The 144,179-nt window shown below is 40.2% G+C and overlaps 4 protein-coding genes across 20 annotated transcripts; 2 read left to right on the top strand and 2 right to left on the bottom strand.

The window, feature by feature from the left end:
• Positions 1–371: 371 nt before the first annotated feature.
• On the bottom strand, positions 372–18,453 carry LOC117397403 (ubiquitin carboxyl-terminal hydrolase 28-like). Of its 12 annotated transcripts, none has more exons than XM_059009917.1 (27): positions 18,164–18,453; positions 17,837–17,935; positions 14,161–14,238; positions 13,918–14,041; positions 13,413–13,518; positions 13,138–13,300; positions 11,642–11,728; positions 11,197–11,334; positions 10,986–11,059; positions 10,453–10,529; positions 9,929–10,077; positions 8,989–9,116; positions 8,810–8,905; positions 8,484–8,663; positions 7,982–8,202; positions 7,597–7,697; positions 6,848–7,076; positions 6,073–6,279; positions 5,396–5,532; positions 4,745–4,927; positions 4,218–4,313; positions 3,672–3,850; positions 3,227–3,305; positions 2,602–2,684; positions 2,384–2,507; positions 1,931–2,126; positions 372–1,510 (listed from the first exon to the last, which is right to left on the bottom strand). In XM_059009917.1, exons 1-27 carry the CDS (start codon positions 18,413–18,415, stop codon positions 1,335–1,337), a joined length of 3,762 nt encoding a protein of 1,253 aa, XP_058865900.1. In that variant the 5' UTR covers positions 18,416–18,453; the 3' UTR covers positions 372–1,334. The 12 variants fall into 12 exon arrangements, with proteins under 12 accessions (XP_058865900.1, XP_058865902.1, XP_058865903.1 ...); XM_059009919.1 differs by having other exon boundaries at positions 10,986–11,056; XM_059009920.1 differs by having other exon boundaries at positions 17,864–17,935.
• Positions 18,454–18,658: 205 nt separating this feature from the next.
• On the top strand, positions 18,659–27,763 carry LOC117397330 (5-hydroxytryptamine receptor 3B-like). 3 transcript variants are annotated; one of them, XM_059009915.1, is made up of 10 exons: positions 18,659–18,945; positions 19,797–19,907; positions 20,890–21,047; positions 21,631–21,675; positions 22,139–22,248; positions 22,371–22,540; positions 23,735–23,892; positions 24,436–24,646; positions 25,582–25,761; positions 25,958–27,763. In XM_059009915.1, exons 2-10 carry the CDS (start codon positions 19,868–19,870, stop codon positions 26,221–26,223), a joined length of 1,338 nt encoding a protein of 445 aa, XP_058865898.1. In that variant the 5' UTR covers positions 18,659–18,945; positions 19,797–19,867; the 3' UTR covers positions 26,224–27,763. The 3 variants fall into 3 exon arrangements, with proteins under 3 accessions (XP_058865898.1, XP_058865899.1, XP_058865897.1); XM_059009916.1 differs by lacking the exon at positions 18,659–18,945 and adding an exon at positions 19,985–20,036 and having other exon boundaries at positions 19,500–19,907; XM_059009914.1 differs by lacking the exon at positions 18,659–18,945 and having other exon boundaries at positions 19,500–19,907.
• Positions 27,764–30,572: 2,809 nt separating this feature from the next.
• On the top strand, positions 30,573–39,019 carry LOC131708107 (5-hydroxytryptamine receptor 3A-like). 2 transcript variants are annotated; one of them, XM_059010263.1, is made up of 10 exons: positions 30,573–30,666; positions 31,766–32,096; positions 32,859–33,025; positions 33,831–33,875; positions 34,405–34,514; positions 35,182–35,351; positions 35,843–36,003; positions 36,691–36,901; positions 37,521–37,754; positions 38,374–39,019. In XM_059010263.1, exons 2-10 carry the CDS (start codon positions 32,030–32,032, stop codon positions 38,658–38,660), a joined length of 1,452 nt encoding a protein of 483 aa, XP_058866246.1. In that variant the 5' UTR covers positions 30,573–30,666; positions 31,766–32,029; the 3' UTR covers positions 38,661–39,019. The 2 variants fall into 2 exon arrangements, with proteins under 2 accessions (XP_058866246.1, XP_058866245.1); XM_059010262.1 differs by lacking the exon at positions 30,573–30,666 and having other exon boundaries at positions 30,967–32,096.
• A 10,973-nt stretch (positions 39,020–49,992) lies between these two features.
• Positions 49,993–139,299, bottom strand: LOC117397484 (zinc finger and BTB domain-containing protein 16-A). Of its 3 annotated transcripts, none has more exons than XM_059010405.1 (7): positions 139,239–139,299; positions 132,019–133,302; positions 95,236–95,333; positions 79,469–79,555; positions 55,981–56,151; positions 52,364–52,531; positions 49,993–51,018 (listed from the first exon to the last, which is right to left on the bottom strand). In XM_059010405.1, exons 2-7 carry the CDS (start codon positions 133,218–133,220, stop codon positions 50,789–50,791), a joined length of 1,956 nt encoding a protein of 651 aa, XP_058866388.1. In that variant the 5' UTR covers positions 133,221–133,302; positions 139,239–139,299; the 3' UTR covers positions 49,993–50,788. The 3 variants fall into 3 exon arrangements, with proteins under 3 accessions (XP_058866388.1, XP_058866386.1, XP_058866387.1); XM_059010403.1 differs by lacking the exon at positions 139,239–139,299 and adding an exon at positions 137,859–138,038; XM_059010404.1 differs by lacking the exon at positions 139,239–139,299 and adding an exon at positions 136,790–136,993.
• Positions 139,300–144,179: the final 4,880 nt, after the last annotated feature.

The following is a 144,179-nucleotide window of genomic DNA, read 5'->3' as shown; positions in this document are numbered from 1 at the left end:
ATAACTGAACATTTTGATTGGGGGATATTGCTGATTCCATAGATTTATGTAGACATGAAGTATATATGACAGCGGTAAGCGGTATAAATCTAAACACATTAGCGTGGAACTAGTGGTAAACTGAACTGCTATCCACTGCCCCCAAAGAAGACTAGTTTTAAGATAATTTTATCCAGATTGTGACATGGGATTAGTGTTTGTGCAGCTGACAAGTTATATCCTCAGTGTAAAAAGATGAAAGTTAAAAAAAGAAAAGAAACAAAAATTAGTAAAAACAGAAAAAAAAATGTTTTGGAATACTGCAAGGAAAAGACAACATGTAAAAGGGACTGAATCTGAAAGGAAGAAAGAAAAAGGCGACAGACCAGAGATCAAACAGCAATGTAAAACGTTTATTTGTGTTAAAAATGCCAGGTGTTTAGAACGAAGTGGTTTTCTGTCATCCAGTGCATCGGACAAGGGCTACATGACAGACCTACACATCAGCTGCTAGAACCATGGAACCAAAAGCAGCAGCATTCAAACCTGCAAGCCGGTGATTATTATAAGGATCAGAACATATTTCAAATGTAAAAAGGGGACACTGGTAGCTCGGTCAAGAAGACGCAATGTAAGCTCATGTCCGTAAGAAACAGGGCAGGCTTTTTTAATGCTCTTTTCAAGGTTTGCAAACACTACTTGGGCATAGCAGGGAATACAGTGCTGCACTTCCATGCAGTGACTGAAACACTAAACTACAGAATGCACATTTCTTACAATCCCATTGGGGGTGCACTAAAGTAATTCGTCCTTTGAAAGCACTGTCGTTATATTTGGCACGCACGGGGTCAATACTAGGCACCCATTTGCATTGTCATATTTCCCTTTCACAATCTATGCAGGCTCCTCTGATTTGTAATGACTTAAATGCAGTGCTCCTCGTTCTATTTCGTAATGCAAGCTTTGTCTTTGAAATATGGGCCATAAAAATAAAAGACACAGTCTGACTGTTTCTTCAAGGATAACATGGGAAATGATATCCGAATATTCAGTCCATGTGAACTTTGTATAATGGATCCGAGCAGCATTCATAGCTAAAACTTCTCAATTTTGAGCATAAGTTAATGGCGGGACCCGATATTTGTGTATTTCATTATTAAAAAAGGTGCTTTAAAAAAGACAAATAGCTTAAAATACACACACTTGCATACAATCCAGGGCACCATTTATGTGTCAGATCAAGAGCCCTTTACCTTGGAGTTCTTTCACAAGTGTCTTTGTTGACTGACTGTTCCACTGTGTGATCTTGGCAGTTCCAAGCTTCAAGAGTCCGATTCATATTTTCCGTTAAAGTCTTAATTGACAGTCACTGGCGAGGTGCCGTGAATGGACTCCAGCACAGCGGCGAAGCGACTGCACAGGTCGTGGGGCGAGTTTGGCCTGATCTTCGGTGGCTCCTTTAGGATGATGATCTCCGCTGAACAGTCCAGCAACCTGGGCAAGAACTCCCCCAGCTTCTCCTGCAGAGTGGCTGCAAATATAAAAAAAGCTCAGAATCAGACAAGTGCACAATGAATAGAGAGTGTAGCCAGCCCATCGAGAGATCTCAAACACTGGACATTGCTGCATGCATGCAACTAAGTAAATACAATATTTATCACTTGCAACCACTTAAATCATTCATGTCAGACGCACTGGTCATTGCTTGTTAGATAACCAACCTGAGCTGTAGGCACTTAATGGAAGGGCAGTCATCTACAGGTAATGACTGAACTACCAGACTGAAGCTCCCTTTAAAATCGGTATAGTCATTTATCACTTGAAAGCTCAGTATTTGCATCTCGAAGATTGCACTGGCCACCCAATACAATAAACCCACGCTACCAGCCACTGGGTAGTCCAGCACTTCTATAGCAGCAACCAAGCTGGTGCGTGGGGCTCCTGCACTCACCGTCCATGTCAGTGCCCAGGTAAGAGCACCAGCGATCCCTCATGATCTCAATGGCGTCCAGGTCCTCTTGGCAGATGTCGTTACTGATCATTAGGTGCATGCAGGGAATGACCAGGTCGTTCATGATGCTCATCCCCTCCACCACATCACTGTCCTCTCCGCTGTCAAACAGGCCTGCTGCGTTCTCATTCAGCTCCTGCAACACAGACCATTTTAATGATCTATAAAGGGGCGGATCTGAAGTCTACGGGTGTTCATTTACACGTTAAACTGTAGTTAAAATCATGAAGGTCAAACATAGTGGTTAGCCTTAGTGCAGAGTTTAAAATTATAGGAAATTAGATTGGAAATTTAAAATTAATATTTATGGTGTGTCCCCCTCCAGGATTTCTTGACTCACCTAGGCACATCACAAAATATATACACATAAATGCTACTGCATTGGTCACTCACCATTAAACATTTCCTCCTATAAAGTGCAATAAGTGACTCCTCTACGCCTCTATTTTCCCCATTCCTCAGTAACGTGCTGTTGCTCTGGTAGGCATACACCAGGTAGGTCAGCGCTTCACGAACTCTGGAGAATGAAAACACACACACTTGCAGACTGTTCTTTAGCATGGGCAAAGACTACAATTTAAAAAAAAAGATAAATAAATGATCCAACATACTTTCCATTCTGGTACTGCTCTAGCCCTGTTAGAAGATACACAAACACCTTGCGAAACAGGCTGTAGTCTTCATGCCATTTCTGCTAAAAGTAAAGACAAATACAGTTAGGTTTCTGCCTGACGCAACTACATGCATACTGCAATCTGCAGGTAGGATTGGAAAAGGGTGTGTTGTGCTCTGGTCTGTGGATATCAAGAGTAAAGGCTTGTTTCAAGGGAGGTGCGGACTGGTCCGAATCTCAATTGCATGAAGTTGCCGATCTCGGCTGGGGACCCCCATGAAACGCTGCATTAGCCTTTGCCCTCCTGCAGGGTCGTGAGGAAATCCCTCTGGGGAGATTCAACTCTGCGTGCTTCAGTGACCCACACCGGTAAGATGACAGGCAGAGATTTCCCAGTCTGTCCCCTCGACTCCAGGGTTTATTAGCTTAGGTTTGGCAGGCGTAAATAAGCCATTGGTCTGACGGAAGTCAACCATTATGGGTTGTCAAATTGGGTAGAGAAAAAAATAAAATAAATAACAGGTAAAATTGATACACATTGATCATGTATTTTAACTGTCCACTGCTTAAAGAAATACTTCTCCCAGTAGACAGATTTCTAAGCAGAACAAATGCAGCCTCACCCTGTACTTGTCCATATCCATGTCCTCTGGTCCAATCAGACGGAGTTTCGCACGAGCCTGCTTCATTATACTGATTGACCTGCAAGGCAAGACACAGGGTAAGCCTGCAAAGAAATGTACCTTTAAACTGGCTCTTTGAATTAGCTGAACTAAACCCATTTACTATTTAAAAGGTCATAGATGAAATGTTTCAAAGCCACGCAGAATGATCATAATGTTGTCAGAATATCTCAATTACAAATGCTCGTGTTTCTGTTTAAACATCACCCTGCTGGGGACCGCTTATCCAATTCTGATCAAACTTGGTTAGGAAATGCTTGAGAGTAACAGGATATATGGGGATATACGGAGGAACCTGTCCATCTGTAGAAGGCGATGCGGGTTAACAACATGGTTATTCATTTGGGTTTGCGACACATTTGGCGTCTCTTTCAAACGATCGCACCGTTCATCGTAGCTGAGGTTCCGGTCTGCGAACTGCTCCAGTAGTGTCCTCTCGACCACACGGTTGGGGGCTTCGTTCTGGATGAGGTAGATCAGGACGTGCTGGAGACGGGGGTCGTTCTGGGGGCTGGCTTTCTCCTGAGCAAGCAGGTAGAGCCGGGAGTATTCTTCATGGAACGCCTGAGAAGAGACAAAACCAAAACTTGAAGGGTTCAAAAAAGACAGAAACGAACCTCACAGGATTTAAAAACAAAAGAAACACCCACACTTAGTAACAAAGAAACCACCTTTGTTTTTAGATTTAAATTACTGTAGATCAATTAAAAAGAAAAAGAGAAAACGTATGCAATTAAGCACTTAATCTTTTGATTTAAAACATAGTATACTAGAATGAACAATCAAGGTATAACTGTAAGTATGATGGGGGAGATCATTCAAGGACAACTGTGGCCAAAAAAAGAAATGCTAAATAAATGCTAAATAAGATGATTACATCCACATATTATCGTCATTATAAGTGTATGCAAGCCACTGTGAATCTAAATACCTTTATGAGAGCAGCCTCAGGCCCGTCCTTATCATAGACCTCCCTAGCCTTTGCTATAGCCAGGATGACCCCCTGCATGGCTGGAGTTAACATCATCTGCCACAAGGTGGCGGCAGAGAGAACAATGGAAAGAAGACAGCGTGTGAAAAGGACAGAGAAACAGAAAAGGAACCAGCCAGAACCACCAGACAAACCAGATGTTCAGTTACCCCACTCCCCATCATTTCATTACAAGTAATTCTCACAGAAGTGAATCAAATATATAACGCCAGTTCTTGCTCTATAAAGCAATAATTAGCTCTTGCCAAATGGCATATTGTTGTACTCGGATCACATGCAACCTGCAGGCATTCAAACTTATTTGTTGTTCTGCATAGGCAAGCACAGTGTTATGGTTTGTCTAAAAAACAATTCCACTGCAGCACGCATAGCTGATGCACTGAACAGAGGAGAAAGTTTTTCAGGCATCACCCTGGCATGCAGAAACAGGTGACTGAGCCACAAAATGGTGGGTATCAGGCTTGTACCTCCTCGTTATACCCGTCTGCGTCTGAGCGCACCAGAATCCTGCCCACACTGGGGATCTCCACCTCGGAGACCTGGCTCTCAGCCTGCTTATCACCCTCCTTGGGGGGCTGATCCTGTGGCTGGGAGTCAGCCCTGGCTTCACACTCCACAGTGCTGCCCACAGCCTCACTCTCTCTATCGGACTGCAGACAGGGAAACGGAAGGCAAGAACGGTGCAGAAAAGAACAGGAGAGGTGCATTAAATAGACTAAATGATGAAGGAGCAGGAGACAGGATTGTCAAGAGGGAAAAAAAGGTAGAAATTAAATAGAAAAGCTCAAAAAAAATCAGGAGGAACTGTTCAGTTTATTTTCAGGAGACACTAGAATACACTACAAGTTGGTAAGAATCTTGTATCGCTGCAATAACTGTTTATTTGAGAGAGACAACCAATACGCGCAGAGATGATCGTAAGCTATATAAAGCCAGTCTGCTCATTGTGAAGCACTTCTGAAGTCATCCACTTCTGGAATGTTAAGTAAATGAAACAGATCCAATGACCGCTGAACCTTATTTAGTAATAAGGGCGACCTCAATGTGTGTAATAATTTCCGAGAAACACCTGGCAATGCAGAGATCAGATGACATGGGGTCTTCATGTCAGTGTTTACCTCCGCGAGTGCAGCCTCCACTCCCTTCTTCTCGTAGCAGTCGGCTGTCTTGGCGATGGCCTGGGCGGTCTGCTGCTTGGCTATAACAGCATGCTCCGAAGACAGAGACCGCGAGTTTTGCTGGCTAGGGGCAGATTCTGGTAGAAATGGAAATGAGACACACAACTGAAATCAAACGTCATGCCAGCCTAGTAAACAAAACTCTTATGGCCAGGAAACTAAAAGAAACCACATACACAATGACTAAATACATTTCTTTCACAACGGTAATTGACATAAGAATTATCGGCTAATCCCTTTGCAAACAGTCCTTTGCAAACAGAGTCCTTTGCAAAGTCCACATGATTATGCGTGGATACTATAAAAGTTAAATTGCAGGTTGCATTACCTTGAGCCTGTTCACATAGCTGTATGCAAATGTGAATTAATAAGGTGATGATGCAATGCTGAACACAGCTACCACTACCTTGATATAGTACATAGGGCATGGTCTTCAGCTGAACCTCATTTCTCTGGTCATTTGTCTAAGTAAACTGCTGCGGTTTAGCATCTGGAGGAGAATTTTCATGAGTCCATCAACAGGGGAAAAAGAGGTTTGCGCTCCATTCTGTATCGATTTCATACTGTGCAAGGGGGACAATTCAGCTGGACAAAAAAATAAATGAAAACTGACTTGCCTTCAGCCACTGTTGTGAAGGAGAGTTCCTGTGTTTCTGTGATGGTTACAGGCGGCTCCTTCTGCGCAATCTTGCGGAACTGCTCCTCCTCCCACTCCTCCACTTCCTGTTGGAACCAGCGGTTGTCCTCCTGAACGTAGCGTCTCAGGATGGGTGGCAGGGAGTCCACCCCCTCCAGCACCTGCCCGGTCTCCATATCTGTGTCCTCTGCAACAGACAATTTGTTTGTCTACCTTCTAGCAACACAACTGCACAGACAGAGGACATCTGAATTCAAGGGTAACTGCATCATACTGCACCACCAACTTTCAAACGGTACAAAACTAGCAAGAAACTACTATGAAAGGGCTATGAAAGAGTTCAACTTTGCAGGGCAAATATACTTCCTTCTACCACTACTTTGGGGTATTCATCTACAGTAATTAACACTGCGTTAAGCGCTCATGTGAACAGCATTTAGACTGTTCTCAGTTTAACAAATTACACCCCCGTCACATATTCCAGTAACTTTAAAATGAGCAGAGTGGGCAAGCTGCTCGACACTCTGGGCTCAGCAGAGACGTCAAGGGTACAGGTTCAGTGGTCCAGCGGTCCACAATAGGCCCTGGTCTACATTTGCTTTTAGGATCAGGTCGCTTACTCATATCAGGGCTATTAAGTTGCCCATTCACCACAGTCTGATTGATTCAGTCAGTCAGTCAGTCATGGCTCCCTACAGGAGAGCGGTCCCAGGACAGGTTTCAAGCCTTTATAAAAGGAGCCCCCGTGCGGTTACCTGCTATGAGGCGAGGCAGCTTGTCATCAATGTACATGAGGCAGTAGGCACTGGCGTTCTTCACACCCCCATAGGAGTCCCTCTCCAGCTCCTCCCAACAGGACTCCGTGACAGAGATGTCATTGTACTTGAGCCACAGTTTGCACCTGTGATTGAAGATGTAGGCCCAGTAATGGCCTGCAGAAGCCTGGCCTTCATGGACAAGGACAGCATGCAGGCGGTAGGGCACCTGCAGAAGAGAGGAACAAATATATAAAAACATCAGCAACATACGCAGCGGATATTAAGACACAATAAATAAGTGACCCGAAATGCCGTTATACCGTGGCGTGATCCACAGCTATGGCCAAAAGTTTTGCATCACCTAGAATTTTAGGATCGAGACATAACTTTAAAAAAAACGACATGAACAATTTAGATCTTTTACTGAACATCATGTAATCAAATAAACAAAAGTCTAGCAGAAGCCACAATAGTAGTACAGTATTTCATACGAGATTTCGAAACTTGAGAGTGTCAATGACAGAGCACAGATACTTCGGTATTACCTTTATTATACGTGCATACAGATTGTCGTGCGGACAGATTTGCTGTTGTTTGGATCACGGTAAAGGTAACTTAAATGCAAAATACTTGCGTGCTGCATATTTTACATACAGTGAGTTAGGGTAGCAGTCAAAGATTCCAGATCCCGTGAAAAGCACGCATTAGAAATAGCATACATGCTTGATGGTTATCAAAGTACTGACCCTGAAATCAGAAGCAACGCTGCCTGTTACCTGGCACATGCTGTCTTCCGTGTACATGTTCTCTAAAGTGTGGTTGATCCGGTCAATGCTGTCCTTCAGCTCTGCAGAAAGAACAGAAATACAACAAATCTGGCTTAACTCAAAACACCAAAACGGATATTGCAAGAAGCCAGTGATACACAAGCTATATTCCTTCCAGCCTTTAGTGGCACAAACAGTTACACGTAATGGAATTCAGCAGAGATACAGAGATGGTATTCTATATAGCACACTAGGAGTATAAAAGCTGTGCTACACAAGAGCTGTAACCCAAGGTTATTACACCACAGCTAGGGTGACTGGGAGGTCTGATCAGGTCTTCTATGGTGTAGCTTTGCAGGCTCACCTTGTATGTTTTGCTCCACCTCTGTTCTCCAGCGATGCAGGCAGCCTTTGATGAAGCAGAGCTCCTCCTCGGACACTTTGTGGGGGGCCGGGTGAGGGGGGGTGTCCATGGGCGGTCTGCACTGCGTAAATGGCTTGTAGATGGGAGTCCTCTGGGGTGGTGGCGACGTGGGCATAGAGTTTGAACTGTCAGGTGGCCCTGAATTCTCTGTTTCTGAAGGACTAGAATAAACACAGACATGAGGTCAATTACAAATTGATCTTGTTTTTACACCCCCCCCCCCCCCCCCCCAGATTATTTGAAAATAATAAAGAGCCTTTTATTTGTGTCATTTCCAAATTCCCTTCAAAGCTTTGTGGACAGTCAACTTGATGGTACTGTACCATTCTCTTGTTTGTCCAAATAAACAGAAAAACATAAACTAGAATCTATCTGGGTTTAGGCATCTCAATGTGCTTCTTTCAGGGCAGTGTAGCGACACTCCCTCCCTAGGACTCCTTACCTTGTCTGCTCGTGTACAGGATCTGTGGGTGTGCTCAAAGTGGTAGTGGATGCTGGGGAGGTCACTTTAATATCCTGAGTGGGAGAAACACTGGTGGGCTTTGTGGTTGCAAACTCCAGGACGTACTGCAGCATGTCAGCCAACGGGTATTTGTTTGGCCCTGAGCCGTAATTGAGGTAGCTGAATGAATAAAAAAAGAATAGGCGAAAGTTTTGTCCATTGTTTTTGACCTCTCAATCTGCTTAATGGTAAAGTATATAAGAAGGTGGAGAAATGGACTGAACTGCACTACAAGTGGTACTGTACAAAGGTAGCACGTGGCCTACCTCTCTAGCTTCTGCTGCAGAACAGTCACCTGTTCCTTCAGCTTCTTCACCTCCGCTCTCCTGTCCTGGATCTTCTCCATGTTCTTGTAAAGGTACCTGCTTGCACAAGGGATAACTGTCTCAATGAGGAACACTGCGATGCCAAGAGACTCCAGAAAACACACCTGGAATGAACTCACCTGTCCATGTAAATCACCTGCGGGAACTCCAGTTTTTTATGAATCTTCTCTGGCCGTCCAAGAGACTGGTTGAACTCAAATCTGGACAGTTCAAAGGTCAACACCGGTGGCAACTTTGAAAACCACCGCTGGAAGAAAAGAAAAATCCTATTATTATGAAAACTTGAAACTTGTTTCATTACAATTGGATACAATTTCTAGGGTTTAATTAAATCTACTACATTAGCCAGGAATAAACCTTTTTGATGAGCACTGTATACTCTGAGAAAATGGGTTTGCAAGTTCTATTATATTTCTTAGCAGACGCCCTTACCCAGGGCAACTAACAGTTGTATACAAAAAATACATATGAAGAATTATAGTACAATTGATTAAGAGCAAGGTACAAAATACAATGACTTCAGTCCTAATAAGAGCAAATACAAAACACAGTATGATTTGATATGGGGGCAGTTCAAGAGCAGATAACAGTGTTGATAGATACGTCAGGGTTAGATACGAGTGCAAGTGAAATACAAGATACCATAGATTGGATTAAGTGCAGGATTAAATACAGTAAAACAGGGAGCAGATAAGTGCAAGTTAAAGTGCATTAAAGGCAGAGTGCTATATTGTCCAGAAGGGAAGAGTTGAGTATTACAGGTGTTGTCTGAAGAGGTGTGTCTTGAGGAGGTGCCGGAAGGTGGTCAGGGACTGGGCAGTCCTGACATCCATAGGAAGGTCGCTCCACCACTGCGGGGTGATGGTGGAGAAGGAGCGGGCTTTGGAGGCAGGGGAGTGTAGAGGAGGTACAGACAGTCTTCTAGTGCAGGTGGAGCAGAGAGGTCGGGTGCGGGTGTAGGGAGAGATGAGGGTCTGGAGGTAGCTGGGTGCAGTCTAAAGATAGTACAACAATTATTTTTACAGAAAAAAAAAAAGCCAATGAATCAGCATCAGTTACCTCCTGGCCAGAGCGGATGGTTTGATCCGAGTGAAGAGCCTCGATCTCCCCCTCCACCATGGCGCCTTCCAAGCACTCATCCAGGTTGTTGAATCCGTTCACCTGTAGGGGGTACTGTCCAAAGCGCTCAATGTTGGAGACAGTTTTACCTTGAAACAGAGAAGCAGGCACAGTTTACAATGAGTAATTCTGTTTCCATGGCCCAATACAGAGCTGTTTCAATCTAGAATACTTGATTAACATCAGCAAAACTTCCCTATTTAGTTCCTGTCATGGAAAGGTCATTCTTTACATGTATTCTATATTTTTTAATTGTGTTCTTAACAGAATGATTTTGAAGTTGCTTACCTAACCTAATGCCTCTGTTCATACACCCATATTAAATCTTTCAAAGGCAATCAATGTGCTCGACCAGGACTGGAAATACCGTCTTCAGAAAAGCCCGATGACCAATCCTGCCCAACGGAAACAAACCTGCCTCACCCATCCCGTGTGGCATCTCAAAAGACAAGAAGTCAACCTACCATCAAGGGTTCTTTCAGCCAGGAAGGTTCCGTAAAAAAGCTGCACCATCGGGTTCTCTTGCTTATCTTTGGGGTTACTGTAGGACACAAAAACCACACGGGACACAATGAAAGCCAGCAGAATCAACTTGATTACCACCTTTCCCAAAACCCAACACAATCTGGCAGAATGTTGCACCTGCTCAGATACTGTAGCCTCTCAGGACAGGTTACAGACTACAGAGCGGGGTGGGGTAGCACAGTAGGAAAGCTCCTCTTCCTGCTGCCAGTGCTCTGAATTCTTTATGGATAAACAAAAATGTGTTTCCTAATCCATGACATTTCATTATTATGATGTGTACTGTGCACTATGTATTGGGTACGTTTTCTTGTATGGATGGAAGTTTCTATGCTGAGCAATTGAGAAGTCTGTATACACCCTTCATAAATCGCAGGGGAAATGAACACATACAAAAGGCAGATTGCTGCTACAAAGAGACCCACCAAAAGACCAGACACTATTGGCTATTAATGGATGAAAGAACTGAACTTACTTTCCATTGGCTGCCAACTGGAAGGCATCTTCCAACCAATCAAGAAGCTTGTGGGTAAACTCGCTCACATCCTGCTGCAACAAAGGTGGACACAATAGTTGCAGAAAAGAAGACTGCACAATAACATACCATGTCAATGCCTAGGCATGTTCTACTTCACTCCAGCCATTGAAAATGTACTTGTGGGCTAATATTGCAATGCACACAGTACCTGCTGGGCTTCGTTGGACCGGAATGCATCTTTCAGCAGCTCCACAGCAGCAGAGGGATCCACAAACTTGCGACTGGAGCCCATCATGAGTGCAAACAGGCAACGGAGCTCCTGCATGAAGGCAATGTTCCTCTTCTCCTAGAGAAACAAAACGAGAGAGATAGAGAGAGAGAGAGAGAGAGAGAGAGAGAGAGAGAGAGAGAGAAGGGCTTAGTGGAGAAGACCATGCAAGACCTTAAAAGGGGTCTCTATCCTGGAGCTTGGGGTACAAACTTGGTTTTAATCAACCACAGTACTACTAACACATATTCTTCCAACTAGGAAATGCTTCTCATAGTGTGTCTTCCAAGTTTTTTTTTTGACCATTTTATTGATACCAAAATGTCTGGGATTGTTTTTAGGACTTAAAGCCTAACCCTGCCCCCTAGCCCTCAACCCAACTCACACTGTGGCTCTTGCAGTTTTCCAGGACATTCTGGGGAAGACAGTAGTGCAGGACCAGCCTCCGGAAGTCAGGAAGGTGAAACAAAGACTGAAAAACAAAGCATACAGTAAAATCATGCAGCTTGGGAGCAAACACACAATATTAAAGCCTTAAAAAAACGAAGCGAGTTTTGAATTGTACTACAATGTTCCAAGCAAGGGGCCGTTCAGGAAAATGTAAATTGAGCTTGAATAACCTTGGATAAGAAGCCATCTCTATTACAAATGTGCAGTCCCAGACCGGTTCAACCAGGCTTCACTCTATCCTCTTAATGTCTTCAGGGTTTTCCAGTCATTATCACAAAACCACAAGAGTAGCTCATAGTAAACCGCTTCTCCCGACATGCACGGTCCCAGCTTGATCATAATGCAGACTGCAATCTGATGCTCCTCGCTGGAATCCGGCAGGAATGCTTTGTAATAAAATTAGCTTGCCGATTATCAGCTGGAAAAGGTCTCTGAAACCTGTCTCCGGTAATGGATGCCACCTTGATTTCTTTGTCCAGTCTCCTGGGCTAATGCAAACCTGCCTGCGGTTACATTTATTCTACTGCTATGAAAGCGTTTCAGCCTATGTGGCTGCAGCCTGCAACACACAAGTACCCTGAACCACATGCACAGTGATGGCACTGCTCAAACTTATCAAAGCAAAGCAAAGGAAGATGTCAAATTTACAAGCACACGTCGAGAGCAGATATGAAGGAACTTGGAAATTCATACAGTAATAGAGCTACCGGCTGGATTGACAAATCTCAAGTGGCGCTCATCTGAGACTATTTTACCTAAAAGTAATCTAAGATTAGTGTGCTAATCAGGGTTTGTGAAACCAGTCAGATAGGTCAAACAAACTCAAAATGGTGCTGCTGTATTGGACACAAGGTAAAATACAATTGTTTTACCGCAATACTGGCAGCACAACCCTGTATTCACAGTATTTTTGCAGTTTTACCATGTAGTTAACCCTCGTTGTTAACCCTCGTTGTTAACCATGGTTTGCCCTGCTTTTTTGTTTTACCATAGCCCATTATTCTTTACAATGCTTACCTATGCTTTATTATACTTTACTATGCTCTTACTATGTTAAACTTTTATAAGGGGATGTAATAATACCTTTTGCCGTGTTTCACGCGTACCAGAACGTGTGCCATCTTGTCTGGTGGCAGCCGTTCCAATGCATCTCACCTGTGTAACAGCACTGAACCAGCAGGTGTTTCCCAATGCGTCTCACCTGTATAACAGCACTGAACCAGCAGGTGTTTCCCAATGTGTCTCACCTGTATAACAGCACTGAACCAGCAGGTATTTCCCAATGCGTCTCACCTGTGTAACAGCACTGAACAAGCAGGTGTTTCCCAATGCGTCTCACCTGTATAACAGCACTGAACCAGCAGGTGTTTCCCAATGCGTCTCACCTGTGTAACAGCACTGAACCAGCAGGTGTTTCCCAATGCGTCTCACCTGTATAACAGCACTGAACCAGCAGGTGTTTCCCACATTCTTCAGCCCCACTGGCCATTCGTCCCGTCGGATCCAGTCGATGGGATTGGAGCTGTCCCCCCAGGCCTCGCACCTTTTCCTTTTTACCCGAGATTTGTTATCAGCAACACTGGCCTCCAGAGCCCTGGAAGACCATGGTAAAGGGGGTTAGGAGGCACAGCGACGAGCGTGGAGAATAAGAGAGTACAGCAGAGTGGCTGTTAACCCATCCGGGGCTACACAACCCCGCACTGCACCTGCTCAGGTCCTGCTCTTCTGCCTGGGTGGTTTGAGACTCTTTTAAACTCAGCTCGATGGCAGTCTGAAGGTCATCCTTGTCATTACCAGTCAGGTCGATCACCTCTGGAAAAATAAAAGGTCAAGGTTTTTGCAAGCTAGCTAGTGGCATATCGATAGTGGATAGATATTTTATTTTGGACTTTATGGAGAGAATGTATAGCCGCCATCTTAGATCACAGCTCAAAATGAAGGTTGGCGATAGATGTTGCCCAAGAAGGTTCTATAACAGTGAGAACATGAAGACGCAAGCTGAAATGGTTCAGCATAGTAGAGGTGGAAGCTTATTTTATAAATTCAAACACGCTTGCATCACAGGCATGCTCAATTGCAGAGCTTGCAAATATTGCTCACTATGTGACACACGTATTTTATGATTATATTTGATTTCCTTAGAAAACACATCTTTGGGTAACAAGTTCTGGGAAGAGAAGGGCATGCTCTCCAGCGTGCTGCATGACCTACTGGTCTGTCCCTCCCTGCCGACGACACTCCCTTCACTATCAGAGGGCTCCACTGCTATGACCTCTGCGTCCGGGTCCTGGCCAGTGAGGAATCCAATCGCTTGCCTAACATCTCCATGACTAGCCTGGCGGAACATAAAAGCACAAGAACAGCTCAGTACACTCCCCAAGCCAAGCGATGGAACAAAAGCATTTCATTTCACACTCTGCAACTGTATAGACAGGGCTAGAAAAGTAACCGAACCTTCAGTGCTGTTTGCAGTATCTTCACATCCTGGGTCCCAGTGATTTCCTGTAGTTGATTTATTAGGACCTGATTATTCTGGAAAAAAAAAAAATTGTAAAATATAACAATGCAAGAACTTATCTTTCACGACAGTAGTACCAAGTCCCACATTTGTGGGCTAAATATTTGAAGGCCAGTGATTTTCCATATTGCGATGCTTGTCATTTTCCTGTTTTATGAACACCATTTGTAGTATTCTACTTTATCAAATAGCACACCTTGAGAAAGCCAGACTATATTTTACATAGCTTTATTTTAAAATGTTAAAACTAGGCGCATTCTAGGGAGCTGAAGCCATTTGTCCCAGAGACTGATGCATAAAGCTGACTGCATACCTAGGTTACAGCATTCACAAAGATACTTTTTGATTCATATGCACATCCAATATATGCACTCCCAAGCTTTGCATACCGGAAACAAAGGGGCTCTACAGGTACAACGTCACCCAACAAGCAGAAACACACTGAAACATGGATTCTGGTTAATCACGAAAACGAAAAACGCCTGTCCTTAACTCTCACTGAATGAAGCCTTTAACAAAATTGTCCAGGATTAATGATTAGCCTTATTAACACAAAGTAACCGCAAGCATAGCGGGATACTTATCTTATTCTGTCTTTGGTGTTTTGTTACACTCCTACACACTGGGGTTTCTTACGTAATGCAGTACCAGGCATTCTTATAAACAGAAGGAAATGGAAAGTCCCTCAGTAAAGAGGCACAGTGCATCACAGGTACTCAAACAAGACAGAAGTCCACCATGTGCGGTTACATTCAACACTGCACGGCTTTCAGCTTTTTAGTCTAGCCAGACACATGTAACACCAACATAAACCAGCCTTTTAACATTCAAAACCTTTTCCTCACTAATATTTATATTCATAGTCATCGCCCATTCATGAGATATACAGGGAGAGAAAAAATAAAACACAGCTTAGATAAACCATATGACATTGCCACAGTCAGAGAAAACAAATGTAATCTTATTTTATTTATCCAAATAACATTTAAAAAACAGGTATGTCTGTTATTATTAACTTGAGGTCAATAAGATCAACGAAAAACTTCCACATTTGAATGGGGACTGGTTGACGTGTCACGCAATGTCTAAGGTTTATTTGAAATCACTTCCATAGGAAACCAAAAGATCCCTTAGTAAATGGTACCTGTGACTTTAAAACCAAAGTCAGATGCTATTAAAAGCAAACGGTACACAGCAGGTGGAAAAGTAGGGATCTCAGCTGAAGAGATGGAGCCTGCAGGAGGAGACATATATGGTGAGCTTGGGGCAGTGGGCTCCTGCAAAAGGGTCTATTTTAAGCCACAGATAGCTCTGGCAGTGCTTTGCATTTCTCTCTAGGGTGTCACAGTGCAAGAGTAGTTACTGTAGTTAGGGATCCTGGACTGCTGTCATTTCACTCTTTTTGTTTTAAGGATCTGGTCCGGAATGGCCAAAATCCCAAGACGTCCTGTAGGATCAAAGTATGAAATCCAGGTGTGGTTAAAACTGGTGGTGTTCTGCTGATAGTTAAAAGGCCAGCAGCCACTCCTTTTCAAATCTCTAGTATTGAGACAGGGGGTTCTGAAGGCACAGACTAAGGTAAGGCACCACCCACCTGAGCCAAAACATAAACAGCATGTCTGTCAACCTCAAACCACATGCTGAAAACTCTCTCAGGCCCTGTACTGCTAACCATGTGCTTATCTGCCAAAGATACGTTGTCTTACCAGCACGTTCCTCGTTATTATCCTCTGCGGCTATGGCTAAATAATAAAGTCACTCCCCTTTTCAGATCTCCAACTGGCCATCCGATTACAATGAAACTTGGTACGGACATTCATCAGCACTGATGCTCGTCTCGTTTTGTGACCATGGATTCCAGCCGTGTAATACAGTGATGAATTGTAAAAATGGCTCAGGAGCTTGTATCTTGACAAAAGTGGTTTGGTTCACCTAGCCTAGACACATTTCAACAGGGGGTGAGCTCAGGAAGAGGCATGTCTTGTATTTGAGACCTAAGGTATACTTTACTCTAATACTAGCAAACCCATCATTCATCCTAACAGCTGCAAGCTACACATACAATCAGTGCAGAGTGACACACTGCAGTTAATGTCAGGCATGGGTGTTAAAAATAGGCTTTAGAGATAAGAGCAGCCAGGCCGATGGGTGATTCCCAATATAGAAAGAGACCTCACTGTGGAGTACTTTCAAACATGCACGGCTGAACCACTGAACCTTTCACAGAGAAGCTCATACAAAGCAAAACTATTACAGACGCAGACAAAAGTATTGGCACTCCATAATTGAAGAAAGCGTGTCAAATACAAACATGTAGTGAACATTAGCTACTAATTCATATGACAAAGACCAAAATACAGGCTCTGGTAGTTTAACAATCTTTATATAAAAACAAAACAAAACAAACAAACAAAAACATTGGTAGCCAATGTTCACTAAACGCTTGAATTATCTTATATTAAGTGTAAGGTGCCAATACTTTTGTCTGTGATTGTATGTCTGGTCTCCAAAGGCTTTTTTTTTTTTTTTTTAAGTTTAGTTGCATTAAACGTCTCTTAACTTGAAAGCATTCATTATTTTTAATACGATTACTACTAAGATGACTGTTACGACTGCTGTGGTCCAGACACATATCTTCAATACATTTATAAAACCATTCTGGCTTCAGTCAAAGCAAGGCATTGGGACACTTACTAACAAGATGCTTTATTTCCACTTGAATTCTTTTTTTTACCAAATAAATAAATAAAAACACCATGAGAGAACACCATGAGAGAATTCAGGCGAGCACCTGGACAATGGCACCTCTTTGAGCATCTGGCTTGGTGACATTAACACAAATCTACCCCATTTTCCTCCCACACGGTAATGCCTGTGAACACGATCACCGGCCTTAATGAAATGATATAGGCATGCATGTGCTTAATTGCATTATGTAGGAAATGCTTGCTATTAATATAATTGGCCCCGTTCCTATTCATTTCTGCCAAACTTAATCAGGAAGATCACATTTGGGTCATCAAAGCAACCCCATCATAAACAGTGATTAAAATCCCATCTCTGATTAAACTTGCTTGGAGTATTGCATTTCATTGTTACATCTGGACTAATGCGTTGGTTTTGTGTTAATGCCTATTCTATCACTTTGCTGAGACTAGGAGGAGGCGTGATGTAAACAAGAGGGTGCAGGTGGTCTCATTGTAGAATGAAAGTTGAATGCGTTATCGAGGATTTGCAATGGCATCACCGTTAAACACCTACGACAAAGGTAATACCGCAAAACGCCCTTAAGAGATACAGTATCGAAAAAGAATCAACAACGTCACGTGACGGTTCATTTTATCTAACTATAGAAATTGTCAAAATCCGCCATTGTCAACAAAAACACTCGCAATTAACGGCAGTTTGTTTGTGTTGTTTAAACATATAGATTAGAATACTCAAGAAACGAAACTACCGTACAGAAAGTACGTGTTTACATATTTCTTTAAATGTCAGTTGTATGTGTTTACTACCCCGGTATGGAACTAGGGTAGTGCTTTTGAATCTCTCGGTTGAAAGCGGCTGTGTTAGATGTGTGTCGAGAGATGGTGTTTCTGTGTTGATATCTGCCTGATGATGCATGTTTTGAAACTTTACCTTCGACTCGGGCACTGTGATTGACATCAGCAACAAGTTTAACCCTGCCCTCACCTCCCGGAGATACTGTCGCTGTTAATTAAACAAATGTACATGAAGCGACATAAAATCAAATGAGTGCTGTTTATCATCTGATCACACACCAATCACAACATGTACAACTGCTGTGCAGTCTGCCCGACCGAAATGTACAACTTGGCTGGGGTTGGTCAAAACTTTTTATTTACATCCACTGGCTTTCGAACTTTTCTCGTGGTACTGATTTAGTTTTTAAACCTCTCTAGTATTCAGTCTGCTCACCGTGTTGTCTGTAGCCTCCCCGCTCTCACAAGGTAGTTCGGCTGTCATGTCTGCAATGCCTAATTTTCTTTTTTTTCTGTAATTTTGAACGAAACCGTCCCCCCCACTTTCAGAATCCTGCCTCCTTCTCCATCCACCAGTCGCAGACCGCCGGGCGCGCTCCCTCGTCTCCGCTTCGCAAAGGCGGAGGCGAGCCCGCTTGCTGCGTCGTGTGTCGTCATTAGACGCGGGGGAGGACCCGGGTTGCAGCATGCTGTCAAACAGAAGTCAATGAACAGGGTTTGGCGGCTTGTAAGCAAACTGTGAAAGGGAAACTTTTCCTACCCATTCCATTTAACAAAATAAGTTCCAGCCAGTTGCATGATTATTTAATTGAACATTTTGCTGTGTATAATAAATAATAAAGAAAAAGGTTGTGTACTCTGCGTGTGTGTCGAATTAATGAGATCCACAGGTAGGTATATATAGTTTGTGGGCGTTTGCTATTGTTTTGCAAAGATTACGACGGGCAGAGTTGGTTAAACCCGGTGAATGCACCGTTTACCTAGTATATTATTCCGTGCAGCGGTTGTGTTTGCATACGGTATTGTTACTGACAAATGACCGGCCAGACCCGCTTGTGTTTGTTTACTTGCGGTATCACGGCTCGGTTTGTTACTGTTTGCTGAGTGGCTCCTATGTAATGTGTTTCACTTCATGAGTCTTGATCAGTAACTTAATCTGAGTTGCATCTGAAAGATGTTCTGTGCTGTTACTGTATGTCGGATGGTTTTGAATTGCAGGTAAGGTGGAATATTATTGTGTGCAAGTCTATTCTCAAGCATTGCTTCAGTACGGTTTCTCAATGTCACGGTGATGTCCACGTCCAGTCTTGGTTGTTTATTTTTTAGAGACTCATTTATTATTAATCGGGTGCTTTTGCTTGATAAATGTATTAAAAGTAAAATAGTGATTTTTCATCATTCTAAATATGATAGCTTTTTTTTTTTAAAGTCCTCAACAAATCATTCCTTAAAGTAATTTTAGAAAGCTGCAGCGTTTCATTGATAAGAAGCTAATGAATCAGTATAAGCTAAATATTTGATTATTTCTAAAGGTCATTTCATTGCACACTTTCCATTCAGTTGCTAAATTACGTACCTGAACTGAAAGCATTTCAACCCGAATATTTGAAACCCGTAACCACATGTTCTAGTGTTTATATCCAGAAGAACGTGATCTTGCATTGGGTTGTGTTCGAATTGATTTTAAATGCACCTGTTTTAGTGCAAGTCTCAAAGGGTTTTTTCTTCATAAACGAGCTTCTAAACACTGACTGAACAGGGTTGCCCATTTTTTATTTATATCAGCTGCCTGTTTTCTTTATCGAATTAGCAAACAGTTTATTGTCTCCTCAGGGTTGAGCCCTTCCTCCATTACCCTCTGAGCATTAGTCGTATCAGTTTAATAAAAATTCAATAGACAGGAATACACCAAAGTTGAAGGTTGCATCCCGATAGTGACGGCAGCCGGTAAGCAATCGCTTACTCCGAGACAGGTTGGGGTTGCAGGATTTGATCCGAACAGCAAATGTCAAACTGAAAAAAAATATATATATAGACATATACATAGACAATATATCGTCTCTTGGCAGAGCTTTTTCTGCAACTAGTTCGATTCGCATTCCTGAACGCTGTGGGACAGCCCGTACCCTTGTTCCTGGCCATGGCACCTGTGATCTTCCTGTTATTTCTCCTACTCTCAGGTAAGGGTCTTTGTTCTACCGAACAGGCTCGTTCTTTCAAACTATACTTTCACAGGACTGATGCATTTTCTTTTCAGGTTTTCAATGGCACCAGCAGTTGGGATTTTAAATCGTCTTCTTAGAAGCTCGGTACCTATGCGACATTTTAGGCGCCCCCGGCTATTTCTATTGCTTACTCATGACTTTTTGTACAGGGAATGTGATATTGCTGTGTGCTGGATGTGCTGCTTAAGGCCATTTCCCGTGTACTATGTGTGCCTCGTTTTTACATTACAGATAGCTGGATCTGTTATGTAATGAATAACACTTAACCTCAATTTAACACCCTTCCTAAATTTATTTAACGATCTCATAAAAAAAACTCCCCTTTTAAGTTGTTATTGTTTACCTTTGATCCAAATCCAGATTTGTGAAATCCACATTTTCCCTGCATCCCTGTCAAAGGGTTAACAGTGCTCCATGTATCTACTGTATTTATAACGCACTTGGTGTGTTCTTGGTGTGTGATGGTGGTCCACTATGAAAGGCGCTATATAAAAATAAAGATATTATTACATTACTCATCTCAAGTGAGTAATTAGAAGTGACTATTACAAACTGAAGGTGTAAAATATATTTGTATAAATAAAGATCAGGTGGATTTGTCTTGTTAAGCACTCGTTTAATATCTTAGGGGTTGTTATACTATAGTCGTATTAAAAAAGAAAAAGATAAAACAGTTCTTCAGAAATAATTAATAATAATACTAGGAAGAAACCATTTAGAAGAAAACATGAACTGCTTTTGTATATGACTAAATAGTTTATTGCTTTCATTATATATATATATATATATATATATATATATATATATATATATATATATTTCAGACTTTAGTACTTTCATTTAATTGAAAGCCCACACTGAGCAAACAGGCAGAATAGCCACCTATGGAATGGTGGTCAGGTTTCTAAAAGGCATCCTTTGAACTTTCTTGCTCCAGGAAGTATGTCTTTAGACATGAAGCCAAAAAAATCTGCACTGCATCAACTTACCAAAAGCCTCCTTCGGAATTACAGAAAGGGAGTCCGTCCCGTCCAGAACTGGACTCAGTCAACCATGGTTTACATTGACTTCATTACTCAGTCCATCCTGGAAGTGGTAGGATTGTTAACTTGCAATGACACTCCTTTGCCACATGGGGGCACACAGCAGCTTAACAGCAGCACTTGGCTGTGCTGTATTTTTCCTGAAGCGGTATTTATGGTACCTGCCCATAGCTGTCAGAAATCTCAAACATGATTTTTTTTAAAGCAGGGCTTAAGTACTTGCATTGGTTGCTGTAATTATCACCACATTAGAAATTCCCTGGATTCATGCAACATGTCTATAGCTGTGTCCTTTATGTATGGTTATTTCAATACGATTTATATACTATCTGTTATATATTTGACTTTATAGAACAAAGTTAATCCCTTTTACTTGTATGACAAATCCTTATTTTGAGTTAAAGTAACGTACAGTTTCCTATAGAAATGGCATCCTATTAAAAAGGACTGGGAATGATTTCAGTCATACTTTAGTTAAATCAATAAATATGCATGTGATGATAACGACACAAAGATATGAAGATATTTAGATTGATAATATCCAAGAGGCTTTTGATCATTTACTCAATAATCACGGATTACCTAACTGTAGAAATACATCCATGACATTACGTTATTATCTCTCTCTTCCACAGGATGGAAAGAACCAGAAAATGACCTTAAGTGTTTGGTATCGACAGGTGGGTAAACACTCGCTGAATATCCTTTACTTTTACTCGTTTTTAATTACCGCTTATCTTTAGAAAGCAGCAATGTTCATCATAACGAGTTACCATCTGACTTCACGCACACCAGGACAGTTCAGGCTTTTCAACTCGCATCACAATGCGCTCTGGTACGTTTTACCTGTCTCAGGTACCTTTCACAGCAGGACTACACTTACCAGAATGCATTGGGATGGGAGTGGAAAAGCCTGAACTGTCCTTGTGTACATGGAGTGACATGGTAACCCTAGATGAGAAACAACTCGGGAGTGCTGAAGCGCTCTTGGATTTTCATACTTCGTTGTTTAGCTGCAGGCTAGCTTCAGGTGTTTCTCTCCTTTTAAAACAATACAAAGTATATTGACGGTACACTCTGAGAACAAAGCCCTCTGCGTTCTCCCTTACGTGTTCACACCATATAGCGTGTTTGTACTTTCAGATTTGGAATGATGAATTTTTAGTGTGGGACCCCGCAGAATTTGACGGAATCAATGAAATCTCCTTGTCTTTCGACGTCATTTGGGTTCCTGACATCATCATCAGTGAATTGTGAGCGTTCCATTGATCTGCATGTCTTCTTGGGGGGGTTGAGAAACGTTTGGAATACAGTGTTTGGTTTTATTACCAGTAATTCCGCTCTGTAAAATCGTGTCTCTGTTTTCACTGTTCAGTGTGGATGTAGGGAGCTCTCCTGATATGCCTTATGTCTATGTGAACTCCTCCGGTATGATTAAGAACTACAGACCTATCCAAGTGGTGTCAGCCTGCAGCCTGGAAATCTATGCCTTCCCTTTCGACAGACAGAACTGTCCCCTGACCTTCAGAAGCTGGCTCCATACAGGTAACAATACAGAACGAGGTAGGAGCTCTCCGTTCTCATGTTACCCATCTCATGTTGTTGGTTAATGTGACCTACAGCACAGGAAGCAATTAGGCACCAGGATGCAGCAGTATCATTTTTTGACCTATAGCGTTGACGTCCCAAGACCTGTGTATTACAGCAAAATCAGGGTAATGTTTCTCGCACTAATTAGAAGATTTTAAAGTCCTGGCTAGCTCTTCTTAAAAATGCATTCTTAGCAACAAGCCAACACAGGCCAATGCTTTGTATCCATCGCAGCAGTAAAGCTCTCCCTTCATTTAGTGAGAGGTCCTGTGCTTCTCTAACCTTTCCAAATGCCATCGTCTTGATGTTGTGAATCCCCAAGCATTCGCCCTGCAGCCGAATTCACTGGAAACGCGCAGACAATACAAAACGCAGCATGATGCCCAAGCCATCCCTGGAAAGAGATTTTAAAGAAAGGAACGCTAAATTAAAAACTACCTTTCATCATATAATTCATATCCAAGAGGGATTGATGTGCTTGATTTTTTCTGACCCTTGTCGAATGCTCACTGAGCTGTGGAAATGAAAGAAATCTTCAGGACTAGCGGTCAGACTGGGTGCTCTTATCTCATAGAGCAGATAGCCATCAAAGTCATAAAGCTCTTTACAACCAGTTTGTCATTCCAGCACGATTATCTTCATAAAGGAGCAATGCATTGAATTGATGTCTTTTTACGTTTTATTTATTTTTTATAAAACCTTTACTAAAAGTCCTTCAGCTGACAAATCAGAGTTCTACTGGGGGGTTTAATCTTGATGATGAGGTGAAGGTAGTTTTTGGGTGAACAGTGTGTAGTGCAGTTAAAACTTTTTTTATTTCCTTTTTTCCTTTTGTTTCATTTCGTATGACTATAAGAACTCCTTGGTCATTGATTCGGCTCTTTTGGTCAAAATGTTGGACCACTTTATAATGTATTTTTCATAGAAGCATTGGAATAGTCATGCACTACACAGGGAGTACTGGGTCCAGTTAACAGCTTTTTAATATTTTAGGAATCCTTTCTTTCTTATGATATACAGAAGTACATTTTCCTAAGGTGATGTCAGCTTGAGGCCAGGGCAGGTTAAGCCTAGAGACCAGGGTTCCATGTGAAATCTCTTTCTTTCTTTCTTTTTCTTTCTTTCTTTCTTTCTTTCTTTCTGAACAAGTGAATGAAGTGAACCTGACCCTATGGAGGAGCTTGGAGGATGTGGCGAACGACAAGAGCACCTTCATGAATGAAGGAGAGTGGGAGCTCATCTCGGTGCCCTCCAGATATGAACAGCTGCACTTAGACTCCAGGGACTATGCTCAGATTCAGTTTAACGTAAGTGCACAGAGGTCCCAAGCCAGCAATATCACTTGGCACAACCCTGTGGAAACCAATATTGATTCCTCCGGATTTTGGTTCCCACGAATATTGGTTCCCACCAGCGAACTTTTGTTCCCCAATGCATTGTGCCAGTAATGTACAGTAGATGCCTGCAGCTTTTTACAACCTTGTTTCAGTACTAAATTGAGATCCTCAAGCTCTGACCATTGTGTTAATGGAATCTGGAATAAGATTTGCATTCTACTGTAGCCTGACAAGACGCTTCTAAAACTGAGCCTATAATGTGCGATTGCAGCCCGGCTGAATGATCTGGGCACGATGGCTCATTTCTTTATCGGACTGAAGCTGGCATGTGGTCTTGAAATATCAACTTGTTTAATGAGCGGTCTCAGGAGATCATGGCCTGAGTGTCTCGCCTGTGTGTCAGAGCAGCATGTTAGTTGAAAGATGATGTCATGTATGTGTTAGAAACTCATTTGCGTTTTGTAACAGTGCGCTTCTGGGTATTTCTTCACTCTCTTTTCATTCCCCTTGCAGGTGGTTGTTCGCAGACGTCCCTTGCTCTATGTTGTCAGTTTACTGATCCCCAGTTTATTCCTTATGATTGTGGATGTCATGAGTTTCTACCTGCCTGCAAATAGTGGCACCAGAATCACCTTTAAGACCAGTATCCTTTTGGGGTACACATTATTCAGAGTCAACATATCCAATGAACTGCCAGCAACTGCTATTAAAACACCTTTAATAGGTATTTATTTAAAAGCACACAATCCCTGTGTTTTAGATCCTACTACTTCACCTGGTAGGCTATTAAATGCATTTATAACTCTGTGGAAAGAAAGTGCTTCCTCCCTTCAGTTCTAAACTTTTACTCCATGAATGCCCTCTTGTTCTTCTCTCTGTGCTCAATTTGAAGTAGTGTCTTGGGTTAACTTTATTTATACCATGTATGATTGTAAAGACTTGTTTAAGGCTTATCTCCTGTTTCCTACCCTTGCACAAACACTGCAGTATATACAATATAGATATGGAATAACCAAGTACTGTAGCAGCATCTGGTTACAGAGGGATAAATTGCACGCAGCCAACATCATTAAACACAAAGGCACTTAAGTGAAGCCTAATTCAATTGTGATGCAAGTTTCATCCAGGCCTGTTGTATAACTGCAGGGCTATACTTACACAGCTAGCAGTAGGAGGGAATATGTACATGGTGTGGGCTGCATTAGTTCAGTTGCTGTATAATAACTGGTGTATAAAATAATATAAGCGAAGTACACTGCCACCCTGTTATTTCATGATTCAAAAACACACACGTTTGGTTAATTCGTGCTTCGTTAATGCAGACGATAAACTGTACATGTGCTACACTTTATTGTATAAGATCCCTTTACTAATTTAATGTTTAAAATATTTGACGATTTTTATGTACCAGTCACTGCTCAACATATAACCAGCAGAAAGTTCTCCTAAAAACTGTGTGTAAAGCTGAGGGAACACAAAGCCACTTTGTGGCTTGCAGCTTGGTTTCAGGAGACGAGGTTTCAGGCCACACCAGGGGAGGCTTGGGGTTTGATGCAGCCAAGTTGACTCAAACTAGGTCTCCTGGAAACAGGTTTCAAGCTGCTGTTCCTAAAAAAGCAGCTTTGTGTTCCCTCAGCTTTATTTTGTGTCGCATTGCAGGTGTGTTCTTTGCAGTCTGCATGGCACTGCTGGTACTCAGCCTGGCGAAATCCATCCTCATTGTGAAGCTGCTGTATCACAGCGAGAAACCTGTAAAGGACATGTCCGTCTCGGCCTGCCTCCTGGACAAATACGGATCTTACAGCCAAAGCATCAAGGATGGTGGAGGGCAAAGCAGAGGTAAGAGTACGTCTCCCTTCCCCGAGGCTGAACCGTTTCACATGGGGTGCTGCTTCTGTACAGTGGGTGAAACAGTTGCATAACTGCGTGGGTGTCAGTCACCTCGAACGCTCTCCTTGTGGAGATTACAGAGAATCAGAAAGACACATCGGGATCCTCCACAATTCTAATGTTGTGTTTCTCTTTGTTTTCAAAGGATACCAGTTTGAAGTTTCGCCAAAGGTGGAGATGACCCCCTCCAGTGGAGAACTGAGCAAGAACATCCTTCTAGAGAAGATCCTTCGGGAGATCGTTGCTCTCAAGCATTACCTTGAGCAGATAGACGACGCTGGCAGCATGACTGTGGAGTGGCTGGCTCTGTGTTACAAACTGGACAAGTTCCTGTTCCGCCTGTACCTGTTCATCCTCGCCATCTACATCAGTGTTCTGTGTTCTCTCTGGGTCATATGGAGCTCCCCCTAGAGCTTGCATACTAGACTCAAGACTTTTTTCATTAGAACCCATTATATCGTGTGTCAGAACACCGTTAAGCCGAGGGAACACAAAGCCACTTTTTCAGGAACAGTGGCTTGAAACCTGGGGACCTAGTTTGAGGCAACTTTGCTGTATCAAACCCCAAGTCTCCCCTGGTGTGCCGTGTAGTCACAAAGTGACTCTGTGTTCCCTCAGCTTTAGGCTACTCACAGGTACTGAACCAAATATTTGTGGTTTGTTTCAATGTTACGTGGTATGATTGGGTTAGTATAAAATTTAACTGCTTTACTACATTTTTTTTTTGGAACACATATATTCACTGTTTACACTGAAGAGGAGTTAAATAGTTATAACAAAACTAGTAAAATGAGGTAGAACTGCAAGAGCATGCACTGTAGAAAACGCTTTCCTTCAATGACTTTAAGCTCATTGTGAGCCAAAGAAACCCCAACACTGTACAGCCCACTATTGTTAAAAATCATGTTTGCTGGCATGTAATTAACACACTGTTTAGGAGATTTGCATACTGCAGTCCTGTATTTTTTAATGGAACCAACTAATCACTGCTCACTGAGAGTATTCAGATGAAGCATTTCTTTGCTACAGAGAACCCAACACCCCCATAATGACTACAATGGCAATGCAATGGTTCTAGAGTATGGAAGTGATGGTAGAACACTGATTGCATCAGAACTACAATGGTATAGTAACATGGTATCACAGTAGTCGGCTTGTGCAGTACCATGGTTCCAGATCATTACCATTGCTTTACTGTATAAGGACCACCATGTCATGGTTATTCCAAATCCTTTGTGTTGCCCCTGCTGGTATTTAATGCTGTGATCTGCTAATGATACTGCTACAGTTTCTTCAGGGTGATAGACTAGGATTCTGATGGTATCCCAAGGAGAACTTTCCTGCAATACAGGCTTCAAGTCTGCAGGTATCTAGAATAAGTTGCATACACAGAACGCTGTATACAATACAGATGTTAAACAATCAAACTAGTGTTGTCTGTTTATTAACTTACATTTTTCTTCATGCCTACAGAAATAAGGGTCTTCCCATTTACAGTACATTGTTCCCATTTTAACTGCTTAATTAATGTAATAAGAAGAGTATTATAGGCACTGTTGCATCCCGCTATCAAGATCAATTCAAATGTCTTTTCCTAAATCCTAATGAGACTAACTAATCTAATTTATTCCAATCGGCTGAATGCACTTCCGTTCATCTGTTCCCTGGACAAATTACTTTGAGTGGCAGTGATGGGACAGAGGACAGTGGATCTACATGTTAACAAATGCTTTATACTGAAGACAACAGTTTTAGGAGTAACTCTATCCCTCTATTGATGCCTTCTGGTATACGACAGAAATCCTTAAAATGCTGATCTGTCTGTCTGTCTGTCTGTCTGTCTGTCTGGGGCCTCATGATCAACACGATAACTATTTGGATTTTATATTTGGAATACCAGTTGGGTATAATTCGATGAACTGTAGACACATCTTACAAATATGTTTGCGATTATAAGCCCCCTCTGTAGGGTGTTTACGATGGTTCTGTCTGTGTCTGGAGATTTGACTCAACAGCGCCATACAAAATGGAAAGCACGGGTTTCAGTATCAACCCTAGCATGAAAATGCTAAGTAATGCCATAAAGAATACCGTGCCAGCATACTAACGAATGCCAATATCTGATGCTGCTATTTGAAAATGCAGGGGGTCCACTAGACAATAGGTTAGAATGCCTGAAAAGCCATTGCATTGGTACATTCTTCTGCTTTCATTTGTTTTCTAATAGCGGCACCATGATGGGTAAACCGATAATATCAAAAGCCAATGTTCGCATTGAGTTGATGAGATGTCCTGGGGTGGAGAACGCATTTCCGGACCTGGTCATATATTTGGCAGATTTGATGTCACAGTTGTTGCTTTTAAAAAAAAAGTAGTTATAGATGAAACATAATATTGATGTATCCCCTTTCCTATAATCTAACCTCAAAACAATGGAGGTGTTAATGTAATCTGTGCTGGAGTCCACAGTGCCCATTGGAAGACCCATTGGGTTGTCTCTCCCTGTAGATCCATTAGTTGAACAGAAATGTTATAGTGGTGGTTTACACGATGTACATTTTCATCATGTTTCATTTCCCCTTTATGTTTCATATCCATTTGTTCCGATTCAATAAAACACACCTTGTTGATGTGCAGATAATAAACAAACACAGTAAGTAAAATGGAGAGTGTTGCTAAAAGTACCAACGTCCTCCTCTCTCTTCAATGTAAAAATGCTTCAATTGACATTGATATTTTTACTCTTCATGGAAATTCAATTACACTAAGAACTGTTGTGTACAACATCACAATTTGAAATATGAGTGTAAAAACTGTTTTGCAGTCGGATACCATTTTTAAATTATGCTTTAGCAATAGCATTAATCTAGAACCGTTGTGGAAAACATCTGAATTTTAAATTATGAAAACATTATAACAGTATTTTTTCTAAAACTATTTTCTTTTCGTTACTTTTAAGTATGTATTAAACCCAACACACATACTTTACTTTCAAATCGTCTGTATGTTCAGTGGATACCCATACAAACTCAATGTAACAGGATACATCTCCAGACATTTGTCTGTGTAAAGAGTGGACAGGACTGGTTATTACCACCAGCCTGCCAGTAGTTACTTTTTCTTTAGTCTGTAGCTTGATTCAGGTTCAGCAACCCAAGCTCTTTCAATGGTATAGCTCTAATTGTCAGAGTATGTGTACTTTATCAACTTTGCATATTAGCTTTGATGGTGGATAGTCAAGGCCCTTATTGAACTAGCTAATCATACCCCAGGCGTGTTTCTATCTACTCTGATAACCGTAACACAACACCACGCATGCACAGGCTTATGAATTTGATCTTGTTACAGTTTGGGGATTATGAATTCAGTCCTATGTCTCTGGAATATAATAAGCTAATTAAAAATGTAGTTATCAGAATTGGACAGGCTTAATTTTTATCTCAGCAAAAAAACAAAACCTTTTTTTTTTACTTTTAGAGTTTTCTATCCCTAACACCTCCTATTCAAATTCCTATCGTGCTCCGTAGCATAACTATTCATTATCATTTGTATTGAATTGTGAGATTATTTCCCGTTCACGAAAGGCACAGTTTGTTTCTAAACCTGCAACACCATATTGTCATTAGCATGAATACAATTTCTCATCTGCAAATGAGTTTGTTAATCTCTCATAACACTTTCTATTAAACAGTAGGAGTCACTTCAAACAGCACGTTGAAGGTTTGAGATTCAAATCAAGTTAAATTCATTTGGTGGTTACCACTTAGCCCAGAAAAGCCAACATCACAAAACTGCCCCCTAATGCAGCACAGTTTAGGTGATGAAAGCTTGTGAACTTCACAATGTAGGACCTCTTTACAAGAAATACTTTAGAAGTCAGAATATCATTTTTAATTTCCAGGCCAAGGGAACCATTAACATGAGGAAACATGAACTCACTTTTTCAAGAACAGTGACTTGAAACCTGGTTCCTGGGGACCTAGTTTGAGGCAACGTTGCTGTATCAAACCCCAAGTCTCCCCTGGTGTGCCCTGAAGTGGCCTGAAAGATTGTCTCCTGAAACCAAGTTCCAAGTCACTAAGTGGCGTTGTGTTCCTTCAGCTTTCAAGCTACACAGCAGGAACGTATTTCTCTGTATGGGCTCATTATCTGTTTTGTTTTTACACCAGGATACTTCATTCGAGCTATAGTTGTTTAGAAATGCTTTCAACAAAAAAAGGCGGCGTGTGTTGTCATACTGTTGAGGAATTCTCAATAGTAAAACTCCCATGCCTGTTCAATAAAATCAATAGAATTAGACTTGGAGTAGCAAGTGCCAATGGCCATCAGGAATTTAACGGTAAGTTACACGATGGCATCGATTAGTCAAGTGTAGTGCAGTTTGACCTGAAGTGTTATACAAACGGGATGAGCGTTTAAAGTCTTCTTAGCCTTTGAGTGAACAGCACTTGTGTACCGCAGGAAACTTTAAGGGCCGACCCTCTCTGTCGTTCCTTCTTCCAATCTGTCACTGCCCATTAGTAAGTTCTAGCAGCTGAAGTTGATTTAATTATAGTGAAATAAAAAACAAAGTTCAAAAGGTCAGCGATTAGATGTAGCAATATTTCACCGCATTTATTACCGTGTGCTTTCATTACGACAACTCGATATCCTTGCAACTTATTATCAATTATGTGCTTCTCAATTACGCCAAGAGATACTTCCCGTCAACTAATAAAATTGATAAATTCAATTTGGCAACATTTAGCCGTTTTTTATTTCCCTGCCACAAATGTCATCGAGTCAGCCGAGTCAATCAAGAGATTGAACTAATCTCAGCGTTGCTCTGAATGCTTGCTGGGGTTTTGTTTCAAGGTAATGTAATTACTGCCTTGCAGAAACGCTGTGCTTCAATTACTGGGGTTTTTAATTGCCTCCCATTGCATCTGTTAGGCAGATTCCAGGGATAAACTGTAGTATGGAGGCTGAGATGTGATAAATATTGAGTCCATGTAATGGAACACTTGCTGTCCTTTTTAATCTTATTATTGGCCTTAGCGCCATGAAGTTGAGTACAAGTATTGATTGTGCATCATATTTAAACCCGTATTATAGTCTACTACCAGGACAGAAATATAGCTCTAGATGTGTTTACTTTTTTTAAAACAGCTTTCCGAGCTGTTAGAATTATTTACCACCATTTTCCCCTAGTTTTCTTTAAAAGCGCCGTCAATCCCGTGCATTAAGTCAACAGGAGACATTCGCTATACTTGTATTGGTCTTTAAATTCTAGATCATAGCCTAATAGAAACAACATGTTAGAAATTAAATAATTTCTCATCTGTATTGGAGTTAGATACTGTGAAATATTTTATACCTGTCTATTAAAAAAATGCATTTTTTTATTAATTAATTAGTTGAAACAATAATTAATATTTAACCCCAACATTAATCACGAATAGTCCTACATGTTTCCCTCGGATTCATGCAATGTTAGTTCCTACAGGATTTTATTAGATTAACTCACCCCTATTTAAAGTGGATTTTGAATAAAGTGCTTGAATCGTTAGAATTCATAATGAAAGTTTTTTTGTCTAATTGGGGACTGGTAATTTTTTTTTTTTTTCTTTTTTTTTTTAGTGTGTTGTACGTATTAAATCGACAGATAGACACCGAATTAAAATGGCTCGTATTTTTAAACGGAGAAAGTCATGTTATGTTACATAGCCAATGGGAATATACAATACCCACGGGAAGAAAAAAACATTTAATTCTATGACAAACCTTAAAATCTTTTGTTCAAGATAAACAAATAAAGCAACTATAACTAATTGAATTAAACAGATGAAAGAGAAAACGTATCGACGGTCACGTCTGTAATTTCAGTGAGTCCAAAAGCACCTGGGGGTCGTTTGTTTCACTGGGCATTGTATCATGATCATTCACTTAACTCGCATCTGTTCTTATATACCAGCAAAGTACGAGGGTGATCAGTACATCGGCATAAGCAATGTGTTCGTTAATCGTCTAACCTGAAACCTGAGGCAGGCGGGCTTGATTACGAGATTCATTAATTGTTTTAAAACTGGAAACTGCAAAGCGAGCTGAATCCGAAAGGCTGTAGTTGTGTTTGGGGGCACTCCAATGAAGACAATCTGGCAGGCTGAAGTCATTTACATTGCACAGCGCGTTAACAGCAACCCAGACTGCAACTCGAAACTATCCCCTCCAACGCAAAATGAGCGCTTCAGCACTCTGGATAGCGCTCGGCGTGCTAGTGCTCAGCACAGCGAGATCAAATGAAGGTATGAAGATTATTATTATTATTATTATTATTATTATTATTATTATTATTATTATTATTATTATTATTATTGTTGTTGTTGTTGTTGTTTCTGTATTGCATGTTTAAACCTGATTGATACACATGCTTGTACAATTACATCTGTTACATATCATGCAAATTGTGCTGTACAGTATGACATTTAATCCTGTGTTGTATATTTGCTGATGAGTTGAATACTTTATTGTTATGCATTCGTAACCTCTGTATGTGCAGCAATAACAATTGTGCCGCAATTATCCATTACAATGACAAGGCAGAAACTGAAAAATGATCTCTTGCTTTATTTCAACTTTTTTTCAGATGTTTTTTTAAATGGATAGCTAATATATAGTAACCCATTTCTAAGCCACTGTTCAATAGTTGTAAAATACAAAGTGATGTGACTTTTAGTGTGACGGTGCTGCCCTTTTTGCATTATGTTGCTGTTCAACATGGATGGCTTCATTTGCATTACAAAAAGCAATGTTCGGTTGCAAACCTTGGCATTTCAAACTGAGAAATAAATCTGTCAGTTTGTTATTTATATTTTAGTGTAAGGTAGAGTTAGATCTGTATTAAGTGGTGTTTAAGAGTTGCTGTACACATATTTAGAATCCGTGGCTTCATATGGTATTACTCATTTTTACCTACACGATTTGGTGGTTGTTTTTTTGACTCTTTATCCATTATAAAGTATAGCCACAAGCACACTACACCGAGGTCTTTATTTCCATTCTCCCAGCAGCCCGCCGATTAACCACTAACCCCAGCCGCTTTGCGAATTCCACCCTGGTTCGTCTCGCCGATTATCTGTTGACGGGTTACAAGCGGGGTGTACGCCCTGTACGAGATTGGAGAACTCCCACTACAGTTTCCATTGATTTAATGATCTACGCGATTTTAAGTGTGGTAAGGGGCCGCACGTTTGCTTTTACATAGTTTTCAGGGCTACATTCTCAAAGCCTTTCAAATCCTTATTAGCATGCTTTGGTAACATTCTTTATTGTGTCTCTAATTACTGGTGTATTTACATAGTTACTTAGTAAATACATGCGTACTTACACATGATTACAATGTTATCATGCATAGATACAATGTTCGTAATGTGTACATTTTTTTGCATGATATAACCCTAATCCTAACCCTATCCCCTTTCTCATACAATTGTGTCCTTGCATATATGGTGCAAAAAGATCTATACGTTAAGTACATTTTAACTATACATAATAACATTGTAATTATGTGTAAGTAGACATGTATTTACTAAGTAACTACGATGTAGATACACAGTAATTAGAGACACTTAATGTAAAGTGTTATCAATGTTTATTACTTTTAGAAATAAATGGCCTAATAATTATTTGGCGTATCATTTTACTGCAAATAACTGACTCTAAGAATCTCCAATAGTGTTCTTAAGAGTGTTGATGTACTGATAAAATAAATTACATTTTATACAATAAATGTATTAAATGTTACCTTTTGTTAAAATAAATAATACTTAAAAATGACAGTGGTTTTGTAAAGGAGAACTGTAAAATATAAATGCAAAAAATAGCAAGATTAAACTTATATATATATATATATATATATATATATATATATATATATATATATATATATATATATATATATATCCTGCTAACATTACGTATTTTAAACCTTTACTCATAACTGCATTGCCCTTTTCTTTGTCTCATATGTTTGACTACAGGATGAGAAAAATCAAGTTTTAACAACCTACATTTGGTACCGGCAGGTGTGTGCTCAGATTTCAACTGTATAGCACTTGGCTCTGTATTCTATATAGATGGAAGGATGATTGATCTAATAAGCAGCGATGGAATCCATTCAAATGATTTCCTTTCCAAGCAGACACGTAGCATGTACCATAAGAGGATATTTCATTCATCTAACCTGGCCATCACACAAAACCAAAAATACATTACAAAGACTTCCTGTGGAAACGAAAAGTACTACCGAATATCGGAGTGTTTCAAGCTATGGAGGTGTTAATCATGCCATCGCAAGATCTGTTTGACACACACAAAAAGGAGATACATAAATATATTTATTAACATGTAATATCTGGTGTTGTGATACAGCACTAAGAACAAACAGAGGTGGGCAGCAAAGGCTAATTTATTTAATAACTAAGAGCATATAACAACCTCTTTTTGTGCCCAAACCTTTCTTCTGTTTTTACTGTATGTGCTTTTAAATACAACGGTATACTTTACATGAGCACCACGTTTATAAGTGGAATAACATTCTTTATACCTGCACAGCAATGGAAAGATGAATTCCTAGTCTGGGATCCGAAGGACTTTGACGATGTCAAGCAGATCTCTATCCTGACTAACAATCTGTGGGTTCCAGATATACTCATCAACGAGTTGTAAGTATCTTGGATTCTTTTTATGCAATGTTACTGATTTTAATGGTACCAGGTTTAATTCTGTGTTTATTTATTCCTATTTTCTGTGTGAGTTTTTAGGCTTTTTTTTTTAGATAATCAAATTATTTTTCTTAACTGTCCAAAAAAGTGAACTGAACAGCTCTTTCTGGTACTGTCAGAAAAGTCAATGACTGTTCAAATCAAATAACAGCACAGCTGGGAATCATAGTAAACAGGGGGCTTATAAGAAAATAGATTTTAAAACCTTACTTATTGTTGGTCCTAACAAGCATAGCAATGACATTACAGGCATCCTCTGCCATGTCTGCAAATACAAAATAAGAACCATCTTCAACCTGAAAAAGCCACCGCAACGTATTGTAGCAAAATACCTTTAACTTCACCGAGGACGATGGGTTAGTGAACACAAGAAGCGTATTCTCTGCTGTTTCTTTTAGGGGTGTTTGATAGCTATGAAAAGCTGTAATAAGCAGCCCTTTGTTTTTTTAGGGGTGTTTGATAGCTATGAAAAGCTGTAATAAGCAGCCCTTTGTTTTTTTAGGGGTGTTTGATAGCTATGAAAAGCTGTACTAAGCAGCCCTTTGTTTTTTAGGGGTGTTTGATAGCTATGAAAAGCTGTAATAAGCAGCCCTTTGTTTTTTTCCAGTGTTGATGTGGGGAAGTCCCCTGATATCCCTTATGTTTACGTGGGGAATGATGGGGAAGTTCGGAACTACAAGCCGATCCAGGTGGTCACTGCCTGCAGCCTGGATATATACAACTTCCCCTTCGATGTGCAGAACTGCTCCCTCACTTTCACGAGCTGGCTCCACACGAGTAAGAGCCTTGCCTTACCTCAGCCTCTCCTGACAGACGAGACTTATAGAAACAGCTGAGATAACTCTCATGTCAAAAGAAAAAAAAAAACATTATTTAAGGTTATTATAGTTATAAAACAACACGTTTTAAAAATGAAGTTTCAGTTTTCAGTTTGCATGCTTTGCTGTACAGCTGTGGCCGAATGTTTTGCAAACTACACAATGATATTAAAAAAAGTCTACCGGTAGCCTTAATATGGAAAACTACAAAGCGGTATGCAATTCAACATGCTACCGTAACATTATTCAGCAGGTTTCATTCGACTTTATGAAGCAGAATGAATTCATTCTGTAGGGTGCTGCAAAACTTTTGGCCCTAGCTGTAGTTTGTTACACTTGCTCTTTTGAGGTCATTGCACTGATAAGATACGCAGTGGTAACATGTATGAACAGCCTGGCTCAAAGTCCCGCACTCTCATACTGATCTGATGGGCTTTCCTTCCCCTACAGTTAAGGACATCAACATCTCCCTGTTGAGATCCCCCGAGGAGGTGATGTTTGATAAAAGTGTTTTCATGAACCAGGGGGAGTGGGAACTGCTCCATATCCTGTCTGCTTACTCTGCCTTCAGTATTGATGGCAACGACCACTACGCTGAAATGAAGTTCTCTGTGAGTACGGCCAGCATGGGGGCTTGTGCCTGTAGGACATGTCGCCTTACTACAGGGCTACTGGCACTTATACTGTATCCTGAAGCTCCACTGCCAACACACCTTGAGGTGGAGGCTAGGGGGAGGTGAACTCAAAGCACGGCAGCAAAGGGAGGTTTAAATGTACCTGGTTTAAGAAGTATTGGTAGCTGATTGACATGAATGCAGGGGTTACCTCCTTAGTCAAAGGTCATATTGACTTTTTGTGATAGTAGTTTTTTTTTTTTGTCAATCAAGTGATCATATTTACAGGTTTGAAAGGAGGTGTAACTGCAGTGTACAGCATGTTTTTATTTTTATTAGATGTACACAAAAGGTCTAAATTATTTTAAAAAAATAACTTATTTCAGGACATTTTGGACAAAAGCCCTTCTTCAGCTGTGTAGACAGAAAAACAAACACAGTGCAGTATTTTTCTTTCTGTGGGAAGGGATTTTGTCTGAAATGTCCTGAAATAAATGCTTTTTAAAAATAATTTGAAACGTTGGTGTACATCCCAAAAAAAAAAAAAAACCCTTTTGATTTTGGTCAGGTGTATTTCGCGTTTCCTCCACGGCTTTCCGATCTTGCTGTGGTGTATAACCGATTGCCTGTGATGCTTTGCTCCTGGCTGTTCCTCTGCTTTGAGATGCTGTGTTTCTGTTCCAGGTTGTGATCAGACGGAGACCCTTGTTTTACACTGTAAGCTTACTGCTGCCTAGTATTTTTCTGATGGTGATGGATATTGTGGGGTTCTTCCTGCCCCCCGACAGTGGAGAGAGAGTCTCCTTTAAAATCACCCTTCTGCTGGGCTACTCTGTCTTCCTCATTATCGTGTCCGACACACTGCCAGCTACAGCCATCGGGACTCCCCTCATAGGTACAGCTAGTGAAGGGTGCACCGCAGTGATGGGTATAGTGCTACAGTGAAATCCTTCTATTAAAACAGAGTAATAGATGGCAAGGGATGGACAGAGTGAACCGGAAGGGAACCTGGGCTTTGTGTGAAGTAGCTTTTGAACTGATGAAGGTTTGAGTCCGACTTTGGTTTCTTAAAAGTTTCACCATTAGTGTTTTATTTAATCAGGACAGTAAAGCCGTTTAGGGTTACTTGGTTAAAGGCTTGATTTTTAAAAAAATGCTCAGATTCATATAAAGATGTCCTCAATTAACAAAAAAAGATTTTTGTAAAGACTTCTTAGTATTAACAGCACAGTTGTCAATTTATAGAGTATATTATAAATTATCTTTAGTTCAGGGAAGGGCATTTTTCTGTTAATTTTAAGGTTAGAATTTTTTTTCAGCCCCTCTTTTTATAAAAACTGGTCTGTGCCTGCGATTAGATAGATTTCTGTCTTGCATGGAGTGTTTTGGGTGTTCCAGAGGGGTGTGTCAAGATGTTCTAGAATCTTTGCATTAATACAGAATCAAGTGCAGCAGTTTCAGGTTTGGTTTTGAGCCTCATTGCTTTGTCCCCTCCCCTCCCCTCCTGTGTGCAGGGGTGTATTTTGTGGTGTGCATGGCCCTTCTGGTGATCAGTCTGACGGAGACCATATTGATCGTTCGTCTGGTGCATAAGCAGGATCTGCAGCCTCATGTTCCAGAGTGGGTGAAATACCTGGTGTTGGAGAGAGCCACTGTACTGTTCTGCATTCGCAACAAGCACAAGTTTGGACCCCTGCATCCCAAAGAGGTAGATGTGACCCAGTACAAGGAGAACAATATCAATTCAGGTAGGAGTTCCATCTCTTACCTCAAGTGAACCCCACCACTGACAAGTACCTGTACATTAAAACATCATCGCAGCCTATAGGTGTTAGTGCTATAAATGGAACGAAATGTTCAACAGTGGAGGTGCTTTCACAGTTTTCTACCAGTTATACATTCAGCTCAAATTAGCTCATTCTTGGCATGATAGAGGTGTCTAGAATCTGCAGTAGAGAGGAATTTCACTTGAAACAAAACTCATAGTTGATTTAGCCAATTGGAGCACAGCTAGCCATTCATTCATAACACAGCGACTGTACAAAGAGCCATGTAAATATACCCTCAACCATGCAGTTATACAGCTAAACATGTCACTACAGCCACGCACCTTGGGTCATGTTTACTGGTGATGGCCAAGTGCAGATATTCCCTCGGTAACCAAGCAATTTCACTGGATTGTTCCATTTTACATCTACCTAGTGCATCTACCTGTACAAAAGATAGACTGCTGCACATTTTAAACAGCCAGAGTTAACAGGGACTGTGGAGGTGGTTTCAGGCACGCTCACAGTCTCTCATGAAAGCCTCGGATCATCCTGGGGATTGCAGCGTTGGCTGCTTCTAACACTCTTTTTGTTTCGTCAGATAAATTGAACTTCCTTTGTTGCGAGAACCCCAAACACCGCGAGAAGCCCATGGGGATGGCTCTGCCTTTAAGAGAAAACACACCTGTCGTTGACAGCATCCTCCACGAGATCTCCTTCATCCGCCAGTACCTGGAGAAACGGGACGAGTACCGAGACATCGCCAAAGAGTGGCTGCAAGTGGGCTACGTTTTGGACGTGCTGCTGTTCCGGGTCTACCTGGTGGCAGTGCTTGCATACAGCATCACGCTGGGCACTCTGTGGTCTGTATGGCAGTATGCTGAGTGACAGGTAGAGTCTGGTTTAAAAAGTGCGTTATACCTTTTATAATAACTGGTGACAAGCAGTTGATATTTCCTGTAATAACACAACTAACTTACCAATAACGTAACACAACACAGAAATACCCCAGGACAGCCCTAAAACAGCCAGTGTCCTTTCCCGATGTTCTGACACGATCGTTGCTCACACTGGCGCAGACGCTGTTAAGTCTGGGAAATCATGTTTGTAGCTTACTGACAATCTGTACTCGACCAACAGCTTTGATTTTGTTTTGTATGTACAGTAGTTATGTAACTAACACTGTTTGTGATTCTATGTACAGTATTGTATTTGTATAGAAATAAAAGGTAGTTTTACCCACTGTAGCTCCATTCCTGTTATACAAGTTAATACTTTGTGTGTATGCATGTCTCTTATCGTAGGAGACTGTGTGCAGTTTGTTGTGTTATACAAGTTAATACTTTGTGTGTATGGGTGTCTCTTATCGTAGGAGACTGTGTGCAGTTTGTCATGTTATACAAGTTAATACTTTGTGTGTATGCATGTCTCTTATCGTAGGAGACTGTGTGCAGTTTGTTGTGTTATACAAGTTAATACTTTGTGTGTATGCATGTCTCTTATCGTAGGAGACTGTGTGCAGTTTGTCGTGTTATACAAGTTAATACTTTGTGTGTATGCATGTCTCTTATCGTAGGAGACTGTGTGCAGTTTGGGTTCTATCTGCTCATGCTGTGCAAAACAACATCTTATAAGATGAAACACCTTTCACACAATGCATTATTTTTAAATTGCATAAACTGATTTTGTAGACAGAAACTACTATTAAACATTACCCAAAATAAAGCATATTGCACTGCGTGTGCATATCGTGTGTGCTGCTTTTACATCATAACCATGGACAGCACCTGGTGCATTACTCTGGTTACCACCACAGAACTTTTGGGGTTATTCAATTGAATAGAGGCTAATATTGAGTAAAGCCCTATACAGAGTAAGAGCTTGGTATTCATCACTGATGGGGTCTTCATTTCTTCTGGCATCAGGACTGACACGAATGCACTTGTCCTAATGATTTTAGCTTGCTGAAAAGGCACTCATCGGGTTTGCAATGATTAAATAAATGGCATCATTAAAGTGTATAGTTAAAAAAGAAAAAAAAGAGACAGTACATGGGACCATTGATTCCAGTTCAATCAATGAGACTCCTTTCCAACAAAGGAGAAACGCCCCTGTGAAAGAAACCAAGCCCTCATAATTTCAAGTGACTCAGCAAACCACAGCTATTATACGCATTGATCAAGACTTGGGGACTTAGCCCGAGACTGACAGTTTGAAGGCATGCACGTCCCACTTAAACACCCGACCCCAAATCAACTGCTGTTGTTTTTAATGGAGGTGTGACATCACTTTGTTTAAATAATTATTTCTAACACTCATCAATAATAGAAGCAGTAAGTGCGGAGACATGTTATCTTAATGTGTTAAAGTGGTCTAAACAGCAGAAACCCAAGCTTCAAATGTCAAAGTATAAACTCCACTCTGCAGTGTGATGGCGAACCTAACTGAAGCTAACTCTTGATACCATCACAGTCCATCGGAATCGCCAGCATTTATAAAAAGCTGCACTATTCAAATTCATGCACCAGTGGCTTGGATTACAACCAATGACTTTCAGTTACTGAGTGTTTATAGTTCCACATTAAATGAAGCACAAGTATCTTGCCACCACACCATAGATACACTTCCTGTGCAGTAGGTATTAGGATCCCTCCTGACACCACTTGAAGTCCAATAAATTTCCTGTTTCAGGTACGACCCGAATACCTGCTGTATAGGCAGTGAATCTACAGTGTGGTGGCAGGATAAATGGACGTCCCCAGAGTCAAATGGAAAAGGCTGGAAAATGAAACTTAGAAGAAGGAACAATGATTTGCATGTGAGGTGGGGAAGCATATTAGTGTTGCACAGGCCTCAGTGCACACTGCTTCGCTTATGGGCTTCAGCGCACTGCGTAAAAATCACTTCAGAATTTGTAATGTTAGGAAAATATAGACGGCGTAACACCAAGCTAACCACTTTAGGTCTTAGATACTGATAGCCTATCTTGTGACTCTGGTTAATAAAGTGACTGTATCGTGTGTAATCAAGGATCACAGCTACCATACGAAAAAAAATATCTTTGCCCTTGGATGAGGCCATGAAGGGACTGTAAAGTAGCAAATATTCCTCAGATCTGATTCTAATGTATTCATTCATTGTGCGCCAGAGATTATCTTAATTAGGAAAGTCCTTGTTTCAGACACAGATGCTGTCTTTTGGCTTTTAAAGATAAAGGATGTTAATTGCTGTATTTTTATGCCAACAGTGTCTTCAGTTGATAGCAGTATTCCATTGTAGGGTATCATTTAATTACTGCATTTATTAAATAAGGCCACTGGCCCTTTAAATGCAAGAATTTCACAAAATGAAAAGAACAAAACAAACGCTGGACTTGAAAGTCTGAAACTGAACGTGGGTACTGGTTATCCTTGCAATCTAACTGCCTGGGGAGAGCTAGACCCTTACCCAACACAAACAAAACAGAAGCATAACCCAGACCAAAACAAACCAAACCCCCTGTTTCCACACACACACGTCTTACCTTTTTAAGGTTCCCAGCAGCCATCTGGCTTCCCATTCCTGCACTCATTCTCTCACAACTACACGTTGAAAAGCTGCAGTTTGAATACCATCTCCTCCCGGGGATTATTAATCAATAATTAATTCACTGCTTGCCAGGTGAGACTGACCCCCATCAATCTCCCTGGATTCTGCCCTTAACAATTATGGACATGAAGCCCAATAGAGGCTCCACCATTGAGGGCAGGCCATCCGACTCTCATGCTCCCCTGGGTCCTAAAGCCTTGTCATATCCCTCAATATGTATATTCAGCCCTCTTGGAAGTCATTGACATACACCCTGTCGCACCTGACATAGGCCTGCCTAACCTTACCCATCCCCAGGGAAGATCGCCCAGCAGAGGGCGCTCTTCCCTTCAGGTAGCAATGGTCTCAATCAGTAGCTGAAAGATTGACTGGAATACATCACTGCCTTATTGAATTGAATATCATGAATCATTACAAATCTTAACAGAAGAAAGTGTTACCTGTGACAGGTGCAGTACTGTACGTAAGATTTTAAAATACATTGTCCTACCTTTTCTGATCTACAGTCCTCTCCTCCAAACTTTCACCTACACTTTTAAAAAAAACAGCCCAGACTACCTTTTCAGTCCATTTCTTTTTTTTTTTTTTTTTTTACAAAAGCGTTCCAACATCTACTCCTCCTGAATGCATTACTGAAGCAGCATTCCCACCCACCTTCCCAAGACTGGTCCTGTAGAATTTTACATCCTGTAAAATACCGCTTTCAACCACAAGAGGGCGACATTCCTCTCTAAAATATTGAATTGATGGCCAGCACAAATACAGCTTCACTGTTTTAGTTCTAGATAATCATCATCATCATCATCATCATAGGTATAGTGTCCTCTGTTTGTCTTTCTTTATTTGGCCTTAAATTTAGAATACAGATCAATTACTAAAATACTTGACAAACAGAAAAAAATTGTGTATTTTATGTGTATTTTATGTGTATATAGTTATTCGTTTATAAGTGTTAACATGCATTAAATACCTAATAAGACAAAAACATTTGTTATTAGTCATATTAGTAAGCTAGTTAATAAACTAAACACGTCTGGCACCATTACAGAAAAGTACAAAAAACAAAAAAAACATACCATTTATTTTGAGCGTATTATCCTGAAAAAACATTAGCATAGGTCTGGAGTGTGCAGTGCGGTTCTGATACAGGAGCATATACGGGAACTGACATGGATTGACAGTCTTGTTCATACAATTCTAGCAGTGGCTTACACCATTGTAGCTGCCCTTGTGCTACCATTGTCATTAATGCACTCAAGATCATTTAGTGAATAACAAAAATTCCCAAACTTTGATCCCAGTATACTAAACGTTTTAGCGACTCAGTTTCCCAGTGACAGACACTTATCTGAAGTGTGACTGCTTTGCTATTTACAATCCAATTATATCAGTTTGCTCGCAGTGTATCAAGGTACACAGCTGTATGTTATATTGCGTTACGGAACATGACACAAATGCTCAGTTCCTCTTGGCCTGATCTGTCCGCAAAGCCTGGCAGTGAACACAATTAAAGGGATTTGGAGACGACCGCTCCCCCGTTCACTGCCGCATTGTCAGAGCTCTTTTCTATCCATTAGATCATATCTGGGTCAAAGAGTATGTAAGGATAGGACCCCTGCCTGTCACACAAAGCCTATTCAAGACCAGCAAACTATTCACTCACCTCTTCTCATCCATACCCGAGGGGGGGGGTCACATGACCCATGCTGTGAGCCTTTGAAGTCTTGAATAAAGGGATAAACCTTAAGTTATCTAAGGGGGCAAAAACACCGCAATTTTTTTTTAAAGGGGTAGTTCTGCATTCCCTTTTCTAGACGCTGTCAAAGCAGTCCTTGGAAATAAAATAAGCTGCCCCCTTCCGTACATAGACAGCACATTTTAGGGACAGGTTGTACCTGTGGAGGGAATGCTGTCCTGTGGGAACAGGAAGATATCAGCAGAAAGATGATCTCGCCTGTACTGCTTTATCATCAGTGCATTGAGTAGTTAATGAATCGCATTTTCATCAAGGTCTGCTGCCAGCGCTAGATTGGGGACTTTACCAGTCCTTTACATGTAAAAGCTTTTTAAAATATCAAATGCAGAGCTGCACTGTAATCCGACTGATTCCCAGCCTGGTGATTTATTAACTTCAATAAAGACAAGAAAAGGTCAAATGCTAACCAGATGCTAGTGTAATGGATCTGTTGGTGACCGTGGTCTAATCACTTCCCATTACCTGCAACGACATCAGCGTTTTCTTGGAAAGACTGACTCTGGTTTGATCAAGCTGGAATAATCAAGGCATGTGTTGCTCTCTCTGTTTTAAAACACTTGCTATTACAGCATCACAATCGAATCTGCAGCGTTATGGCGCTTCCCCGTCTCAAGTTAGAAGTGATTTTAGTTTATCAGACTTTATATAGCTATGAACTAAGGCAGAAATGTGTTTGTGTTTTTGTTTGTGTGCGAGTGAGAAGGGGGCATTCTATTCCAGCTTCCACCACTAGGGTACGCTACTGCACTGCCTCATTTATAATACATAGAAGAAAAACCCAAGCAGTAAACGTTTGAGTGCAGTACACACCAGCACGGTCCACTCAAAGAGCACTGTTTTTCCATTACCTTAAAACGCTCGATCGTAAGACAATACATACACAAATAAATAAATAAATACATTCTAGTTTTACTTTGCTTGTTTAAAAGTATTTAGTTGGGATCCAATTCTAATGAAAAAGACTGGGTTAAGAAATGTGGTATCTCGGACAATTTCAGCATTACATTTCAATTACATTTGACATCGTTGTTTTGTTTTTTGGTACTTCTTTCAAGATGCTGTAATTAAAACGGAACCCCAGAGGAGGAAACCTGACCTGTGCTAATCAGGAAAGGGGAGTCTTGGGTGGGGGGGTTTAAGCCGTTCTCAGACAGGTACAGATAGCTTTGTAAATACTATGACAGATCATCAGGAAGACCTTTCCTGAGAAGCAGGCGAAGGGTTAGAAACAAGAAAACTTGTTTGGCTGGTAAACAGAACTGGAATTTGGATACGGGTCAAAGGTCAGGTCGAGGGCTGGAAAAAGGCTTCGTTCTGAAGAGTCTCCAGGGACGGAGGGGGCCTGCAAATCGGAAAACAAGACCAGCTTTGTGTTGAGCTCATTCTGAGGGCTAAGCAAGGTCCCAAACTCATTCCTTTACTTAGCATTGTCAAAACGGTCACCTTGATAGCACTGTCCCCCTTGACCCCTTGTAGAGTTTACCAGTACCACGCTGTAGAAGGTTACCTTTCAGGATGACCAGTTTACGCTTTCTAAAGCTATAGCGTGAACACATCTACACAGACTCAGAATCAGAAGAGCATCGCCATGGTGAATATACAGTCTACCTAGAAAAAAGCCCCGACATGTATTTTAAATTGCGAATCTTAGGGAAAGGGTAGTATGTTATTTACTCAGAAGAACGATCAACTAGTGTTCCTTAATGGACCTTGTTCAATTTTGAATTCCTAGTTCATTTTTGTGTTTTGTAAAAGGGGTGAAAGCTTGATGAAGCGTGAAATCCACAGAAACAAGATGTTCAATTACTTTCAGCGAAAATGTCAACGTGCACCAGAGAGAATAATCTAAATTGGATTCCCTGCAAATGAAGAGAGGTGTGCAGGGAGGGGCTTGCGATACAGGGAAGGTGTGGACTCTCTCATCTTCATTCGCTCACTGCAAAGCAACTCCATGGTTGTTAGTTTTAGTTACAGAGCTGTTTTGTGAAGACGGTACCCCAGGTACTTGCTGTAATTTAAAATCATCGTTTTCTCCGGGGCGCTTGAGTCACTTGACGAGTAACAGGAGCCGACAGTTGCAAGGATTCCCTGGGGGTGGTGGTGCTATTTAACAGAATTAAGAGTGCTTGCTTAGCGATTCAGGTAACCTGGAATCCTCATAGCTGCTTCACTCACTGTAAAATACACTTTAAAAACACTTGGGACTGTTAGGAAGATTGCACGTAGCAGAGTGAAGAGGTTTTCTTCAAAGCCCGTACTGAAGAATTACGCATATCCAATCCAATTATATCAGTTTGCATCCTATAGACGCATCCTGTAAAACATTATCACTGAAACATAGGGCTAGATTCTCAAAGCCATTTACTCCAAATCATCACACTGTGTCCTCAAGGGCAACACACCAAGTATAACTTTAAAACGATTAAGAAACCTCAAGTGTCTGACAAGGTGCATGCATTTCACGTCCACGTTGTTTATTGCTGGTTTGGTAACTTTATTGGGTGTGTGTTTGCTTTCTGAGAAAATCCTACTCATAATGATTCGGACTCAAATCGCTGCAAGAATCTAGTCTGAAGACAGGAATGCTAAAAATGAGGTTGTGTTTTGCTTTCTTTGTAAACGTAAGAAGTAATATGACACTGTCAGCTTGGGGTTCACAGTGGACTATTAAAATAGCCTAACTTTAGCCTTAATCATCCAGTCATTACATAATCAACTCCAAGCAGATCAGGTTATATTTTGGCTTGGCATCATAACATACAGTATTTACCTATTTGGCTCACATTGTGGTAAATCAGGTTTGAAAAGGTGCTGAGATTTCACACGTAGGGAATCAATGTACTGCTACATATTTGTGTTGAAGGTGTGCTTGTATTTAACATTTCAGAAAAAAAACAAAAAACCAGTCTGACAAACTTAAGTCCATTTTGTTTATTTATTTTTTTTTCTAACTGCAGATTCAAGGTATACAACTGAACATTGTTATTTTCCTTATGAGACTCATAAATAAAAATACAAAAAATGTTCACTACAAAAAAATCTACTGTTAGTAGGATGTAAAAAATATTCTCTTTCGCTACTGAAGGCACAAACTTCACTTAGTGACAACATGGAGAAAACAAAACCTGCAGTATTAGATCTCTTATTTCTTTTACATTTTTTTTCCACACGCCATCAGAGAAACACTGAAAAGTTACACAGAGATGTGTCTGAACCTACACTTAAAGAAATAACAAATAAAACACAGGATCTGCAGCCATGACTTCACACTGCAGCACTTAGAAGACAGCATTTTTTGTACTGGTAAAGACGACAAAAGGACCTTGCAAACTACTAATGCAAATAAACTTCATACAGAGTTAACCAAATGACAAAAAGAAGAAAATAACAATAATACATTTGGCACCTTCAAAGATTAGGCTTAGAAGAGGTGCTGAGGTAGACATAACTATAATATCAATTTAAAAAATAATAATAATAACAATAATAATAATAATAATACAGAGCAGACTGGCACTTGTGCCATCGCACAAAAAAAAAAAAAACAGACCAGCAAAACACACAAACAAAAGCTTTTACACTTGGTCAGACAGGGCAATTGGTCCTCAGTGCTATAATATATATATAAAAAAGGATACCTTGGCGTTTCATTATCTGAACATTTTTAGAGACTAAAGATGAATGGCACATGCATGACACCACTGCATGAAATGGCTACTCGTTCTTGCACACCACCCTGGAACACAGTGATTGACCTCCTGGGATGTCATGATAACTTTGACTATAGGTTTTTGTTATTACTATAGAGTGCATTACTTGTGGACTGCACCAAGATTCTTCCCATTTTGTGTGTCTGCAAAAAAAAAAGGCTGCCAAGCTGCATGGCAGAACGCATTGGAAGAAGACGACACTTCAGTATGATGTGGGTGCCAAGACCAGAATACCCTGGTCCTTCAAGAAATAAGGGCTACACCAAAGCAGAGTTCCTGAAAAGAGTTTTGGCAAACAGTTGGTTATGCACTCCATAACTTAACTTCTATAAATGTACATTTTTTGTTTTGGTGAAAGGTATCAGAGATTGCTGTCGTTGAGCTTTATAGTTTAACATACATTGCATCGTTAAACATTTCTTGAAACGTTTAGAATAAGCTGTCTTTTTTTTTTCTGTCTGAGTGCTTGCTATACAGCGGAATCCTGTTTTCAAAGCTCCCATTTTAACATTTCAAATTGATTGTTGGCACCAGAAGACTGTGCTGAGCTTTGTTGCAGCATTAATTATATCACTCAAAAGGGTGAGCAACAGAATAAATGAAAACTGATATTGGAAATACTTGAAAATCGACACATTCTGTATTGTTTCAATGACAGCCAACAGATTGAAAAAATACTTTGGAATCCAATCGCAAAAGATGTGAATTTGCAATTTATGTATTTATTTTTTATTTTTATCATGACACCCCCATTAGATGACAAACACACACTTATTCTGAAGGTACAGGAACACTACACAGTTATACATGGACATTCTGTTGAACATTTTAGGCACAAAGTTTAAAGAAACAGCTAAGCAAATTCCAGAGTCACATCGTAGGCAGAACCAAATCAACACTAAGTCACCTGTTACTTTGTCTTTCATTCGAAAATACTTGTATAATGCTGGCTGATTTTGTGGTGGTATATTTTCTATTTAAAAGAAGGACAACCACTTCCTTTAAAAAGGAATCCATCATACTAGTGTTGGGCAGTGTGGCACAGGACTTAACGGAGCTGTCAAACAGATGTAAAACACCATGTTGACAAAACCGGGTTTAGTGTGCTTTCCAGTCACAGCGATTGAATGTATGTATTGTACTCTACATCCCTCTTCCCTCAGCCTTTTCAAGTATAATTATCAATGTATGTTGTGTTTAACCAAATCAGCAGCATCATACTCCAATGTCTCAACTTCAGTTAGATTCAGTACCGCTCTGATTTTACTACCCCTGGAATGAAACATTGAATACTACATTTTCACACACATTTATGTTCAACATTACAAAAAAAACGGGGCAGGGCAACAAAGATACATACTACCCTGCTGAAAACATGACGAATGGAAAAAGGGACTGACAATTAATACAAAAATATCACAATTTTATATATCAAATGGGTTCTGCGGGCTCTAGTACTGGAATCCGTGCGCCTCAAGGAACTTGTTAACTACCATTTCTTTCTTTTTGATAACCACTTGCAGTCCACCACTGTTCAACACACGCTGCATTAATGCTTACTTGACCTGCCCTTACAGATTCAATAACCTTGAACCTACTTTTTCACATTATTTCAAAACTACAATTCTATTCACATATTTCAAGTTTAACACTTCTTTTCAACTCTCTTTAAAAGTAGTATACTTTTACTATACTGTAAAGCCCTCCCGTTTCAACTGTTACCCAGTCTTGAGGTTTCAAAAAACATTTTTCCACCGATAAATTGAAACGAGAGGAGGACAACCATAAACAAACCAGTTTTTTTTCCCTTTTGTCCTATCTAAAACTAAATACCTTTCTAACTCTTTATATAAATGTTGCTAAATTAGGTAAACGAACAAAAAACAAAAAAAACAGCATACGACTGGATATAAAGCATGAGATGAAATTGCGATGACATCACAAAGCAAAACACAAATACTGCAGAATGTGCTTTTGCAACAATAAAAAAAAAAAAAAAAAAAAACAGGAGGTAGCTTCCAAAACAATGCCAAAATAAAATCAAAAATAAAATCTTTAATGTTTTAAATGCAAAAATACCAGTTTTGGTAACAATAATGCACAAAGTACAATGAAAAATCAAAACATAATTGCTATTTTCACTGTGGCACTGAAGTACTCCTCTCCCCCCCCCCCCCCCCCCCCCGCCTCTGTACGTCACCATTTTGTGACATCACTTTCTGACAAAAGAAAGTAAATACATCATCTTTTTTTTTTTTTTTCATACAGCTCATGATGTCACAAAAACGAGGTAATTCAAGTACGATGTGCTGAAAAACACAATGATACAAAAAAAAAATATAGCAAAAACAAAATATATATATTTATACATATATTCACCGTAGATAAAGAGTTCCTTCCGCCTTATTTGTTAAATCACCAGGGCTGGCTATATTAATAGCTTGACTGCGTTTTGATCCAAGCAGTTCATTTAGATATGTCGTTACTGCATTTTGAAGGCCAAAATGTTTAAAAACACATTTTGGTCTCTTCCGTATTAGCATGAAAACGGTTTTAGTGTATGGATGTTATTCATGAATTGCAAACCCTGTACTGAAAAAAAAAAAAAAAAAACACATTTTGCATTTGTGTTTGTCCTTTTTTGACACGAGCCAAAGTGTAAATAATAATAGTAATACATCTCTGGTACACACAATATTTAGGGAGCAAATGGGGAATTCTGAAATAAGGGAATAGTTTCTTTAAAAAAACAAGCAAACAAACAAAAAACAGACAGACAGGCTGTACTCTGTTTTATAGATCGGGCCAAAACTTGCCTCCCTGTTTGTAGTCATCATGTACTTCCAAGGAGGTATTGTGAACGCTGCAAACCGGGAATACTTCAGTTGCTATATAGGAGTTCCTCACAATACTGAACAAGCTCCTAGTGCTACGGTATGGGCATGACAGTCGATATTAACAGACTGCTGTTGCTGTACCATCACTTTCAGAACCAGCGAAATGGCAGGACTTTACAAGAAATGTCACGCAATCAAGAGGAGGAGGAGGAGAAGAAGAAGTCGGGTTTTGAGATCTCCTTGACTTTGAAAAACATTCCATGTGTGTATTTACTGATATATGAAATCATAACCCTGAACATTTATTAATTCACACACGGGGGGGGGGGGGGGGGGGGGGGGTCATTTCATATTGCGTAACTTGTTTTAAAATGGTATACGAATTCCCACCACTATTCTGGGGACAGCCGTTATACGAATCATGACACATGGTAAAGGCTGCAAGCATTGGGGATTTAAGTGCTCTCGGTATCCATCTGGGGCATGTCCAGCAGGGGGAGCCTTATTCAAAGCATCCACAGCGTGTCATAACATAAGCCACGATGAATAACAAAGACAATCTGCCAGCAGGGGAGGGGTTATTTATTTAACACTGTGTGGGGCTGAGCTACCCTTTCACTTATTACTGGTCAGCAACAACAACAAGGAGTCAAAACACACCTCAAAACAAGGACTGCCACAGCCAGTACAGACCCATCTTTCCTCCCTACAATCTGGGCACTGGCTCAATACTGGGATCCTGCTCTGTTTTGATCTATTGGCTGTGGGCTATTGGCACAACCTTGTTTTGATTTTCAAACCTTAAAAACTGGCAAGCTTATCATAACCCTCTCCCGGGTTCTGTGAAGTTAAGAAAGAGACTTGAAAGCATGAAATAGTTGTTGTTATTCCACAAGTACTTACAGAAATCCTATGTTGTTTGTGTGTATCTGTGTGTAATTCAGTATTTTTTTTTTTTTTTTTTTAAGCAGTGGTCAGTTCTGCAGAAAGTGCACACCTGAAAAACAGGTCACAATTCCCCCAGTCTTACAAACCGAGCCCTCCTTTTCCCTCCTTCCTTTTTATCCTCTGCCCAGCCCTTTCACTTGTACTATTCTGTTCCCCATCTTCTCCTTCTTGTTTCGCTCAGACGTAGCACAGATACAGGTAGGTCTTCTCTATCCTCCAGTCTGGGGGCACATCCTCCGGCTTGTGTCCCTTCATGTGCTTCTGCATGGCGGAGAGGCTGGGACAGTACTCCAGGCAGATGGTGCACTGGTAAGGGGAGGCTCCGTTGTGGGTGCGCAGGTGCTTGATCATAGCGGAGTAGTCGCGGGAACGCTGGTGGCACAGTTTGCACTCAAATGGTTTCTCTCCTGCAAAACACAAGAGTGACAGCGAAGGGGGTGTTAAAGTCTCCCGCGAACCGCCAGCGAGCGCCTTAACCACAATGCAAAAGAGTCGGTATGGTCTGCCTTCAACCGTCCAGCCTTTAACCTCGTCTCACCTCGTCATCCGTCATGGCAGTGTATCACACAACACTGCCCATTACACAAGCATGATGTGGGAGGTCCTGTACAGTTTGAGCATTAGCTTGACAAAACACTCCCCTCCTGTCTTCACAGTGCCTCCCCCATCACTATTTCACATAGATATATAACTCACATTTTCATGATTGCTTTTTAAACTTATCCAATATTTGGCCAAAAAACACAACACTTGGGTCTTCTTGTATAGGCAATAACAACTAGTGCAATACTCCTAACCCCTGCTCTGCGATTTCCTCGATCCCCACCCTTTGCATGTGAAATCTACACCTCTCCATCACTGCTTCCACTCACCCATCTTGTCCTGTCTAGTCTTGTTTACCCCTTTATGTAAATCCCCATGGATGTGCTCACTGTGTACCCTCTCCATCTTGCACCAGTCACTAAAAACAGCACAGCCCGAGCAACACCGACAATAAACACACAATAACTCCACTGGAAAACAGCAGCCACAGATTACACAGCAATAATGAATTGCAAATGCAACCCCAAATATTGATCCAGCATTGACAATGGGCTGCCGGTGTCAATGATTCATCAGCTTGTTCCTTTACACGCCAGTGGCCTTTGCCGTCCAGCTTGTCAGAGTTCCTGTTATCTACACACAGCCTGTTCACTGTGGAGACCCTCACCACAAAAACAAGCCAATTATTTGACAGACTTCCTCGACAACCCAAGAAGATGAACAGCTGCTTTATCGAATGGGAGAGAGTGCTGAAATCTGCCAGCGCCAGGAGACATGTGCAGAGATCAAAATCAGGCACACAACCTAATATTGTACATGCAACGAGACTACGTTTCTTAATCATATACTGTATTTATTATTAACAGAGAACCAAGGGTTACAAATTATTTCAACTTTTTTTTTTGGTTTATTTGCTTGTTTAGTTTCCTTTTAAAAAGCTAACAATAAAACATGGCATGTTGATAGTTGCTACTAACTGGCACCTAATAACTTCCTGTACTGTAGGTCAGATTCACCCTAGTGGTCTAAATTGAAAACTACACATTGTGACCTACAGAACAAGTTCTTAGTCAAACCTAACAAAAACGGAAATGCCCACTACCTTTCCTGTTTGTAAACTGCAGCACCCTGTCCCTGCCTCACGGTCTATGCCGTCTTGTATCCTGGGTGTAAGCACTCCCAGTCCCCCCGCCAGTGCAGCGCTCTTACCTGTGTGCACACGGTAGTGGGTCTCCAGCTGGTGTTTGAGGCTGAATTTCTTGCCACAGCCGTTGCACTCGTAGGGTTTCTCTCCGGTGTGAATGCGCTTGTGCCCCTTCAGGGTGCTCTCGTCCCGGAAGCAGCTCCCGCAGAACTCACACTCGAACGGGTGGTCGCCTGGGGACAACACAACAGCAGTGACGACAGGACTGTCACCGGCCTCAATCTCCTGGCTTACATTCAGCGCACACTGAGAGATGCTTGCCGTTTTATTCAGATAATCCCCATTACAACATTTGGACACTGGGTGGTAGTAAATGATATGTAAAAACCTTATCAGTATAATAATAATAATAATAATAATAATAATAATAATAATAATAATAATACTACTACTACAAGCTAACAGTTAAAGGGAAGTCAATTTAGCCAAATTTGAATCCTGGTTGGGGATCTGAATCCCATAAAGAGGAGATAATATAATTTTGCATTCATCCTTCGCAGAAGTAAGCGTACAAATTGAAATGCAATACACTAATGGAACTAACCGACTGTACGGACACAGTGTATCGTTGCACACAATCCAACTACTGTGGCTTTTAAATGATGGATTTGTGTTTGCGTAAATACAGAATCAAATCTAAAGCAGTCACACAATTGAACAATGAAATCCAGTCTACAGACTTAAAGCCCTGCAGCAACAGAAACCATATCTGAACACCTATTACTGTTGACCTAAACCAGGGGAGCATTGGCCTTTGTAAAAGGCAATGTTAAGAGCCACAGGGAGTATATTACAGAAGCCGTCTCTTCGAGGTTAGTGTAAATCACATGCGTCTCTATCTCAGGGAGGGGGGACTGTACCCATCCAGACAGGGAACACAAGTAATGGATATTCAAATGTCAATAATCAGAGCTATTATGATACGTGCAGTCCCTCTCCTGTGCCTGGCCCTAATTGCTTTCCTGTGTATGACTCGAAGCTGCCCATATATCATTTTCTCCCTGCACAGATGCGAGACGCTGCCAGGCGTGTAATGTTCTTGATATTTAATGCATTTTACTCCACTGCTGAAGGTTTAAGTCATCAGCAATGACCTACGCGTTTCATTATCCCTGCTGTCCAAACTGCATTCGTGCTTGGGAATAAATTGCATTTCTCGTTATGTACTGTCATGCTTGTGCTCCCACTTCTCCTGTAAAGAGACAGTGTCAGTTTCCTGGGGTGCTTTTATAGATGCACCTAAATGCTCTGCACATTTAAATGTGCGTCCCAGCTTACAGTGATTTCGCTTCGGCTGGAAGAAGGAAAGGGGGGGGGGGGGGGGGGGGGGTGAAAGAAAAAAAAAGAATCAATCAGACTGACAGTCTTCATTTGTTGGCATGAAGTTATCAGTGCCTCCGTCTAAGAAATTCTTCGTTTCCCTAGTCTGAAAGAATGCAGCTCTGAAGCACTAACACAAACCAGAATGTACTGTACTTCTGTCATGTACTCGAGGTGAATAATAATGAAGTATCCTGGATGCTTTACCTTGCATTAGTTCTAGGAATCCAATTTAATCCAAACGTATGTCAAAAGATTGCATATATTTAGCAGCTCCACAGTAACAGGGTATGTCAAGGCCATTTATATTTACATGCACAATTTATAGGCACGGCTTTACTTTATTATACAATACAACATGAAAATAAGCTCAGTTACTCATCATCACAGCCTATAAAAACTGAACACTATTCTTTCACCTTGGATACAAAAGCACTTGAAATGCGCATCAAGTCAAATTGAAATTAATGGTCTTTTTTTTTTTCTTCCTGTGCTCTCACACGTCGTATTAACAGACTGATAAGGGATGTTAAGAATATTTAATTAAAGAAGATATGATCATGTAAACTAGTAGCCTTGTACATGCCTAACATTTTTTTTTTTCTCTTTGCGCATAGAGCATGGTAATCCTGTCACACACACACACACACACACACACACAATCTTAATAATCTAGACATGGTAATGCAGAACGAGAAGCCAATTCGATTCCCTGCCTCAGGCCACCAATTTGCACCTGCGATCCCCAATGCGTTGCCAGCAGTTTTACCTGGCGGATACATTGGGAGCTATGGCCAAGTGCCACACGGCGGGCTGTAAAAAATGCCTTCTGCACACAGCGGAGGGGTTCATTATGCGATAAGCAGTGTAAATCAGGGATCCATCAATGCCAAAGCCTCCGCTGGCCTGTGCTATCAAACACAGCTGCGAACACAAAACACCCGCCACAGACGGCAAATGGGCTCCGAATAAAACACAAGAAGAGAACAACAACGGAATATTAAGAAGGCAGTGCTGCTCTGTCTGCGGAATGGAAAACGGGATGCAGCCCGGGCTCCATCTTTAGAAGAATCTGTGTGTGTGTGTGTGTGTTTAATCCACTTTCACACCTCATCACTAATACTGCACATACCTAACATGGCTGGATGATATAGGGAGTAGTGTTATTAATAATGTGGTTAGTAACTGTGTCAAATGGTACCTAAGGAATCAGAATTCTGAAGGAAATAAATATATATCTGTACACAAGGACTGCTTTTTCAGCAGTGTGCTGTCTCTCTTTACAGCACAATCCTTAGTGTTTTTTTTATTTTATACATCCCTTTTTACTACTATTTATCTGGCTATACAGGCACATGACTGGCTCATCCATCTTTTACTGTAGGGTGTTACATATATTTATATATACTTGAGTTTTAGAAAGCCAGTAACGTTTGACTGTCCACTCAAATATGTAACTATGGGCAGGTGGCTACTGCAATTGCCTGTTGTATTTGGACAGCCCTTTCGTTTAACTGGATCAAGGCTGCAGGCGAAGCAAGGCCAGCTCTTTTGAAACGTCAGTTTCCACCACAGAAACCTTAAAGAGTTCAAACAATCTGCAATCTCAAGGACCCGGCAGGCTTCAACGTGACGTCCTGAACACAGAACTTGGTTTATTTTCTGAAGGAGAAGAGAAGCTTTTAAGCAACACGGTTTGAAATCGATGAGTCATCCTGCGAAAGCCATGTCTCTTTGGTACGTTCTCTTGTTCTCGTGTCTTTGTCTCGATCAATGTTCTCTAGCTGCAGCCGTGCTGTGGTTCCTTCAGTGGTAGCAGACTTGCTCGGTGAGATGAAGTAATCACTGTCGAGCCACTAGGTGGGGGTAGCGAGATACTGTTAAACCTGTAAAATTATTGATACAAATATGTTGCTTGTGTTTGTTCTAAGGTTTAGGGACAAGGGCACATACATACAGACGTGTACATTAGCCCCAACATGTCATGTTTAATAGAGTCTTTACCGGACAGATGCAATAGGAGGTTTGGTGGTCCAGTGGTTTAAGCTTGTTACCAGGAGGTTCCAGGTTCAATCCCAGCCGCTGACTCACTGTGTGTGACCCTGAGCAAGTCACTCAACCTCCTTGTGCACCGTCCTTCAGAGGAGATGGAAAAACCAAGGTCTTATTGCAACTGACTCTGCAGCAGCAGTTGTGATGCATCGTTCACCCCTTGCCTCCAAGTCGCTTTGGATAAAAGGTGTCTGCTAAATGACTTAATAATGTTAGTATTATTAATAATAATATTATGGTAGCTCCTTACCTGTATGGGAGCGGAGGTGGCGCTTCAGGGCGGTGTGGCTGGGGAAGGTTCGGTCGCACTCACTGCAGATGTAGCTCCTCACCCCCGCGTGGACCTCCATGTGCTGCTGCAAGGCCGGTTGTGTCTGGAAGCGCTTGCCACACAGCAGGCAGAAGATGGCCATATCGGACCCTGCAGAGCAAGGCACAAACAGATTCAAACGTTTAGATACGAGGTTTCAAATGCCAGCATAGCCACAGCTCCGTGAGAGACACAGCCAGGCATACAGCAGGAGGAGTGCCTGGTATTCCAATTCTTAACTGGATAGAGTGAATACCTCCCCCCCACACACACACACACACCAGTGACTACATGAAATACTGAAAGAATTTAGACTTCTATTATTAGTACCATAACTTGGGTCCAAAAATAAACTCAAATATCTGCAATGCATGCCAACTCAAATGCTTTACTTTACTAAAACCTTTTTTTTTTTTTTTTTACATTACAGATCTATTTTCATTTCCCCCAGACAAGGTAATAGCGCTGTGCAGTCCACTCATGTTTCTCCATTCCCATATTGCACTGCCGGGTGTCCAATTACCGCATTATACTCATAATAATTCTTTAGAATGTAAATGGTTGTTCTGCTGTTATTTCTCTCCACCGTTTAATGTGTTAGTGGTGTTCCATTCAGTCATTGATAGAGCATCCTCTACTCTCTTCAACACAAGTGGTGCCTCAATTCAGTAATAGATGCATTCCAGTGGTGCATCTGTATTGAGAACTTCCGACAACAGCCTTAGCGGCTCAGCTTCAACGCCTTTTTATTTGCTTTGCACTTATTTGGCTAATGGGCAGGGGGGAAAGGTGTTGCAGTTGCACACTTCTTTCAGTGGAGGTTAGCTCTGAGAGAAATTTAACCAGCTGTATGTTGCCAGTTTACAAGTACAATACAAATAAATATAGAATGCTTTTAAAGCACAGTTGTTTTGAGGTGGGATTCGAACCAGGAACCTTCTGGTTACAAGCCCTTTCTTTAACCACTGGACCATATATTCCCTTAAAAAAACACACACCAGCATTTGGGAGGTAAAGATCATCTTTAAATAAAACAAGCTGCATGACAAAGCAGGCTGAAAACGAGTTTTTCCTGGCTAGCGTACCTATCCCGTGTACGTTTTCGTTCACACACACATACAACTCACACTTTTTCAATTACCTAGCCCTGGAAAACTCAAGGGAAACTTGAGTGTTTAGAACTCAGCTTCTATTTCATCAGTCAATAATGCATCTTTCTAGCAAAGCTGCCACTAATTTAAAAATCTATGAAAAGCCCCGGCTGCGTGTTCATAAACACCAAGGCAAGAGGCTGGCCTCGCTCACAATCAATCAGCATCAGACTGAGCGCTGCAGAAGAAGAAACTAAAAGCAGCAGCACAGCCTTAAATCATTACCGGAGAGGCAGTCCAGAGACACTCGAGCTGAGTACAAATACATACTGACGACCCTCCCCTCCGGCGCGCTCTGCAGCCTTCATCTTTTACTTCTTATCAATGAAAAGGGGCCATTGATTTGCAATGTCGCTGGAGGTCTCCAAGGACAAGAGGTATTAAAATTAGGCCTGAGTGAGTCTGGGGCTTTAGATCAACACCTTTGAATAGGTGAGCAGCTTCAGCTGAGGTTCTGGTTCTTGTGGAGATGGGAAAAAAAAAAGCCTATGAAGTCTATTCACATCATTCCAAATCTCTTCCACCTGGCACAACATCACCCCCAGTGGCGAGAGACAAAACTTCCTTTCCTATACTCTTCCAGGGCTGATTGTGGGATGTGTTGCATGTGGTGGTGGGTATGCATTTGGGACCAGACTGAGGCTGTCTGAGCCCTCGACATATGTGATGAGATGCTATATGATGATTCAATCAGCTCATGTATGACCTGATCGACAGTATCAAAGGAGACAGATACCTGGCACAGAATCACATATGGGAAGCCAATACAGGTCCCAGTCCAGTCAAGTGACAACCAACTGGTAGTCTATGCGACATCAATTTAAAAGTGCTTTGCCTGAAGGTCTAACCTATTGCAGCAACTAGCAAGCTCAAGGCAGCATACATAACATTTTACTTCAGAAGACTTTGAAAGGATACTACAGTAGTCAATGGTCTGGTATACACAAATTATATAGGAGATGCTGTACGCTAATCAAACTCTGAAGCAGCAGCTAGTCTCAGGACTTCTGACAAAGGAATGGAGTAGAGATGATGTCACAGCCCTGCACCCCCGCCACACACTCCACTATTGAGAATGTACCTGTGCTCCACTGTCTGTTTATAACGTCACATCAGCTAGCACCAAGGGGCCTTCTCCTTTCTGCTTACAACATTAATTTAATGGCATTGAAGTGGCAGCCAGCGGTATTTAACAGTGCTGAATAGGGCCGTTAATGGAGAGACCTACTTTGAAAGAGAAAGTGGCGCTCTTGCATGATCCTTTATTACCATCCGTTTAAAATCTTCAGTTTAATATGCCCCGTGGAATTCTGCACATGGAGTATTCACAAAAAGAAACGCTCCTGTGTGCAGGAATTGTGATGCACAGGTCAGGCAAGCAAAGTGGGGCTCCAAAGCGTTCTCTTATGGAACACATCTGATTCGCTCCTTCAGGGAGCGAGGAAGGATTGAGCACCTCGGGTGTGTTTTATATAGGTTTGTTTTAATTCAAGGTTTTATATCACGCGATACCCAGTGGTTGAGATGAAACCCTCAGCGTACACATACAGAAGGGTCACTGTAAATATTTATTGTAGCCCATCATTTGAACCCCTTCCCAATTACTTTATATCAGACACACTGGAGTGCATTCAGGATTTTGTTCTTCTGGTCTGCAGACAGTATTTCGTTTCCATGCTTCCTCGTGTGTGTTGTGGCATGGAGGTGTTCCAGTCCGGTCTTGTTACAGTATACACACTGCGTCACACAGGCATGTGTTTTGAAAAGGGTTTATCAAGTCACACCAGCCATGCATTATCAGTGGTTCTGTTTGTGCACATGTACAACACAGCATGTCAAGCTGTTGAAAGCCTGACTGTGAACTGAATTACCTTACATCTGACATGTGCTCAAGACAAGACGGCAATACGGCTACAATAAGAAATTCAAATGCACAAAGAAAATGATTAAAGGATCTGTAGTCACGTTTTTCATTCAGGGTTTGATTCAATGGACCCGAATCACAGTGTGTTTTGTTAAGGGTTGTTTTTGTAAAGCTCATCATTTTTTTTTTTTTTTTTTTGTAACGGTTTTACAGATGATTAATTAGTTTCTCATTTTCCAATTTTAAAACGTTCATTTGTTCTTAAAAACATTTCTTTAACCCTTTGCTCACCAGTGTACAATATTAGGTATGGATACATACCCAGGGCAGTAAAGTGTTATTTAAAAAAAAAAAAAAAGAGCAAGTCCTCAAACTTTGGCTATAGCCTGCTATCTCATTTCTTGAGTCAGCTGTACAAAAATAAATTTCAAGCAACCGGTGTCAAAATGGCTCCTTAAACTGAACTCAAAGCATCATTGTGAAACATCTTGGCAAGGCTAAGCGATAAGCAGTTCTCAAATTCAAGCACTGCATCAATAACAGTATGAATCCCTGCCAACAAATTAAGGAAGAGTTAATGAACTGCAGCATTTAGAAACTCATTACCTAAAATTGGCCATTAAAATTAGCTGCCATTATGGCAGTGGTGGTAGTAATAGCAGAAGTCGTTAAGAATTTAAGCGGTTTTAGTTTAGTTAAGCTGCCCCCCACCCCCCCCCAAAAAAAAAAAATACTGCAAAATATAAAAGCCCCTACACCTCCCTCCTCTTGAAGTGGATACCGCACAAGCTCTCCAACCACAAAAAAAAAATTAAAAGAATCAGCAGCCACACAAAGTAAATCCCATGAGGTATGTGCTGCCCTTGTAATCTGGGTTTCTATAAGCCAGCAGGACGGGGTGAGAGGTCAGTGAGACGGAGGCCTCAAAGCACTTGGCCAGCTGTGCAGCCCAGGCACAGAGTCGGCGAGATGGAAGGCAAGGGAGGATAGTGCGGAGCAGCCCCTGCTGGGGTGGGGGGGCAGGACAATAGGAGCAGGCAGGGGAGGAGGAGTTCGAGGGAGGAGGGGGGGGGGGGGGACAATGTGGTTGGACTGCTGTTTCGGTTCCAGCTCCGAATAAATCCTGCTCGGCACTCCGGGAACCTCATTTGTTACAATAATTGGTAAAATAAATAAATAAATAAATAAATAAATGCGTAATGCAGTATTAGTAAATGACAGTATACCTTAACCTGTACTTTATTTACTAATGACAATCTCCACCAAACGCATGCACTTATTTACAGTGCCTCCAGTTATACTGCTGTGAATTATTTTGTACACATCCAGTTTGTACAAGGATGCATTACATTCACTACCCTGTCATGTATATACATACTGCTTGTCTACAGTGCGATTCCTAATTCATACACAACACACTAATCTTTGAATCGGAGTATGTTTTGTGTAACCACCCACAGTCAGGTAAACTCTATCCGCTGTCTAATTAAGGATATGTAAGGAAAACAGGCATTGCACAAAAGAAAATGTATAAACCTCTTCTGTTGAGGTTACTGCTTGTTCCACCTATTCTGCTTTATTAGATATACGTGGAGAAGTTCAAAAAAAAAAAAAAATCTATTAGGTGAAGCATCTCAGTATACTGACAAATGTGACTCAAAATAGTCATTATAAATTAACTAGTGCTTTCAGCTTTTTATTTTCTGTATTGTATGCAATTTACAAGGACATAGGCATAGGTATCCCAAAGGCACACAGGCCCTTTCATTTCCACGGTAACCAGGCTATAGAAGAAGACAAACACCAAGGGGTCTTTCCTGTACTGCATCTCACACAAAGGCAACACACACACACCCCGTCATTAATTTTGCAGGACGTGCAACAGCAAATTAAAATCTAAAAGCTCATGCCGAATAGATAGCGACCAAGATGGAGGGCAGGACTGGTCAAGCTTGTGGAATTAAAGTCTTAGCAACAGTAGGGGCTTGAGCACAGTCCTTTTACTCAGTGTTCAATAATCTCTCTCTCTCTCTCTCTCTCTCTCTCTCTCTCTCTCTCTCTCTCTCTCTCTCTCTCTCTCCTCTCTCTCTCTCTCTCTCTCTCTCTCTCTCTCTCTCTCTCTCTCTCTCTCTCTCTCTCTCTCTCTCTCTCTCTCTCTCTCTCTCTCTCTCTCTCTCTCTCTCTCTCTCCTCTCTCCTCTCTCTCTCTCCTCTCTCTCTCTCTCTCTCTCTCTCTCTCTCTCTCTCTCTCTCTCTCGTAATTAAGAATACAGTACAGTACATGTCACAAAAGGTTGAGAAAGGGGACAGCTGGAGTTAGAGGAGACTTGTGGACGAAAGGTCCCCCCCATTTTTTTTTTTTCTTTTGCCAATGCGGCTAATCCCAGCACAATGGAAATTGGAAATGACTGTTATCACATCAGCACCTTATTCAAATATTGAATATTCACTCAGAATTGAGCGGGTTTTAATACAGGCCCAAAAGTCAAAATGGTAAAAAGCAAAGCTTTTAATCTTAGTGCATGTAGCGCAATATTGTTTCTGAGTGTTGTGTAGCTGCACATTGACAGACAATGGTGAGCACTAACCTTGCAAGGTAGTCTAAGAGGAGGGATAATTGAGTCTGTGAAGCCAGCTGGATTTGAAATGAACAAAAATGATTCTTTGCCACAAATGTTCTAACATAGCACATCAACTGAATGTGCCTTGACAGGTAGAAACATATTTAAAAGTCTTTTTCTTTTCGTTTGACTTGCAAAATCATATCAGTTATTATTATTATTATTATTATTATTATTATTGGCAGGCGCCTTTATCCAAGGCAACTTACAGGTGTTACAGGGCAAACACAATATTTAAATACAGTATACTTTACAGTGAGTGCAAATGATACTACTAAAATACAGTATGAAATAAGATGCAACAAATTAGGATTATAAAATGATGTAGCTAAGTACATATGCAATTACAATTCGTTCGATGTAGTTTTCGCATTTTAAACGAGAGACTATAAACACAGGAAACTATATTAAATTATCCTGGCTCCTAGAGCTTTTGTATCGAACGATTCTGCAAGTCATACAAAGGAATAATGTCATATTAAACTGAAAAAATTAGAAAAAAAACAGTAGCAGAATGACATCATCCCAGTCTAGACAATAAAAATATTATAAAAAATATTATACAAGACATAGTGTTCTCTATTAAAAGATTATTACTTGAGTTACCATATGCCATACTACACATTCATCAAAAAAGACTGATGCAATGGAAGAGTATGGTACTGTAATGCTCATTTATATATCTATCTATATCTATCTATCTATCTATCTATCTATCTATCTATCTAGATATATAGATATATATATATATATATATATATAGATATATATATATATATATATATATATATATATATATATATATATATATATATATATATAGATATATATATATATAGATATATATATATATATATATATATATATATATATATATATATATATATATATATATATATAGACACACAAACACACACAAATCCATATTGTGTGGAGAGTAATTCATTCTTGAAATACTGTACCATGTTGTTTTGAAGCATTTGCTGTTATCTTTTTTTATTTATAATATTTGGTTAATTATTACAGTGCTTTTTGTGTTCAACAAAGCAAAGTGAAGTTGAATTGTTGGCAATATATTTTAACCATACCAATCTAAGTAGTCATAAAGGGCTATATTGTTTAAAATGTTCCATTCAGAAAGTTTATGTTGAAATATGGGTGTACAAAACAAATAGCTGACGTAAAATCGCCATCAATCTTAAAATCTGTCATTAGTCAGTGCAGGAAGCTAGATTAGAAGGCATAGTGTGCCTTTAAGAGAATATAATTTACAGTGTGCAGCCAGCCAGCTATAGTTCTGAGATCGTTTACAATGGAGAAAACCCTGCTTGCTGTTCCCTATCCTACAAATCCGATTTAATCAGACAACTCTACCAGTGTGGCTTGAAGTAAAAAAGGGATAATTAGTAAACAGAGAGCTACTTCACTGCTTCATTGGCATTCGAGCGGGGTTAGTGTGTCGCATTTAAAATGCAGCCTGATGAAGTCTACAAAATCAAACCATTTGTTACTCCTATTGAAGAGGCTTCAGGCCACTGGCAATTAAATTGGAATTAGTGCAGAGAATGAGATGCGGCAAATTCATACCAAGGAGGGAAGCTGTCTGGAAGATGTCTCGAGTTCAATCAAGTTTACTGTTTCTAATATGTAATGTGTAAATAACTCTGTTCCTTTGCTACCTCTAAGCCTCCACAGCCTCTTTCTTCTCCTTCAGTAATACCCTCGTCTCCAACCATGAAAGACTTTGGTGTGAAAGACATTACCCGTTTTTTTTATTTTATTTTTGTACATTTCTTTATTTCACATCCTGAAATCAGTAATGCAAAAAATAAATAAATAAACAAACTGCATTGTATTAGATTGCAATTAATGGAATGGCAACCAGGCGAGGTAAACTAGCAGCAGAAAATAGATTTTAAATTTGATCCAGACCCTTTGCCATGTTCTAAAGCTCTGCAGCTACAGGTCTCCTATAGATTCTGGCTAGGGGTCTATTCAATTGATCCAACAGTGACAAATCTAAACAGCACAAATGTTCCGATATTTAAGTCATTAAAAATAGGGTTGCCACTGGCGTATTACAAGCAGTTTTTTTTTTTTTTTATAAACGGGTACGCATTCTAAACTTGATTTGGAGAGATCTGTAAACATTATTGTGGGACATATAATTCAAGTTCACATGACTGTCAAAGTTGTTTGAGAACACATTCTCAATAAAAGTTTTGGAGCTGTATCAAAAAAAAAAAAAAAAAGAAAAAAAAAAGCATGAACCCAAATGAGGGAAACGTTTGGTCAATGTAACCCATTTATTTACCTTTTCCATATCATTGTGTGTCCGAATTGGACAGGAACAATGTGCTGTACGTTTTGTTGGTGCTTTTAAATGTAGAAAAGCCCCAGCTGCTATTCGCTCTGTGCAGTTGGTTGGGTACAATACAGCTAGGGGTTACCAGCTGGAGTTTCAATAGATGACTGTGAAGGGGGCAGAGATGCAAGATAAATGAACTGGAAATGAAAACCAAAAGCTGGAGCCGCCTCCAGAACTCACTCCAGGCCCTGGTAACTGGACAAGTCGTGGTTGCCAGGGTGTCAGCATTCCGTGCCTGCCCACTGGGAATCTCAGATCTACTGCACTTTCAGGTTCCGCCAGCAGGGGTCAACGTGGAAGGTGGTGCAAGGCGGCAACAATGCAAAACAATGCTGAATGATTTTGTCGTTCTGGGGAGCCTTAACTTAAACCCTGCACAGCTAATATTACACTCAATCTTATTATACAAAACCGTACTCAAGATTAAAGCTTTTCTTTGTATGAAGGCATTTAAATGTCGCTCAGAGTGCGGTCACCAGTGTTCTGTGTCTTATGTATCTAAACGCTGCTGTGTTTTAATAGCATTCCGTTTCCTTTCTCCTCTTTTGCTCTTGCGAGAATCGTCTGAATAGTCCTCTCCATGCAAGCTCATTACTGAACAAAACATTGGGAAAATGAAAACAAATTGTGCCGTTTTCCCAAGTGACAAACTGCCAGGATGAAATAGATTCACACTGAAAACTAATCTGCTGTATCCCATCCATTTATTTCTTCTGTTATGTATTTATTTTTCTTAAATTCAGTATGGTTTGCTCACAGTGGGGAGTCTATCTGTATTCCACTACCCAGATATTGCATGCATTTCTATGAGTTTTGCAAGCTGGAAGGAGGTCAAGCATAAAGACCCTTCCAAAACCCAAAAAAAAAAAAAATTAAAATATTCAGCGAACAAGACACATAGATTAGAACAGGTGACAGTTTTATCACTCGGGTTCATGTGTCAGTGATCCGGTTCAGTATAGGAACGTGTGAGGTTGTAGCTGTACCTAAATGAGAAACCTCACACATACTTGGATCACAACAGCTGCGCTTCACTAAAACGTACTTCCCCGTCCTTTCCTGCATCTTTATGCTGCAGCACCTAATTGTGAACTTTATGACACAGGCAGGAACCGTTCTGATTTCAGACAGGCTACTTCAGTACCTTCAAGCAGACTTTTAGTACGTACATACAATAAACATCCTATGGTCTGTTGGAACTATTTTGAAACCACAGAGTTTTTATACCTCCAGTTGCACAGCATAGTTTTTTTTTTTTTTTTTATCAATGTTTGGGACCAATTGACTAATCTTTTGCTTCTTCGGTGCCCCTTTTTACTACTGTACCAAGGGACTGCTCAGAACTACAATGGACCTGCTCCTAACTGCGACTAAAATATATATATATAATCTGCCTCTAATCTTACACTCATTACTAAATAGGCAGAGAAATTCAAGTTTCTCATTTACTGAACCGTTATTTAAGAATGTGATGCCAAAAGAATACCAGTGCTTCATATTATTTCAATTAAATCAAGTAATATCAGTCCTGTAGTTGCAGTAACAAGGTTTGTACAGGACATTTACAGTCTTAACTTAAGCAGATTATACATTATAACGGTTCCTAAACACACAGATCCTGCATCAGGGGGTCAGCAAATGTGTTAGCAGTTTGTGCCTCCTATAGAGGACCCAAGTAAAACGGTGGCCTGCAGTGCGCACCAAGCTGGCTGGAGGTCTAGTGTTGGAATTCATTGTGCACTTCGGATGATTTATTCCACTGGCCATCTGGACAGTTGGGAGACAATGTAAATGCATCTCTGAATGACCGGCCACATTAGTCATAGCCTCTTAACTCAACCCCTCTAAGTCCCTAATCTTTACACTTTCAGTCTTTTACTGCGGCCAAATGACCGGACCCCCAGTTTCACTCCGCGCCGACACGGTTTTTCCCAGCAGACAAAAGGCTTTCAGGACCTCCACTGTCCCCACCCCAGTCACGTCTGACAGGATCTGAAGTTTGTTTTGCTTTCTGAGACTGTGGGACTGGCCTGAGATTCTAAAGCCGGCCATTTGAGCCGCTGTGAAAACAGGGGCTTGCGCTGGGGGCCCACAAGCTAAATACATGAATGTGAATACATTAAAAAGCATAGCCAAATTACTTACAAATAAACTAGAATAGGGATTGCATGCCTTTTTTCCAGCTTATTGTAGGCTTTTGTGCAGCTATTATAGTATATGATGGTAAAGAACAAGCCAGCTGCCTACAGCTACAGTTTAAAAGGCAGTGTTACAAGTTTACTTTGTTGTATTCAGCTGTGTAGAGAAGGTTTATACATTAGCTCTGTGGACTCCATGTTCACAAACTTCAACAACGATTACAGCCGGAGAAGTCAAACTGTTTTGCATTAACCTGTGGTCGTCCAGTACAGCAGGAAGCAAAATATATTAGATTTTCCAAACAATTTAAGGGTCACCACTGGTCATAAATGTACAATAGTTGAGGCTAGAGAGGGAACATTGTGAAATACACATATATTAGCAATCTTAGTATACAGATATATAATAATTCTAGAGAGCTGTTACTGCGGTATGCTGTGAACAAATAAATAAATAAATACTCAATTAAAATGGGTGACTGAGGCTAAATATTCTCTTCATTAAAACAATCGGCCCCAACTCTTTTACAACTGTCTCCGAGAAACAGATGTCACTGCTGCGGGCAGAAAAAAATAAATCCAGCAAGGTTATACAAGTTTCAGAGAAAGAAAAGAAAGAAAGGACATTCTACTCATGACTGCTGACAGAAGTTAGTATCTCAATTTAAGCCTGTCGGTTTGCTCATGATCTTTAATACTGTACATGTTTATTTAGAAAGGTCTGGTCTTGACCTTGAAGGCAAACCGTAAACCGCAGCCTTTATGTGGAAATAAAAGACTTTATTTATAGATCGGCTGAGTGTCAATCACTGCAGCATCTGAGCCCAAGAGGGGAACCAAAGGGAGTCTTTCCTAAGCTGCTAATGTACAATTCCTTCTCAATCACTTGCAACCATTGTAATTCTATTAGGAGAAAGGATTGGAAGACTGAAAAAAAAACACCACACACAGAAATAAGCATAAAAAAAAGAACATTCCTATATTTATATACTGAAAACATATACTTCACTGCCAACAATTCAATGGAGGGAAACATGAAAAACCTGCTCAAAAAGCATGTTTTCAACATACACTTTCACATAGGTAATCCCCCGCAATACTGTAGCAGCACATCTAGGATCAGCTTCATGTTGAATTCTCAGTTTCTATTGGCATACACTGCTGCTGTTCTATAGACTTACAGCCTACAAGTTCAATGGCCACCAAGTCACATGGCTGACAACAAAGTCGATCCTCTTTCTATTCTTTCTTGCCGTTAGAAATGAATCAAATTGAATGATCTCTGGGGACTGTACAATCAATAAGTTCTTGAACACGAGGACTCCCCCAGTATAGCCTGTTTGGAGGCACCGCCTCACATTGACATAACCAGTTAGGCAGATGGGAGGGGGGGATGGGCGACACACAGTTGAAGTGGTTTGACCCTCCATCGCACAGCTTGTTAGTGGCAGAGTTGGGGTTCATAGCCAAGACTTGATCAACGCTCCTCAGCTCTAACCCCGTGGGCTACACTACAGCTGCTCTATTAGAATTGTAAATGTGAAGATACGTTCCAAGTTGGAATTGTTTCTTCTTTCTCATTGTAAGTTTTGCCACAGGGTGTTCTGAAAACAATTTTCTAAAAAAAAAAAAAAAAACACAAAAAGGTTGGCAGGCACTGCAAAAGCCCTGTTCTGAAAATTTGGAAGGAGGTACAAAAAATAAAATGCGACACTTAGAAAATATGGTAAATAAATCAAAAAACCCTATCGTTCGACATCAAGGTGCAAAAATAATTCACGTCTCTGGATGAAAAGTGTGGCTTGTCGCAGATTGTAAAAAAAACAAACCAAAAAACACGCTCAATTACTTTTTAAATGCGCATGTTTTTCTGGTGCCAAATTGGTTTAAAAAACAGCAGGCATCAAATCAGAACACAAAATCTGAATAATGCCAAACATAGTCTCTTGTAGCAAATTCAGGTTAACACAACACATTTCTACCACTCCCCACAGTTGTGGAGCTACCTTTCCTAGATTTTCTAACAGGTAATATAGAAGGCCATACTACAATTTCCATAATCCAATACTGAAATTACAACGCGACACTTCCATGAGAGACTACTCTCAAAGCTTTACTTTGTCCTGAGAGAAATGTAGATATTGTTAACCCCGGATATCTACCCTGAGGGTCATTTCAATTGGTCTTACTTCCTGATTCGGGTCTGTCTGCTCTCGTTCAATCAGTCAATTGTTTAACAAGTTCTGCAACTCTTAAATTGAATCTTACGAAGAAGTACTGTCAATGGCTGGTACTAGCAGACTAGCTTATAAGAGTGTCAATCCTTACAGAAAAACATCACAACTCAAAACAAAAGCTGGCGGAGCTAGCAATGTGTACCGTGCTAATTTTATACAAATAAATTTGCAAGGAATGAAAAAGTAAAATAAAAGATACTGTGATATGAAGAGTACACAGATAAAACTAGAAGAAACTAGTAAATAATCTAATGTCATTATTGGAGAGGCTGCAGAACTGATGAGAAAAGCTGAAGGTTCTGCATAACAACCTTTTACAGAACGCGAGAAAATAACGTCAAAGCCCCAAAAAACTGCTCACCATAAATCAATGCCTCAAAATGTATTAGTAAACTGCATTTTAAATGGATTCTTACATACTTCTTCCAGCCATAGCAGCCTATTGGGAAATATGTCATTCATTTCAAACGCAGATAAGGTTTAATTAGAGATTTGCAATAAAAAAAGCAGAGCCGAGTACACAGATATGCCACAGGGAAATTAAACAAAAATACATTACAATCGAGTGATTTCTAAACCACAAAAACCCAATGTACTGGCCAATATAACACGCTACTTCATGACTAGCATTATTACTACATCTACAATAACTACTAATACTACTGCTACATAGATAGATAGACAGATAGACAGATAGACAGACAGATAGATAGATAGATAGATAGAGATAGATAGATAGATAGATAGATAGATAGATAGATAGATAGATAGATAGATAGGATAGATAGATAGATAGATAGATAGACTTCAAATCAAAGTAAGATAACACTTACTCAAGAAACACAAGAAAACTTCATGAAACTAAGTCAAGCAGACAAACGATTTGGCCAATGCTTTCTTACACTGAAGGTGTTTTTTTTTTTTGTCTAAACACCTTTTACAGTTTTAAGTCACAGTCAGGAAGAAACTACGAACCAGAATGGGAAAGTACACAATGAAGCTTAGCTAAGGTTTCAAACAAAAGGCAATGCTGACATGTTTGGGAACGCTGGAGCTGTATGTACAGTGTGCACGAGTTGCCCCTCAAGATAAGGAAGATTCCCCAGTGAGGCGCACACTTCACATTGTTATCTGTGTACTCTGCCTCAATCTTACAGTTTCTTCTCCTACCATATATCAACCTCGACAGAACCCAGGAAACGAAAGCGTGGAGAGGAGGGAGTCTGGTATCATTGTACAAAGTGCACTATAAATTGCGATATTTGGCCAGCCTGCAAGTTACAATTCTCGTGGTCGTCTTGTTTGTTTCTCTTGAAGAGCCTGCAGGCTTACGCTGACACACACACACACATTTCACACTAGCGCCATCCAATTTAAAAGGATGCTTATCAGCATGTCAGGCTGGGATTAGCTTGACAGAGGCTGTTTTCATTCAAATGTGGAATGTACTCAAGGCAGGGACCAGACTGCTGTAATGAGGACATATACATATGTAAAATAAATAAAGAACGAAATAAATAAAAAGCACACACTGTACTAGGGATCTGCGTGAACCACCACTGACATTAAGTTAACTGTTCTGCTCTTTTAGACAGCATAGAGTGCAATTCGGAGCCCCCCTCAACGTTGGCCAAGCCTAAAGGGACCACCCTGGGGTAGAAGTGTAATCCTGTTCCTATGACCGTGGTGCCCTATGCCCTGACAGCTTACCAACTATTCCAAATTGTACTGTGCATAGGCTGTGCTTCAAACGGATTAAGTGAAAAACCTATTCCACGTCAAGCCAATTTAAAACCTTCAAAATCTGAAGCTCTCAGTGTATTAAAGACCCACTTAGCTAACTGACATTGCATTCACATCAAGACCCCAACTGTGATATAACGTCAGGTAGCCCCAAAACATGTACCCCCTTTTGTAGCCACATTCTCGTGCCTTCCTGCAATTTTATATTTGTTCATGCTCGACACAAAAAGAAGAAAGGAATTTTTTTTTTTTTTTTTTTTACATACAAATAAACGATGGTCTTGTAAATAATAAAACCACGAAGGTAACAGAAACTTCCTTCTCACAAACTTTTCTTTAACTTTTCTTTTTTATAATAAAAGGTCTTAGGTCAATCTGTCTTATAAAAAATTTTTATAATTGACAGCACCTCCTCCCCCCCTTTTCCCAGGGTAAAAAGAAAAAGCTGTTTTTGTGTGTGCCTCTCTTCCTAGCTCTCACTGTACAAAAGGAAGCGGATTTGCAGTTAAGACACATAAGATGACCCGCTGACCCCATGTCGCTGAAAAGTCCTCAATGGCATAAATACCACCTAATCAATCACATTCCAGGAGGGCGAGTCCACTGGCCCATGGGCCAAGCTTATGAGAGGTGCACTGTAAACGGACACCAGGGTCTCAAAGGCACCCCCACCCTGTTCAGCATTCCAGGAGCTGGGAGGGATTTCTACTGTGGACCTGGGGGGCACAAATCATACAGCAACCTTCGCACCTTCTCTCCAAAAACTACCAGCAACACATACTGTACGCTGGCATGCCTCTGCATGCTTTTGAAAAATAATCGTATTACTACTTTCTGGTTTTGATGTACATTAATGTCCCAATCGTACAAAATAAACCGATGGACATGTGCAAAAACTGTATTGAGTTTGGGGGGAAAAAAAATGTCTGCATTCATAAAACTTGTTTGCCTCGTACGGTTCAATTTGTTTAAATCTCAGAAGTCATTTGATTTCACCAATTAAAACAAATAATGAAATAGTTTAAAAATAATCATTCAATTCGCAGAGAGAATCGATATGGTGTCTGCAGAGAACACAGTTCACTGCCACAGCGTAATGCGAGAGTCTGTTGGTCAGAATGCAAACCCCCATTACACAAGAGACCATGTGACAATTACATGGTTACACTTGAGTTCCAAAGAAACACCAGGTTCACAGCACGTTCCTTTTCACAAGAACATTTTTAGATGGATGCAAAAAAAGTAGTCTTCTTTGCCGTTTAGTCTGACACCTTCAAAACCAAAAAGAGCCAACCTGATTGTTCAAAACACATCCTTTTCATGCCATTATTTAATGATATATTTTTGTCCGAAAATGAATAAATAATAGCTTTAAAAAGAGAAACATACAACAAGTTGACTGCCATGAAAAGTATCCGAGCATATCTTACTATGACACTTAAAAGTTAATTCAGTATACTGGATCAAATCCAACAAAGAAGTAAGACTGGGCATAGTTCACCAACTCCAATTGGGCTGTTATATTATTGTCAGCACTCAGTCTGAACCTTCAAGTTCCATGTGCTCTAGCACACAACCCCCGAATGCCATATGAATGTGCTAGACACACTTCAAAACACAGATACATAAACTACACTTTCACTACACTGTACAGTACTCACACTTTACTAGCATCATCTAGCACATGTACTTGCATATAATAATTATAATAATATCAAAATGATCTAGATCTGGAAATCAATTTGATCAAATGCCTGTTAATTAAATAAGTAGTAAATACTATTAAACCACCAAAAACAGAAAGATATTACTGTAAATAATATTGTTTTACATAAACATTATTATTTATTTTTTTTAGTTATTCATCCATCCATTCAGTCAGTCATTCATCCACCTTCAAAGACGGTTAACAACAAATTTGTCAGGAGCCGAGAAAGAGTCACTAGGCAACCAGTTTTGATAATGCCTTTGTTTGGGGTGAAAGGTTAGAAGTGTCCACGCTAATCTCTGCGTTCACAATTATGTTACAAGAAAAGATTCCTCCGGAGCCGAACAAAAAGGGGCTCCGTCACTACGAAGTGAAAAGTGTTTGCACTGTAAATGAAACACAGGGCACGCAATCCATTGTGTGTGTCGTACAGGACCTCCTTAAAGGATTAGACAAACGACAACTCTGAAATCAAACTACCCCAGCTTGGTTCCTGACAAAATATCGTTTTTCATGTTTGTTATTACAAACTCAAGGTTGATGACTAACAAGATCACTAACTATTAATGATTTACTAATATTTCCTGCCGTCCTTACAATCAATTCTGTGATTGTAAGGATGGCATACATTAACAATTTGTATTAAACAAAAGTTATTCCCCCGATCACATCATTTGTAAAGTATATTATATTGAATAATACAGTACAGTGCAGCCACAGTGTAGATCATCTACCTGTATTTTGAATTACATCTTCATGTTCTGCTGGTGCTGCAGTGAAGGAAGAATCAATCAATGCTAGAAAGCAAGGGAGGATGGCACGTTGCTGCCAAGAGATTTAAATCTTGAGCTAATGCTTGTTCAGTGCTAGACACCAGGGTCTCAAAAGCATTGTAAAAGGATCAAGCAACACATGTCACAAAGAGTTTTGTGGCCAGCTTCTCCGAACCCTGCTGGCCTTATTATTAAGCATGAATGAGAGGGCCAACAGGAGTCCATAATCTTGCCACAACTTTTTTTTTTTTTTTGTTACATGCTGTGTTCCTGCTAATGGGTTTCCGAGGGACTAATGCTGCACAATTCTCCCCCAAACCGTGGATTTCAGATTGAATGATTCACTGTACGGTGTTTTTAAACTGAGCAACACATTCCAAAAGCAATTCTTCATCGGAATACGTCTTCAATGTTGTTTACACAGTGGCGCAGAGGAGCCTACATGTACACACACTACAACTGACAAGAAGTGTACAGAATTAGATACCATTGCCAAATGTAACCAGACAACAGATATTGACTAGAACAGCTTGTACATCAATCAATGCAAAAAAATAGAATAAATGTCAAGGTGTATTTTACTAGCCATTTTTTAAATATTTAAAAATCTTCAAAGCAGATTGCGCTGATAACTGCAAACCTATTTAAGATGCCGGGGTCAAACCGTCTCGTAAAATGTCCCAAATAACCCTAAATGAACAACTCCGGAGACTCCATTGGTCAGTCAAGTGAACCTGAGACGTCTGCATGGCACCTCCGCCAAACGTTTACTGCAGGGGGCACATCAAACTTAGCAGGAGACAGGGAGCAGGGTTCAAATTCAAAGAGCAGCTCGTGCCACCTGTTTATTAACACAATGGGAAGGAAGCGTATTATCTAAACAAACGAATGCCTAGATGAAAGCTTGCTCCTCCAAATCTGCAGTTCTTAATGAAGAGTCCCGTCGATTTACAGTCTGTAAATGACACTGTTCTTAATTGCATGGGAACCCCCCACTTCACAACAGGATAGTTTATAGACTTCGGGTCTAGTAAATCCCCTGCCAGTCTCCACTGGAAGAGGTCCAAAAATCCACTGGCCCGCAATACAGAACAGGACTCCCCCAGCTGTAAATGTTAACTGACTAGGATGAGGGAGTGTTTAAGACACTAGACCACACTGCATGGAGGAGTGGCGTTGAGCAGAGGTCTCTCCCGCCAGAAGAGCGGGTTCATTAGACGAATAAGCAGGGGCTGTAAATCATTGCTGGTTACTATACTGGAGTGAGCGGAAATTCTGGAAGCACCTTTGGCATTTAGCACACTATACTGCTCATAGGAGACTGAATGGGAATAGATCATATTAATGGGAGACCTAAAACAGAATGAGTTTCTACTGGATAAGAGTGAATGTGTTTGATTTCTTCAATTTAAAACAACATGTACACCTACGGTCAAAGATTGTTTTAAACTGCTAAGAAAAACTTCAATGCAATGCGTATTACCCAATATATATATATATATATATATATATATATATATATATATATATATATATATATATATATATATAAACACACAAATACCACTGAAAAGCTACAATATGTCTTCACTACAGTGATTCGAAAGAACTCAAAGTTTGCTGCAGTGTTTACCATATTTGGCCACCAGGGGTTGCTATATGCTAGTAAAAATCCCATTTCAATGACGGTTTTACAAACAAGGGAATCTGGGTTGGAGATATGTTGCAATATGCTGTGTGCCTTGCTAATTATGGTTTTAGTGGGACATATTCTCTAAAAAAAAAAAAAAAAAAAAAAAAAAAAACATTTAATACAACAATATCCTCTAGCCAAACTGTTTTAGCATCAAAACAAAACGACAAGTGCGAGCAAAATCTAAACAAAATATTTTACTTTGTCCTGTGACTTCAGAAGTAAGAGGTATAGCCGGGGAGTGCGGAAATCTGCTTGGTTTGAGATTCATGCTTATGCTGTGCGGTTTAAACTCTTTGCCACATGGGCCGGGGCAGACGCTTCTTATTTAAAAAAAAAAAAAAAAACACAAAAAAACACACAACACAAGTGACCTGGCTTGAGAAAAAGACTGTTGCCAAGGCAAAATTCAAAAGGATATTTACAATGTATTCAGTAGATATCAATCGCGCACCAGTGGGACTCCAGCTTGCTTTTGCAGATTGACTGAATTACTTCAAAAGCAGGTAAGCTCACAGAACCTGTTTATCTTGTTGACAGGAGGACTGTCAAAATGATAACACACACAGCAACCTATATACGGCAACGCAACAATTACTTCAATTCATTTAGGAAGCGGTAAACACGCTATTCATCTGCGTGGGCCTGGTCTGCTGACATGTAGAACCGCGGCTAGGTAAATAATAAAAGGAAAGAGAGAGGGAGAGATAAGCTTAGGAGAGTGATTTGCTGCTCACATCTGAGGGAAATGCTCATCAATTTAAAATAGCCAGACCTTTCCTAGAGGAGGTTCACACTCAGTTCTTGAAAACGATGAGCAGTGATAACACAATGCAGCAGCAGCAGCAGCTAGCCAGAGAGGGTTACTCCGAGAGGCAAACAACTTTTTCAGAGCCCTTTGGCATTGAGTGGAATCTAACTTTGAAACATGCAAATGAATTACCTAGATACGACATAACCGCATGCAAATTAAATTACCTAGTAGATACAACATAAACGCATGCAAATTAGTAGAATTTGTTGTTGTGGAGAAGTCGTACAGCCGGTTTACAATAGCAACAAAACATACTGTAGATGGAGATGATAGTTCACAAATTACTGTAGAACAAATGCACTGGACAAACTACAGTCTGACTCAATCCTGAGTCACTATAGGTCATATTCCTAAAGGGTAAATATAGCTCTACGTGTTGCAGACTTCAATGCACTCTAGGTGAACGCTTTAGGAATATGACTCAGATGACACACGAGGTAAAAGTGGTATCCTGAGTTTAGCAAGCATTCAGGCAAACTACTCTTTAGCAACCTTACAATGATGTGACAACTTAATGATGGCACAATTAACTAAATGCTTAACAGACGCCTTATCTAAGCTAATCTAATTGAGATCACACAAACACCCCTGACAAGAGTGCAGCCTTGCAAAGAAAAAAAGAAACTACAAATAAAACCCTGCAATTTGAATGCAACATGGGAAGATATCCCTAAAGCTGCCGTGGAGTTCTGTATTTCACACTGCAGTGTCTTGCCCCCCCCCTCTCCCTCTCTCCCTCCTCCCCCCCCCTCCTCTGCGAGCCCCTTCCAAACTATTTCTGGCCAGAGAAAGCAACTGTTTATTTTTCAACCCGACTAGCTAGAGTTACGCCGTGTTCCCAGCGAAATCTAAGTGTTCCATTGCTAACATGTTTCTCATACTTCACCTCCCTTTTATAACCAGATACAGAGCTATCCAGTTCTGCAGGGAAATACATGACTCAAGATCACATGCGTTTAATGAGAGGACTTGAGAATGGGTGAATCCGCAGACTAGTTAGCTAGTATTTCACATCTGGAAGAATGGACTAATAAAAAGGTCAAAACACTCACCAAGTATCAATAAATCAATGCATCTGGATTAATGGGTAATTATCTAATTGTGTTAAAGAGGGATAATCTCAAATTTCTGACTGGTGATGATGCCATGTGTTGAGATCACGCAATGTATTTATATGACTTTGTTTGATGATTTACTTTCTTAATTTAGGGTCTATTTTAATGATCTAAACACCGGAAGACTTGAATACTTCCCCTGGTTATCCCTATATTAAGGTTTTGCCCCAGGGATAATGTATTGATCACTCATTGAAATGCATATATGGTACAATCAAAATATATTGAAATGAGGTCTGAGGAACATTAAAAATGTTAAGGTCTGCCGCTGTTTCATTAAAGTCAATGGTATTGTATGAACGTAGACCCCACTGCCCTCCAGATAAACCTTGTGTGTGCAAGGTGTTTCATTTCAATAGGTTTTATATAAAATCCAATACAGACAACAATACCATTTTTCAATACGAAATCCCAAATCATAAATGAATTGTTTCTACCTAACTCTAAAACACACACAGGTTTCAAAACCCGTCTCTATAAAATAAAAGGAAGACACATTTTTTCATTGGAAACCGTCCATCCATTTCACGCACAGCTCAGATGGGTATTTAAACCGGTGATCTAGCAACAGTAATATCCTTTGAGCTCGGATGTCTTTGAAACTAGGTCACGTCTGAAACTATGACAGCGCTGTGGTGTGCATAAACAACAGCACATGATGTTTTTCTGAAATCCTTGGCACCAAACTCTTGGCCCAACACCCCCCTCCGGTCATGGAGTTGGTACTGAAATATTATACAATTCACCTTTGATATTCCTGCTAGCCAAGTCCCATTATATTATGGGATGATCGCGGCAATTACAGTTTGTAACATAAGAGCGTTCTTTTCTTCTGGGGTAATTCACTTCTGAATCCTGGACAGGTTCGATGGCATCAAAACCAGCTGCCTGGCATCATTCATTCAGGACAATCAAACACTGCAGTCTGCAGGAGGAGAATTACCTTGGCTCCTTGGCATATTTCAAGCCATTCAAGGCATCGCTTCACTTTTTTTTTTTACTGCATTTAATTTAATAAGTAAATTAAGTTATTAAGTCAACAGGCTAAGTCAACAGCTTTCAATGAGAGAAAGGTCTTGCATTACCCAGAGATACTGTATACTGACAGAACTCTCATAATGTTCTGCTAGGACCATGGTAAAAGATAAAAAGCAGACTGATTGAACAGCAATCATTTGGAGTCGTCAGACTTGGCACTGCTCAAAGTGGTACCAGAAAAGGCCATTGTTAATATTTAAAAAACCAAAAAACTATAACACTGCCCCAACTGGCAATTATTTTATTAATAATTATTCTTGTTTTCAACTCTTTAAAACAGGGGTCTTTAAAATTAACGAAAAGCGGGGTGCAGCAGCTCAGTAAGGCGTTTCATCTTGTTTAGTTGTTTTGGGGTTTAAAATACCACGTAATAGACAAGAACTGACGCTACATCACAAAAAAGTCAACTGTGGTATGTCAGGTTACAAACGATTAAAGAAAACCTGCAACTTGCACATCAAAAAAATACTTGACTGATTGAAAAAACATTTCGGCTTAGCATCGCCTTCATCAGGGTACCACGTGCCACGCAGCACGACCTCGATCTTTTTAAAGAATCTCTGGAAGTCTTCAGTTACTGTAAAAATATGTATGCTGCTGGAGGCATGATTTGATAGCTGTGAAAGAACAGGAAGCACCACTTCACGCCCTCTAGTACCCTCTCTTTGGACACGCTGCCAAACTGAAGCCAAGAACCGAATATTTACCACTCAGCAGGACAAGGCTGAAAACACCATCTCTGTACCAACAAGAATGAACTATTTATGTGATGGGAGTCACGTCAAAACGTACGGTCATGTAAAACTGTTAACCATACCACACAATACACTGCGCAGCGCCGTGCCGATACACGCTGAATAAAAGAAGACTCTCGTCACATCCGTAGCCTACGTATTCATGACAGGTTCCTCCAGGTCCTCCCAGATACTGAAACTCAACACATTGCAGGAAACAATGTGGATAAGCAAGGCTTTACTCTAAGAGTCTGAGTGCTTGCGTGCTTTCAAATAAGCATCTCTGGTCTTTTAAATGTGTTAACTAGATTAAAGACTGGGGTCTGGGGCACAAGGTAGTTGTATAATTTTCTCATAACCCCTTACATAAACAACCATGTAAATACTACTACTACTAATAGTATATAATTAAATTCTATAGACATGTGCTGAGCATATAGGTCAACATACTGTAGTGAGTAAAACAAAGCTCTCCATATAAACTGCTCTTTCAAACAGAGGAATCAAGATGGCAGTTGTGTGCATTCTAAATTTAAACAGCTTTTCGGTCGTTAGTGTGTTCCCCAGTCCCAGTGCGTCCCTCTCATGGTTCGGAGCCCTTCTTAAAAGGAGTCTCATACAGGCTTAGATAGAAAAGTTCCAAAAACTCCTAGGCGTCCTCCATGGCCTGAATGTGTGCTCAAGTACAGTGTATGCGCCGCGAACGTTCAGCACAATGCCAGCTGGAGAGTGTCACGTCACCAACAATGATGGACTTTTGTCTTGTTTTTGTTTGTCTGTGTCTGTGTGTTTGATGCTGGTGCACTTTCCCCCCCTAGAATACTTAGAAAAGATGGCCTGTTAGAGAAAAACCAAACAAAACCACACATGCCCGTATCTGAACCCTCTCACAGGTGAGAGTAGTGCAAAGAGGATTCAGGCAGTGCACCCAATACAGACATATACAAACCAATACAAACTAACATCAAAGTCTGTGTGACTGTGTGCAATTTTCAACAGTAAAGAGACTAAAGAGGATACTGTATTACTGTCATTCCTGTTTAAATAATCACTGGTGGATTCAGTGGGTGAAATTAAAAGAGGCCTCCTCATCCCGCTACTAAATTAAGCAAGGCTTCTCCTCTTTAACACTGCAGCAGTTTTAATTCTCTCTGTCACTTCTTATGAACCTCAGGAGTCTGATAAACAACTGGTGACCCAGCTAATGAAACTACCAGATCTTGGATACCCTCCTCGGCAATTTTCTTCAGCGATGCAGCAAATTCATGTTACCGATGGGTCATTAAAGACCTTTCTGGACCAGTCGTGGAGCTTTTTACCAGAGTCGATACATGCATTGTCCATATGCTGTACAGCTAGGATACACAGTTCCAGTTCAACACACGAGTTCTAAAAGGAGGACGGACCTTTAGGAAGCATTTTAACAGCCTACCTGTATGTGTTTGTCTATGGGCCTCCAAAGCATCTTCCTGTGAGAACTGTGCTCCACACTGATCACAGGCGAAGGGTTTCGCACCAGCTACAAAACAAAACACAAAATAAAACATATGAATCATTGCAGGTTTTTTTTCTGAACTTGTAACCTTTTGTTCCCTGAACGAGCCAACAAATAAATAAAAGTTGTATTCATACTTGGCAGGCCTTTGTGACATTTCTGGGAACCTGTAGCACAGCATTGTCACACTGTACAATAAGAGACTCGATTGTTAAGACATAGTTTCAGAAAGCTGCAAACAATGTAGAGGTGGATGGGATATACTTTATAAAAAGGGGCGCTAAAGCACTTTCAATACAACCACAACAATAAAAGGGTCATATTTCAATCAACATTGTAACGCCTGCTCAAGCGTTTTGGCTAAACAGATTAACAACCCTTTGAAGTCTTACAGTGAATTCCAATGAATCCAATATGAATTACGTGAGGTTGTAATGTAATTACACTTGCATGGCATTCGGAGGTACAGCACATCTAACTGAAATCCCAAGAGCTGCTGAAGTGCAGATGAGAGAAGGCCGTACAGAGCGTGCTGTGCGTCGACTGTCACCCAGCTCTGAGAAAGACAAACAGGTGCGGAACGTGTAGGAGTTCTTTGAAAACCAACTTTGACACATTCTGGGTATTGTTTCTAAACAGTACTGTAGCTTTTACGAGCAAAACAGGAAGTCGCTCATCAGATAAAGACGGAGATAAAAAAAAAAAATTAAAAAAATTACCTCCGACACAAATCACTGAATATAGAAGCATGATGCTTTACTTTTTCGATCTGCTTAAAACAAAAAAGGTGAGCAAATACTATTATTTTTTAGTTTGAACAATTCTCAATATACAGCTTTAAACCTGTAGAATGAAAATAAATTTTATAACGATGACGCCCAACATCTCAACCCTTTGCCTCTCTAATCGAATTGTCTTTTACTGCACCAGTGATTTATTGACTCTTATTACCATTAAATATTCTGTTTTAAAATAAGTGATTGTCATTATCGCCTTTAAACAAAAAGAGGTCAGAAACACAGGTTCTCTGAGCACCCAGGACATTAATATTGATGATCCTCCCTCAAACACTACATGTTCTTTTATTTCGAGATCAAAGCAAACGGAACTCTTTATCAGAAGCTCCAGTCCTGGTGTATCAGTAACAGGGGTCAGGTTGCATGCTGACGATTCACCCTCAAACAGAGTTAAGAACATAAGAAAGTTTACAAACGAGAGGGGGCCATTCAGCCCATCTTGCTTGTTTGGTTGTTAGTAGCTTATTGATCCCAGAATCTCATCAAGCAGCTTCTTGAAGGATCCCAGGGTGTCAGCTTCAACAACATTACTGGGGAGTTGGTTCCAGACCCTCACAATTCACCCAAACAGGGACTTGAACCCTGGACCCTCTGATTAAAAGTCTGATGTTCTACCAACTGAGCTATCCTGGCTCATGGATTGTACAGTATTTTTAGATATTTAATGTGCGCAGAAGCTGTGCGGACCAATTCCTTAACTCAATGGAGCATCAGGTGTTTGTGACTACAGTCTAAAAGATTAGGTAATAATAGCCCAGGCTACAATGATTCATAGCACAAGGTGGGATACTATATAGTCCTGGCCTCGATAATCCAGATCTGTCCTTCATCAGCGCGCTTCTACGAGGGAAAAAAAATAAAAAAAAGAGACTGCAAATGTGATCGCTGAATTGTGTCTTTATAGTGGTGAAGAATTTTAAATGATTCACTCAGGGACGAGAAGCAAAACTGGTATGCCTCATGACATTCCCTCCCGGAGTCCATGCATTTGTGAAACTGATGGGAAGTTAATGCAATGTAACGCACCTTCGATTGACATTATACATCAGATACTAAAAACTTCAAACCAAAATCTTCTGCAGCCATTACCAAGCTAGAGCCACTTGGTTCTACAGCCTGCATTAACCTCTCTCCACGCACAGAGACCATGCCCTCACCCCCTCTTGGAAGACTGTGTGAAGCAGCAGGTACTAAAACAAATCAAAGGGGAAATGGGATGCAGCAATACGTGAGCAAGCTAAAAGGCACAAATAAAACTGGCTCTGTAGCACATAAAACACACACAAGAGTCTTGTTTCTTGGTCGTTAGCTGCCACAGTGACAACAACCAGCACCCCAGTAGGAGATCTTTTTTTTGGGACAGCAGTAAGCAAATTAAAGTGATACATTTTCACCTCTCTCTTTGATCAATAGTTGCGGTCTTGATTTAAAAAAAAAAAAAAAAAAAAAAACAAACAAACAAACAAACAAACAAACAAACAAACAATCACACCTCTTTAGGATACAGCCCTTAAACCCACCTTGAAACATAAGCATAGATGGAAGCCAAATACATCGCTTGTCTCTAAACACACGCAGGCACCCCCCCACCCCCACCCCACACACACCCACCCACCCACACAACTGTGATATCAAACAACTGAGATGAGCGCAGCCACGTGCCATTGAGAAAGATTGCGTTTTCACTTCCCTTTACAAATATTTTGCAACGAAGAAGGGTAAAAGCATGTTTCTTTCTAAGATTTGGCTCAGAATTAGAGGATTCCATATCAGCTAGGCAAATTCACTACTGTTTAAACCAGGATCTTCACATGGTCCATTTTTCATTAAGTAAGAACCGGAAAGCCCAGTTTAAGTAAAAACATTTAGATCAGAAGCTTCCGCTCTGAGCGGGTAGCATTCCTTAAGTTTATAAATAAGCTTCACACACACACACACACACACACACACACACACACACACACACACACACACACACACACACACACACACACACAACACCCATCTCCTGAATGTGCTGTGAGGCTTTAGCACTCTGTTATATAAGAAAGTACACTTAGTACCCAAAACAGCAAGATCCATAAAACAAAACACAGTGCTGCCAGAACAAGCAGTACAGATACAACATTCTTGTCTTTTTTTTATTTATTTTTTCCTTCGGGCTATAACAAGCTGTCCTGTACAGTTTTATTTACAGTACCCTCTTAATCAGCCACAGAACAGTACGCTGCCTGAAAATTCAGAAGCCAGTCCGGTACTGTGTGTTCCCTGATTCAAGCAGATGAGTACCACAAGCATAACATTTATCAACCAAAACAAAAAAAAAAAACCTGGACTGCAGCCAGCATCCCTCTAATAAACAGAGCCGCACAGAGAAAAACTGTGATTGAATATGTAAATAGATAACAAGGTTAATTTGACTACCCGAGCCAGTCAGGAAATGTCAACGATTGCGTTGGTATTGTGGGTCAGGAGGCGGGAACGCAGAACATGTTAACCGTTTAGGGACAATTTTACTGAAACTCATTTTTCCTGTTACAACACTATACCCTAACTCTGATGGAAGCAGTTTGCTTCCTTCTCTCATCCCATTCCTGTGTTACAGTTAATAAGCCTCAGGCACCCATTGCCTGTTACACAGGAAGTGAATATAAAAACCTCAGAAACAAAAGGTGAATTTAGCCAAAACGTTTCTCAGCTTGACTTTCTCGTACAGTTACACCTTTGAAGTTCTGGATGATTAATGTTGTTATGCTAACCAGTAGTTTATTCATATTATTCGTTTTCATTTTTTGGCCTAGTACCCAGTGTTTGTTCTGCTTCCTTTTTTTGCTGTGTTTATAATTCAGTGGTCATAAAAAGGTGTCCGGTTTGTCAGCTGTGGATACACAAAGGCCTCCACAAGAAGAGAACTCAGACAGTGCTAGATTCCACACGCTAATCTGCTAAAGAGCTCCCAGTCCAGAGTGGATCACTATCAAAAAAGCTGGAGGGGCATGTTTATCCTTGCATGTCCCTCTTGTCACTAGACTCTTCACACAGAATGCAAAAGGTGCCAATTCTATTAAAGGGTTATTTGTCCTGTCAACGTTGTCTTTTAGAAACTTGACCTAAAAGATTCGCCACCCCAAACAGGAGAAAATGACTATCAAGCAGTCCCAACCCAAGCTGAATCCAAACAAACCGTCCACGGGCTATTGCACTGCACTGGCTTGACATTTTACTCAGTAGAGAATGGACTTCCTTCGGCCTGTCCTTCCTGTCTTGTTTCTCAAAGATACACTGGGCTGGTTAAACTTAGAGGAAGCTCCGGTATGGTAGGAATGGGGCATTTAAACCACGGTTGAAAAAATCTACTTCTGTTCTGTTTAGAAGCATCTCTACAAAACTTACATGCGATAAAATATAGGTTTGGAAGCACCTTCTTAATTCATTTTAAAACTGCACACACATTCTCATGAAGGTCTTTTACTAAGAGGTCTGAAGCACTGTACTGTATACTAAGGGGGAGCTTGACCAAGCTTTATGTTTATACAGGGACCACTCATTGCATTGCAGGTATTTACTGTTTTTAATGCCTGGTGTTTTTATACAGAGCTGTAAAGAAGGCAATTTTATGTCCCCACCAGGTTTCTCTGCTATCATCCTGGCTTTCCCGAGGTCACAAAGACAGCAATAAAACAGGGACTAGATTCTAAATCACCATTTGAAGCAGCAGCAGCTTTGGCATTTGATTATGTGACAGAAATCCTCTCTCTCTCTCTCTCTGTCTCTGAATATAAAAATCTCTTTCACTTTTCTGCCTCTCTCAAACACTGTTGAGGCTGCAACTAAAATCGTTTGTGCTGACCGAGAACCCACCAACAAGCAGCACAGCTTCTGTCCAGCAGACCACAGAGACACGGCATTCGAAAGGTCTTTACTATGCTGTAAACAGATTTTATTGCCAATACAGGGAGTCTTCTTTTTGATCTAGTCGTTTCTATAGGGTTAAAAATTGGCGGTATATACTTTTATATTGCCCACCACCTATGGAGTGTCTGATGTGTCCGGAGCCAAAAAACAAAAAAACAATTGGTAGCTTTTTTGCTGTACTGAACTGGATGACTCTGGTAGCCTTTGAAAGGACTTTTTGTGCTAGTACAAAAAAAAAAAAAAAAAAAAACAGGGGATTGTCAATTTGGCAGGATATTTATAGCACAGTACAGTGATCTGCGTGTGTGTGTGTGTGTGTGTGTGTGTGTGTGTTTAGGCTGAAATATGATCTTCAGCAGCTATTTCTTCCGAGTTGATCAAAACAAATGCTTTGTAATGCCTTTACCTAGAAAAGACTAGCCACAATGTGTCAAACACCTGCTTTAAAACACACATCAAAAGGCCATTTATTCCCTCTTTGGACCATTGTCCAGCATTTTCCAGTTCCAGATATGTACGACGGAGAGGGATTTCACTAAAGAAGACCCCGAACCCCTGATCCTGATTTCAAATTAGCCTTGACAAGGCATACAGTGCGACAACACTGGAGTGTTCAGACTCGATAGTTTAGGGAGCTCTGCAACTACCTTCCCTTTTACTTAAAAGCAACAGCTCGCTAACCGAATTAAAAACAAAAAAAACAGCATCTGAAAAATAACAATTTATTTGCCGGCAACGAAGTCAGTCAGAAAAAATGCAGAGAACGTGCCAGATGACAGAGCGGGCGAGCATTTAAACTCCGTTTCCATGATGTCATGTGTTGTTCAAAAGGAGTTTTAGCTTTCTCCTTCCTTGTTCTGGTGCTAAAAACTGAAATAAAAGGAGGAGAGTCACCTCTATAAACTTCCTTTCCTTACAGTCGTATAGCCCCTTAACTTCCCCGCTATCAGATTTTATAATGTCCCGATACATTCTTCACAGGACAACCTCATTGTCAAAACGTATGCTTTTGTATGGATTGGGGGATACACTTGGTGTGGTATTGTACTGTACTGTGTCAACAGCATTAACAGCTTTCTGGGCTTCAAAATAAAAAATGTCAACAGCAGCATTAAATCAATCCAGTGTTTCTACACACAATTTACAATTTCAAACAGGAAATTTCCCAGAGGTTTTCTAAGCATATATAGTGCATAGCTGGCATATCCGAAGGAACCGTTTGCCAGATGACTAGAATACACTCTATTTTTACCATGTGCTGGGAGGCGAGTGGCGGTGAAGGATTTTAATTAGATTTTCTGAACAGAGGCAGCTTACATGCAGAGATACAGCTTCCAGTCAAAATCGCTGTAAAACTGATGCGCAAATTGAGGTGTCTAGTTTACGAAAAAAAAACACACACACACAGGCTTCCGAAACCAAAACCAAGCACTTGCAAAGTAAATCTCAGTAGTATAAAGCTGGGAGAAGACCAAGAACGCAGCATTTCCAAAGGGACCGGTAAAACTAGCAAAGTCACGTTTTTCTTCCTGTCACTTTCTTATTCAACAGGGTTCATGCTGTATGTGAATGTAGATCTAAACTAAATTAAACTGAAGCACAAAAAATAGCTAAACTGGCTGAGATCAGTGAGTCAATTCTTTACTCTTTTTTTAACAGCTAAAACTAATAAAAAACATGCTGCTGTGTTTGCTAATGTCACTAAACAAGGTGCTTTGTTCCACAGCATACCCTCTGACTTTCTCAACAGAATACTAACTAAACTCAAAGATATTCCAGCTTCCCACCTACTCATAAACCTGTTACCGACCCCAATCACAGAGACACCTCACAAACATGCAGGTTAGAAGAACTTGTCCTCCAACGATACTTGGCAACTAACGTTAAGTTACATTAACTTTGTTAATCAATTAATGGGTTTGGACTATAAAGCCATCACATCTTTTATCATCTGTACTCTGAATCAGTTACGTTTTTACTTTGACTGAATATACGGAATTGCATGGCTCTATAAAGACAATTGCATTGCATTTTCTGCAGTGGGTAATTTATGGTCTAACCATATTCATCTGTGGGCTGCTCTCACTCTCTCAGCGATAAGGCTTTGCAATGCTATTGAGACATGCTTGTACTGGTCACAGCTGCTTCATAGTAAATACCCAATGACAGCCCTCTGTAATTTAGCTTGAGTGTCAGTCTTGTGAATCTGCACTCGGTATATACGTGTGTGTGGCTGGCAGCAGAATATTCTACACATTCGGCTAGAAGCTTTAGCAGCTGGCTTGTCAACTCAATAATATACTGCACTGGATTACAGCATATGTGCTGAACTGCAATGGTGTGTTTTAATGGGTTAGCGTGCACGTTTCCAATAGATTCCAGAGCCACACACTGTAAGTGAATGCGTTCCATCACAGGAAATGTTTACTTCAGAATAACAGAACAGGGTGCATTGGGGTTGGGTTTGTATCTCTCAGCCAGAGGTGGTTAAAACCCCCAAAACAAATTTGGTGCCGCAGACAAACGCAATCAAAATTAATTAGTTTTACTTTAGGCTATAATTTCTATTCTTTCTGCTGGCCGCATGTAAAAGAACAACACAAAGCTCTGTTGCTAAAAATAACACCAAGACTTCTATTCTTAAATCACTTTGAAAAAACAGAACGGAGGTTTGTGTGTAATCTCTTTTCAGCAGACCACCAACCCAGACGGAGGGAAAGCAGCCGAGCAGAGTGTCGTGTGGCTTCCTGGCTGACGAAAAAGAGTGGGCTTGTCAAAAAAACAAATCCATACTGCCCTGCGGCTCCTCTCCAATCTATTTTCTGCTCAGCTGGCTTTAAATGAAGTTGTTATGACTCATTAAAACACCCGCAAGCCTGTGGAAGTCAGCCAATTACAATTTTAAATGTAGCCTCCACTTTACCCCCTTCCTCACTTTTTTTTAACTGGGTGTAACCCCCCCCCCCCCCACACACACACTTCTAACTTATAAACATAAAGCTGGTTTCAATTGCTTTTCCCAAATAAACAAAACAATGGGTAAAAGAAAGTCATCTTTACAAAATATATATAAAAAAAAAACAACCTTGATATTAATACTTTTGTAAAATAAGGTTGTAAAGCTTCTTGCTACTGTACTACACAATGCACACACATTTTGCAGCAATGCAGACTCCTCTAATATTTACATACTGTACTGTGTATTGGGCTTTGTGAATTGCCTTTGACACTATCTTAGAAAAGGAAATATTAAGTATACATCAATAAAACCCCTCAGTAAACACCTACATAAACAAACCATTACAGTAATCACCCTCAGACAGTGTGATATAGCTCGCAGTGCTGTGCAGACCTCACAGTAAAAGACCAAACGGACATTTGCACAACAGCTACATTCAACCATACACCCACTTGAAATACTAATGAGATCTGATTTATGTTTATGTTCAGCTAAATCTGATTAAAACTAAATAAACAGTGTAATTACAGGTCGATCAATTCTGTTTGTTGGAAAAATCCAACCAGGCCACCAGATTGGTTTGCTGGGCTGTCAGTCATTAATCAAGAGGCCAGTGAGAATGGCACTCGCATTATCTTGAATATTCGACTGTCGTTAGGACCGACAGGAGCAGAAGTGGAATATTTTAAAAAGCAGGAGCAGCATGGTTGAAATAACAAACAGATGTTGAATCATTACTGTTCAAAAATGCATACAGTAGCTCACATGCAGAGGATATATTCCCTCCTTCTCCCAGAAAGCGTTAATAGCTTCCAACTATACAGATTCTCTTTAGTACCCATGATTCTGCAGCTCTGTTCATGCCTTTGTAATATGTATTACTACGAGATGCATGACAATGCACCACAAATACACTTCACCTTGACCTAAAATGCCATCAGAAAAATAAAAAAATAAAAACTTATGAATACACATATAATACATATATAAAATGGTTAGGGTTTGCATAAATCTGGATATACTGTGCTGTTTTAATTCTAGAATATTATTTTTGTTATATAGATATATATGTATGTATGTATGTATGTATGTATGTATGTATGTATGTATGTTTTTCTTTTTTCTGCAGAGGATCAAATAAATCTTCAAAACACCAAGCAATGTTCCTTTTTGACAGGAGCTGCTCATCAGAGAAAAATGATGAAGCAAATCCAAAATTCAATCGCCTGTGTTCGGTTTTAGAAAGCACACAGTGTACTGTACAGCCCATAAAACCCCAAAGCAGCCGCCAGACGCTGCTGCAATCACCCTCCATCAAAACACTTTGTCTGCATACAAAAATAAGATCCCGCGCCGAGCTGAATACCAAATCAGCCCATTAGAGTACAGGGCACTTGCTACTTAGCAACGAAAAAAGGGATTTAAAGCTGTAATTCCCTACAACAAAAGAAATAAGATCAAGATCTGTTGCTGGGTGTTGTGGCTAGCTTTAGCTTTTTGTTTTAATTGAAACACTAGCAAGAATCAAGATGGTGCTTAAACAAAAAAGGAATGAACAATTAGATCAGTGTCCCAAAATAACCCGTCTCCCTGTCTGTGTCTGATCCGCTATACTCCAAAATCCTGTCGGATGAAACTCCAGTTACGTGCCCCCTAAGATACTATTCCGTCCCTTGATTTCATTTTGTATAACGTGCTTATGTGTATAATCCACAATAGAACAAACATCAATCTATTGATCTGTATCTCTCTGTGTACTATACAAGAGATATACAGATGACAGTACTAGATATACAATCATGCATTTTAGTACATTAAAAAAAGCACACCGGATTTTCTTTGCTGCATTTCTGCAGGATGGAGACAATGGAATTAGATCTGCATTGTAATGAAAACATACAGTGAGCCACCAGAGTACTGGGTAGATTGGGGGTGTCAACACTGTAGAAAGCCTGGACAACAGCACGGTGTGATCGCACGGAAAATGTGAATGCTCAGTAGTCCTGTTCAAATCAGAGACGACAGCCCCTTTCTCTGTCAGTCTGGAGCCCAACGTGATCATGAGGTGCTGGCCCTGTAAACCTCAACAGGCACCGTTACAGTCGACTCAGAAAGACTGCTTTAATTTAACATTGGTATTTACGTGACAAAACCACCAACAAACCTGGTGTGAACAGCTTCAATTTGGGGCTGTTCAAGTGCCGTGCCTACCTTTGAAAAGTCCCAGTCCCTGTCCCACCCCCTATATCTCACGCAACCATTTTCACTCTTCCCCCCAAATCATTGTATAGCGTGAAGCATTTCACAACCAAAAAATGATCACTTCAAATAAAACGACTGATGGTGGTTGGACGAAGGGTGGTACGAAGGTTAATGAAAATGAAGAAAATAAATGTGAAGAGTTGTCAAGTACACCCAGCACAGAGTAGCCATAATTGAGAGGATATGCTTCCAGTGCTCATACGAGAGGGCACTGTCTGCATGACAAATGCATAGGGGGCGGGCTACTGATCCAATACCAGCGATTCATTACAAATAGGGTCCTCTTTTGCATTTTGGATATTTGCAGAGACTGAATATAAACTAAAGTGACCCCCCCAAATATTAGAAATTCTGGCTGACATGATGTAAGCAGCATTTAAATATCAACTCAACAGTTGCGAGTTTTCAATGTTTAAGACAATGGATCTGTGAATTTTTAGAATTTTTTTTTTAATTATTAAGAGGTTTAATGTTCGTTAAACCCACAAAAAAGAAAAGAAACTGAGCAAATCTGTTTAAATAAACTACTGAACGTCTCCTAATGGGTATTAAATTGTAAAACAAAAAGATACTGCAAGTCAAGCGCAGCTATGTTTTAGGTATAGTTTTCCTACGGCCCTTATCAATGGTATTATTGCTGTGCTGTGACTCTTGCTATAGGATGCAATGCTTTTAGCAGTTGTTACAACAAGGGTCCACAGGGAACTTTGTTTTTTTAATATTCCCCATGATCACGGAGATCAAACAATATCCGATTACACGCCAACTATCCTCCAAGTAAAATGCAGCCTAATGCTGGGCTGTAATCTTGTTTGCCTTTAAACTTGAGGCATGCATTCTGTGTTCCAAAGGGAATGAGAAGACGGTAGCATTCTGTGTTCCAAAGGGAATGAGAAGACAGTAGCATTCTGTGTTCCAAAAGGAATGAGAAGACGGTAGCATTCTGTGTTCCAAAGGGAATGAGAAGACAGTAGCATTCTGTGTTCCAAAAGGAATGAGAAGACGGTAGCATTCTGTGTTCCAAAGGGAATGAGAAGACGGTAGCATTCTGTGTTCCAAAGGGAATGAGAAGTCTGTAGCATTCTGTGTTCCAAAGGGAATGAGAAGACGGTAGCCTCCACTGTCTCATCATACCGTAAGTAGGCCTTCCGATAGCTTCCCAACAATTTTTCACCCTGAATCCGTAGTTTAGCAAATGGCTGGTGAAAGACAGGCATTGCCAGGGATCAGTTCAAACCACAACCACTGGAGCTTCAAATTCAATAAGGGTATATTAAAATATTAGTCAGATTGTCCTGACCACCATTCTTATATTCAATCTAACAAAAACCTGCCCCTGCCCCCCTCCCCCCCAACCCAACCCAAACCAAACATAAGGAAGCCTGTTTAATGAGAAGTTTTAATGATTTCAGAGTTGTTTTTACCCCCGACCTCATCATCTCTGCCAGACTTTTTTTTAATGAAAAAGATTTATGCCTGACGTAATTTTAAGTAAGAGCTTAATATACAACAACAGGTCAGAGAAAATATTATGGCTTTAAAATCAGCAGAGAGAAGCGAGGGAAAACAGCCAAAACAGGAGCTTGGGCAGTTTATATATCCCCTGTCCATCATCCCCAGCTAATGCTCTCCGGGAGAATGGGGTTGAGGGAAGGGCAGCGAGGGGCTTTTTTTAATTTTTTGTCGTTTATTTTTGTTTTGTTTTGCTCGCCCCACCCCCCTCCTCCTGCTCAACCTCTCTCTCTCTCTCTCTCTCGCTCTCTCCGAGTGTCTGCGGCTTGGCTTGCTGTCAGCTTTCATTAATTTCTGGTTTGGGTACAGTATGTTCCTGGACACACATCTGCGAGCGATCATAAACGCTCTGGAATGCTGGCAGAACATTCAGACCTGCCGGCAGCCGATGATGTCATCATTCTGAGGGAAAGGCTGGATGCCAGCCAAGTTTTGAGAACAGTGCTCTCACTGCCAGAGACACACAACAAGTGAGAGGTGCTTTTACTGTATGCACAGCTAAGGCCAAAGGTTTTGCACCACCCTATAGAATTAACTCATTTTACTTCATAAGAAAGTCGAATGAAACCTGCTGAATAATGTTACGTTAACATACTGAATTACATACCGTTTTGTAGTTTTTCATATACTTAAGGAAAAACTGGCACAAATTGAAAAATGTGACATTTCGAAATCTAACATGAAATACTGCACTACTATTATGACTTCCGGTACTTTTGCAGTATAATTTTGTAGTTTCTTTGATTACACGTTGCTACATAAAAAGATCTAAAATTATGTTAATTTAGTTTTGTTTAGTTTTTTATTCTTAATGAATGTCTCGATCCTAAAATTCTAGGTGATGCAAAACTTTTGTCCAGAGCTGCATGCAGTGTTGAGAGTAACAAAGCCAACAAACTCATAAACAAGCAAAGAAAATATCTCGAGCTCAAACAAATATATTTAAGATGACATTCCTGTGGGTCGTTAGGAATTAAAGGCACCGCCACCATTTCCTGTCCAGTTTGGAAAGTCCAAACCGCGACGGCAGATTCCGTCAGCTCCTTCGGTCTGTTATCAGAGATCGCCTCTCCTCCCCTTGAGGCACACCATTCCTGGAAAGCGCCAACTCAAACCTTGCATCTCGCTCATGGGAGGATTCTTAAAAGTGCATTGTGTGCTTGTTAGAAGGTGTGATGCTTTTCAAAAGGGGAGATTAGCCCGGTATTGTGACCCTTTTGTGATTGGGAGCTCAAGCTACACTTGAGAATAAAGATTCAAAACCAGGGACTTTGGAGGACATCCTATCAGGCTTTACCTCTAACTGTTAAAAACCTGATCAATGTGTGACACGAGAAAAAACTGAAAAGGAAAGAAACATTTTTAAATGTTTTAAAAGAAGCAATAAAAGAAACATATTTCAACTCCCCCAAACTGTACTGGCAATGAAGTTGTTTCTCTCTAATTACTTTCAGTATTTTATCTAAATATTAGCCAAGGCAGGAAATCACCAGAACCTGAATAAATAAATCCATCAATAAATAGATATATAAATAACAGATAGATATATAAAAAATCAGTATGCCAGGCTATTTTTTTTAGTTTTCTGTCAGCTATATGACATTAGGATAGCATCAAGCTGCCCTATTACTTTTGTAACAAATCACCAACCATTAGCACGCTGATCATAATGTTTACACATACTTCTGAAACGAACTGAACACCAGGAGTCAGATCATATAAACTAGAATGCTGCATTCATGAGGTTAGAGCTTCAATAGCTTGCTTGTGTTGACAATGACAGGCTTTTCATAAAACACCCAGGAAACTGTATTCTAAAACTGGGTCGCTGTTCGGCATCTGTTGAGTCATTAAATAAAAAAAAATAAAAAAAGAACATAAAACAGGATCTTCTTTTACATGTACCAGCAAGCACAACCTCAATGACACCGAGAGAAATGATAAAAACACATTTCTAGTCCAAAAACCTTGACTGTATTTTTTCCTTTTGTTTACAGCAATGAAAATCTCTCCTCCCCCCCCTCCCCCCTCCCTCCTCCCTCCCTCCCAATTTGTGAAATTTGGCGCAAGGCTCACTGTACATACTGTACCCACAGCTCTGGCATACAGCCCAGGCTGGCCTTCTGCCAACTCCACAATAACAAACACAGTCATTGCCGGCACAAGCAAGGGAGAGGAGGAGGAGGAGGAGGAGGGAGGGGGGGGGGCAGGGGGGCTGAAATGGTACACCGCAATACACACATAGAATACCAAACTGCATTCTTCTCTGCCTTGTCGCTAGGTGCTGGGTGAATGCTTCAGACACTTACTTACAGTTGCACTTTGTTAAAATAAACTCTGATTAGCACAACAGATACGGACGGCGTACCATAGCACAAGATAGGCCGATAAAGGGGTTTTCAGCAAGACTTATCGAGCCTTTGTACAGTAGTAGCCAGAGGGACACTATCAGCTGCAGCCACACACCTCTTAGAAAGGCGTAGTGTAAAGTTTCTGGTCTGCTCTATGGAGGCCTTTGAAAAAGGGTGCGCGCAATGTAAGGACTGGTAGCTGGAAGATTTTACTGTGTGAAGTCCCTTCAAGACAGCTACTGTAGGCAAAGCTAACTTTTACAAGAGAAGTGGGGACTTGTGTGAAGCAATACAACGTTCCTACTGCAAACCAGAACTCGTATCAGCTGAAGGGTTACAGAGCCAGCGGTATACGACAATTAAATAGAACGCAATCCTTTAGTTTGGGCAGGAGGAGGGAGGAGAAAGAGAACGGGGTGGAATTGAATTAGCACATGTTTAAAAGACCAGGGCTGTGTATTTACTTTACCCTTTACTCCTTACTTAAACAAGGTCTCCCCTGTTTGAAAGAACAGCTGTTTACAGTAGCGGTTGGAAACTGTAAAAGCAAGCTGAAGCAAGGCTTGGTATGGATGGCTATCTGTCAAAAGTCTACTTTGAAAAGGAGGGTGGGGGAGCTAAACTGACCTCCACAGGTGAGGCCAGTTCAAGGTATTTGTATTACCCACTATTAAAAAAAAAAACAGGTCTTAGAGAACATTACATGCTCCTACGAAATTTTGAAACATAAGCTTTTTTTTTCTTTTATAAGCCATTTCTAAAAGGGCATAGAACATGTGTTATATCAGTCCCTTTATAGGGGTGTTGCTGCTGTTTAAAACTCATTTAATAAAAGCATTTAAATTAAAATGCTATACTGCAACTAATGACAAACCATTGGTTTTGTATATTGGTTCCTCTAAAATCAGGAAGCAACACCTGCTGGCACTCCTGAGCTTACTGTGCATGCATGTGGATGCAGCTGCAGATTTCTAGGAGTGTTCCTTGTGCCTCGATTAAAACCCAGGATTAAATCCCGGGACAGCTACTATAACACTTTCATAGAAAACACTGACAAGGGCCCATTGGAAAAGCGAAAAACAAAAAAGGCACCCATTCATGCCAGTAAATGTGCTCTTCACTCATTTATTGGCTGATTTTTGAAATCTGCCACAAGGCTCCTGAAACAGAATCACCTCACATACACCACAGTGCAAGCGTTGGGTCTCAGATACTGTAAACTCAAGAGCATGGTGTGAAACGCCATCAATCACACCCACCCCCTCCCCTTCCACCACAGTCATTAAGAATGTTAACTCATGAAAAACGTATCCATCTTTCTCTGTTGGTGTTGCAAGGTTGGTAGGTATGTACTGTCGGTGCTGCTGGAAAAGTATCGTGTAAAATCAAGGAAGTGAATGATATGGACTTCATTTTGTTTTTAATGGTTTTCAAAGAGCTTGGGCCATCTAGAATGGGATTCCTGGATGTGGGAAAAAGCATGCCATCTGACTGGAGGGCTTAGGGGCTGTTAATTGCATGAATTGAAACGCAGAACAATTATACCACTTGAGAATATCAATTAATTTAGACTATTAATAGAATCAGACACCTGACTTAATGGATTATGTCATTTAAGTCACCCGAATCTGTATCTAATAAGCTTTGCTAATCAATGTCAAATACATAATCACTTCCTGTGCTGTAGGTTGCACGGTAGTGAGATTGACCTACAGCAGGAAATGATTGGGTACGAGAAGCAGCAGAAACCTGCATTCTATAGCTCTGTATTAGAAAGACACAGGAAAAAAATGAATGTCAAGCTGTTTTATCAGATTAACATGCAAGCTTTAAATTGAGCTCTTGCCATTTACTCAACTTACTGTACTGGTCTGAATCCAGAATGGACACACCTCCATTCGTGCTTACCTGAATGAGACAGCAGGTGCATCCTGAGCCGCAAACTGTCCAGGAATCTCTTTCCACAAAGCTCACACCCATAGGTCTTCATTCCACTGTGTAGCTTCCTGAAATCCAGAGGAGAACAGCAGCAGGGTTATTGAAACGGAGTTTAAGCTTTAACCAAAATCGAGAAACCTAGAGCTGACCACAGGAAAGCACTGCACAACTGTGGCTGTTCTAGAAGGATGGTTGCTTATTGAAATGTGCCTCGGTTATTAACCCAGAACTTTAATCATAACATACGCGGTGGTACTAATAAGAAACAGAGACGCGTTTAGACAAGAATCCAAAACACTGGCAGAAGTTCTACAGCATTTGCAGCAAGCGCAGAAATTGCTTTTCATATTTCATGGTCTTGTGTACAGGAATATCCCGTCGTAAAACACCACGATACAAGATCTCAGCATTACAGTGATCTTACAGCAAAGCCCTTCTTTGGGATTACAATCCTTGGGTGTTCTTATTCAATCCATTCTAAAAATTCCGCAGCAAGAAAATTCTACAAGCCATTCTGGAGCTAAACAATAAGACATTTTACAAAACCAGTAGAAGCAAGCAAAAGAACATTTAACTGTCAGGAACATTCTCTTCTGGCTTTTAAAAAAACTGAGGTAAACCAGGTAATTCTAAACAGCAGAGAAATACACCAGAATAATTTCAAAAGAGCAGCACCAGAAGATTTTCTAACTCATTCTGGTCATGTTTACACTGGCTCAAAGGTTGGTGCCTCAAGGGGATTGTGGAATCCAGATATCTGCATCCTACTTTTGTTCTACAGTAACCTTCAGTACTCAAAAACAGAACCCTTTGGCGCATTATACATACGACCCCCCTAGTCATCATTTAGAAGGTTACAGTTTGACTGACCGAACATGTTTCAACTAAGCTGTCATAAATGTGTTTTGCACAAATTGCCAGGATATAAATCTACTGATCAGAAACAGTTGAACAGCTCCCTTTGAACCTTTTTCGCAGTTTAAAATTAGCAATCTGACACACAAAAAAAGTGTTAAACTTAAAGAATATTTAAGAAACTCGTACAGCTACTTCTCTAAACTAATAGCAGTGTGGAGTAGTGGTTAGGGCTCTGGACTCTTGACCGGAGGGTTGTGGGTTCAATCCCCAGTGGAGGACACTGCTGTTGTACCCTTGAGCAAGGTACTTTACCTAGATTGCTCCAGTAAAAACCCAACTGTATAAATGGGTAATTGTATGTAAAAATAATGTGATATCTGTATAATGTGAAATAATGTATAATGTGATATCTTGTAACAATTGTAAGTCGCCCTGGATAAGGGCGTCTGTTAAGAAATAAATAAATAATAATAAATAACAGAATAATTTTACCATAGTAAAAAGCAAAACAGCACAACAAAAACAGCAAGTCAAAAGCCAAAGGAAACCACGATTTTGTATAGCAAGCTACTACATAAACACGCTGGGAAACAACATGCAACTATAACATTTTTTCCCCAACAGTACACACATAGCAACAAAAACAGCACATTTCATTTCATTAAATAATCTGCATCCCTTAAAACCCAATTACAACATAATTACCTAAACAGTTTCTCCATTAACCGCTCATTCACATTCATGTACACATGCTCGCTTGGGTACAACAGACGGTTGGGTCAACTGCGGTTCCAGTTAGTTCAACATTTCCATCAAAGGGTCTCTCATTAATAAGAACGAAAGTGAAATATTTGCCTCATTAATGACACGCCCCCCCCCCACCCCCGGCCGTCTGAAAACATACATAATCAGGCCTGTTTTTCAGCTGCCACCCTATTAAATTACATCTCTAATTAGAAAACTACAACCTCTATTGAAATACAGCAAACTGCAGCTGTGTCACGTAACACTGTCACCTGCATTTACAACAGTGTATTGACATGTTTGTTAAAAAGGTTATTTCTATTAGAGCTTCCAAGGTCTTTCAGGGATCTCAGATGAGAGTGGATTAAAAAACAAACAAAAAAAATCTGCAATAAAAGTGAATCAGGATAATTATAGAATCAATGCATAAACTACACTAAAACACGGGATAGTACAGATTAAAATCAGCTGATCAGAAAAAAGAATAAGTATTAATATCGCAATATGAAAATGTATTTTTCTTTAGCCTAGAACTTGTGAGGCAATTCAACTTCAAACTAAATAATACATGCATTTATAGTGGTAGGGCAATTTTCTTTTTATTAGCATGATAACACCATTCTGTAATTGTTCCCACATATGTAATTAGTCCTTTGTTGTTTTCTGTTTATGCCAAATAATTACATGTCACTAAATATTTATATAGACTTTGTTTACACAACTATTTAAAGTCTGAATTCTTTATGTATTAGTAACTGACAAAGGTTTTGCAAAAACATAGGATGTATTGTACTTTGAGCAGAATTCTGTAGCAGACTGAGCCAGTCCATATTTTAGTGTGAGTTTGATTGGGCCCTATTTAAAATTGCCAAATGAAGTTCGTGTGTGTCTCATTAAACTCACAACAAACCCTGGGATGGCTCAAAGTGATTTGCAATATTTCCGTCAGGGCCCCATACTAAAACCAAATCTTTAGACCAGAGAATACAGAATTTCTTTTTTTGCAATGTCAACAGAAGTTGAGTGGTTTCCTTTTTAACAGGAAGGAAAGCTCTTTTCACTCACAAAAATAAGTATATATGTTGTATTGAAGCGAAACTTTAGTAAACAATGGCCAAGGATTTGCTCACTCTGATAAAGGACAACCAAAAGGTGGGAGATGTTAACCTGGGACAAACGAAATACCAACAGTGTTGACCGAGACACGGGCTCCTTCATTTCAGACAAAAGAAAGAAAACAGCCCGGTGTCTCACCAGAACCGGCCCTGCACCAAATGAGAAGGGGATTAGCAGAGAACAAACACACAAAAGCAGGGCAGGAATAGAGGAATAGAGTAAAGCTGCAAGTGATTAACTAGGCCCGTAAACGCTCACAAAATACAGCCACTTCAAAAGGGAGAGCAAGTACTAGAGAGCTGGGGACAGAATACTATCGAGGCACAAACACCCCCAGGACAAGAAGGGACGTCCAAAAAGTGATTAAGAAAGTGAGTTAGAACATGTCATTAATAAATTAAATACTGTATATACTATTAGTACTCCAGTGACAGAAGAAATACAGACATTTTTAATAAGGTGTTACTTAAAGCCATTTATTACCCACGTTTGTGCCATTTATTACTTTAACTCATCATAAAATGCAGATTAAACTGATTATATTTTAAGCATTCGTATACGTTTAACAGAAGAAATCGATTCCTAGAACAGTAAGCGGATAATTAGAACGATAAATGATCGTATTTTAGATCTAGTTTTTGGTGCAAACTTAAAAGAGAACTGATGTTGCTGCATGGGGGCTGGAGATGTGTTTAACTAAAGTCCAATAAAAAAAATGCATGGAATGCAAGCACAGCCTTTAGATTACGCTGTTTGAATTTCACATTCATTCTACAAAAGGAGAGCTATTTAAAATAAATACTGTATTCCTGCATGTTTACTTAAGAACTCTACCCCGGCTAAGAGTAATATACTAGAAACATGTCGTTCAAATGGATTAACTGCTCCTACCGTTTTATACAGTGCCTTGCGAAAGTATTCGGCCCCCTTGAACTTTGCGACCTTTTGCCACATTTCAGGCTTCAAACATAAAGATATGAAACTGTGATTTTTTGTGAAGAATCAACAACAAGTGGGACACAATCATGAAGTGGAACGAAATTTATTGGATATTTCAAACTTTTTTAACAAATAAAAAACTGAAAAATTGGGCGTGCAAAATTATTCAGCCCCCTTAAGTTTATACTATGTAGCGCCACCTTTTGCTGCGATTACAGCTGTAAGTCGCTTGGGGTATGTCTCTATCAGTTTTGCACATCGAGAGACTGAAATTTTTGCCCATTCCTCCTTGCAAAACAGCTCGAGCTCAGTGAGGTTGGATGGAGAGCATTTGTGAACAGCAGTTTTCAGTTCTTTCCACAGATTCTCGATTGGATTCAGGTCTGGACTTTGACTTGGCCATTCTAACACCTGGATATGTTTATTTGTGAACCATTCCATTGTAGATTTTCCTTTATGTTTTGGATCATTGTCTTGTTGGAAGACAAATCTCCGTCCCAGTCTCAGGTCTTTTGCAGACTCCATCAGGTTTTCTTCCAGAATGGTCCTGTATTTGGCTCCATCCATCTTCCCATCAATTTTAACCATCTTCCCTGTCCCTGCTGAAGAAAAGCAGGCCCAAACCATGATGCTGCCACCACCATGTTTGACAGTGGGGATGGTGTGTTCAGGGTGATGAGCTGTGTTGCTTTTACGCCAAACATAACGTTTTGCATTGTTGCCAAAAAGTTCGATTTTGGTTTCATCTGACCAGAGCACCTTCTTCCACATGTTTGGTGTGTCTCCCAGGTGGCTTGTGGCAAACTGTAAACGACACTTTTTATGGATATCTTTAAGAAATGGCTTTCTTCTTGCCACTCTTCCATAAAGGCCAGATTTGTGCAGTATACGACTGATTGTTGTCCTATGGACAGAGTCTCCCACCTCAGCTGTAGATCTCTGCAGTTCATCCAGAGTGATCATGGGCCTCTTGGCTGCATCTCTGATCAGTCTTCCCCTTGTATGAGCTGAAAGTTTAGAGGGACGGCCAGGTCTTGGTAGATTTGCAGTGGTCTGATACTCCTTCCATTTCAATATTATCGCTTGCACAGTGCTCCTTGGGATGTTTAAAGCTTGGGAAATCTTTTTGTATCCAAATCCGGCTTTAAACTTCTCCACAACAGTATCTCGGACCTGCCTGGTGTGTTCCTTGTTCTTCATGATGCTCTCTGCGCTTTAAACGGACCTCTGAGACTATCACAGTGCAGGTGCATTTATACGGAGACTTGATTACACACAGGTGGATTGTATTTATCATCATTAGTCATTTAGGTCAACATTGGATCATTCAGAGATCCTCACTGAACTTCTGGAGAGAGTTTGCTGCACTGAAAGTAAAGGGGCTGAATAATTTTGCACGCCCAATTTTTCAGTTTTTTATTTGTTAAAAAAGTTTGAAATATCCAATAAATTTCGTTCCACTTCATGATTGTGTCCCACTTGTTGTTGCTTCTTCACAAAAAATTACAGTTTTATATCTTTATGTTTGAAGCCTGAAATGTGGCAAAAGGTCGCAAAGTTCAAGGGGGCCGAATACTTTCGCAAGGCACTGTATATTAGCCCTTCCTTTGTGCTGGACTTTATACTTTACTGTTCTGCTGATTGGTGGATAAAGAGCAGCCAACTTGGGAGGGAAAACCAATAGAGCCGCACAGTCATTATTGGTAATATTTTCTGACCAAGTAGCCGCGACCTTTCCCAGAAGTAATTGCAAATAAGCCTTTCATTTGTGTGAACTGCTGCAGTTCCTTTTGCCTTAACTCGCGAAACAGCAGATAGGAGGCTGCTTGCGTCAAGCAGACTGACTGCAGCCATTTAGGCAGCTGACATAAAACTCTCTCGAGCCATTTACTCAGTTAATAAGCGACTTTGTCCGACAGTCAGTTTTGACAACGGCAATAAATTTCAAATTTATGTCAACAAAGCATATGTTGAACACCTCACTTCGGAGCTGGAGTGGCACACTGCCTCGTAAATCAGGCCTCTGTTCGAAATGAGAGTAGATTACAGGCCTGCGTTATTGAACTGTTACAGCAAGGCCCGTATAAAATGTGAACTTTTTAATTTCAGGCTGGCCCTTCTGCTATACATCATACTGGAGGAGTTCCCCTGTCATTAGGGGCTATGTACGTGGTCCCAGCAGGGCACCGCAGCAGCAAAACCAGTAATGAAGCATGCAAGCAGTTTGACGAGGGCCACTATTCTGAAAGCCCAATTGTTTCAACTCCCTGACACTGGATTTGCTGCGCAAGACAGAGAAACAAAAGAAGCAGTACTATTAAAAAAAAAAAAAAAAAAGATATAATACATAACACATGGCCCTGCTGATCTGTGGACTTTTAAAACTTGAAATTAATTGGGAATCATTGATTTAAAAAAAAAAAAAATCTTATTTCAAAAGTGCTTTGTTATTTTAAGATGCTATTGGCAAATATTTAATAATTGTATGTACTTCTTAGGTTTGCAATTTAAAATATATTGTGCGATCAAAAATGAAATTTACTGGGCTGCAGTAAATGTTGCCATATTTTAGGTTTTGGAGATCTTTTTTTAAATTGTGATTGTTTGAATTATGCATTTGGTTCATATTACCTTACACAGAGCATTTCTAAATGTTGAATGTACAGTATTTAGAATGTATAAGATACAGTCTGTCAAAGCATGTACATATTTCAATTACAATTTACCATTGGCCAAATCTAAACACGTTTAGGAAACGGACCAGCTGGAAGTTATGTGGAAGGTACCACACACACACACACGCACACATATCATAGAAAGTTCAAGAGCCCCTGAACAAAGCTAGATTAAGGAATTTGTACGTGCCCAACGACACTGAACGGAGTTAGGATGGGGAACTGTGGCACATCTGTCAGTTTAGATGAATAATAAAAAGATTCAAGCTAATGTTCCATCATCTGATTATGAACTAGATTTACAGTACCACTGCATTTCTAGGTTCAGCAAACAAAATGTACGCCAGTTTGTGTGAAACGCACACTTAATTCAATTGTGTGTTTTCCATATCTATTCCCTATTAGGGCGCGCTTCCTTTTTTGAAATGCCATTGACCCCACCCACCCCCACATGTACTAACCAAGGTTTTGATGTGGTTTGATATCACTGTGCCATAAAACAAGAAGCAAACCAGCTTCGATGCAAAATAAAAAATAAAAAAAACAACAACTTAACCGCATCTGTACTCAAACTAAATATGGTGACAGGAAAAGACATTCTGTTCTGAAGATACAGAACAAATAAACAGCTCTGTACAAATGTATTGTCATTCAATCTTATGCTGTATATTGCTATACTTGTGTTTTGAACTCTGAACTATAACATGTATATGCAACATTGTTATACTTTGAAACATCTTTCATTTTTTTTTTATTTAGCATTCAAAAAAAGCTCTGAATGCTGGTTTTGAAATCAATTTTTCTACAAAAAGAAGAAGGTAAATGTTTCCAAAGCCAGGTTTTAAGACCATTAAAAGTAAGTGGGCTGGATAGCAGTAGAGGAAATGGAACTCAAAATGGAATTCACGTAAATTCAGCCTGTCAATTGGCTTTCATGAAAGCTCTTATCATTCCCGTTACAAATGCAACGGTTGCACAGGCAGGTTAAAGGACAGCGTGATCTCATAAATCAGAACATTTTATAAAACAATGTATCCCTTTTGTAACCTGTTTGTCAGCAACTCATTTCTGCAGTAATGTGTACCCAGCACGCGACAATGCTGCACAAACCCTTGCAGTCCATTGTGTCCTAGCCTCATGTTTGCCTATCCTTTTGTTCCCGATCATTTTTTTTTTAATTAAAATGTAGAAAATGCTGCTGAATTTCCTCGCAGCGCTGGCTGTTTATCAGTGTCATCCACCACATATCAATGACTCTGCTCTTCCCCCCTGCAGCAAAGCGTTTCATATGAATTCCAGCCACACTCTCACCAATGCTGCAAGCTCGTGCAGGGCATATATGAGCAGCGGGAAGAAAAAAGCTTCACCCTTTACTCTGCAATGTAGCCGTTATTTATTAGATTGAACAATTACCACCTCGATTTGTCTCAAGGAGTACAGATAAGCTGGCGACGCTACCCGGTGTGAAAGGGGTTTTGTATTACATTTTCTAAACATTGATTTAAACCCAGGTTGGGAGTTAATTACTATTAATAATAACAATAATAAAACAACACTAATAATAATATTTATTTAAGTACCCAGTCAGAGTATCGCTGGCTCTTCCCACACAGAGACCGTCACGTCTGGTGACCCTTATCAAGGCTCTATAATGCACACAAAGCTGCACACATTCTATTATACACCACAAGTCCCTTTTTATTGGGAATCAGCAAGCAGAATCAGCACCCATCAGCCTGAAACCTCCAGTGTGTTAGATGTATGGCCTGAGCCAAACTTCCTGAACAAGAAATGAACGTACCAGGACTTGGTCTGCTATTGGAATGAGGTATACAGTACGGAGTCCTTCAGCTCTGGATGGAAGCCCCTTGCAATGCTAAAAAAGGTATTCCCCTCCCCCCTCCAAGGTCTGCTATTTTCAGAATACTCTAGGTGGAATGCTTGAGTTATTTAATGTGGTAATGTAGATTTGTCCATTTCAGCTACATCCCCCCCCCCCACCACCACCACCACCACCAATTCATATTGGTTTCCCCTTGGATATGAAAAGTTACCAGCATTATGAGTGGTGGCACTATAAAAAGATCCAGACAAGCTCTTCCTTTCCTATAAATTATGCATGGCTATCACCTTCAGTCAAACAGCAGAAACTTCAAGGATGTCTAACTTTAGAGCATAAAACAAGAAAGAAAGAAAGCAAGCATTCTTGAGTGTCTTGTATAATCTCACCTCACTATACAGTACACAGACACCTACTGAACCTTGAATCTAAAAATCTAAAGGATTACTGTATACGGAAATAAAAGAAATACTGGTGTCAGTTTGTAACAATACTATTTATTAACAACAACAACAACAACAACAACAACATGCGTTTAGGATATGAAAGCAATGAAAAGTCCATTAATCTTTTAAATATCAGTTTAATTAACTAAACAATGGAAGATTGTATTTCAGTAATCAAATCCTGTTTAAACCACTGGGGATCGAAATGAGATGAGGAGTTGAGGATTTAAACTACGCTGAAGCCAAAACATGATTCTTATTACTAGCTGACAGATTAGTAAGTCGCCCTGGATAAGGGCGTCTGCTAAGAAATAAATAATAATAATAATAATAATTAGTCTAGAATCCACAATCTGCAACCCCGGTTTGCTTTTTTAAAATTATTATTATTTTAAAAAAAAAATGTGAATGGATTCCAACTGTTTTGTACTTCTACAATTCAATTTTTATAAGCTTAGAGAAAAACAGAGGTAGACGAGAGAGAGAGCGAGAGAGAGAGAGAGAGAGGAGAGAGAATGTGACCCACATATTAAAAGGACAAGTACAGCACTATGTAACTCAAGAGGATTTCAGACTAAAATAACTAGAATGAGACGCGAGGTTTGCTGACAGGTCTAGTAGTCGTAGAGGTACTCAGCTGTTGCTGATGATTTTGTGCCCTGCGTTGCACACTTTATCTGCACAGTCATGCCCTCGATGTTTACCTCCAAAATGACACGGTGTAAAAAAAAAAACATTTGTACCAGCCAGTCGGCTGTGATGACGGACGCTGTCAGGTAAGCAGAATAGAGAAGTGGATGACTTTCTCCACACACTTCTCTCCAAATCTGCGTTGCTGTTATTTTATTTATTGCTATTATTATCAGCATCATCATCTTCATCGTATAGTACTAGAATAAAATATAGTTTGGCTGACAAGCAAAGCGGTCAGGCCCAGTCACTACATAATAATCGTTTTCTTTCCTGTTTTTTTTTTTTTTCAATGCTATGAAACGTTTTTCCGCTTACAAATTAGGCCGACTTGAGAGACAACAGAAAGGGGGTCTATTGTAAAATATTTAATGGGGGGTCTATTGTAATAACCTTTAATGCAATTAATGATATTACTGATTAGATCATTAAATCTCTAGGGTTTGCTATTACAAACTCCACTAGCTTGACCTTGGCAATTTGATATTGGACTGTAACCTTTAAATACACAATCTTTCAAAACGAGAACCTTTGTTCAGGTTATATCATGACAATTATCATAACGACTGAGGAATTGGTTATACTGTGCATGCTTTATTATCACAACAGCTGTATATCTTACTACTGTGCTTCATGTATTGTGGCATTCATATTGGTTTTCCCTTCCACAATGAGAAAGGAGAGGACAATAGCATTATATTTTTCAAAAAAAAAAAAAAAAAAAAAAAATCAAAAACGACACAAAGCTAGCTGGAAATGTAATTTCATTACAGGGCATTCTATATATATATATATATATATATATATATATATATATATATATATACACTGTATATTCTATCTTGTTTCCCCATTCATTCTGTAAAAAAATAAAACATAAAAAACTGAATAGCTGAAAGGTTGTTTTTTTTTAAATCACACTGCCATTGTGAGGATCTGTTCCTAGCCAGAATCAATCAGATATGCAATGGGATTCCATAAGCCAGCCTCAGGAACACACCTGGGGTCTGTGAAGACTGTCGCTGGGGCCGATTCAATTTGGACCTGCGCCCCCAAATACTGTCACGTCTCGTAGCAGATGCCATACCACAAAAGATTAATTAACAGCATACGGACAAGCGTGTGCGTCTCACACATTGAGACTTCAATATGTCTTCATTCGTCTTGGGTTGCCATGGGGCGCACTCGATAAGGTTTCTGTGGGTATTCATCGTTTGCTCCCCCCCCCAAATTAAAAAGGTTAATTTCCTAATTTACTTCCCAAATAGCATATCCACATAATAGAAAAAAGGATAAACACTGTGGCAACAGTGTTAACTCCCCATTAAAGGCTTCATCCCTCTATATCATCTATAACTTCACATAGGTCTTTAAAGTACAAATCCTTCATACCATGCTAATCTGACACAATGGCGATAACCTGTATTCTCTTTTAAAATGGTCCCTTACCATTAATATAAAACGAATACTTCACACATTAAATGTCCAAGCATTTGCACATTCAACCTAGTCCTACATACAGTACCAGCATTTTCACTCAAGGTCTTGTCTAGAAACTTTAGTATACTCCACGTGAAAAGCTGGTATGGCTGAAAAAAAATAAAAATAATCCTTATTTGGAACCAACAGCCTTCACATTTATAAAACAGAGTAATGTTTTTATGACCCTTATTTTAACACGTACCTGTGTACATTTCTCTTTTTTTCCTGTTAAAGCACTTATCTGCAACAGTGTCATTCGCGGTCATTTAATGTTTAAAGTAGGTCATTTATCTGAAGTAAACTTTTTTTAAATGTGACGGGAATTAAAGAAAATATGTTTCTACATTTGCATTGCATGCTGCATCAGCTAATAAAGAGTTTAATTGAATTCCGGGGATCAAACTTAATTCAAGGCACATGACACTAAAAAAAGAGCCTGTAGCTATCAGGAAAACAGCTTATCTGCTCGTTATCTATCTTTAAAACCTGTAATTGACTGAATACATTTAAGAGATGTTTACGAATACATGCACACATTGTTGTTCCCAAAGAAGGACAATTTCGCTTTCTGACCTACAGAAAACCATTTAAAAAGGGCCTCTCTCTGGTCTAAGCAGCTCAGACGAACAGGTAAGTAGTGGTGCCTTTTTTTCTTCAGAAGATGAATTGGTAAGCTGTCTGCTAGAGACAGGCCAAGTAGTTGTGTTTCTGTAATGGGACACTGGAAGTGTCTTTGATTAATGGAATAGCGATACAGAGCTGTTAGGGAACCTTATGGCAGGGAGAGCGATTGAGGCACGGATATTTGCAGACAGATCTGAGAGCCTTAGCAGAAGGGGTACAAATTTGAGGGTTTTTTTTTTTAGCTTGCCGGGGAGTAACCCTACAATAGTAGGTCACAAATGTTCATTTCGGACATTTTATAAAACTACAGTGTGCTTAAAAAAAATATATATATATGTTGTAATTTGAGCCCCTCAGTAAAATAACACAGCATTGTTTAAGTTGCTGGCTCCATAAAATACATACAGCTGCATTATAAACATATGAAACCACGACCCACGCTGGTTGCATTATACAGAAAGTGTGTTACACAAATAAAAAATATGTATGCAAATTTAGTCCCACAACAGTAACTTCATCAGTGACCATATAGATCTGTACAATTTGTTTCATTGTGTATGGTGTTACTAATGGTAACGACTGCTGTGTTCCATGTGCCAAGGCACTTCCACACTGTGAGGAATTCCAAACAATACGAGAATACAAAACAGATCCTCCACCTTAACGATGGCATTAAAAACAAGGCAATAAGACTGCCCTATTATTCTGCATTTGCATTCCACCTTCATTACCATTGTGTCCTTGGAACTCCAGCATTTTATGGAAGCCTTAAAATGCAGATAAAAATCCAATCCGCATAATGAAGGTTTTAATGCAGAATGCAAAACGGAGAAAAATGCATGTCTGTCCAAGAAATGAAAGGATTTACAAGAAGGGCTGAAAGACTCGGACGTGTTAATCCAATGAACTCCAGGACCAACAATTCAATCTTAACTACAGTGAGAGAAAAATGCCAACTAAAATATTAATGCAGAGCTGGATAGAAACAGACTTTGTATGTAGGAGCCAAACACTGTATTGACCATTGATCAATTTGTACAAAAAAGAGCTTTCAGTTTCTGCCATTTTTTATGGAATTGTGGTGCAAACCTATTTAAAATTTAAACCGTGAAGGAAGTTTTTTTTTATTTTTTTTTATTTTTTTTATTTGTATATCCATTTTGGTCTGTCTCTTATTTAAAAGGTTTTGTTTGGCTGCCATCCCTAACCTCAAAAACATTCTGTACAGAACGAAACAAGCCTATTCATTCAAAAACATTCTGGAAAAGTTTGTTTACCCAGTGCTAAAAAAAAAAAGTTCCAACAATGCTAAGGTTAGCGAGTGGAAGAACACTGTGTTAAACTGTTAGGCAGCCAAGTCCTGGGTTTGCTGTTTGGAAGAGGTCGGAGATAAAGCAGAGATTAAAACCTGTCAGCACAACCCCGTTCAAATAGGAGTTATAATACTGTCCCTGTTGGTATTTTTAGCAAGTATTGTATAAGCCAATTCACAAATGGCCTATACAATACACTATGTAGGATGTCAGCGAGTTTCTCAATGCCAGTAAAACAGTTGTTTAAAAGATCTCATAAAAAAAAAATTTCTTGATATTTGAGAGACCATTAGTGACTTATAAATGTGCCAATGTTTTTCTAAAAGGACTCTGAAAATGAAACAAATCAATGAAATTTGGTGTTATTTATTAGAGAAATGTGGATGACCAAACTAATTAAATTTCTGTATGTACTGCAAACGTGTGTATGAGGAATTTATATAATTATATATATATATATATATATATATATATATATATATATATATAATTATAATGTATTTGTTTATTTGCATTGCTGCATCTCGATTTGATTATTCCAGAGGCACAGAAGAGAGGATGTTTACGTTAGGCTCATTTCCAGGCTGTAACCCCTCCTAAGGGAATGCGTTCCTGACCCACAGTGATGGCAGAAAGTATGTGAACCATCTGGACGAAGCTGCTGACCACAAAGCCCCCTTACACACGGAGCGGATTGCGAGCGCCGCTGTCCTCACATAACGCTTTCATTCAATACCCCATGCTTTGACAGCCATCTACTTTTAGGGGTCATTGATAATTTTCAACTCCCTCCTTTGTCAATGTGAATGATTATACCTCGCATCTCCTCTGCCCTGAAGCTCACTTCAGGAGAGGTAAGTGATCCCTTTGCCCTGTAGAATAATACACCATGTAGGAATGAAAATCTCCTATGAAGATGCCGTTAATAATATTGCAATAACCTTTTGCCTGAAAAAAACAATATTTAAGCATGAGCAACAAGTAACTTTCCCCCAAAGGTTCATTTATTTATTTATTTATGAAAACATGTATGTTTTCTCATCTATATGGCACTATCTGTTTAAACAATTAAAATCACGGAAATCATTTTAAGGTATTTTCAAGGACTGTTTAAAAAAGTTTAAAATCATTCTCAGAGTAAACCTTGGAAATGCACTCCAAACCCTGATAAAAGGTTTCATGAGCTGCAAACATGATTTATGATCTCTTAAACAAAATTAAAACACTTAAAAACATTCCTTAAAATGTTATGAACAGGGTTCATAGTTTATACAATCTTTTAAAAACAGTTTCAACGGCACTTTTAACCCCTAAGAAAAGCAGCATACTAAAGACCTTATTCACAGCATTAAAATAGGCCTTCTTTATTTGTTACAGAAATTTATTCGGATTAATAAAATAAGGTTTGTCGTTATGCCTCCCTTTTCAGACTGTTTAAAGAGCGACTGGAGCTTTTTCTTGTTGACGCAATAAATTTACTATACAAAAAAAAAAGCTGAAAATTATTGGGGTTGTAAAACCAAACTTGTATAATAAAATAAAGTATAAATAAATCTTTACAAATACTCATTGCATACTGACAAAACTGCACCGTTTGAATTGCCTATTAAAATCAGGTTATTTATCACACTTGATGGCGAACTGGTAAGAATCGTATTGATTTGGCGTAGTTTACAGCATTTGAATATTTGAATAGCAATTCACAAATGGAGGGCGATCCCCTTCACATGGAACACGCAACAGCCCGTTTCCAACCCACTGCTCTGCGTTTCTCTGCAACAGGAGGTGCAGCAGCGTGTACTCGGGCATGCAAGTCCTGAAGCTCTCCGCCGGGGGACAGGAGGTCTGAAGAAGTTTCACTTGATAAATCAACGCTGACACTCAATTTGAAAAGCAGGGGGATTCTAACTCATTAAAATCCATGCACATTTCAAAAGATACAATTCTCAACTGCAGGTTGTCCCCATTTCCACCCCCACGAAGTCAACAGTATTTTATATGGTCGTTTAATATATTAAGGCATTATTGAGCAAGTTATAAATTTAAAAGTAAGGAAAGGAAAGGTAAGTTACCTGACTAATTGTAGGCTGTCAGAAGAAATGTAAATAGAGGACATATTGTGTGGAGGGGACAGTCCTAGTTCTAAACTTCATTAAAAAGCACCAGGTTTGTAGCTAGCTGGATGAATGAATGCAAGGGGCGAAATAGCGAGTGAACAATGAAGTCTTGCTGTCCTGTAGGTTTATGGAAAGCCTCACAGCAGTTCTATTTTAATTCCCTGTTCAGCTATAAAATAATTATTTTACACTGCAGGAGTGCTGCAGAAAACAAACTGTTAATTAAAAAGGAAGAGACAGAACTGGTTTTACCAAAGCACCTATTTACATGTGTGCTTCTACGGAAACAACAACACCAACACTAACAATAATAATAATAATAATAATAATAATATAAAACTGTTTCATTAAGGATGCTACTGTTATGTTCCCTATATTAATGTATCCAAAGCTTTCACAGTAAAGTTACAGTTAGTCAGAGGGGTTCTTTATAACTCCCTTCCATGTCATCCATCTCGTCATTCATAACACCGACATAAAAACTGTAATAAAATTTGACCCTACACAGCAGACAAATAGAAATGTCAACAAGGTTTGTCTGCTTTCCTTAAGAAGCTGTTCTTGCACCTTGCGTGGGACTGGCGCTCCCTTTGAGTGACTCGAAATGAAATGTCACTAATTTGGTCAAGTTCGCTTCCAAAAGTCAAATTAGTGGGCCGATGGCCCACATATGTTTCCATGACTGTAGCAACGGCCTCTGGGTGCTTTGCATGCACTGACATTTGAACCAAGAATGATGGAAAACAATAGGAAAACTTCTTGGTGTCTCAAACTTAACATGTATTTAAACTGAACGACAGACGTACCGATATGAAAGCATAGGTAACATTTCACATGGCGTGCCTCTCATTACTGTGCGTCTACTTAGTAGTTACTTAGTAAATACATGAAACACACAGCAATTAGGAGACACTTAATGCAAAGTGTTACCAAACCATACACAGTATAGGCAGTTCAGATTGGGAAGAACTTGTCATGGGGTAAGTACTGTTGCACCCACTTTACAAAATCAATCAAATCAATACGTCAACCTGTCGAGTTCCCATCTTCAGGATTTCTTAATTCATCTGAAGAGTTCAGTCATGGTTTAACCTCAGATTCATCTCTCATCTGTTTGGGCTGATGGGCAGGTTTTGACATGGCAGAATAAAAAAAGAATTTCCAGAGAAGAGGAGGTCAAAGGTTCCACCTAGCACTCAAATTCACTGATAAGCACAGAACACATCCTGTGCGAGAGGGTTGACACACAGGCCCTTAGGCAAACAGCAACAAGTACTGGAAAGGGTTAGCCGACTGGAATCCTGAACTGCTGAATACCTGGGATGTACGAGTGAGAAGGGTAAAGGATGGGATACTGAATACGATTTCATCATTGCTTATTTTTCTTTTCCTATTCAGTATTAAGTGCAGTAAAAAAAAAAAAAAAAGTAGGTTTGTTGACAAGTTTTTTCACCCAATAAATCACCTCAGAAAAAGTCAATTATTTCGCAACAGGAGGTCAATGGGTCATTTCGTCAGTCATCAGTAAACAAAAGGTGCTTACTGTTTGTTTTGAATATTGACCCTGTGAATTCTTTACTTAAATGTGCCAAGTACCATCTTTATAATGACCCCTGGTGCAGTTTATATTATTGCCTCGATGGTCTGAGTATTGACTCGCATATTAAAGATTGTGGCATGCTAACTTGTGAAATGACTTCTATGTTCTAAGCATGCTCATTGAAATCTCCATTACTGTAAATTTCAAACTTATTTTTCTTTTCGTGGGGAGGGGGGAGGGGTTGACAGTTTGAAATTCACAAAGATGTTGTCATAGCAGTGCTTGTGTTGTGATCCAGTCCATGAACTTTAGGAGGAATAGGTCTGGATGTACGAAGTGTTTGCAAGCGTCAGCAGAGGTGAAACCGATCCAAGCTGTGTTAATCCATTTTTAACTAAAAAAGTAGAAACATTACTGCTTTCTGATTATGCAACCTATTATTTAAACTCCCCTAGCAACTCCCCTGTACACAGAAGCAACAGCAATCTTCAACACTGTCACAATCACTGTTCCGATTTGGACCTTCCTGTGTTTCACTACCCTTCTCTATTTTTAACTTGATGTAACATGTCTACAGTCATACCCTCACACATTGTACTGTCCCCTCTCCTATGACAAAGGATGTGGTTAGTCACACACGCAAGTACTAAAAGTGTTTTTTTTTTTTAAGTTATATTTTCCTGTATTCACAGTCGAATCCTGGGTAAACCTTCTGGTATATTTAGATTTATTGAAAGTAGCAAGGTAAACCACCACCACATTTATACTGTGAATATCGCAAATGTGTGGACTGGCTGTCTGGCCAATACAGCATGTGTGCGATTCATTACTTTAACTCTTTCAGCAGTGCAGATCTGTATATAAATTAGGTTTGTTTAAAACATGTTGTTAATGTATGGACAGTCACAGTGTGGCCACATCTAGTTCATGTACCTGTATTTAGAAAGTGTATCCAAAACACAAGAATGAATGACGGCACATAAAACACAAAATACAATATCAGCACAACTGCATTTCTGATAAAAAAAAAAAGCTTCTTTTTGTTAACTAATTTCCGCAAGAGAGTATAATTTCCTAGCAGTATTTATGTATTGAGTGTATGCGTGTAGCAGGGTATGCATGGAATCCTTCAATACTTCAAACCCATGTCTTCTTGTGTGCTGTGGGTTCCAGTATCAATGTAATAATGCACTGGCGGAATGAATAACGGAATGCTTACAGTAATTCCAATTCTATATTCTGTTCAGGTTCTTAGGGTGTCACAATTACACATGCAGCTGTAATTAGACAGCTGTCTTTAGAGCCATGGAAATGGGATTGTTTCAGAGTGCTGGCAACGGTTCTGTTGGCATTGTCTGCAGCGACTAACAAAAGCATTGGATGTTTGAAGGCATAAAATCACAACCAGGGTTTATAAGAAAAATACTCGCCTGCTATTTGAAGTATTTATTTTTGCAGGGGATGAGTGGTCCCTTAGTAACGCATCAACTACATGAGCTGTGTGAAGGAACATCCCCAAATATTACAACACTTTTCTTTGTTGTTTTGAACTGATTTAATTGCATTCAGATTTTATTTTTTTGCTCCAACATTGTAAAAAGCTGTATTGCACAAGCGCAGCACATGGGAAGTTATAATGACAGCGTCTTGCCAACAACTGCAACGAGAGAAGCAAACATGAACTAAAAGCCAGAAAAACAGCATGTACAGTGAGTAGCATCCAATACAAACAACAACAAAAACTACTGATTTAAGGTGCCACACATTGGTTAAAAGATATTAAACCAACGGTAGCCTTCAATATTTCCATACTGGTGGATATCAATATTCATTTTGTCTCTGAAAAAGGTTACTGCCAAGAGAATTCCTCACAATGGGGAGGAAGGCCTTCTCAAATAAGAGCGTTCCAAACCCCTCCTTTTCAATCGAGGCAGCATTCATCAACATCAAGCGGCCGTGTGATTAACATATTGATTTCCTGAGTCTATCACACAGCAACCATCACGCAGTAACCAGGCTACTGAAATATGCCATTTACTCCAAGGGTGGGATCCGTACTGGTGTGTCACACATTTACAGTGTTATTAAAAGATAGCAGATACAGGGTTCTGAAAAGCTGAAATCCAGGAACTGATCGCAACAGAACAGTGGTAAACCATCCTGCAGTTACGAGGCATCAAATACGGGTTAATTCCTCTGCAGCACGATGCAACGAGCGCATTGAAAAGGTTTGTTTTTAATGTATTTAAATGTTGAAGTGTTTGTTGGTAAGCTGGCTTCATCACTCAAGTTGTCACCCTCCACAACCCCCAAACTCAATGACAGACGCTAATAGACAGTTAGCCACACAAAGACATGTGGTTTAGTTTTTATGGTAGCTTAGATCTTCTGATAGTAGCAATCCTCCAGTACAGTCCCAGTGCACCCTGGGAGAAAAATACCACTCCTAAAGTTTTACAAGCTTTTCAGTTCTGTTGTGTTCCAGGGAAATGCAACAGCGTGTGACCGTGACTGCAAATTGATTTAAAGCAGCTACGTAACGGACAGAGTGACACAGTGTCAAGAATCGCGGTGCTTTAAAAGTGTTGACCAGAAGATGCCATCACCGTCTCTCAAATCCCACCAAATCTAAGCAAATGCCAAGACCTCAACGGAAATAATACGATGGACTCAAGTTATAAAATGTCAGCATGGTTTTTCCCTTAACCGGCTCCAGTGCTTTCTGTAGGCGTCCTATTTGTTTCCAGTGAAAATAAGTCATCTGGTTAAACCCGTATTTCTGTCTTTAATAAAAGGGGTTGCTTTTTACGTGTGAACTCGACACCTTCATGTCCTCGCATTTCCATTCATCTGTGGTCAGTACCATACATCATGCATTTAAATTACTTCCAGCTTTAGCACTCCTGTCCAATTCCATTTATGGATTCTTTGGTCAACTAATAATTACTGCAACGCACAAAAACAATGAAGACTTACAGCTACTGGAAACAAACAAAAAACGCACACACACAAGTAAAATGACAACCCCTTATACTGGCAGTGTAGCATTCAGCATATGCATAACATGGTACACACCTTAGTGAAGACCAAACTAACACTCACGATGGGAAGACGTGCTCAGTGGGTTGGTATCCTGGCAAATGTACCGGGCATCAGCAGTAGCAGGTACTATTCATTTCATTTTTGATTACCATGCAAGTTGGGGGGGGGGGGGGGGGCTGTGTTGCAGAGTCACAGCTGATTCTTGCATTGCAGTTTTCTTATTTTAGCAATTGCATTCATGGAACTTGCATTGATCAAACAGACACTTTCACTCAAAACACAGACACTTTTGCAAACAATCTGATATCTTGGGAAAACAGCGCTGTATCTGAAGAAGGTGCAACTTATGACGAATACAGTATTTTAAAAGCACCCATTTGAAGCAGTCATCTTTTAATCAGCTACATTTGAACTGGGAGACGGGCTGTACTTCTAGAAGCATGCAACATGTTGGATTAGGTCTTCCCCCACAACCTTTCAGCTACTGGTCTGCCCTGATGTTACTGCAATAAAAGCATGGCTTTCAACAATGTATCAGGAGTCGCGCTGGAGTAATGGATATGATACACAGCTGCTGTTTATCTGAGAAAGTACAAAGTTATACACAAGTTTGCTTAACAGCGGGAACCTCATTAACAAAAGAACATAACACGCCTGGTGTCTAGTTTCTGATTCCAAAGATGTTTAAATTGAAGAGGGGGTGGGGGGGGGGGGGGTGAATTATCTGAGCTTGACCAATGGGAAGTATCAGGGGCATACTTGATGCTATGGGAACGGGTAAAGACCTTCTGAACGTGAGGAAATATCACCCAAGAGCTTCCTTCCCTAATTTGACAGCATCATTTGAAGCTCTTACATGAAGAAAAATTATACTACCGGAAACCCAGAAAGTGTTACAGGAGAAGCTACCCAGTTTCACAGAGGAGATACTGCACGACTCATTTCATGTAGGTTTTGGAAACTTCTGACTGCCTCAGTGATTGTCCTTGTTTGAACAAACCCAGTTTGCATGCTTATGAATGAATGCAGGAGTCATAAAGTAATCAAATCTAGGGCTTTGGTAAAGAAGTACATTAGCAGACCAGTACAGTTGAGAAAGAAAACATCACTTGCTAAGGAAGGCCTCTGCTCTGTCAGTAGGTTATAGTTTTTGGCCTGAGAGAACACAGACATACATTTTTGCTCTTCCTTTAAATCGACTCTCCTTGGATCTCGTTTAAATCCAATTCTATGTAACAGACGTGAATTACAGCTTGAAGGAGGGAGGGGTCAAGCTGGCTCAGTGCAGAGAGAGAGAGAGAGAGAGAGAGAGAGAGAGAGAGAGAGAGAGATTTTTCATGGAAGAGATCAGGACACGCATCCACCAACCAGGGGTAGCTATACGTACACCCTAACAAAAACTTGTCTTTCTATCACCTTTTTTTGTGTGTGTGTGATGGTGTCAGACACTTCCTAGAGCATTTTTTTCTCATGAGAAGGCAGTGTAAGCGTGCTGGTTATTTTTAGCCAAACCGAACAGATCCAAGCCCTCCAGTTACTGTACATTCGTCAAATGTTTGGAGAAGTGATACATCTAATATTGACCTTCTCTCCAGATACGTTTCCTTCACAGACGCTGCATTTTTAATTCACCCCATTGGGTTGAGTGAAACAAAGGACTGATCCTCTTTGATAAATTGTGCTTTAATGGAAATGTGTTACCTGTGGGTCCAAACGAATGTGTACACTATGTACTTGTCAATCTCTTCATCTGCCCCTCCTACTATGCACTGTATTCACCTGAGCTATGCACTACGCTACTGGATCTTCAGCTGATGCACTGTCCTTGCATAACTGGTTTCATCCTATTTAATATTGTATTTAGTAGTAGTATTATTTGCCCCAACTGTAAACTATACTGTATTTAAATATTAATCTTGCATTGTAACCCTGTACTGCCCTGTAACACCTGTAAGTCGCCTTGGATAAAAGGCACCTGCCAAATAAATAAATAATACATAACATAGCCCATATTCCCAATAAAACTGAAGAAAAATGTGCCGTACTGCAGCTCAGCTATCATCACCAGCAGTTGTTTTCCCTAGGTGGAAATTGTGCGTTTTGTTTTAAGTAAAGTTAAATATTCTTACCTCAGTCAAACAGGCATATGTGTACCCAACATACTTTATTTGAGAATATACCATTTTCTGCTAACACCAAGTCAACTAATCAGACGAATGCACTGTATTCTAGAATGCACTGTATTCTGTTGATATTATTGTATGCGTCTCAAAGATATTAATACATAGGCATCAAAGGGCCAGTTATAACATGAGAGCTCATTTAACTACCGGCCTCTGCTGGAATTCATGTGTAGAAATAACAACCAAAAAAAAATCCACAGGTCAAGCAAGTGAAACAAGACAGGTTTTGGTCAATGCAATGTTAGTCAAACAGCATTGCACCAATAAAATAATAAAAGCCTGCCCCCCCCAGCACTTTACGTCAGGATGTTTAAGGGTGTCCAGCGAGAATCAAAGGGGCTGTAACAATGCAAATACTGTGTTACTAGCGGCTGCCGGGGGCTGTAACCTAAAGCACACCTCTCGATTACCGTGCACAATGGCTACACTCTCACTCCCTCGACTGCCAGTCTGCAGGGGGCTGCGGTCTGAATACACTACTGAGGCTGAGAACTAATAGAAGGCTTATTATAGAAAAAAGCATGTACCAAAAAAAGCAGAGCCAACTGAAACAGGCACAGCTTCAGAACAGTGTGACTTGACCCAGTTCAGAACGCCTTCAAAATACGAAAAAAAGAGGAGAAGCAAACGTACACTAAGCACAGTACATTGTGGAACTTTAAAGAAGCTAAGCATGCTTTTTATTTTATTTTTTAGGGTTGCAGAAAAAAGTGCAATACTTTTTAATATACATTATATTAGAAAAGTGAAACGCGGGATTCATAACTTTTAGCTAGAAGGCTAAAACTTTTTCACAAAAACAGTGTAGGCTTTGAGAATAATACTCAATTGTTTTATGAGAATTCAGTGTAGAAATACACACATTCAGGTACCTACAGTAATATATATATATATATATATATATATATATATATATATATATATATATATACACACACACGTCGATTTTGCCATACATTCTTAAGCTGAAACATCTAAGGTTTACAATTAGTTACAGTGCCTCTATCAATGTCTCCTAGTAGAAGGCACAGAAGGGGGTAAGCACAATCAACGGCTCCTCTTCTTCATAAGGGGAACGCGAACACATACAACAAAAGGAGGAGGTCAAAACCTTTAAGCCTGTGGAAGAATCGGACCATGTGAATGCAGACCCGATCATTCTTTTAAAGTTTCAATAGTTTCCTGCAGCCTCAGTGTTCCTGCCCTTTGGCCGTAGAAGCAGCACATTTCTCTCTATTATCATTCCCTTCCATGAACATGTCAGTATATCGAATTGCGTGAAATCTCAAACAGTAACACATACCAAACAGCCCCTAGAAGACCCTTGACTGTAAAGCGTTTGAACAAATTTCAGAGAGTGGGGGACAAAAATGCATAGGGCTTGTGTACCACTGTCACCCAACCAAGACATGTGAAAAAGGCTTCATATCCAACAGTCAATAGCGTTGTAACCTTGGCTAGCCCATTAACACATGCCTAAGTTAAATGTTTGCACAGTACCTTCAGAGAATTTTGGTAGACAAGATCAGAAAACATGCTTCAATAAAATCCCTCGCCTCTGTTGTCAACATTAAGCACGTCAGACATTCCCTGAAAATCCGGAACAGGTAAGAAAACCTACTAAATCTGCAGAACTAATTAAAAAAAAAAAAAAAAGTTTTTATTACTTATCTGCATCTGTCAACCTTTATACTTTATTTATGTAACTAGATTCCATTTCTAGTACAAAACACATCTTGTTGCATATGAAAAAATCAAGCTTGCAAGGCTGGATTTTCAGAAATAATAATACAGCGGGGTGGCTAAGCATTGCATCACATGCGATACAGAAATGGACATTACAGTGTTAACCTATTCAAGTCCAATTATACAGTTTGATTAAAATTAAAAAGTAGGGTTCAATTGTCTTCAATTAAGCATTTAATATCCACCTGTAAGTGGGCTAAGCAAATATAAAAAGAGATTATTAAATCTCTTGTCATGTTCTGTTCTTTTTATGAGCGATCTGCTGCCCAGATTATTAATACTAGACAGTATGTATCTGGTATGCCTGTGGATGTAAAAATATACACTACATCCTGGATTGTTTTTCACCCTTGCTGTGTTTACCTTGCACTACACGCAGGGCATGAACAAACTGCACACTGGATGCTATTCATGTCTCTGCTCTTCTCCAAAACGCTGAGCATTTTCCACTTACTGTACATCTTCACCCAAGTGTTCATGACTAACTCACTTGGATGATGCAAGCAATCGCTTTGCATCCCTGCACTTGTGGGTTTATTTTTAACCATTTTCCACAGAAGACAACAGAACAAAGGTGACAGCTTCTGAATGAAAGGGCTATTAATCCATCACATCTTGTTAAAAAAAAAAAAAAGCTGTTGTCACAGCATCACACACTGGGTTTATTTCCTCCGAACACATCTCTATTTCTCTAACCTCACTATAATTAGCCCATATTCCACAACAGAATCTGAACACTGTATCATGTGAAGATATTACGATTGCTGAACTGAAATGAGAGAACGCTTTAAATTGGTAGCTATTAAGTGGTGTGCACTGTGAAGTGATATTATCCACAACTTCACCCCCGACAACCATCAAACAGCAGATGTACAATATTGATTTATTAGATCTGTAAATATAGACGCATGTAAAAAGGTATTGCTTGCTTTTTCCAGGTCGTGTTTTAAAAGCTTCTGTCAGTAACAGAGCGGTATGAAGTAGAATGTCTTTCAGCGCAAGGAGAATGCAGGGTTTAAATGCCGTCACAAAGGTTCAATCATGCTGGACCCCGGCTGCTCGGCTCCCAAAAGCCCTTTTCCAGATGCACTCCGACCCCGGAATCCATTGTTTTCCAGCAAAGAGGGCAATCCATTCCGTATGTCCACTGAGGCGTCTGTAATGCATGTAGGGTCTGTTTCTGTGTCATTCCCACCACACAACTTCAAGGCTACCACTGCAGGAAGATTATGCAGGATTTCCATGGCAGATGGTGCCGTTTTGTACAACAAACCGAGTTTTGTTGTGGATTTCAAACCCACAAGCCGCTTTTTGAAACAAACATTTGCAAGTCCGGGTAGTAGGAGCCCTACTAAAGTATCAAATAAAAGTCTGAACTGTTGTCGAAGGTGTCAATTTAAAAAAAAAGAGAGAGCTGTACTTATTTAGTTTCAACCACCATTCAGATGGTCACTAAAACAATACAGATGAAAGTGGATTGAATTAAAATTGCAAATCATATTTAAATCTACATTTGAATTACTGAAACGTATTGGTCAAATGACCATTTACTGCTTCTTAATTTGTTTGTATTTATTTATTTTTCTTTGGATTTCCAAATGCTAGCCCCCACACTAGCTCTCCCCTTATTAATGCCTAATAGAAATGTCTAAAACATGTCTACAAAGCCTCTGTGGTCCACTTTGTGCCCCCAACCCCCAACCCCTTGCACTCTCACACCCGTCAGTGAAGGCATGACTGAGCAACAACAGTGGCCTTCCCACAAGGCCCCTGGGGGCTCCCATTTCACTCAGGCAATGAAAGGGCCTACTGTAAATAATGGGGGCCTGTTTGACCACGCCATTGTCTGCGGCGAGACCCCTGCATCCACTCTACTGTAACAGAGCCGCCTCATCACAATGGAGCCTCTCATGGCTCTTATAACCTCTGCCTCAATGTGCTGCACCCACTGGGTTAGGATTAAAAAAGCACTGTCAGGTTCTCCACTCCAGCTCCAAGGGGGGGGGCACAGTTTAAAGAGGCTCTGTCCCCCTTTTTCTTCCACCCCCCTGTTGTTAATATCAGCACAAGCTGTAAAGCGGGACAGAATGTCTAACAGAAGTATGTTTTTTTTTTTTTACTCACAGCACTTCAGTCATGCAAAGTACTGGAATATATATGGTGTGTGATATACCTGTAATGCTTTAAAATAGCCACACATTCATAGAACTTCAGATGAAGATTTTATAAACCTTTCTACACTAATCCAGGAGGAGAAGTTGGAATCAATTCTTCATCCATTCTTATATTTTACAAACCATCCTTGAGTGAAGAACAGGGTCAAAGGCCAAGTGAAATATTTCCACACAATAAGGTGTTTGCAAGTCTTCAGGAAGCTGATCTTTAAAGATAATAGAACCACTGGTCTAAAAACCCAGTTTCCTTACCACTACTCGAGTACTGCAGTGATGACAAGCAGCCCCACCTCTATGTTATTTAATAAGCTGTACGCTATAACTGGCAGTTGAATAACACATCAGGAATTGAATGCGTACAAGAGCTTCCTGAAGCCGACTGTTGCTTTTATTCAGTTAAAATAAATAAACACTATTCAACAGGCTGCAAAGGTCATATGTTTCACTTGACTAAAATAACAACTCTAGGGGCTCCCGAGTTGCGCATCCGGCAAAGGCGCTCCACGTGGAGTGCTGGATGCGCTCTATAGCCTGGACGTTGCCGGTTCGAGTCCAGGCTATTCCACCGCCGACCGTGGACGGGAGCTCCCAGGGGGGTGGAGCAAAATTGGCCGAGCGCCGCCTGGGGGAAGGTGGGCTTAGGTTGGCCAGGGTGTCCTCGGTTCACTGCACACCAGCGACCCCTGTAGACTGGCCAGGTGCCTGCGGCTTGCCTGTAAGCTGCCCAGAGCTGCGTTGTCCTCCGACGCTGTAGCTCTGAGGTGGCTGCATGGTGAGTCTGCAGTGTGAAAAGAAGCAGGCGGATAACGGCACACGCTTCAGAGGACAGCGTGTGTTCGTCTTCGCCCCTCCCAAGTCAGCGCAGGGTTGGTAGCGGTGAGCTGAGCCTAAAAATAATTGGCTATTCTAAATTGGAAGAAAATGATTTAAAAAAAAAAAAACCACACACAACTACTCCAGGCTGCAACCCTACTGTACAAATGGACCTGTGATACGGATTATTGGCATGGTCTTGTGAAGCTCTCCTTTGCTTAAAGCAGCAATTCAAGTCACTGCTCCCCCAGCTTGTATAATGAACCCCCAACACAGAAGAGAGGGGGAGTTAATGTTCTCATCTTCAATATGCTAACCTCAAGCTCTATTTTGTATGCAAGTGCTGTTACTACACTATCTATCATTCATCTCAAGCAACTGTTAATCCCTTCGGGGGGTTTTGTCAACAAATACATAAATCAATTATGGTTTTAATCGTTCTTCCAAGATTTACCCAACTGATCCCTTAGGATTACAAAGCAGCTTAGAAAAGTTCCTGTCGGCCACAACTGTCCCAACAGCTACCAAAAGGGGAACTAGAGTTTTGCGCTGTGTTGCAAAACTCTAGTTCCCCTTTTGGAAGACAACTGTTACTATTCATCTAGGTTCCACAGTGAAAACAAAATATATAATGTAACATTTTAAAAATCTACCAAATCTGAAGAGAACTGCTTGTTTTGCTGCCAATACCAGACAAAGAACCATGGAGACATGGAAACAATATGAGGCGCTCATGTGCGCACCATTACAGCAAACTTTAAAATGGGTCAATGGCTTAATGCCACACATTCCTCAGTCTTCCATTTTTAACAGCCTTAGTGGAAAATGCTATTGTTTATCTTTTATGGTAAAAAGATGTTGTTTTTTTTTGCTTTACCCCAGATGCAGCCTATCCGACAGCTGAAACCACTTTTCCGCTTTTAGTTAAAACAGAAAATAATGACGCTTAGGAGCCTGGTATGAACCAAGACATATCTAATGATAGGGACTGCCAGTGATCACGCAATCCCATATCATCAAACAAACATGTAGTAAGAAAAGCACATGCCTTGCGATTACCTTTAACTGCACACCTGTGGTGGAGATAACCCCACCCATCCCATATCAGTGTCCAGCAACAGGGCTTATCAAACCAACTATTTACAAACCGCACTAACTAAACCAAATGCCTGCCCCTTGAGCAAATGAATGGAGGATGAAATACAGCTCGTGTCCTTGGCCCATCGATTACCTGGTTAGTAGCCCCGACCCCCTCCGAATACAGTACAGGAATACCTGCAGCGTGCACAACAAGCCATTGTGATTGCGCGTTTATGATCTCCTCTTTCGCACACTTGTGTCGCTCCATTGGGGCCCCTGCCACTCATTCACAAGCTATTCACCCTGCAACAAAAGGGCTAATTAGAGCCCCCCACAGCAGAAGCCAGAAGATGGTTCTGATTTGCTACTCCAGGCGGAAGTCCCATCCCCCTCCCCTGCATGTATTCTGAGGCTGAGCTTCCATTCACATGGGCGACTGCACGCTTGGCTTGCCTCCTTGCTCTGGTTCTTTAAGATGAGCACATTGGAGGCATGTTAAAACCGGTAATGGAGAACACCACGTCTTCTGTCATGAAGCCAAGAAATGAGATGCTAACAGCATATTGCCGGAGATTGAAACCCCGGCGCGGGAATGAAATAATAATCATAATATATAAAAAAAAAAAAGGAGAGATTTATACTTTAAAAAGTAGAGAAGCAGAAAAAAATATATTAAAATTAAATACTGTATTTTTAGCTATTTTGCTAGTGTCCTTTTGCAAAGCATATCAACGTGGTTGTAAACAAAAGGATTAAATTCTATATTTGACTTGGCCTCTCCGTGTTGAGTTCTCCCTGTGTGATATTGTTAGATTGATTCCCTGTTCCCCATTCTGAGCTGGGGAGCTGTTTTAGGGGGAAATTTGGCAAGTACGCTTCAATTTATTTTACCCACAAAACACCCAATCAAAGAAAGCTGCAGCGTTAGCCCCAACCCTAGAAACTATTTGCCAACAGCTGGCCCCATTGTCCTTACTTTTCTGCCTGCTACCTGGAAGTGGAACCGCAGCTCTGCTGCTGCTGCTGCTGTTCGTGTTAATTTTTATCTCCAGTTTCCTTCATCCGACCACAAGCGCACAAATGGAATGCAACAGGGGCCCCAGACTCTGCATTTCATAACAGATTTCAAGGTAGGTAGCAAGAGACCGTCTCCCTCAGTTGAGGTTTGCAGTTACTCTTCAGAGCTCAAAGAAACAGAGGGGGGGGATCTATCTCGCACTATAAAACAACGTAAAAGATATTACACAATTGGCTCTGCCCTTATCTCTCCCACGCAAAGTCAGTTTGTGTGTGTTGCGTAGCTCTTGTAAGCCACAGCCTCCTAATTTTAGATGGCTTTCAAAAAAAAAAAAATCGTAACAAGTCTCTGAAGGCAGTTGTTGTGCCGGGTGATTGGAGGAGATTATATTTCACTTACCTCTACCTAATGCCTAATGTTGGAGAGATCACATGGTGAAGATTTATCCCCGATGGATAAGAAGTAAGGATGATATCCAACTGTAATTTAATTAACTCATCATTTTAAATCGAGCTGAACTGCAGCGAATACAACCACCCCTTTCTTATTATTTGACTGTTATTGTGTATATGTATTATTTGTACAGCGCCACCTTAAGTCTTTATTCCACGACATTGCATAGAAATGTTTTGACAATAATCTGGCAGCTTAGTCAAGGTATCGAGTTCTTTTCAAAATGTGTAACTCAGTGTCAAGTATTTAATCAATAAGTCTGGTCTCTGTCGACGGAAAGGTAGTGCGGATCTATGAGGGATATTGGAGTAAATCTTTATCGTTTGGCAGGGCTTGCGATAGTTTCCTGTAACATGAGAGACATTTGTTGTAACTCAACGTGGGAGGACCAGCCTCAGACAACAGGAACTAGTTGCTAAAATAACCCATGCTTTTTAGCACTGAGATTTGTTACCGGTTTTGTCTATTCTTTGCTCTGTCATGTACACATCATAGAATCAGCTCCCTGTTGATTTCAATGACATTTATTGTTTTGTGTAACCTGCTTTAAAATGCTCACATCTACTGGTACCCAGGACGTCTGATCTTTGCTTTATAATTGAAAATGTGCCGGGCCGAAGCGGCTTGTTATTTCCTAGTGAAAAACGAGTTTGTTTTTTTTAGAGCTGCGGTCAGTATAACAGCACAGCCACACACTCACAGGACTCGGGTTTAACTTCAATACACTAATTAGCAGCATCACTTTATCTCTCACCTGCCTTACACTGAAGCTCCATTACTGCGCTGCCTACAGAAAAGCGTCAAATAAAAGGACAGGATTGTTTGCGCTGTAAAGTAGCTGGCACCCTTGGGATGTGAACAAGTGGACTTTGTATCAATAGCTCTTGAACTTTTAAAACACAAAAGGTCTGAGACTGTAAAACTGGTAGCAAAAAAACAGGTGGCTTTTTTTCTTATTGTTCTTTTTTCTCTGAACAGCTTGCAGGCCAGGCTTTTACTACTTTTGTTAATATTCACATACTGTACAGTAGCGTAGACACCACAGAAGGTAGCCCAACACTAGTCAGAACAGCAGGTAAATAAATCACCATGAGCAGTAAGTCCGACAGGCTTTCTAAGCTGATTCAGTTTCGCGAGTACGGTTGGTAAGGGACCCAGATATCATTAGTGTAGCAAGTGCACTTATCTACCATCAGCAGAGACAGATAAAACATCTTGAAAAAGAAAAAAAAAAAAAAAACAGCTTCTACCTCGTGATTTTCAGAGGCCATGTCCTGTTTCACTGCCAAGCAGCGGATTGCTTTACAAAGCAAAATGAGACTTTATAGACGAGTGAATGACTGAGCGACGGTATCATTTATAGCCGGCTTGGTCTTTCCACATCTTTCCACAGTGCTCTCGCTGTTTGTCAAGTTTAATCACGCACGCTAGACATGGTAAGCGCGAGCTTTGATTTATATACATTATTTTACGGGGAGTTTCATTCTGGTGATGATGCACCTGGCTTGGAAAGGGTCCCCTACAGAAAGCCCCATACAGTAATGACACACACTAAACTTTGAGAATATTTCCCCACACGTGCGTACCGTAGTAGCAGGGGATCTCATTAAAATCACAGCTTTGATTATTCAGCACCAGAGGAAGGCTGCTTGAAGAACTTGCAGGTGCTCCGAGAAACGCTCAGACTTGTTAGGAACAACTGAATATTAGACATCAGCACCTTGTCATCGCATAAGGACTGCAAGCAGCAATAGTCATTATTAAAAATATATATATATATATATATATATATATATATATATATATATATATATATATACAAAACATTGTTCCTTGTTTAAACAAGCATATAACAATTGGATTCAGGAACTTGGAGAACATCCTTTTTTGGATAAAACTGAATTGACACCTTTCTTTTTTATTTATTTTTATTTAATAGGGCACACAAGGCAACAACTACAAATTTTCATATATATATATATATATTTTTTTTTTTAACCTCCTTTTAAAAAACGGTGTCAGTTTTACCAACTGCTTCGCCTCTTCCTCTCTTTGTTGATGGTTGATAACACCGCCCCTCCTCAGATGACTTTGCCATTGCCTGCTTGACACCTGTAAGCATACCTGGCACACACAGATAGGACTTGAGGGTTTCCAAACAGGCTTGCCAGATCTCGCAACACTGGAGAAGCAGGGCAGCCGTTACAGTCTGGGTTTACCTACACAAGCGCCTGCTACCTGTCAGGTGTTCTCTGCCTCCGACTCTCTGCATTGCTCACTCGAAAGCACCTCTCATCTCAGGGAGTTTTATCTTTTTACCCGACTGGAAAATATGCCACTTAAATCAGCAAATCTGCTCTTGGTATATTGAAGAAAAGACCACAGGGTTATCGGTTAAACTGATATGGAGAGATAACGCGCTACCTCCTGTTCAAACACAGGTATGAATTCTGAGCCGTTACTTCACTCTTCCAGCAACTGTGTTAACTTCTTACAAACCAAAGGGTGGTGAAAAAAAAAAAAAAAGATTTCTAACATCTTTAAAAATAAATGCGCTATCTGTTCACTATTAAAAATACCACTCAGCAGTTCTGTTTTAATCAATCCTATTTTAATTTGCAACAACATATTACAGTAGATGCCGCTTATTAACAACCTCTCTGTTCCCAGCAAAAAGTTGTCGTAACCCGAAAGTTGAAAATAAGAGAAAAACACCAAGCATGTTTCCAAGTGTATTTATATGGGACGATATATACAGTAGTTGTACAAATATGGCACGGAAATAAGTGTGTCTTAAATGTTACAGAGTTAAAAAATGAACACGAGAAACACGAAATACCCAAACATAGAACTGTTTACTTCACGCGTGTGTACAACAAAAAAAAAAAGGAGTAGGTTTACAACGATGTATTGCAATTGTCCTTACAATGAGTAAAGCAAACATAAAACATATGTGTTGTACTTCCAATCAATTCCAAATAACACAATTTTAAAATACGAAATTGTCCAACTGCTTTTTACAATGTACCACCTCCCGCTGTAAATCCATCTCAATTTTGCGTGCAGCTTCGTAGCCAGTTTCAAAGCCACGATTCTGCCTCAGTCTGCCAGAAATATGCAGTTGCGAAGTCAGTGTGTTATAAAAGCTGCATGAAGTATGTGCATAAATCATGCAAGTGCGCTCTGTAGCACTGGCAGCTAGTAATAAAGTTGTCAATAAGAGGCGTGCAGTTGCTAATATCAGAATTCCATAATGCTGAAAGTTGTCATTACCAGGGTTGCTAATAACTGGCATCTACTGTATTTCTAATATGATTTATTCTATTTTTCCCGGTTTTATTAAATGGGTGGGGGGCGCGGGATCAAAATGCAATGGTGGTCTTATTTCCATTTCGATCATTCCAAAGATGCTTCCCATTGTAAGCACATTTCCCTGAAGAGGTTAATCATTAAGTGTTCAGCAATATAAAATACATTATACTGAAACAATGGGCCATCAGTTTCTCAAGCCATATACAATAGACTTTAGCAATGTTGTTTAGACTTTTCCCAGCCGACTCTATTTTACCATCCAGGGTTACCAGTTTAATCTAATCTCCCTGAAGCTGCTCTCCTGCAGTACAAACTTCCTTCAAGAAATATACCCTAGCTTGTCGACCCTGAAAACGCTTCAAGTTAAAGAGTTTCTGTTCTGGCAAGATAGAGCTTTGATTTAACTCCTCAAGGAAAGCGAAAACAAACAAGCGCCTTTCAGTTATGAACACCCCCACGCCAATAAATCTCTCGGAGTTATCAATATATCACTCTGGGGGGGGTTGTAAAATAAAATCACTGGAGTTCCACGGAGCCAAGCCTGAACCAACTGAACAGCTCTCAGCCTTCTGACACAATCCAGGGCAGCAGTGAATGAATGGAATAGGCTAAATTTACACAGGAAGCAAGCACTTACCAGAGCATTCATTCTAACACACAAACAAAACCCTGTGCCATATCTGGAAGCAATTACAGACAGTTAACCTGATCTGCCTGCCACCAAAATTAACTCCAAACAGAAATATTTTATCACATTTGTAACAGGAGATGGCAAAGCCCTGTGTTTGACTGCCGGGGAATATTTAGTAATTAGTCTTTTGAAATATCTCCCCATGTGCTCAGCCTGTCAAAACCATAGTCTATAAAAGTCCATTAAACAACCTGATATCTTTCATGCTGCTAACCACAGTCACAGTAGTCTTCAGGAAGCTGTGCATCTTGAACAAGCAAGTAATTACAATGCACTATAACGTGTACAGTTTAAATACTTCCATGCACGGCAGAAGTACATTTTTAAACTTTCCCCAAAAAGTTGTGAGGGATCCTGCAAACGTCTTTGAAATTTCTTTAACTTTTTTTTATTTTTTTTTATTAACAGACAAATACTAATTGGAGCTTAGCAAAATCAGGCCAAAAGTTGCTAATCATTTTTTAAGCGAGCCTCTGACTTACTAACCTAATTATATAGGCCTAATTGTGGCATTTCTCTGCCTCCAGACTGAGATTGTAAGGATGTAAGTCTCTGTTGGCAGTTCTGAGAAAACAAATTCTGGAAAGAATCAATTTGATTTGAGGCAGCTATTTACATCACACAATAAATTACTGCTAATACAATTTACATACAGGTAGACAGTATAGTACTAGAGAGAGCTGTATATTTTCTTTAGTGAACAGCAGTCAGATCTATAGACATTTGTTATCAGTTCCTTGAGGTCTTGAACAATCTATACAGTTTCTTCTTCCAGGAGGCTTTCATCCTGTTGAAAAATGCCCAGCCAAAAGGAATCCCAGGTCAAACTAACAGATGTTGTTCATATCCATGCATTTTAATCAATCAGTGTTTTGTGCCTATCAGAGACAGCTGTGATCTACCTCTGTGAGGTACGAGATGTAACTCCCCAATAGAATAAATAACCCCATCTAACCTGTGACCCAGGCCCTTTCCTACATGGATGCGTTGTAATTTAAATGAGTTCATTATTGCCTCTGAACCGTCAATAAAGCCAGTCTGAGGAGGATAGACTAACCATCTTTTAAACACAGATCGTTTAGAAAAGACTGGGAATTAGACCCAACCACTAATTGCTGTCATATATTGTAAGGGTCGCGTCTTGGAACATGTTTTTACAAAAATAATCTTTAACAGCCTGCTTTTCTGTAGTGAATGCAATTACAATATCATGCCATTCTTAGATCTTGTTATTACCAACAGCTATTTGTCTCTAACAAGGTGCAATTGCAGCTCTGCCGCACAAGAGCTGGCGAAATTTCCAAAGGAACATGTTACAGTCGTCTTCTGTGCCTTGTCTTTGAAGTACTTTAAAGGACATTTACGCAAAATCAAGTCCGAACGGAGACAGGCGGAGTGTTTTAACCTTTTATATTAGGAGACATTTATTAAATCAGCTCCTTCCCACACACTGCAGTGACAGTCTGAGAAGAAATAAAACGAATCCTGATATGAACTTTAACCGCTGTGCATTCCTGCAGATTACGACAAATGAAGCACTAAACGTCAAAATGCCAAGGGCTGTGAACCCGTGATCAGGAGACTGTTCTGCCACTGGAGGTTTCATCAATTTGTGAAATTAACCAGGCAAAACTCGCATTTACGAGTCGACTCCACTTTTCCTTTTTCTACAAAAATAAATCCTTTTTTTGTTTGTTTGTTTTTTTAAATGCAGAGAGGAGAAAAATGGCAAGCTTAAAATGGAACAGACCACTGCATGACTGGGGTCTGTTCCAACCACCCACACACAAAGCCTTCACAAACTCATTTAAGCCCACTTTTGGGTGCAGGTATAACATATTATTCTTACACAGCCGATCCCCTTTCTAAGAGGTTCGATTAAAAGGCTTATCATTTTAGCATTTCAATCAAAGTGGGAAACCTGTCAATACCTTGACTGGCAGACCACAGTTACTATATCATACTTTGCACTTCTCAAGGCTTGAGGGAAAGGGGGCTCATTTAGATCTCTTTGGGATGATTTTGAAATGCAAACGTTTTATAACTCCGTATCGTGACCTCTTGTTTTCTTTCAATAGGGCTCCTATTGTTTAGCCTTTTATTTGTTCGTAACAGGGAATAAAGTTGTCAATCACAATGACTGACAGCTCTTTAGCTGAATGGTAAAAAGGTTTCTGGGGTTTTTTTGGTGGGGGGGGGGTTGACTTAGTTGCTTGGCTTTAGTGGGAACTGGAACATGGTGAAGGTTCACTTAAAAATACTACTACTACTAATAATAATAATAATAATAATAATAATAATAATAATATAAAAAATTAAACGTCACACCTGTTTACTCACTGCTATTTACTACCCATACTGAGAGCCAAACAGAGGTATAGCTGTTAATTGAATGTTCCTGCTGTAATTCTATCTTACCTGCTGAGCAGCTTAAGTTGCTAAAGCTCTGATTGATTACATTAATAAAAAGCTGAAACAGTCACTACTACCTGCTAGGAAGGAGAGGAAATAGTTAACTAACTAACTCCCCAAAGAACGAATTAGAAAGTTCAAGGCTTTGGTAATCCACCGCGATGTATTATTCACCCTGTACCTCTGACAAGAGCCAGAACAGGGCCTGCAAAGCCAAGCGCACTAGCAGAGGTCTCCCCCAGCTCCCAAAGGTTACACGCTCAGGGTCAGGACTCCGGTTCTCTCTGCAGCACTAATTTCCGGAGCAGGGCAGCCTCTTCCACTCATAAAGCTAATAAGGGCTTCCTTGCGCTAGGATGCTGGGACCCTGAGAGCAATGCTTGCCACTGACCGCGCTGCGCAGCAGGGGGGGACTGGATTCCATTACCGTTTCTTCACCAGGTGCCACTAATAAGGTCCACCAGCAAGAAACAGGGCCGCCGAGAAGGAAGGGTTCAAGATCTGGAAATTATCAGCTCTGGGGCTTATTACAATCAGAGAGAATGGTGCTGGCAACTTCAAATCAAGGAATATGATCATTCAAAAGACAGCATTTTAAACAACATATGCTGCTCTTTTTTAATGCTGTCTGGGTTTATATATTTTTAAATCACACACCAAAAAAAAAAAAAAAAAAAAAAACTAACTCCATGGAAAATGTTTAATACAGTAGGCACAAAATGACGGTAAACCACAGTGGACACAAACACACATTTTAGACAATGATAAGCAACACAACCCTCTACCCTGCCCGCCCACAAATTTGATTCATCTCAAGAAAATTGAGAATCATGTCAGCTTTCCATTATAAACAAAATATAAAATTGTATTCAAATAAGATGTGATGCATTCTAATGAAATAATGCATTTACTTTATAAACGTCAAAGCCCTGCTCAGAAATTAATTATACGGACCAACAGGTCTCCAAATTTGGGGTCATATTTACTGCAATATAACAAGGCAATAATTTATGCTCGTGTTCCACCAGTCTGCCTTAAAAAAGGGCTCTAGGGTTTCTTAAAATGACTGTGTGTGTAGTAAAAACACCACTCAAAAGGAAAAGCAACAATAAGAAGCTACTTCAACCATGACTTAAAACCAACTACTACTTTGCAGCTACCAGATCACTCAATCGGGTTTCCTTCACATGCAAGCTTTATATAGACCTGTTAAAAGCAGACATATGTGAAATATGGTTAAAGGAAAATAAATCATAAACCTGGAATTTATAATGACCGTGTTAACCGGTTGGTTGGGGTTTAAAGTAGTAACCTACACTGAAGTTCTCATTCATGTTTTCCTGATTATTTATCTCTGTAATAAATACCCAAGTGAATTCTTATTAAAATGTGCACTGTTCAACATAACCAGACAAAAGCATGTGCGTTACAAACACATGTATTACCTGTGTTGTTCCACGGCGTCATTATCTGGCAGCTCCGCCCCGCATACATTGCAGCGCTCATGCTGGCTCCTGTGATCTGGCTTCATCCCTGCCGCAAGCTCCCCCAGCTTGTTAAAGAACTCCCTCTGAATGAAGCTCTGGGGCAAAAGCCCCCCGTAAGCAGTGAAGTCCACAGACATGGCGAGTGCTGGCTGCATGTGGAGGGCAGACGCCATGGAAGCTGGCACCGACAGCAGCGTTTCAGTTTTATGGTTGGGCGGCAGAGAGTACAAAGAAGCGAGGTGCTTCTCGTGCAGAGAAGCCAGGCTTTCCAGCCCCACTTGGCCCATCTCGCCCTGCTGATCGCTCACGCTCTCGTCACGAACGTAATGCAGTTCACGGGCACTTGTGATCACGCTGCTGCGGGTAGGTGTTCCAGGGCCGTCCTTGTTTTTATCCGAATCGCCACTCTTGTCCCCGCTGGAAGAAGTGGATTCGGACGTCGCTGGGCTCTCCTGGCCCGACACTTCATCCACTTGCATTATCTCTGTCTTCACTTGAGCTTGTTGAAAAGAGCTTTGCAGAAGAGACTGCCCGATGCTCATCAGGCTATCCACTGCAGCCTTTGTGGGGCTCATGGTGGAAAGTCCAAATGATGTTGAAACAGAAGGACTTTGATCTACCATTGTACCTGTGGCCAGACCCTGTTGGGCTGCATTGGCATAACCACCTTCCTCCATGGAATGCTTCTTTGACATGTTCTTGATGTACTTGGCCTTGCGGTCTTCGTCATCCTCAGCGCCACCTTCGTTCATGTTGACTTCAGTATCATTCTCGTCCGAAGCCTGGATGGTTTCCAGGATCTTCAGGCATTGTTCTTCTAAGTATTCTATCTCTAAGATCTCTGCTGCGTACAGCAGGTCATCCAAGTCTTCCACTTTAGCTTGGAGTGTCGCAGTGTAGGCATACTCCAAAATCTGCTGGAACGTCTTTGGTGAGAGAAAGTCCAAAGTGTAATGATGGCTGCTTCGGTGAAACAGGATCTCGAACATCTTACTAGTGCAAGCCAACACTGTTCGGTGGCCGTGGAATTCCTGGTTGTCCACCATGATGACCACATCACACAGCGTCCCTGCCAGGCGCATCTGGTTGGCCTTCAGCAGAAGCGCTGTGGGGTGGTTGGGGTTCTGCAGTTGGATCATTCCCATTTTAGTCAAATCCATAGCGTTGATGTCTGTTGGACCAACTCATTAGGCTGTCGTTTCCTCTGCTGTGTACCAAGTTATCTTTGTAAACAAGATAAACCTGTACAGAAAGAAAGGAAGGAAGCAAAAAAAAGTATTAAACACATGTGTGACAGCACCGTCATAAGACAACATAATCATTGCAATTAAAACATACTGAACACGTCAACTTGTATCCACAGGCCCAGCTACTAATTGCCCCCTACTGATTACCACTGTAAAATAAGCAGCTTTATTTGAGTTTATTTTGTCTGGGGTGTTTAAGGTAGTTAAGGTGCTACCTGCATAGATAGATAATGAATGCCTGTTGAAACAAGTCTGAAACGTATTGATTTGATGTCTCGATTTGAGTCCATGTGAAAAGTTATTGCATTATGTAATGGAGAATTGAATTATGTATGTCGTAAAGCACTTCCAGCCTATTACAGAGTGGATACATTACTGTAGATGAAAATACTGATAGCAATCATGAGGGTTCTGGCAATACAGTGATAGACCATCACTTTAACACTGGTGTCAGGAGTGAAAAACAGTGTGCACTGATGCATGCATGCATAGCATAGCATAGCATCAATGAAGCATACTGTATCAACTGCAGCCTTAATATAAGCTGCAATGCATTATATTTGTGTCACAGATAACTACTGGTATTACAAATGTAAAAATAAAAGAAAGCATGAACTGTGCAGTAGATGTGTGCACGCTGATACAATGTTGTCTGCAGTGTGGCCAGTCTGTAGAAATAGATAAACTTCACATGTATGACACATTTTCACACAAGAAACGCACACACACACACACACACACAGCACTGCTAAAACAACACAAATCTGGAGTGCAACAGTGTGGACCCTGACCAAAAGAAGCTGGATTTAATAAAACAACTGACTTTACAAATACTGGAGTCACGTCAATGCAGATTTAGTAGCTAGTTCACAATACGTGGAATGGCTTTCAGTGGCGAAATCGGTTGACAAAGCCCAACACCCATTTGGAAGTGAGATGGCATCTTACTCAGTATTCGCATCACAGACAGGAATACATAACGAACAGAACGGATGCAGCAGCAGCAGTCACAGCTCAGAAAGGGGATTCGAATGGAGGTTTTGCTGCTGCTAGATTACACGATTGTACTGTAGGGCTGACCAGTTTTACTCCACGCAATACCAGCCTATGAGCGATTCTTCCCTCTTATTCTAACCCATATGAATACAGATGTGTTACTTCAGGGAATGCTTTCATGAACAGCATTTCAGCAGAATAGAACACCACATGTATAGCAATGTACAGCTATGGCCAAAGGTTTTGCATCACACTATAGAATTAAACTAATTTTGCTTGACAAGGTCGAATGAAACCTGGTGAATAATGTTACCTGAACATATTGGATTACTTCCACTCTGTAGTTTTATACTTAACGAAAAACAGACACAGATTTAAATATGTGCCATTTCAAAATCTAACATGAAATACTGTACTACTATTACGGCTTCCTGTAGACTTTTGCTATATCATGTTGTAGTTTCTTTGATTACATGATGTTAAATAAAATACCTCAGTTACATTGTAGCACATACTACCCCCTCAATCTTAAAATTCTAGGTAATGCAACACTTTGCTGTAGCTGAAAGTCTTAATACTGTACAACATTCATTTACAGGCTCAGCAAATATAGTAAATTGTATCCCAGCTATTTTAGAGGTTGGACAAGTTATTCCTATTTATCAGAAATGCCAAATACTATTAGTAGTTTGCTGTCAAAGTTGAGGAAATTCCATTTTATTTAAAAAATCTTTTTTTCAAAGCAATACATTAAAATAAAAAACTTTAAACGCAATTTACTCTTTAAAAAAAACTCCAATTAACTTAATTTTAAAAAGTATGCAAAATAAAACAGCGCACTTTAATACACTAAAATTAGAAAATACGTGACAATTTCACAAATTCATAAAGTATCACATTTGCTCCATGCAATATATTTCTTCATTATTTTTAATGCAGTATTTCACAATATGTTTTGTTCAATACGAATAGAGGCAGCTGGCACACAGACACGTTGCAGTATCACTGGATGGCATGTCATGCTTTTTTTCCCCAATAAGCGACACATCCAGTGCGTTTTAAAGACTGGGTTTATTGATGAGAACCAAACCATACATGCGTTTGCTTTCATGAAATAGGACCGTACTGCGTGATGGCAATCTGTCTCCTCTTAAAAGAACAATACGTATATCATAAATCACCCACATTTCTAAGTTGTACAGTAAACATAATATAATCTTGCATACAGATATAACAGTATGCCGAATCAATTGCACGAGTAAGCCAAAACATAATTTAACCCTTCAAAAACGGAGTTTAAAAAACAAAAGGTTTCGTCCGTTCTAGCGTTCATGAAAAAATACATCATGCATGCAAATTATCATCCTAGTCTCGTATAATATGTATCTACTACATACGTGTGCAAATTAACTTCTTCAAGAAATAAATACATACGCGCAGGACTAAAAAAGAAAGATATTGTTCGCAATCATTATAAGGATTCATTCACAAAAAAAAAAAAAAACAGCAACGAGAATAAAAAGTTTACATTTTAAAAAAATGTTGCTATATCAACACAAACAGGTACAAACATTGCACAGTGGTCAAACTGCTCTCCATAGATATGTATAAAACGAGTTTAATGGACTCCGGCTACATACCACCCCCTCAATCAAAACGCTATGCAGCACGTGTTATTACTGTTACAGCGCCAAAATCAATATTTCCAATCCATTTATGTATTTATGTATTTGTCAATTTACTTTAAATCCGTATTTAAACAACCTTACAATAACATCTGCTTTCAGTCCGAGTCAAAATAAGGAAATATGCTAGTCTTAAGTGTTTCATATAGCATGCTGATGTCATAATAAGACGGAAAGATGATAGTCTTGTTCAGTGATTCATATATGCGGATACAGTTTCTTCACACTGATGTCGGAAAACAGATTTTATTTTAATATAATATGTTGCACCCGATGAACTATTAAATCAGTTCATTAATAAATTAATCAGAAAACGCGTAAAACTTGTTCAGGAAAACGTATTTCTCACTGTAGGCAATACAGATAACTGTCGGAAATAGTGGTTTTAAAATTGAATAAACACAGAAAAACGCAGCATTTGATTATAATCCACCCCAGACAGAATAACGCATTTTGCTCGACAGAGCACGGTCCACGAACAGTTAATATAAATGAACTCAATTGTAATTGCATTATTTCTATATTGCGTTACTCACTGCACGCAGGAATAGATCGCACTTCCAAGTAACCAAACATGCTACTTTGAAAAACCGAGGAGAACAAATGAATGCTATCTCTGCTTAATGAGCCACTACACTGTTTCCCTCCAATGCAAACTGTATAACATTAAACAGTATTCGCATTCCGGGATGTGCTGAAGACGAAACAAATAAGAATGAACGGTTCCTTTTATTTATTTTTATAGTCTTGCTATTACCAATTGCACGTTCTCTCCTAAATGTAAAACAAACCCCGCATTACCTTATTGAATCCCGATGCTTCCCGATCCGTGCACACTTAAAATTACTGGTACAATCGGACCAAAAAAAAAAAAAATGCTCCGTCCAAATTGATCAGCGATTTCAATTAGTGGTGTTACAAAACACACTAATTGACACACGTGATTCTTTCATTGTAAATGCAATAATATATATTTTGTTGTATTCTGTATTTAAAATCTTTGCGTTTCTGAGCTGGAGTATCTCGAAAAACAACTACATTAGACACCGGCGGGACAAGTGTGCATCCAGTTAACACCGTCTCAAACCCCCTGTGCAATTAAACAGACGTGCCTATAGCTACCTGGGAGAATAGGTGCATTCCTAACCTCTGATTTACCAGCCTTCAGCTAACAATCTAACACTTTCTTGCCTCTGTGATGTGTAATGTCGTTAGGTTTGATGCCTCTGCCCGTATCATTCGCAGCACGCAACGCCGAACTAGCATTCGTGACAATATCACAGCACACGGCTTCTCAGGCAGAGTCTGTACTGCGCATCAAGGGTATGCAGCCACTGCGAGCATCCGTTTAGCAACAAACCAGAATCACCACATTAAAACAAAACCAGAAAATACTAATCACACTCGTGCTTGCTACCGTACCTGATAAAAACCCAACATTTTAAAAAAAAACATGTATCATTGCAAAATACCATACGTTGTGCTCATTGTACAAACTGGATTGTGCAGTGAACTGTGCAGTCAGACCTCACGTTTCACTTGTTGTGATCCCCAGAATACTAGAACAGTTACGTCAAACACCGCCTTGCATTCATACGCAGTATAGTACAGTATATATACATAAACAGAGCAATAAGAACACAGAGTATGCATTCTAAGAAACGGTGCCGCTACAGAAGCGCAACATTGCATTTCGATTGAGCGGAGCATATACCACTGCCTGCCGGGACTCCAGTTTCCAGTAAAAACCTGCTGCACATATTACGGCAGTTGTGTATTTAACACATGTACAGCATGCAACGAGTGCTAAATCTGTGTATTTTGCGATGCTCTGTTTTTAAACTGCACTCCGGAAGGCATGTGTACTCACCTAGGCTGCACGTTTTATTTCCGAATGTGTTGTTATTAAGGCAGCAGCATAGTAGAGCCGTTCACAGTACCCGCTCTCTCAATCACTAACTCCTCTCAGCTTTTAGGTTAGCAAATCAACACAGCGGTGACGTCACCGCACGGACTCCGTCTATTTCTCTTTCTTTCAACCCCGTGCAAACACTGCGAAAGTGAGCCACCTAGGGGGCTGCCATCTTCAATGCTGGCAAAACAGTCCAGAGACCGCATTTTAGAGTAGACAGGGAGAAGTGCTGCAGACAGACGTTACAGTATTTTGCTACGCTTTTTTTTCAACATACCATGCAAAAGCATTACTAAAGGCGCATAAAGGGAATGCACACAGTACTGTAATATATAGGGCCTACATAAACAAAATAGTATTTACTGCAACTATAAAACAATAGTCTTTTAAATTATAATAGTAGCTTAAAAAAAAGTTGTTTCCAACTGTTAAAGAGCTTTATCAATACCAGTTGAAACGTCTTGAAAGGGATTACAAACTCTGCGGTTAATCATTAGCGCGCAGTCCTGAATCACTTGCGTGTAATAGTTTACACCCAGCACAGTACAGGCCCACTAAGGAGTTCCGTTTAATTTAAAAACTCTTGTTAAATAATGTATTCCTTCGGTTATAACCGTCGGTTATTGAACAGTCTTCTTGCACAACATATACCTCCCACAATAACAGAGAGAGAGAAAGAACCGGAGATCCGCACAGAGTGTAGGTGCAGTTAAAGCAAAGGAGGTGGAACGAGTCGTGGATTGGTAAGCCATTGTAAACATCATTGTATGCGTGGTACTGCTGGATCTTTAAATGTGTATAACTTCAACAGATCGGTGTAACATCTGTATTTACAAGGAGACCATACTAACTACAACTGTAGCCTATGCGTAGGGTAAAAAAAACAACAACATTTTAATAAATTATAATAAGCAATTGTTCATGAATCAAACTACTAAATAAATGAAAGGCAAAACCAAAGATAGATCGATATATTGATCGTAACCTGCGGCAGGGTAGTATAAAAACGCATCTAGTTGATAAACTTGCCTGTTTTATACTTAGACGCATCAATTAAATACAGTGTTACTAATGACACTTTGGCAAACATCTTATTTTAAAAGCGACCAGATTGCTGTTTCAAACGGAACTGCTTTGAAACAATGTGACGCCTACACAAAACATGCTTTAAAAAAGACAAATAAAACGCGGAGGCGCGTCTTTTTCTGTGCCGTTACAAAGACTGCCAAATATAATCTAATGAATCCCATAAGCCATATTAACTGTGCAAAAGGACGTCTAAAATCCAGTCTCTACTGCAACACAAAATAGACTTGCGTGTATTACGCTACGCCCTACCTCGCCTTTTGCATGAGCGAATACTTAAAACGTAGTGTTGTCCATTCAAGTTGTATTTAATGTAACGCCGATAAATTGTTTTGGGCAGATTGGACTATAACACATTAGCAAACACCTGTTACAAGACAATCAACACAAGCAAATAGTTCAGTCTGTATTCCATACACGATAATTGCTAATTTAAACCAAAAAAAAGTACACACTACCAGTTGGTTTAACTCAGTGTAATTTACACAGATGCTCATAATGCGTCTACTTCTAAATCAACAGTTGACACTCTCTTGCAATGTGCTAATTAAACGTAATTAGCTGCACTGGAATTATTTAGAATGTAACAGTTGGTAACACTTAGCCACGTGTACGGCGATACAAGTGCTGGACAGCGCCAAAAAAAAGCAATACATTTAGCAGGATCAAATATGGAGCCACTGATAGTGATATACATTCTATTAAAGGCACAGAGCACTGATAAAAAACGCGCTTTCATGTTTTAGAAAATATTCTGTGTCCTTACGTGTCGGCTAGGTGTTTGTCATTTTGCATCCGTGTTCTGAATACATTACACAGTCTGAAATACGGGCCATGTTTAACTTTTTACAGGCTTCATTCACTGTCTATTACGCCTCTAATGCGTGCTTAACAGGTTAAATAAATAACACACGCCGGGTTACTGGTGTATGTATTTACATTTTCAGTGTCTGTGTGTCGTCTCTGTAAATGTTTTTTTATTCTGTATTTTATTATTTTGTACTGTATTTTATTAAACACATGAATGAATATATAAATACACAATAATTATAGGAAGAACTTTTTTTTATCGTAAAAACATAAACATTTTCGGTAGGCCTAGGCCTCTGTGCATTCTATTTGTCAACACATCTTTGGATAGTTTTAACTCAATAAATTATACAACATGAACTCTCACTAGTCCCGAAAGCTGTCCCTTTTAAACACAGGCGACTAAGTCCTTGCTCTGAATACATGTGGTTTGTAAGCCTCTAGCCAATGATTAGCCCCTATTAATGATACGTTGACATGCTCCTGTCAGGAGCCAGGACCATTGTCTTCTATAAATTATAGATTAAGCGACACCCACCCCTTGGAAATCCCAGTTGGGTCTTTTCATATTCAGACACATTCCTACCGTTGTTGACTGTTTTAACGAGGCCGCTACAAACGCGTTTGTTTTCCTTTTCGTACTGTACATCTGCGTAAAAACAAGGCAATCAGATTTAGTAAATACGCACGCGTTAGAGTGCCGTTTCCATTGCAGAGCCTGTATATAAATCACTGCCATACCGAAATTCAAGATTTACTGCAGTATTGCTTCAGAAACTGCTGTGAAATGACTAGACTATTTTGAGATTAAACTTTTTAACACTGTTAATAATCACGATGCTATTTGTGCCTTTAGAACAGTGGTGGCCAACACACCAAACACTGCGATCCATGTGTGTGGATCTCAACGGGCTCTGCGATCCACCAGTAAGCTATGACCAACAATTATTAGAGGAATTTTATATAATAGTGGCCAGTACGTAAGATAGCAATAACAAAACATTTGTGCGGTTCAATACTTTTTGCATCAACAAAATTATAATGGACAACTTTTTTCCAACTTAAATGACTTTTTAACTTCCTGGTGCATGTTCCTCAGAATGTGCTTGCCTGTTTATGGTAGCGGAATGGTCTGGCTGAGGTTTCTGGATGTATGCTTCTCGGTACATTGCGTGCCGTTTTGAAGCACTGTGTAGTGTGTGTTAATATATTTTCATGTTTGAACTCCTGGATCCCTGTTAAAAATACAGTTTTATTTTGTTTGAAACCTCTCCAATCACATGCAAAGAAGTGAAACTTTGGCGGGGTATGGGATTTGTAGTTTTTAATGGGTGATTAAACAGCGGGCAGTGGCCACTAATAAACTACATTCCCAGAGTACATTAGGATTGAGCGATTTAGATCTGTGAGGTTTATTTTTTGTAGTCAATCTTTAGGAATTTCTAGTCGCACACTTGCGCCTACATCAAAATGTACGTTCGCACAAGCATATGCAGTAACTGTACACATTATACTAATAATAAATTATTTCTGTGTGACTGTTTCCTAAACGATTCCCTAGTTTACCCTTCCGTTCACTTTAAGTACAAAAATACAAACAATGAAATGCTTGATCTCATAAAGCGGTTTCTTCAACAAACGTTTCCCCCCCAATGCGCAGTTGATTTTTTTAACCAGTGATTCTAGTAAGCAGTTCTTACTGCAGCCTATTTTAAACTGTACTTGATGCACTACACTTTGCAAAGAAACTCGGATGCTCTGAGTTCATGTTTTTGGTGGCTTGCCGTCTTGCAGACGTACAACTAACGCAGGTGTAGAGAACAGGAAAAGGTTCAATACAGCCTAGCTGCAGTTAATAGCCATTTCTAATTACCCCAGCGGGCACCAGGCAGCCTTTAAACTCCAGTATCCTACAGTCTTGCGGACTCGCTGAGGGGAGCACAAGAAAGGAAAGGTTTTAATCTTCTATTAATCCCTAATTCCGCGCGAGAAAAGGAGAGACCATTTTGAAAGAATATAAACAGCGCTCAGAGGACAGGGCAGCTCCAGATACTCTTGGAGGAGAAATCTTCCTTTCTCTTTTCTCAAGCCCCGCTTTGAAGCTGGGGACTGGTTAATGCTGTTAAAGTGAGATTAATGCCTGAGTTTAGGAGGAGTGAGGCAGCGGAGAAGGCTGGGTTTTTGTGGGCAGCTTGCCAGCCTTCAACACACGCTATGGGCTCCATTGATTCAGTGGCAATATGCAGGGCAGCCAGATAACACATGCTGTGCCCAGATAAAGCAACGGATTTGAACAGGCCTGCTCTGATTACATTGTAAAAGGCGACCTGCATATCATTGATAATGGGAGCGCAGTGAAAGGTTATGTATACAGTAGAAAACACCACAGTTTCATAAGGGCACAACAATAATACATCCTTTTCTTTAAATTAGGGACCGACCAAGCAGCATAACCAGGCCCAATCCGGTGTGATGTAATACACCGAGATCCATTGCAAACTGAGACTGGCAGCCACACAAGCAAAGCATCGATTTAGTGTGGACAGTATCTGTGTTACTGTGAATAGTTTCAGCATGTGCACACTGTAAAGAAATGACAACCGCTGGCAAAGATTACTGGACAACTTATCTATGTATCATGTGACAAGTGGAATTCCAAATCATGTTATCCTGCGATACTTTGACACAGGATAAGCAAGGATCTTGCTTAAGCCTGGACTGGCCAGTTCACGTTCTGACCCACTGACCCACTGTCCTGCAGTTCAAAACTATGACATCTCATTTCAATAACAATAATGAAAGGGATCGAACTGCTCTAATGGTGTAACATTTATAATAACAAGGTTGAAGTTAAAGATATGAACGTGCTCTTATCAGCATTATTCTTTCCAGAATGATTGTCTCTTCACTCTCATGCACCCTTTCTACTGTTACATGGTGGACCTCCTTCTCTAATTTCTGACCTCTCCCTAACAATCAATCCATTTTATTAGAATGAAGGAATGAGTTATACAAGATATTTCTCTAAATATATCATGTAGCGCCACAATAATACAGCGAAGAAGCTTATTAAACATAGCTATATCCTTTTTAAAAATGTATCACAGGTACATCACAGGGACTCATTACCAAAACAGAAATCTCGTTTGCACACTAAAGAAACCGTCTTGCAGTGCTTCTGCAAGCTACAGTATGATCTGAAGCGAACTTTGTCAAAAAATACTTTCGAGCTAATGCAAACATCATTACAGTACTGGTATGTGTACATTTTCAAACTTCAATCTGTAAGCCTTTCACCAGAACGTTGCTGAATTAGTAATAAAATTCGGAAATCTCCCCAGGCCTCAAAGTCTATTTGTTTTGCGGTTAGCGATAGTCTGAATCAATCCTTGCTTGTTACGATCTTGTTCCTGAATGCTGCACTCTGTCTCAGGTGAATAGCTTCTTGATGAGTAGTGCTGTCTCGTCTTTCAGAGGCTGGGTGTAATAAGGGAGACAGGTATGCTAGAATGAGCAGGGGGAACTGTGTGAAGATATCTTCTTTTGAGATGAGCTGAATGGGGCCTTTCCACCTAAATGCTCCTTGTGGTAGCTCAGGTGTCGGGTCCACTTTCCTGCACTCTCACCTCCACCTTTGACCTTGAGGGATGCTGCTCTGGACACAAGGCCTACCCCTGTGTGCGCGCGAAGAAAGCCTCTCTTCAATTCTTTCTTTAAGTGACCCAGATTTCCAAAGACAATTGACCTATTATCTTGGCCTCCGCTGACTGGAGACTTCTAATATAGGTCACGACTTTAATCAATTATCCCAGGGTTAAAAAATGACCTGCAAAGATAGTGCGGCAACAATGGCATCCCCAGTGAAATGCAAAAATAACAACTGACTGACCGGATTTTATTTTGTTCAATGCAATTAAACGTAATGAGGGTTTCACGTGGACCCGGGTTTTAATAATGATGAAGTGTTAACGTATAAGTTAATATGTTTTGTTTAGGGGGTCTCTTGCTCCATTAAAGATTAGAAGTAAAACCTCTGTACTAGTCAGTACAGAAAATGAGACAGACCTTTGTGTGACTTAAACGTCAAAGTGTAAACATGATGCAAACATTGAAATAAAATTAAAGTGGTGGGACTGATACTTAACAAAACAGTAGAGAAGATTCACATTAGAAACACATTTCTTGATGAATGCAACCTGTCATCGGCAGGGATGTTAGACATCTGTTTGATGTGGAATAAAGGAGTAAAACACTTTACACTTTAACACAATAACCAGCAAAGTCAAATAAACCAGGCTTGCTGAAAATGTTTATCAATACATGCACCCTGACTGCAAAGGATAAATAGGAAATAACTATGTGATATTGATTAAAACCTGGGGT

This window comes from Acipenser ruthenus, chromosome 40 (assembly GCF_902713425.1).
Source record: "Acipenser ruthenus chromosome 40, fAciRut3.2 maternal haplotype, whole genome shotgun sequence".
In the NCBI taxonomy this organism is placed as follows: Eukaryota; Metazoa; Chordata; class Actinopteri; order Acipenseriformes; family Acipenseridae; genus Acipenser; species Acipenser ruthenus.
This window is presented reverse-complemented; position numbering and strand designations above follow the sequence as displayed.

What these genes read in the sequence shown, in the direction of transcription:
- LOC117397403 (XM_059009917.1), bottom strand. Translation starts at nt 18,415, where the DNA reads ATGCTGCAACCCGGGTCCTCCCCCGCGTCTAATGACGACACACGACGC. An exon ending in AAAACTGCAAGAGCCACAGT is followed by an intron (nt 11,335 to 11,641) that starts GTGAGTTGGGTT and finishes TTGTTTCTCTAG; the next exon opens with GAGAAGAGGAACATTGCCTT. An exon ending in CTGCAGCAGAAGCTAGAGAG is followed by an intron (nt 8,664 to 8,809) that starts GTAGGCCACGTG and finishes TTATTCATTCAG; the next exon opens with CTACCTCAATTACGGCTCAG.
- LOC117397330 (XM_059009915.1), top strand. Translation starts at nt 19,868, where the DNA reads ATGGCACCTGTGATCTTCCTGTTATTTCTCCTACTCTCAG. An exon ending in GACATCATCATCAGTGAATT is followed by an intron (nt 22,249 to 22,370) that starts GTGAGCGTTCCA and finishes TTCACTGTTCAG; the next exon opens with TGTGGATGTAGGGAGCTCTC. An exon ending in TGGTGGAGGGCAAAGCAGAG is followed by an intron (nt 25,762 to 25,957) that starts GTAAGAGTACGT and finishes TTGTTTTCAAAG; the next exon opens with GATACCAGTTTGAAGTTTCG.
- LOC131708107 (XM_059010263.1), top strand. Translation starts at nt 32,030, where the DNA reads ATGAGCGCTTCAGCACTCTGGATAGCGCTCGGCGTGCTAGTGCTCAGC. An exon ending in CACAGCGAGATCAAATGAAG is followed by an intron (nt 32,097 to 32,858) that starts GTATGAAGATTA and finishes CCATTCTCCCAG; the next exon opens with CAGCCCGCCGATTAACCACT. An exon ending in CATCGGGACTCCCCTCATAG is followed by an intron (nt 36,902 to 37,520) that starts GTACAGCTAGTG and finishes TCCTGTGTGCAG; the next exon opens with GGGTGTATTTTGTGGTGTGC.
- LOC117397484 (XM_059010405.1), bottom strand. Translation starts at nt 133,220, where the DNA reads ATGGATTTGACTAAAATGGGAATGATCCAACTGCAGAACCCCAACCAC. An exon ending in GCACCTGCTGTCTCATTCAG is followed by an intron (nt 79,556 to 95,235) that starts GTAAGCACGAAT and finishes TTTGTTTTGTAG; the next exon opens with CTGGTGCGAAACCCTTCGCC. An exon ending in CCACCTCCGCTCCCATACAG is followed by an intron (nt 52,532 to 55,980) that starts GTAAGGAGCTAC and finishes TGTTGTCCCCAG; the next exon opens with GCGACCACCCGTTCGAGTGT.